Source organism: Dermacentor andersoni, chromosome 3 (genome assembly GCF_023375885.2).
Source record: "Dermacentor andersoni chromosome 3, qqDerAnde1_hic_scaffold, whole genome shotgun sequence".
Taxonomy (NCBI): Eukaryota; Metazoa; Arthropoda; class Arachnida; order Ixodida; family Ixodidae; genus Dermacentor; species Dermacentor andersoni.
In genome coordinates, this window is record NC_092816.1 from 99,024,322 (window position 1) to 99,168,500 (window position 144,179).

Genomic DNA, 144,179 nt, shown 5'->3' on the forward strand with positions numbered 1-144,179 from the left:
GCTTGAGCCCGCCGCCTTGAAACACTCTACTCTCTGTACCTCCACGTAACCCCGCCAATGTCTGTGTACTCCATGCTTAATATACCCCGTTAACATCCAATAACAAAAAATCTAGTGTTGTATCGTTATTTATGGGTGAGATAACGATGCATGGTGTCAGAAGTGAACTAAATCTAACGTCAGTGCATCAGCAATGTGAAGTATTCCTGCCCCAGTGAAATCCTACTCCAGAGTAAGCGTTGTGGAAGAATGGCGTGCTTTCAAGCAGAGCTTCACACTGTACAACAAAGCAACTAACACACCGAGAACACCTGCTGACCGGCAAGCAGCAGTTGTTTTGACCATCGGTAGCTCTTTACTACTCAACATCTACAACTATATCGGGCTTCGGCAAACCGACTTAGGAAAGACGAGATCAAGAATTTAACTATGCTTAACTCATCCTTGACAACCTTGACGTCACTCTATTGTTGCCAGCGAGCGTTCTAATCTGTTCCGTATATTGACATCTGCGCCGCCGCGCTGCACCCGTAGGGGTTTGTTAGAAATCTCCAAGTCCGTTTCTGTTGCCAGACGCTGAAAAAACGAAGCTTATAGACTCATCGACTGTCTTCCTAGGACACTTGCTGAAAAAAGGATTAAAATTAGATGCAAACAAAATCAAGGAACTTGAAATGATGCCAAAAGCAATCGATGTCCAAGCAGTACAATGGATCTACGGAATGATCAATTATCTCGCCAGATTCTTGCCGAAAATTTTGCGAGTAATAAATCCATAGGGAAAACTCACTGTTAATGACACGCTATGCCATTGGGGAAAGCAAGAAGAAGAATTTCAGACGGGAAAAAGCACTGTGACAAAAGCTGCATTTCTGTCCTACTTCGACTCACAAAACGATGTAGAAATTCAGTATGATAGAAGCAATTTTAGACTCACAGCACCTCTCATTCAAAGCGGGCAACCAGTCTCGATCGCCAGCAGAGCACTTATACCGACAGAAATCCGCTACGCGCAGATTGAAAGGGAAATGTTAGGTACCGCCTCTGCATTAAGCAAGTTCCATCCCTACACATTCGTAAGAGAAGTAAAGATCATAAGTCAGGTGATCATAAAATCACAAATCCCTTGAAGCGATCCGGAAGAAACGATTGGATCAAATTCCAATATGACCACAAGGCATGATTCTGCAGACGCAATGATACAACACAATGTCGATGTCAACAAAATGTCATCGAGCACAGATCAGGCAAATAATTTATTTTGGCTGATACGATGTCTCATGCGTTGCTTCCCAACAAAAACTACTAACAAGAAGTTGAAAGCATCACCGCCTTACACTATACCTGACTGCGAGGAAAAAAATCCCAGAAGAGATTCGGTCTGCGGCAGAGAGCGATCAATCACTTTGAAGATTGAAAGCAATCACCTTCTCAGGTTGTCCACAAGATAAGCGTACACTACTCGACGGCATGCGCATGTACTTCACATACAGCAATGAACTCATATTTAAGGACATGCGCCTAATCTTCCCAATGTCTGTGTGAGGAAAGATAAAAGCAACCACGCACTCATCCCAACTTAGTATTCAGAGCTGTCTACGACGCTTGTGTGAATGTGTGTTTTGGCCAGGAGTGAATGCAGAAATAAAACACCACATCACAGTTTGTCAGAAGCAAGCACACTCTCTGCAACGAAAAACTCTCTATCCTTATCCAGAACCAAGCTACTCATGGGAGACTGTTGGGTGCGACATATCAGAGTATAAAGGAAAGAACTTCTTGATTACAGTGGAGTGCTAAAGTAAGTTTTGGGAAATGAACCAACTGAGTTTAGTGACCTCCAGCCAAGTAATACTCTAACTTATATCTCACTCTGCAACCCAACACCAACAGTGCTGATGACCGCCAACGGACCACAATTCAGCAACGAAGAATTCGACAACATTTCAAAAAGCTGGAATTTCGAACATAAATCGTCAAGCCCCAGATATCGGCCTTCTAATGGAATTGCTGAATAAACCGGGCAAAAATGCTGCTCAAGGGAGCAGACGACAGCCACTGAGACACACAAATGGCGTTTCTTGATTACAGAAACCCTCCGCTGCAAGAACCGAACGCTTCAAGTAATTCTCTTAATGCTGCTGTCTTTAAATATTTCAGGACCTTCCATCGCCATGGTTGCGATAGCGTATCAAAGACTGATTTATCAATGTTTATCCCTGTGAAAGAGGAATATATTCTTGTGTCTGCTGTGCAAGCGAGAAAGCATGTCTGTTAAGTATCAGGTTGGCCGCAGTACTAAAATAATTGCCGGCTTCGACTTGGAAGCAAATGGGTATGTTTTTAAAGCTTACCTTGGCACTAGAAGATTTCTGAATCTTTTCACATGAACTGTGTACAATGCTCCTCCGCTCTGCCGGTTCGTAATAGTAATTGCAGGGGTTTTACGTGCTAAACCCGACGCTATCATTATTAGGCACGCTTTAGGTGGGAACTGTGGATTAGTTTTGGCCACCTAGGTTTCCATAACATGCACCCAATGCACGGGCGTTCTTGCATTTCGCGGCGGCAGGGCTTTGATCCCGAGACATTGTGCTTGGGATGGCAGTGTAATGTAACGCTGTTGACCAAAAAATTCTAGTTGTTTGCGCAGGTTTTCCTGTTTCCTACCGTCGCATGACCATCGATGCACAAAGTTGTCGAGCAGCAAACAAGGGTGATGGCGATCACGGCACTTGCTGTCGGCCAACCCCTGGCTTGCCCTCAGTTAGGCAGCAGCGCATGCTTGACGAGGATCACGTATCCCACATATCTACGGTGACATCACGAGACCGGACCTTAAAAGACACTCCGCAACACTTCTTCGGCAGTGGGTACGGCTGAATCGCAGGGATCATGCCGTTGACCAACAAATTCTCTTTCTTTGCACAGGTTTGTTATATTTCAACGTAAACTAGTGACAACCCTATGTTGTTGATTCTGCCGTGCCCACTAGTGTGGCTTTTTACTGCTCATATTTGTTTCTGTGCCTGTAAATTCCTGATTGCGTGGACGTGGAGCAACACCCTGGCCCAATGATTGAGAAGATGTTGGCAAATCTGCAGAAAGGCCAATCGCAAATGTTAAATGAACTTAACGACATTAATGAGACAGTGGTAGAAAGAGAGCTAATTGGGAATACTTTAACAAGACCGTAGCGTGAAGGTGACCAATTGTTCAAAGGCGTACGTAAGAAATGTTCGCAAATCCAGTTGTCCTAGGACAGAATAATTTTATTGGAGAATGTAGTTCAGCAACAAGCCAGAAAAATGACGGATCTTGAAAATTGTAGCCGAAGGTGGAATTTGTTTATTCATGGAATGGAAGAAGTAAGTAACAGTCTTAAGAGAAATGCTAACTGATGAAATGTTTCAAGAGAAACATTATGTATCGTGCAGCTCGTTTGATCGAATTCACCTGATTGGAAGGCGATCCCATTCACGACCTGTGATTTTATATTTTCAATACTTCTTAGAAAAACAAAATGTTCTTTGGAATGCAAGAAAGCTTAAAGGCACCCTTCTGTTTATCCAAAATTATTCCAGCAAATCCACACTGCGCAACCATAAACTTCTGTGGCAGTCTGCTCAAGCCGAAAGAGCAAACGGCAAACCCATTTCGTTGATATACGATGAACTCAAAGACGACAATGTTATTTTTGCTTAAGACAATGTTGTAAATAAGAGTTTTCCTATCTTTGAAAACAACGTACCATATGTTCGTACTTGACAGAGTACGCTAGGTGGATTTAAACAGCTACACGTGCTCAATTAAATGCTCGAAGCCTACTGAATAAAATTGATAAGCTGGAGCGTGTTCTCTGCAGGTACGATCCTCACATCACAATTATAATCCAAACATGGTTTCATGCTAGCGTAAGTGATAACATGATAGTGACGTCATCTCATCGAATATTTAGGCTTGATCGGTCGTGCCGGGGAGGCGGCGTTGCAGTTATTGTAAAACGCATGCACCCGAAGTAGTCCAGACAAAAATAGAAGACCACGAAAGCCTTTTCTTCACTGTAAACTGCTGGTGTCACGTCTTCACAGTGTGCGCAGTGTACAGACCTCCTTGTGCCCCTCTACAGTTTTTACTTAAACTAAATGACCACATGTCATGGAATGTATGCGGTGAAATAATTATGACCGGAGATTTGAACTTGCCACCAATCAGCCTTTCTTGTGAAAACATAGTCGGTCTACTGGATAATCCGCTGCTTGACGTAATGTTGGCACATGACTTGGAACAACTTGTACGTGACGTGACTCGTGAATGCAGTCAAGGTGGTAATATATTAGATTTGTTCTTTGTTACCAGAAGCCTAAACGACCGTGAAATCACAAGAGAAGATTGCATATCTGACCACTGGCTAGTATTACTCACATGCCGGCTTTCACATTGTCTCAAAATTCTTAGGCCAGCTTTAAAGACAGTGAAATATTTCCTTAAACTGGACGACCAGGCAATACTGGATGAGCTTTGGCACTTTGTTGATTGTATACCAAAAGTAGACGCGGCCATATTATGGTACAATTTCAAGAAAGATTTTATGAGCTGTATCGAAAACTTCGTCCCTACTTGACGCATCCGGTATAACCGCTTAAACCCTTCCATCGACCGAAATATTTTACACTTGAGACAAAGTCTAAAAAGAATAGAAAAAAAAAGAAATGCAGCGCTTTTTCAGAGCCTTCAGTGAAGGTTATCAAGCGCGCTATCATCTGCCAGACAAAGGTATTTCTCGGTTACTTTACCCACATTATGAAAACAAACCTGGACAGGTTTTATCGTTACATGAAAGGCAACAGGATTCACATTGAACAGTTAAAAAATAAAGACATTTTAATCACTGATCCCACGATTACAGTTCCAAAGTTGAATGAATATTTTCCTTCTGTTTTTTCGCCATGTGATGCTGAGCCGCAACGCCCTTATTCCTCGTCTTGCAACGGACACGATTTAATATCGTACGAAATTTGTTGTCTTGGGTATTAGGCATTAAAAAAACGCCTGGGGGTCCGGACAGCATTCCTAATGTCTTGATGCGTCGATACGCTGAACCGATCTCATATCCTGACAACAATCTTCAGCCTATCTTTGACCTCTACTATATTGCCTGATGATTGGTGTGTGGCGCGGGTGATCGAAATTCAAAAGAAAGGCGATCGTCTGCATTCAGAAACCTACAGACCCATTTTCCTAACCTCCATTTGCTACAAAACACTAAAACACGTTATCGCTCACTTTATTAACAAGTTTCTTGAAGCTAATAATTTAATTTCCCAACTCTAGCATGGTTTCCGTAAGGGTTTATCAAATAATACGCAGCTTGTAACTATTATTCACGAACTGGCACTGGCTTTCGATTCTTGGGGACAGGTGGATATATTACTGCTTGATTTTATTAAGGCGTCCGACCCTGTACCACACGGAAAAATTGTCAGAAAGCTTCAGAAGTTCCGTCTTGCATATATTTTAGTTAACCGGATCTGGCCAACAGAACTCAATTCATATATATCAATGGTTTCCCCTCTACATTCTTACCTGTTACCTCTGGTGTACCCCAGGGCAGCGTACTCGGCCGCATTTCGTTTTTAATTTACATCAATGACATAACTTCGGCTATAGATCCCAGTATTTACAATAAGTTTTTCGCGGATGACTGAGTAATAGTTCGTACGGTGGTGCGCCACGAACATCAGTCCAGCTTAAGTAACAGTCTTGTTGGAGGTATTACTGAATTTTGTTTAGAATGGTCGATGAAGTTAGATTCAGAGAAAACTGTGCTACTATGCGTAGCTACATGCGTAGAAAAACTATGCGTAACGAACAAAGAAAAATCATGTCCACTTCACTTACGCTATAAACGATTCTCTGATAAGAGAAGTCGGCGACTGCAAGTATGTACGCAGTTACCGTTAGCAATACTCTTTCCTGGTCCAGGGATGTCGATTACGTTTGCGCGTCTGCAACCCGCAAGCTTAGTTTCTTAAGACACAAGTTCAACTCGGCGCCTGCTGAGCTCAAGCTCCGAGCTTTCAGCACTTTCATTTTACCAAAATTAGAGTATGGAAGCATTGCATGGGATCTAGTTTACAATAAACATAAACATAGATTGAAGATAGTGCAAAGGCGTGCTGTTGGTTTTATTTTCAATAAAGTTAAGTCAACTGATTCGCCATCATCACTTATGCGCGACAACAGCAACCTCACAGGTACGACTGTGAGATACACCTCTCCTTTACTTGGAAAACAAGGAACCACATCAAATGGACTCGCGCATGACAGCAGCGCAGGAAGAACACTGCCAATAACAAGCAAACAAGCGAAAGTATCAAATAAAGAGTTCTAGTAGCGTTTTTTGAATTAGCCCTTGAAAAACTATTTAAAAATATATGCTTGCGTAGCAATCACTGTTCTTTTGCATCCTTCGTTTACTGTTCTACCAATTTAAGTGTCAAAACCGACTCGTGTTGCTATTTGGCAAGTTGCATAACGATCCGTGGTCACCAGTCCCGTAAAACCGCGTAGAGCGCCGGACGCTGTGGTTCTAGACGTACTGCGGCCACAGCGGAAGGTTAGAAAAACACTCACATTAGCCCAGCAGAGAAGTGGCTACGTTCGGCGGCTCGACTGATAACTGTACAAGCATGATTCAGAACACACGGAATTATTCTCCACTTCCGGTGGCGTTCTCTCTATTTCCTCTTTAAATAAAGAGATGTTGATCCATAAATATTTTCACAAACAACGGTTAAATTTGTTAATTTTCGCTCTTCCTTCCTGTTTGGCTGTTGCCTTCGCTTTCTGCCTTTGTAGATCGCTTAATTTCTCTACTTCTTGCAACACTTCCTTCAAGTTGCCAATTTTTGCACGAACATTGCTGTACAATTAGGGAAAAGCCAGATGAGGTAACGGGTCACAATCATATTGCTTATGGTTTTAACGGTTATTGCAGGGTCTGATGACGGACGCTATTTGGCATTATTTTATTTTGCACCTTATCTAACCCTTATCACGGATATATGCTTCCGAGGATCTGCCAGCGTCGTGGCGAGCCGTCACTCGAGGAAATATTAAAGCAAAAGGAAAACTTTAACGCAGCTGGCGTTTTCTCCAGCTGCAACTCGTTCCACGAGCATACAGACCAGCTGACTGCGAACCGAATTCCTTTGCAGGTCCCTGGATCAGTCTAAACAAAGGTTCAACTAACAAAGCAACAGCGATGCGCGTGATCGTTCAATAGATGGTGACAACAGAACTCATCTCGAGTTAATCGCGCAGGCACCGAATCGATGAGAAAACTGACCTTCACATCCTAGGAGATGCCGATAACTACCGCCATCCAAAAGGAGTGAAAAATTGACAGCCATTCCACTCTGTGAAGATGGAATGGCAGCGAGAGCTGACGACAGTCAAAGCTCTCAAAGGAAAAGCAAAGTGCTTCACCTCCGCCGCGGGTCGGCCCGACGGTAGTGCAATGCCTAGCCGACGCGCCGCGGAGGTGAAGCAGGCGTTAAGCACTCCCCACACGTGGGCCCATCCCCAAGATTTCGAAGGGCGCGTTGCAGGTTCCAGAGCCCACAGAGGTATGTGCCATTGAGTTTGTCCCTTTTTGCACTATCACCAGGATCCACCCACATGATGTTTTTTTTTTTTTCTGTTGACGGATGGCGAAAAAGCTATGTAAGGTTAGTCATGTACAAATCTCGTTGTAAAAGCAGCAAAATGTTGACCGCCGAATAGGTTGATTTGTCAGCGCTTTAAGAATGTGTGTGAGGAGTGGTGGCGTAAGCGGGGGGAGGGTATGCCGCTTAATTTCGAGGGGGGAAGCCGCCGCCCCTGGCTACGTACCTTTGAAGGTTCATTTCGCCTTGACACCCGAAAATATATTCAGCAGTTTGCAGCCCACGCTACTCGTCATTGTCATTCTCGCAACTTACTTCCCTTATTCTTCTTAGACAAACATTTTCAAATATTCATTTTTTCCCACGCACAGTACAGGAGTGGAATGCTTTACCTGCCAGTGTCTTTTTATCAGACACGGTCACCGCACTTGAGCACGCTTTGTCCGCCCTTTAAATACGGTGTCGCGTTTGTTCTACCTTGTTATTGTAATGCGTTCAACCATTCTTGTTCTATGCGAGTGTCATATTGTTTTTTATGTTTGGACAGTGAGAAACTAATATTGTATTATCTTTAAAGAATACCACCTGGTTGGTCTTATTTAAGACTTCAGTATACCTGTAATTAAATAAATATAAGTTACGCCAAATCCACAAAGCAACAACGGCGGCTGGCTCCACCTGTTCTCGTAGATGCGTCTAGTAATAATGCTGGGTGAATGTACGCAATAAAATGAACTCGACATAAAGGAGCACAGATACCAAATTATCCGATTATTTCTTTACTCGTTATTTACACAGCCTCAACAGCAAGCACCAAACAGCGCCCTGCATAGGCACGTTCGTGTCGCCAATTTAAAACGCTAAGCATTTCATTGCGAACATTTGCCACTTTGAGAGTGTCTATCCAGCCACTTGCGTCTTCCTGCTCTTCTAGTCGTTTCTGTAACCTGTTATGTATCAAAATTGGTATAGCATGACAAGAGTGTAAGAGGAACATAAGTGATCCATCATTACATGTGCGTCATGTAGGTCATCAAACCGCCGACTACGTCTTTGTATTCTCATGATACAAAGACGTAGTTGGCGTGTAGCAAAACTTCGCGTGTACCAAAATTGGCATAGTATGATAAGAGTGCATGACGAACAGAAATGATAGGTCATGACATGAATGTCGTGACAAGCGTGCCACGTAGGTCATGGAACTGTCCCCTACGTCTTGGTATGTACCGAAAGTGGCATAGTATGATAAGAGTGTATGACGAACAGAAATTATAGGTCATGACATGAATGTCGTGACAAGCGTGCCACGTAGGTCATGGAACTGTCACCTACGTCTTGGTATGTACCGAAATTGGCACAGTATGATAAGAGTGTATGACGAACAGAAATGATAGGTCATGACATGAATGTCGTAACAAGCGTGCCACGTAGGTCATGGAACTGTCCCCTACGTCTTGGTATGTACCGAAAGTGGCATAGTATGATAAGAGTGTATGACGAACAGAAATGATAGGTCATGCCATGAATGTCGTGACAAGCGTGTCACGCAGGTCATGGAACTATCGCCTACGTCTTATTATGTACCGAAATTGGCGTAGTATGATAAGAGTGTATGACGAACAGAAATCATAGGTCATGACATGAATGTCGTGACAAGCGTGTCACGTAGGTCATGGAACTGCCGCCTACGTCTTGGTGCTCTCATGGCCGTTTCCTAACTTGTTAGGCTCCCAGCGCTCTGATTCACATGAGATCAATTCCCACAGGGCGTGGGATCGGCCGATTTTTTATTATAAAGCGATTTGTATCGCATACATACGGATTGCAAGTTCCCGCCAGTTTGGGCGGATACGACATAGTGACGCAAATCGTGATTTCCCAACGTCACAAATGAGTCACCAAGCACTGACAACAACGAACTCACCCCTTCACACGTGCGACCATGTTCGTCGACGACGGAGGTTGGTGGGAAAGGCGCTCTTCGGTGTCCACGACCGTGTTTGAGCAAACGAACGTGCAGCCGCTTTCAAAATGCGTGGCCACAAGCATCTTTAACGTCCCATTCTCTTGCCCTAAAAAATGACGCTTCCATGATGGCTGTCGCTTGGAGTCCCGTGAAAGGAGCCACGTTTCAGATATGGAATTCAAAATTGAAGCAAATTTCCCTTACCGTCCGCGGTCAGTAATTTTTCCTTAAAGTGTTCCTCGTGTGCGTGCAAACCTCATGCTATACTTCAATTTGACCTCTAAATTTGGTGCCTGCACTCCTGCCAATTTTCTATCTGAACAAATTAACCTGAACGCACATCTCTTGAGAGCTACCTAAGAAAAAAGCCAATAAAATCAATAGCGCTTGTTTTGTGTATGCGGTCGTTTCTTGATAAATACGTTCAAGTAACATAACACTTGAACTTCTGTGCGTATCAAGAAACCAAATACCGGCAGATCTCATGCCTGTTGGAAACGATGCTATGCGAAGCAGTGTGCTGGAAGTCTACCGTGGTAACGAAACGGACATCAGAGCACCAAGACTTGTGCGGCTGTTTCATGACATACTTGAAACTCATGTCACGGTATTCATGTCATCACCTAATATTTATGTTCGTTATACACTCTTGTCAGACTATGCCAATTTTGGTAGACGCTAATACGCATGTTGATGCTTCACCATCTACATGACACACATGTCATGAGCTATGATTTATGTGCGTCATACAATCGTGTCATACTATGCCAATTTTGGTACATATCAGGACGTTGGCGGTTGTTCCATGACCTACATGGCACGCATGTCTTCCCTATCATGTCATGACCCACCATTTATGTTCGTCATACACTCTTGTCATATTGTACTAGTTTTGGTACATACCAGGTTAACAAAACGACCAGGAGAGCGCTAAGCCGCAGGGCTAGATAGATAATCTCAAAATGACGAATGTTTGCCTAGAAATGCTTCACATTTAAAAAAGTTTGTGACGGATGTCAGACATCAAGCAAAACTAAAATCACGCATAATTCCCACAACAAAGTAGCGACAGCGTTTTCCCTGAAGTGACATGGCATATCATAACACACGCAAGTGTATAACGCCTCCAGGGCAACTTTTCACAACCCAGAATGCTTCATTTCTCCAAAGTCTGAATCAGAAATTTATTTGGTAACGCAACACCTGTAAAGGGAACAGCACAAAGGAAAGTGCCCTAGGAAATGGCTAACGAGTCATTTTGTGTGTAAAACACAATTTCAAGATTGGGGCCGGCAGATGGAAACAAACAGCGGGTTAAAAGTTGTGTAAACCGGGATAAAATGCCTGAGACAGGTTGGCAAATGTTTCGGTTTGCGGGTTATCTTTGTCATTTGCCTCCCAATGCTCCTGTCTTTTATAGTGCTCTCTACAGGGATCTAGCTTTGGAAGCCGTTCTACGAGTACTCATACAGTTTGTCGTTGTGTAAGATAAAGATACTGTAAGTAAAAACACAGTGGCCCGTAAAATAGGAGAATAATTTAATTTTATTTCAACCAATAGAATCTTCCAATCCCGCCGGGGAAGCGATATGTACAAATAGTTTCGTCTGTGAAAGCACCTGTAGTAATTTCGGGTATGGCGAAGATTTCTGAAAAAGAAAGAAATAAACACGCTATAAAGCGATGGAAATGTCCCTCGTGCATCTCGTTGTTCGCGGGAACACCAAAACCAGAATGCAAGAAAGCTGTTACGATAACATAGTATCGTAAAACAAAAGTAGTACTCAGTTACCTTCCCTGAAAAAAAAGAGGAATCTCGACTAACTTCCACGTTATCAGTACCGACCTAGAAATTTCGGACATAGCGTCTAACCTAGAATAAACTTATGCCTAAGTTCGTTCATCACATTTTTGCTATATCAATGAACCTGGATTTTTAAAAGAAATGTGTGAAACTTAATATTCTAATCAGTTTTTCTGCAGTACTCTATAGTAGTGGGCAGAGGAAGATTAAAATGTACGAGAGTGAATTAGCACAACAATTATTTTGCCCGTTGAGAGAGACTACGGGACTTACACTTCTTCCTGCGGAGAAGGGTGGTGTAGTCGAAGGGAGAGCCAAGACCGTAGCCGTAGTTCAGGCCATAGCCGAGGAGACCGTGGCCGTAGCCGTAGTGGCCAACGCCGTAGCCAAGGGTACCGACGCCGTAGCCGTAGACTGGAGCGGCGTGGTAAGCACCGACCACAGGGGCAGCGTGGGCAACGGTGGCGACAGCTGGGGCGTGGTGGACGGTGGTGGTGGCAACAGCTGGGGCAGCGTGGACAGTAGCGACGGCTGGAGCAGCGGCGTAGGTGGCGATGGGGGTGGCCACAGCGGTGGCGACGGGGGCGTGGGCCACAGTAGTGACAGCTGGGGCAGCGGCGTAGGTGGCGACTGGAGCAGCGTGGGCAACGGTGGCGACACGGGTCACGGCTGGAGCAACAGCGTAGGAGGCCACGGCTGGGGCAGCAACAGCGGTGGCGACTGGGGCGTGGGCCACAGTGGCGAAAGCTGGTGCAGCTGCGTAAGTAGTGGCAACCCTGGTCACAGCTGGAGCAGCTGCAACGACCGGAGCGGCTGCGTAGGAGGCGACGGCTGGGGCAACAACAGCGGTGGCGACTGGGGCGTGGGCTACAGTGGCGACAGCTGGGGCAGCGGCGTAAGTGGTGGCAACCCTGGTGACAGCTGGAGCAGCGGCATAAGTGGCAACTGGAGCAGCGTGGGCAACGGTGGCGACGGCTGGGGCAGCAGCCAGGCCGACGCTGTATCCGGTAGTGCCGACGAAGCCAGCGAAGGCGCTGGTGGCCAGGGCGAGGACGATGCAGGCGCGAATCTACGTTAAAATAAAGGAGAATAGAGCAAGGTTCCATATAAAATAACTTCGGACGTCTGCTCGCAAGACTTGTGATGTATAGAAATAGGCTTAATTTTCGCTTTGACGTCATGGTGAGCACGAAATTAAAAAAAGAGCCGTTGCCATAAGTTGCCGGCTTTCCCAAAATTTCAATATCATGAACCTTTGTTTATTAATGGCATGCGCCAAGATACTGCAGACGTATTGTTCCCACATTTATATAATCAGACAATAGAAACATTTCTTTTTGGAATACAAGCACGCCGCTTGAAAAGTCTGGTTGATGTTTGTTTTGAGCGTTAGTTTTCACTTCTCCCTATGAAATTGATAGCGTGTGCATTTTCTGCAGATGCATTTAACGCTTGAAAATAACCTAGCTAAATATACGGAAGTGGAAAGCGCCTATGTAAACCTGTTTAGTCCTTCCCTCGTCCTAAAGTGTTATACAATTGGAATTTTGTGCTTTATACTGTGGTGCAATACGCGCTATAAAAGTTATTGCTAAACCAAGTGCCATTTAGTATAGGAGATGCTCATTGTATATCACTGACAATGAATAGATTTGCCAAAAGCTTACCATTTTGTCTTCAGAGCTGCTGCTGGGCCAACTGCTGACTGTTGTAAGTCTCGGAGTTCCTTATATAGGCCGTCTGTCGTGCCTTAATATCATGCGCAGCAAGAAACAGAAATGCTGCTGCAGAAGAAGAACGCGCCTCCTCGCCAGTTCGCTGTATACCGGACTTTCGAACCGGAGCCAAGGTGATACGTGTGCCGGAATATAATGAAACTCCACCCTGAAACAATGGTAAGTCGCGAGGTGAGGGGCAGAAAAGGCAGTCCAGAGGCTTCGATGATTGTCCGAGCACCGGTCATGCAAGCGGTAAATGCTAAATGCAGGTCATTTTCATTTTTTTCTTGCCATGACGGACCAACATAAGAGAAGGTGTACAAGACATGTATCCTCATGGCGCCTTATGGCGCAATAACGCGTAATCAATGGGAACAATAAATCATTCTATGTCGTAGGAATAGTCTGCTCCATTCAGTTTTCAATTCCTTCGTTTAAAATATATAATTACTTTCTCATAACTGATCCTTCTGTTTCTGAAGTTGTGTCATGTCTAAATGGCGGTAGCGATTATGATATACAGAGGAGCTGAAGAGTTTATGGCTCTTTGCGGATTTTTCAGTTTTATTTACGGAAGATCACCCCAATTACCAAAATAATTTTCGTCCCTATTCGCACAAAAACTAAGAATTGACGTTTGGACACCCCACCATTAATGCGATGGTCAGAAGCCGCACCGCTTGTTCAATAAATGCAGCGTGACTGTGCATTTTTTTAATAATTCCCTGGCATAGCTACCTGAAGATTCCGAATTTGCTCTATTAGAATTGTCGGACTTCACAGATAACACGTACACTTGAGAATATACACTTCTGGAGCCGTTATATCTAATGACTTTTCTCATTTTTGTTATTTTAGCTTTTGCCTATTTGCTTACTCGAAGCCATGTCCCGCTACAGCATGTGTTGGTCACTCAGCAGGATGTATTTGTCGAAGTGACTTGAATAGGACGAGAAGAATGCCTACATATTACGGACGCTAGTTTTTACACTTTCACTTATAACTGAATGCTAATGTATGCCAAGAAACAAGAGAGGTAGTGAAGAGGTAGTTTCCGACACTACTTTTCCCACACTACCTATTCGACGCTATTCGACCGCACGACAATATTCTTGGTAGCAACTGCTAAGACTTGGCACAGCTTTACCCGCAATGGCTAGGCCGCTTTTAACATCTCGGAATGTACATGGCGAGCCTAGTATTTTCGTCGCATGTAGCCAAAAAGCTGCAGTGTATACTGCAAGTTCAATGAGATATGAGCCACACATATACTTCCAGAAATCAATAGGTCCATTTCGCTGTGCTTAACCAAGAAACAAACTGATGTTTCTGAGGTACCTCAATGACATAGAGGGCGGAAGTCAGCTGTAACCGACAAAGACATGCATACACAGGAATCTATACCGGAGGTATTTCCGTAAAAATACCGGATTTTTATAAAATACTTGTAGTAGTCTTTAAAGCTTATGCCCCACCTATATTTAGCAAATCATATGTAACATAACGGTAAGTTCAGCTAGGATATAATGAAATTTTTAGCACTACATGCTAAAATAAACTTGTTCGGCACATGAATTTTCATTACGCTCCATGAATGTAACTTATTTGTGTGCACCAGTGGTAACATGGCGCATTCGTTGTTGTGCCATTCGCATTATTTCTTGAAATGTTTTAATTTAGCTCACTCTAGTTTGAATCAAAGAAGTCCAACTTCCTTTATATATAAATGCATGGCGGTTTTTGCTATAAATTGTCATCAGCGCGCTTAGGCGTGTACCTTGCGACAATGGCATGCACAGATTCGCACTGTATTTTGGTGCGATGTTACCAAGTAGTAAAATATCAGTCACATTTTTTTTCATGCGCATGTAGCATATATAAAGCGAGCCAGCGTTCCCGGCCTGTTGCTGCTTGCGCAGCAATGCGCCTGTTCGAGAGATTCCTAGTGTCGTTCGTGTGAGTCGATGGTGGAGGCTAGTAGGAAGAATGCAAGAAACCGCCCAATTCCACATTAAAACGTGCAGGTGCAGGAATCATAGCTCCATTTTTCAATTTCGTTGCAACGAGCACAGTTACAATCAGCCAATTTACAAGACTGAAAATAGGTATGTCGCCGGGGTTACCTATCGCTGTTATATTAGTGGACACAAAGGCGATAACAGCGTGCTTATTAAACAGAGCAGTAGCGGCGTTCTGACTCGTGTTGGTGCTTGCGGGCACTGCACCAGTCTAAGCAGGAAACAATACGAAATGCCCTTAGCTGCTAGTCTGCTACTACATTCAAGTACATGTCTTGAATAAAAATTATGTTGCCTTAAGCAGAGTTGCAGCATAAAAGAATGTGTACTGATGTTCGTGAGGGTCGACAGGGTACCCGTACTAACTTAGAGGCACTGTTGCTGCCAATGGCAGAATTAAGTGTTGTAGTGTGTGTTAGACACTCGTGAAAGCTTTTATTGTAGCTGGGCGTGTAAGCCTCTTTATAGGCCGTTGCCATTCCCCAAGCGCAGTCACGTGGAACTCCGAATTCCTTCAGAGAAGCCGACCTACCGTGACGCTGTTCCTCCTTTTAGTCTCAGAAATTCCATCTTCATCGCCATCAGCGTTGCGCATTTTGTTGTGTCACACACAAGCTCGAGTATTTAAGCGGATGCATCATTTTTGCGTGCGCAGCTCTATGCGTGTTTTCATTTCGCGATATGTTGGCTGGCGCGGTGTAAACCATGACAATCGAAACAAGTGCGGACGAAATCAAATCAAGCAAGCCAAAAAAAAAAAAAAAAAAACGCGAGCAAGGGCTGACACGAGCAGTGGATAGTACGAAAGGGGCGGTCCGGCTGAGACCAAATATGGCTATGCATCCTGCTGATGGGCGGGTCCGTATCGTGGAGGATGAGACAAGGTCTATAGGATGAGATCTATAGGATGAGACAAGATCTTTCGCGGCATAGTTATTTATCGTGTGTTTGGTTTGCAAAAGGTTTTCCTGTGCAGATTTCGTTGTGAAATAAATAAATAGCATTACCTTCATATCCTATTTCAAAGTTACCGCCCGTGTTGTTTTAGCATTCTCTTCCGCTGTCCCCGTTTTATTTGCGGTCAATATGATATGCAGTAAACACCGACAAGGCTAAACTGAAGTTCTTCTGAAGCATCACCTTGCACTCTAAAAGCCGAAGTCTTCGCCTTTCTTTAAGATTTACGCTTACTATTTGGTGAAATTGTGGGGTGCGACGTCCTGACACTGTTGGGACGTGCCTATTGAGTTCTCGCCGGTCTGTTGAGAGGCAGAAGGGATTGAGCAGAACGAGAGCGTCGACTGAGGCCATCTGTCACGACAGTAGACTCGCCATTCCATCGTTGGGCCCAAGATGGGGCAATTCCTTTTGTTTCACATGGAAAAGCAGTCGCTATGGAGCCTCGACGCTCGCTTGTGCGCCTGCACACGTTTGTAGGAGCGAAAGACATCATTTTGTTTCCCAGAAGAGGCGCCGAAACACGGCGAGTCGCCGTTGCAAGGGCGGCTTGCAATTGGTTGCCTTCACACGTTTGCAGGGCGAAAGGTTTCCTCGTTTCTCTGAAACCACCCAGAAACACGACAAGTCGCCCTGTAGGTGGTCGTGACGGGTTGTTCGGCATAATGCCAGTGCCTTCGTTCGCTACTGCATCGGCGCCTGGCTGCTGCTTGCTCAAGCCGTGAGCCGCGTGGCGTTTCGGTACTTTACCTGACTGTCGTAACACAGGTCGTCTTCTCCACACACTTCAATTCCTTCGCTCAACCTCGGCATGTACCCGCCGTAGTTGCTCAGTGGCTATGGTGTTGGGCTGCTGAGCACGAAGTCGCGGGATCGAATCCCGGTCACGGAGGCCGCATTAGAATTGGGCCGAAATGCGAAAACACCCGTGAACTTAGATTTAGGTGCGCGGTAAAGAACCCCAGCTGCTCAAAATTTCCGGAGTCCTCCACTACAGCGTGCCTCATAAGCAGAAAGTTCTCTCGGCACGTAAAAGTCCATAGTTTAATTTAATTTAACCTCGGCATCCGTTGGCAATTCCGCATATGTGCGCATATTCCATAACCCCCGCAGCAGACGCAACCAAAGCGAGCCGACTAAAGCTACGGCTTGACTGTCACGTGAGGGCCTATTTCCCATTCCCCTAAATTTTTATGACTAGGCTTCATAACTTTCACGTGACGCTCCCCCCCTACTATTTCTCTTCCTCTATGGTCCGCATAACATCAGTTTCCCGTTCTGACGTCACTGAAGAGGCCGCTCTCATTAGCGTCCGCAGTTCGCTCTTTCAGCTTTCATTGTGCTCTTTCGCTCGGTTGCGCTGACGCTCAACGCAGGAATGGGATCCTTAGAGCCGCGTTCTAAGAAGTAGCATAACATAAGATTTACGAGAGAAGGACTTTGAACGTAGCCCCTGCGCGAACGAGAGGTAGGCTCACTGCAGCAATGTTGATTGCAAGATGGCTGACCTATGCGCAGCTCTGTCTCCCAGCGGGAGCCATAATGTACACTAACATTAAATTATTGTGCCTCTATGATTTGCATCACAGTGCAGCTGATTCAGTGGCAATTAAGCGGAACGTGTTATCTGGTGAGTCGGCACTCCTTTTTATCTTAATCTGTGATCTCAAAGTACCTTTTGGTGACATTGCATGAAACAGATTAGGCAGTTTTAGAATAGCGTTTGCAACCAAACATACACCCATAGCGCACGAAAACAAAAAGGGACGTCTTCACTGAGCATGCTGCCAACGTTATTGGATTTCTATGGTTGACGTCCGCTATGGTAACGTACGTCGGACGCTAAGATATAGCGTTGTCGAACAACGTGGTATCCGTGGCTTCGTTAACCGTGAATTCTCGTCATGGCTACGGTCTCACCCGCGTTGATCGCCACTAACCATTGAAATGATATTTTGCTTTCTCTAAACTCACTTGAAACGTTAGTTGTGAGCGCATAGCGCGTTCAATTTCTTAGACCATTTTGCGATTCCGGTTCCCATGCGCCTATTAAGACGAGTCCCCATAGCAATGACAGGAGAGTTGCTAATGCATTGTCTTGGCTTGATTACGTTTGGCAAGAGGCACCAGACGGCGCCCAGTCTTTCCACCTGTTCCTTGCGTTTGCTTTCCCGTACGTTAAATTAGATGTCTTAAATAGACGCACAACGAAACGGCCTGCAAAGGTGCGTGCGTTTAACGTACGTAAGCGACAAACGGCATTCTAAACTGTCTAGTGACGGCGTGGATCGTGGCTACGCCACGATGCTCATGTGTCCAACGTTTACGTGGCAGAAGATGCCGGTGACGAATTTGGGGTTGGTAGTTGAAACCTCCCATTTTTCGCTGCCTTTTTTTCTCCCGTTATTTACCGTTTGAAGCACCCAATTGTAAGCAATCTCAGTTCTTGTAGTTACTGAGGCGTGCTCTAATCAACCGTTGTTCTAGACGTACACTTCACGTTCTAAGAAAGCTCTGCTGCCGTATGAAAGTTTTCATTCCAAGGGATGAAAATCATAATTTCCACCTGCCGACGTGCAGCGCTAGCAACAGCTCTAGAGCACAGTGTCACGCCCAATTTCGATTCTCCAGTTGGCCAGAATTGCAGCGAAGGGTGCCCATCACCTTTGTTTCCAGCATGTGCGTTAGCACAGTCAAAGGCAAAAGGCAATGCAGAGCGAACCAGCTGGCCAAGTTTACAGAGTGCTTTTTGATGTTTTTTATACGTCATTCCGCTCAGATGCGATATGAAGCGCATCAGCAAAACTTGCCATGATGGTTCAATTAAAGGGCGCGATAACACAGAACTCACGCGAATATAATTTTTGATGGGGCATTTTCCCAACATATAACGCCCGCATTGCTGAGAGGTGTAAATTTATTTCGTTGTAGTTAGTGCGCTTCTTTTATGTAGCTGTTACTTTGCGAGTGCATTTAGCATTCACATGATATTGAAAGTAATTTGGGGCTATAGATGCTTGTCTCCCACCAACAATAGGATCAGTGTGTAGTTGGTGTAGTTGGCCCGTCCTGTTTTTGTGTGTTTATTTGCATTCCCTCTTTTGCGTCATTTGGCTTATAACTGTATGTCTGGTCAAGTAGCTCAAACAAAAGCTCTGAGCACAATGGTAGGCCAGAACACGCTCTGGAGTCTAAAATTCTTCGCGATTGCTATGATTTAAGTATTCGTAATTAAGTCACTTGCATTGAGGAAACGTTTGGAGCGATGTTTCGTAATTCAGTATTCAATTCAATTTAAGCTCTTAGAGCGGTCACGTGTAAAAGCAACTGATTGCTAGACGCAATGGCGGAGAGACACGTTTGGCACGAAAACTGGCGCTGTTGCGATGATAAAAGGACCGAAACCTATGCAAATTGGCATACAATAATCTTCAGAACATGAACTCATACTTGTTCATTTGGTATACAAGACGCAGCCGAGAAAAATGCCTTATAAAGGAAAAAAATGTCTACGTCATGATGTACTGCCTAATACTTAACTTTTAATAATGCGCTGCGCAGTATTTTTATATTAATAAAGAATTGCCATGTCATTCTGGTTTGAGTGTGCAATGGTGATGGGTATCTCATAGGTGCTGTTACAAAGCCTGAAAAAAAAAAGCAAGTTTATGCTTTAAGCATGTCTTCTGTAACAGAATCTTGTAATGGAAAAAGTAGAATAAGACTTGATCCCTGCTCTGTCACCTGGCTGCCGAACGTGCGTCAGCTGCCATAGTAACTCCTCGGCTGTGCGGTAGATGGCGACAAGTTTCTGGCGTCGTTCCAATGGGGCACCTGCGACCGGGCAGCAGTACGTCTTTCAAGTTTCTTTCTTTCTTCCGTTCTTTCTTTTATTTCTTTATATTCAGCAAAAGATGGAGAAGGCAGAGGAAAGCGCTGCAGAAACGTATCTTGAGGTACCCGCTGCCTCGAAAGGACAGCAGCTAGACCCGCAATACAGAAACAAATAATACATTATCACAAAACTAAGCGTATGGACAGGATAGTGCTGATTGCAATATATAGGAATACACGCGTGGCAGAAAATATAAATGTAAAACTAAAGGTTGTAAATACTCTGTAAATTCCGGGTTCATTGTAAGAATTGAGAAGCTGGAGTAAAACGTTTCAAGTCATTTGTTCACCATATTGTGTCCTTCAACGAGTGACATTCCATGACTGGATTTCTACTTTACGATTAAGCCGACAATATGTCCAAATGTACATTTTGGTGTTGTATGCTAGAGTATCATTTTCGTAGAAGAATTCGGTCGTACTAAACATACATTGTCGGCATGTGATAATGCGCAAACAGATCCTGAGTATGCGCTAGAGACGTTTGGTTTTATGCAAGTTATCGTTTATCTACTAAAAAAAAAGTTTTTTTCAAGTTTCCTTGAGTTGTGGTTCCCTAGGAGGTGTGCGCATAATTGTTATGTGAGACAAACAGTTTACTATAAATTATTACGGTCACACTTAATCATAACATGTATCTATTTCCGTTTAGCATGCCTTCATTACCAGCTATGTACCTCTACCAAAAGAACTGCGTATTGCTCCCATCGTAATCTGTTTCAGAACTGTACGTCTAGGACCTAACCACATCAGTTAAACTGTTATGTAATATTAAACGAAAATTTTATGGAATATCTCTACCGGGTGTAGTAAAAAACTTGTTTTCGTTTTCTTTCTTATTTTGCGAACTTATTTGGGAACAACGTTATAACGATGTCAGGAGAGGACACAGGAAAAATGCACGAAGGACAATCGCCGACAATGACCGAGGATTAACGATTTCCTTCCACGCTTTCTTTGTGTCCCATGCTTACAGGCAACGTTATGACCATGTTCAGTCATGCCAGCAACCAAGAGCCCATCGAACTCCGTCTTACAAGAAATATCAAGAGATGGCGCCATTATTTCGTGGTACAGTGTTGCCCACTGGCACGTGCCTTTTCTGAAACCTCCGCTCACTGCATTGCGGCATCCCTCCTCCTCTATGAACTTCGAGCAAACGATGTATCGAATTGCCTCTGGCCCTCCTGCTACTCTTTGGCTCGTCGTCTGTAAACACTCTACCCTTTCTACGTTCATGTAACCAAGTATACTCCGTTGTAATGAATGTCACTCCATTGAATGTAACCATTCCTGTGAACTCCATGCTTAATAAACCCGGTTAACTCCCGTTAACAAAATTCCAGTGTTCTATCTTCCACTATACGAGACATAAGGAAACATCGTGTCAGAAGTGAACTAGTTCTAACGTTCTGCTTAGCGGCTGTGGTGTTGGGCTGCTAAGAACGAGGTCACTGGATCGAATCCCGGTCACGGCGGCGGCATTTTCATGGGGGCGAAATGTGAAAACACCCGTGTGCTTAGATTTAGGTGCATGTTAAGGAAGCCTAAGTGGTCCGAAATTCCGGAGTCCCCTAATACGGCACGCCTCATATTCATAAGGTGGTTTTGGCACGTAAAACCCCACAATTTAATTTTTCTAGTTCTAACGTCAGCGCATAAGCAATGGAGAAGATTCCCGCAACCAGTGAAATTCCATTCCAGATTAAGCGCTACGGAACAATGTAGAGCTTTCAAATAGAGCTTCACGCTATACTTCAAAGCAACTAACACAACCAGAACACCATCTCACCGGCACGTTGCACTTCTTTTGACCATCGGTGGTTCTTCACTGCTTGATATCTACAACACTATGGGCTTGGGAAACAGACTAAGGAAGGATGAAATTCAGAATTGAACTATGCTTATGTCATCAGCCCTCTCGATGCGCATTTCTTACCAAAGCACAATAAGATGTACTCGAGATACGTCTTGCAGACTCGAATGCAACGGGAGAAAGAGCAGTTCGAAAGTTTCGTAGCAGATTTGACGCTCAAAGCGCATCACTGTGCCGCCGGAAACGAAAGCTCCGCGACGAGATCGTCTGCAGCATCTCTGACGAAAATGCCCATGCAGGCATTGTGGAGCTCGAACATCCGACTTGAGAGAAGGTTGAAAAAGTGTGTCAAGCTCAAGAAGCAACAACAATTCAAATGAAAGCATTTAAAGACGACCATCTATCAAGCAGCGAGAACATGCACGCAGCGAAGAAATTTGTCTATCGCACCAATGCCAATTCGAAAGGTGCGAAAGGCAAGCCACAATCATCTAATCTACACAAATGCAGGTATGTGATGGTGGCCGCGAGCGCTAAGGTGAAGCATGCCCAGCTTGACCACACACGTGCACCTAGTGCAAGAAACTTAATCACTCTGCGGCAGTTTGTAAAAGCAGCAAGGTAGTTGCTCGCCTGGCAGGAGATAGCGAAGATGGAATTATATTGGCAGTTCAAAGGCACAAACTAAACTTATACTGAACGTTTCTGAAAGTGAAATTTCATGTGCACAGTGGTGCAGGCATTGACGTCATACCAGCTAGACAAGTCAAGCTACAGCAAATAAAACCGTGCAGAACAACACTGCGAACGTGTAATGGAAGCAAGGCTCACTGTTTAGGCAAGAGGCAAGTTGACGTTCACCTCGATGTCAGTGAGGGAAACTTGAAGATGTTGTGAATGTCGCGAAGTCGCATTACCGTAGGCAAGGCAGTGATGTTGATTGCAAAGGGGTTAACTGTTTATTAAGACAGAATAGGCAGGCGATACAATGGAAACTATTTATACGGACATCAAACTACGAGTCAAAGGTCAGAATTTTGGTCTTCTTTCTTTTGGCCGTATCTTCACCGAATCCCCCTCCAGCGGCACCGCACGTACCTAAAAGCATCCCCAGCAACCCTCTCGCCCCATCGTTCGTCCAATCACACTGCGGTGCGCGCAGTGTGCACACAACGAGGCTCCAGGGTGACACTATCCGAAGTTCCAATACGTCAAGGCCGTCGCCACACATTCTTTGCAGTGCAACGAGTCTCTTGTCTCAGAAAGAAGCAAGGCACACTCGCCCACAGAAAACACTTCCACGCCCTGTTGGGGCATCTGGTCCGTTTGCGGAATGTCTCGGCATGGTGCGGTTGAGCGGCGAGGGGTCGCCTTCAAAGCCATGGCACGGCTTCTGCGAACCGACCGGCGGAAGCCCCGACTCACAGTCTACTCGCGTGCGCGCTCTTCGTAAACCGCGGCTCCCCCACCCGCGAATGGCTAAAAGTCTCCGCCGTCGTCTTGGTGTTGAACCACGCGTCTCTTCTGGCCACTCCGCGTGACCCTTACCTGCAGCCGCCCGCACAAGCAACGCTGAACTCCACTGTGGAACTGAAGATTACGACCGCAAACGGACAGAAACATGCTGTAGAATTTGCAGGAGTTATAAGATGACCTCACTTCATTGGTCGGAAGAAAGGCAGCCGACGAAACGGGTCTGTTAACAATAGGCTACAGCCTTGTCGTTAGAATCAATGAAATTTCAGAATTTCACTTATGACAAAGTGGAAAACTACCCGAATGTTTTGTAGTCACTATTGTAACACTCGCGAGCAAAGTACGCTTGGTGGCTAAGGTAGACACTCTTCCAAAAGCAATACTGATTTGCAGAGTGCCTATTAGCATAACATCGCCATTACAACAAATCATGACCATCATGGAGAAAATTGGTGTCACTGGAAGCGTAACAGAGCCAGCGCAGTGGGAGAGTAAAGTTCTTGTTGGAAACAACAAAAATGGAGAAATGCGAACATTCATTCACCCACAAACGCTAGACGAGGTTCTCAAACGAGAACCTCACACATAGTTTATTGTGAATGATGCACTACCCGATCTGGACAAATCAAAACTTTCAGCACAACTACACTTAGGAGAAGGGTATTGGCAATGTTCTCTGAATAATGAATCAAGCATCATGACCACATTTCAAACACCAAAATATATTTACCGATGGCTCCGCCTCTCGTTTGAACTTGTGGTAAGCAGCTTAATTTTCCAGAAAAGACTTCGTGGGACACTAGAAGGACTTAACGGAGTTTTCTCCGTTGCAGACAACCTTATTGTTATTGTAGTGGGCGAAATAAAAAGAGATTCTGTCGAAGATCACGACAAGAAATTAGAGAGTATACTCCAGAGATGCAGACAAATCGGAATTCGTTTGAACAAAGCAAAAACGCAGCGTAGAGACTAATCTACTGTCTTTTCTGGAAAACATGCTGACAAATGAAGGGCTATCAGATGATCCAAATAAACTCAAGGTAATTGAACAGATGCCAAAGCCAATCGATGTCCAAGGAATAAAACACTTCTCCGGAATGAACAACTTCGTCTTCAGATTCTTGCCGGAAATTTCACGTGTATAAAAGCCATTGAGAACACTCACTGTTAAGATGACGTCATGTCACTGGTAAAAACCACAGGAAGAACCATTTAAGAAGGCAAAAGACTCTATGACAAGAGCTTCAATTTTGGCCAACTTGGGCTCACGAAATCAGTCAGAAATTCAGTGTGACTCAGAGGTCTCTATGAAAACGAACAGCCAGTCTCGTTCGCAAGCAGAGCGCTTACACCTATATAAATCCACTATGCCGAGATTGAAAACGATATGTTGGCTATTGTCTTTGCATTAAGCAAATTCCACCTGTACAGATTTGGAAGATAAACAAACATCATCAGCGATCACAAGCCCCTTCAAGCGACCAAGAAGAAACGATTGGATCTAGTTCCAAATCAACTACAAAGCACTCTGCAGATGCAAAGATACAACATTGTCATCGAGCACAGACCCGGCAAGGAATTGCTTTTGGCGGACACGATGTCCCATGCGTTCCTTCCCAACGAAAGCAATGAACAAGAACTCGAAAACACTTGAAGACGTCAACGTCTTACAGTACGTTCCTGTGAGAAAAGAAACCCTGGAAAGGATTCGGTCTGCGACTGAGAGTGAATTAGCTTACGGTTGACTACAACGTCATTTTGAGAGGTTTACGCCTAATCGTCCCACTCTTCTTATGACGTGATATCAGCGCAGCCCTCTACTCATCTGATCTTGGTATTGAGAGCTTTCTACAACGCTCTCGTGAGTGAGTGTTTTGGACTGGAATGAATGCAGCGCAAAAAGACCTCATCGCACGGTGTGAAGTATTTAAACAGCACGCACACTCTCAGCAGCAAAAAACTCTCTATCCTCATCCAGAACCAAGCTATCCTGTTGGATGCGATATTTGCGAATACAAAGGAAAGAACTTCATCACAGTGGACTGCTATAGTATCTTTTGGGAAGTGAACCAACTGAATTCAATGACATCCAATCAAGTAAGACTCAAACTAAAGTCTCACTTTGCATGACACCAGATATCAACAAGTCTGATAACCGACAACGGATTACAATTATGCAGCGAATAATTCTACAACTTTCCAAAAAGCTGGAACTTCGAACATATCAGCTAAAGCCCGGGATACCGGCGTTTTATTTGAATTGGTGCATGAGCCGTAAGAACGAGAAAAATGTTGCTCAATAACGCATAATACGGCCACTCAGACCCACAAATGGCGTTTCTTGATTACAGGTATACTCTGCGCTGCAAGTACTAAACGCTATTCCAGCGCAATTGTTAATGGATCGCCGAGCTACAACGGCTTTGCAAACAGCATCAAAACCACTGCAGCCCAAAACAGTAGACGTGAGCGAAAAAAGATAGGCGAAGAGGCAATAAACAACATTTTGGTACAACAGACAAGCCAAGGGTATGCCGAGCGTAAGCGAAGATCGAAGCGTCTAAGTTCGACCACTGAAAGGTGGGACATGGGTCAAAGGGACAATAATTAGAAGAATTGGCAAAAACTCTTATGAAGTTCAATGGGTGATAGCGTCCCCTGAAGGAAACAAGCATTTATCAAGCCAAGACCTTTTGCGACTGCCGATAATAGCTAACACGGACAGCCAGACACTACAATGCAACTAGAAGAAGATACCAGCGCGACAAATCAGGCAAACCGCACTCCCGCCACGCCTCGAAGAACCACAAAACTTCCCAAGAAGCTCTAGAATTTTGCCCTCCGTTGAAAGGTTATCTCTAAAAGAAGATGTTGCAAGATGGATCAAGAGATGTCGCCACTATTCTATACGGACAGTATTACGCACTCGCCACACGCCTTTTCCGAAACCTCTGATCCCTCCACCGGGGCCTGCCACCTGCCCTGTGAACTTGGGAGCAGACGCAATATCCAGTTGCGTCTGGTCTTCCTGCTTCTCTCCTGCTTGTCGGCTTTTCCATCTTGCAACATTCTACTCTCTGTACCTCATTGAAACCACACACATTATTGTGTACATCATGCTTAGTGAACCCAGCGCACCCCCGTTACCTAAAGTACAGTGCTCTACAATCCGCTATACGGGACATAATGTAACAGTCTCAGAATTACATTGAGAAAAAATTTTCGCGACTAAGCAGACAAGCTGTGTAGGCCTGCGCCACACGCAGCACAGTCACAGGGCTAGCTGGAGGAGCGGCTCCATAGCGGCTCAATTTTCGGCACTACGCATCACAGGGTCTTCGTGGCTGTCTCGTCGCATCGCTTTCACAAGAACCATCAGAAATGTCCGCCCGGCGTCAATGACTAGCTGCGGCTTGTGTTGCTCTCTGCACAGCGGTCTGCTGAACCCGCTGTTATCTGATTGCTGCCGTGCGCGCAGCTCTACGATTCGCTTCTTCATCAGCAGTTCGTACCTTGCGAGGAAGTACCCAGGCACCATAACGTCTAGCGAATAGTAGACATAGGTATCCAGACTACTTGGGGCACGTGTCGCATCTCTTGACCCGTTGCGCGGTATGTTGCTGTTGTTGATGATGAAGATGATGATCTTTTATTGGCTTTCCTTTTGAAAAGCTGTGGTCACAAGTAGTCACCTAGCCTACTTGAGTTAACCAGGTCCAGCTACATACAGCATGCAATTGCTACATTCAAGCGCTACATGTTCGGATACCTGCCATATAATGGAACTATAGTGCAAAGTTCGAGCGCGTCGGCGCTACGCGGCGCACATGTCACACGGTGTTTCAAATGTCGCAATATAATGCTAATAGTGACGACTGCTGCTGCGATATTTGAAAGCGACCGGATTGAGTCAGCGTCTGTGATCCAGACTGAGTGACCGACTGATATCTCCAGTGGACTTTCTCTTTTCCTTTTTTTTTTTAATCTTTCCGTCCCCCTTTCCCTTTCCCCAGTGTAGGGTAGCCAACCGGGCTCAGTCCTGGTTAACCTCCCTACCTTTCATTTATCATTTTCTCTCTCTCTCTCATGATATTCTCCTTGAAAGGGCACGCTGGCAAGCAGTCACCTAGCCTCCTTGAATTTATTAGGTATGCTGTGTATATTTTACTGGGATAGCAATTATATGGACACTGCATTTCTGCCGTCAACATGGCCGTCGGCGTCGCCGTCCCCGTAACGTTCCGTGTAAGGGAAAGCGTGTGAGGTTGAGCCGGCGAACGCGTTTCATTGTCACGTACGCGAGCGCGGAACGCGGCCCGGATGCGTGCCATCCCCTGTGGTTGGCGAGGCAGGAGGGAGAGTAGAGGGAGGAGGGACGTCTTCTCCGGCGGCTGCTACAGTGCCTCGATGTCCTCATCGCCTGCCGCTTCGTATAGAGTGAAGCCTGGTTGAGGCAACCGCGGCGTATACTACGGCGTTGGCCACGTGAATCGCGGACGCTGTAGTAGACGCCTTGGGCGGACGCCGCAGGGACGCGTTGCCGGCACTCGTGTGTCTTGAAAGCGGTCTGCGACTTGCCATAAGTGCGCGCCCGCGCAGGCCTCATCTTCAAACCGATCTGCGATGTTTGCAGAGTGCGCGTAGTGCCGGTACTTTCGTATGCTCTGTGCTTTCCACGTTTCGTGCGCGTTGAAGCGACAGATGCACGGCGGTAAATTGACTCGCGGCTGCTGCCGCGATTCTTAACTTCAGCGTTTCCACAGGCAGTTTGCGGTGTCATCGAGCTATGGGTGTTCATATTAGACGAGCGTTGTTGCCTAAATATAGTTCGACGTAGCGTGAACGCATCCACACGTAACATCGCAGGCGAGATCAACAGCGTCTATAGTTCGACCGATGGTTCGACGTGCTGGCGGACACGGCCAACGCGTTCCGACGCGCCCGGCGTCTAACAACGCTCGTCCGCTTAAGTACGTAAGAATTTCGCAGTACTAAAAGACCTGACGTGACACGCGCTTCTACGTTCCGTAAAGCGCTTGCGTCCTGCGTATACGTATCGTCATGGCGCAGTACTAAAGCTATTTCCCTGAACGCGTGTTACACCGTGCTGGTAATTTCGTCAAAACATGTTGACGGGCTAGTTGGTTTGAATTTATGATAGAAGGCGTATGCGCGACTGAACAAGGACGTAGAAAGAAGTTGACAAACAACGACAGCGCTGTCTCTGTGTGCGTGTTTCTTTCTACGTCCTCGTTGACTCACTCTTGCATGTTCTATCATTGTTAATTTAGTTAGTAACCGAATTTATCAAGTTTATATGGCCGATAAATCTAGTATCCTTACTTCGTACAGCTATCTACAAATTTTCTATCGCAATCGGTGTTTCTACTTTCTGGCGGAGCTGCGAATTTTTTCATTGCATCAAAGTTTATATATTTCTATAATCTTTCGTCTCAAGATTTCTCTACCATACAGTGCTACCTATGTAACTGCTATATGGCATGCCACTGCAATATGCAACTGCAATGCAAAGGACGCATGTATAGATGCGCTGCGCGCGTGTGATATCGCAAGTGCCACGATGCTATGCAAATGATGATAATGATGATAATTTATTGCATCTCCTTTGGAACGAGGCGGTGATATAGGTGCCCTGCAAGCTTGATTTGCCAAGCAGCAAGGGGCGATGCTAGTAATGGTGATGATGGTGATTTATTGGCATCCCCATGGAAACGCGGCTGTGACATGGTGACGTGGCAAATTCGGTTCGAGGAGTGCCACAATGCGATGCTAATGACGCGCCGTGGTTGCTTAGTGGATAATATGTCGGGCTGCTGAGACAAAGGTCGCGGGATCAAATCCCAGCCACGGCGGCCGCATTTCGTTGGGGGCGAAATGCAAAAACACCCGTGTACTTAGATTTAGATGCACTTTAAAGAACCCCACGTGGTCCAAATTATTCTGGAGGCCCTCAATAAACTATGGCTAATGATCAGACCGCAGCTGTGGCGCGTGGAATCCGATAATGTAATGATGAGATGCTAATGATGGTGACGATTTATTGGCATCCCTTCTGAAACGCTGCGGCGACATAGTCACCTAGCCAGCTTGATGTCATCATGCATGCACGCGCACCATTATTTTTTTAGCATTGATGTTTCATCTACTTAAACATCTTTTTCTTTGTCGAACCTTCTTTAACTGTCTTATAACACTAGCTGTACATTTGCTACATGGCGTACTACCTGGTGTAATAATATCCACCTTCAATTAAAAAACGCGACAGCGTTCCCGTCGACCCGCCAAGGGGTGTAAGACAATGGGCTACGGCGCAGCGACTACGCGCCCCGCATTGGACGCGGTGAGCGTCGAGCAACGCAGCGTTCGGCGCGGCAACGAAATGTGCGCCTGAGCAAGCGACGCACGAAACAGCTCGTTTGTAAGGCAACACCGCATTCACTAGAGGCGCTTTTGTACCGCTTCGAAGCATCGTACTCGTGGCTCAGTGGTAGCGTCTCCATCTCACACTCCGGAGACCCTGGTTCGATTCCCACCCAGCCCATCTTGCAAGAGTTGAGCCAAAGCCACTTAGAAAAAGCGCAGCTGCTTATATACCGCCGCGACGCCGCGAGCGACGGCGCGAGTTGGAGCCCCGTTTCTCCTCTGTCGTGACGTCACGGTGTCACGTGGTATTGAAGGCGACACCGCCGCGCCTGAGGAGCTGGGTTGAGCTCTAGTAATATGCTTCGCATAAAAATTGTAGGAGGGTATCTTCGCCTTTAAGATTGGAACGCGATAGTATTCAAGGATCCCTGTCTGCTTTCCACGCTTCCCAGCAACTGCAGCGTATGTAACCATAATGTTTACCCGGAAACGCTCCCGGCGAACGCTGTGCGTGAAGGCGGGCTTTCTGGTCGAAACGCAGCCTCTTACAGGGGCGGCGATGCGGTGAAGGCGAGCACCGTCTGGAAGTCTTTCAAGGATGCGGGTGCGCTGCTCCGTGGACTCTGAGATATTAACGTGCCAGCGTGCGCAAATGGCGGATGCCTTCTCCGGTCTGTGCATTTGTATAGTAACGCTGGAAAAAGGTTTTTCTTTGTTTTAGCGAAACAGAATCATGTTTTCTCGTATATTCAAATTACAATTCAAGAGCGGCCATGTCTGTAGGTTTGCGTGTAAGTCGTAGTTTACCATTTTTTCCGCGTATTTTAGCTTGAGAAATTCAGTTAGCTTAGTGAATTTCTTGCGTCACCCGAAATGTCCGGGTGACGGTCCTTCGAAAATCCGGCGTCGGCGCAACCGCCGGAGTTTCTGGGACACGGCCACCCTAACGCTATCACGTTGTATTGTGCACCTATTGACGCTAGCCAGCGCGCATGTCTCAACCTGAGTCTTTTCGCATGCAATAGGCCATTCTTCCGATGCGTGATACTCAGTGCAGGCGTGAGTTCCGCACAGTGGGCCCGCGTTTAATACTTGCGAGAACTGGATATCCTGCTTTTTTTTTCATTCCCTCGATAGCTGCTATTGGCACCGGCGGCGACGTACACCACCGCGCATGAAACGCCTATTGAAATGAGAACGTAACTGCTCACGCTGTAAAATTCATTTCCTGCTCTGTTTACACTACAGAAAAAAGTGCAATTTATAAAGATACGCTGACGTTATCAGCATAAAGCATAAATTTGGCTTCCGGTTGGATGAGAACATTGAACAATGTCGTTGACATATGTGTTGAATAGTTGCGTGCTAAGAATACTCCCATCAAAGAATACGGTTAATATATGGCGAGTTGACGAAACCAACGTGTTTGTGGATACAAATTGCAGCCTGGTGCTTGAACATTACATTGTCAGTTGGAATAGGATTGGTGAGTAAATCGTGATTGACATGATCAAATAGCGCTTGAAGTCCAGATTTATACCTAGTGTTAGTTGCACATTCACCAGCTATTTATTAGGTATTCTTTCTGAGGTAAGCTTGAGAATCGATTTTTTTTTGTGTTTTAGAAAGTCATACAATGGTTTTACAGAATATTTTGCATTTCTTTAGAAATTAAAACAGTTGGTCAAAAATATTTTTGAGGTCCTCTTGAAGAGCTAGGCAAACTTGAAATTGGGCGCTAGTTTCAAATGCATAGCTTATCTCTGTTTCTCTGTAATGCTATGACCTTGCCAAGAATAATTTTGGCAGGAAGAAAGTCTGTTTTAATTCAAAAGTCATAAATTGGCACCATAATTGGAGTGATGACGCATATTACTTGTTCGATGGGTTTGACCTGCATCTTCTCCAAATCACAGCTCTTGCAGTTCTTCAAGCACATAAGTACAAAACATGTCTTTTGTAGCAGTTGGACTTACAAAGGTTGTGCAGTCCACAAGCCCATGTTGTTGGGTTAGTCGGTTCATATTCTTTCTTTCTTTCTTACACACACATACATTTCATCACACAAGATACGCACAATCTGTATGGTGCGACAGCCAATCACTAGTACACCCGCCGTGGTTGCTCAGTGGCTATGGTGTTGGGCTGCTGAGCGGGAGGTCGCGGGATCGAATCCCGGCCACAGCGGCCGCATTTCGATGGGGGCGAAATGCGAAAACACCCGTGTACTTAAATTTTGGCGCACGTTAAAGAACCCCAGGTGGTCGAAATTTCCGGAGTCCTCCACTACGGCGCGCCTCATAATCAGAAAGTGGTTTTGGCACGTTAAACCCCATAAAAAAAAAATCACTAGTACGGGTTTATTTCTTTAAATATGCTTATACAAACTGTGATAAAATAACGCTGGTAAAGGGCTTCAAATATTAAAACAAGGGGACCGCTTCCATTGTTCCCTTCCGTCCTACCTTGTTTGCGCCAAGCAGTCATATCTATGGTCTACTCAGAAGGCTGTGTGTTTTATTCATCAAGATGCGACGCCTGTAACGGCTCACTGTGTTGGCGTTGTTACATGCCTGACATCTGCTGAGGTCTCGTTCCTGCTGAGCAAAGGAAGTTGGCAAGCGCACTTCTTTGCTCAATGCCACCTTCGCGTATTATTAAAACACCGTATGGAGAGTTCAATATCCTTCAATGCTTCGGCTTTGGCAATTAGAATTTTTTGGAACTGACAAGACGTTCTGTAGTAGAAGTTGCCTGTTTTCTCCGCACAAGGTCCGTCCCGGCTGGTTCAGGGAGAGTGTGCTAATCAAAGTAGGGTGTCACACACTTCTAGAGGCGGGTCATGTTGACGAAAAAAAAATAGAAAGAACGGCAGACGCAGCATTAGGTTGACGTTCTTGTAGTTAATACCTTGCGCATTGCGAATGTTCCCCCTCAGCCACTGTGGTGCATCTTGCGGAGATAGCGCTACGTTTAGTCCGAAATAAAACATGCTCGATCACGAGGCATGACCCTGCCGAAACTTGGCCTAGCGCAACCGTAGAATGAAAGACGCGCAGCGAAGTTCTTGTTGCAGCAAAATAACGGGTGGCATCCAGCAGTGGCGTCGGCAGAAAGATTATGCAGAGTGCGGGCTGAGCGTCGCACTTGACCTTGGTAAGTGGGTGTGTGTGTGTGAGAGAGAGAGGGGAAGTCGCGTAGCCGGTGTCTCCCTTTCTGGCTACGCCCCTGATACCCACTACTGAAGATTCATCATTAAGCAGGTGGTTTCGAAAATGGTAATAAAATTGTTACCGAAATAAAAGTTAGTCTATAAGTGTGTTATTTTGGGTAAGAAACCACAATGCTCCTCGTTCCTTGATCGCAGGCGTTCTTCTTTGCGAAGACGTGATTGGCCGCTAAATCTTTATAAGTAACTTGTTGCTATCCGACGCGCCTAGTGCCAATTGTCTCAAGCGCTGGCTTTCCCTATAGTTTATTCCGCAGTTTTAAGTATGTGCCTGTGCTCGAGCAATTAGAGCATCCAGCTTTTGCGTTGGAATCCCACGGTTCTTAAAAGCGAACCTTTCCTTTGCGAACGTCGCCGGGCTTTCGTAAGCGTCGGTGCTGCGTGGCGGTTCCCTAGCCGAATAGGCCAACCAATCACAGGAAAGGTCGCACGTCGCGCACGCCAATGAGTTCCTCGCACCACCACCAGATGGCGGTCGCATCCGCGCATCCACGGCAGCGTCGGGGCGGGCCATGCGGGAGAAAGAAAAAGCGGCGGCGGCATTCCATTAGTCTCTCTGCAATGTCAGAATTCAACGAACACGAACTCATGTCCGGACTCAAATCTATGCACTTACAGAAAGCTTCACCGTGAATAGATTCCATTAAGTTGGATTTGCTGCATCTCTATATTTATTTAACCATTGGTGGAGCAGGATTTATTTCTTGTGCAAATTAGTCACATCTAATGTTCCTAGTTGGTCATAAACTGTCACAAACTGCAAACTGCAAAGTCAGGAGAAGAGGCAAAGAAATTTAGGGCGTTCTAAACGCTCTGAGCCCTCCCCTGTTTCAATGAGATACACTACCATCAACTACCAACAGTGTTGAACGAAGAACGAGCCTACTATATTTCAGGACCACGTCTATCGAACCTCTGACAAAGTCATATTCTTTCCAATAAAGCAATAAAATGGACATTGCCTTGCATGCAAATTGCCCGCAGTCGCTTATCTCGAAGCGGAAACGCTCAAATAAACTGTCTCTACTGATAAATCTAAAAAAGCTTCAAGTTATTGTCACATCAAACTATACGTTCGCGCAGCACTATGAAGCGGAAACATTCTAATGCATTGACTGCATTCATAAGTCGAAACACTGTTTAAGTAACGGTGACATCAAACCGCGTACACGGAGGAATATGAAGCGGCAATATTCAAATACAATGTTTCGATTGATAACTCCAAACCTGGGGCCCTATAACGTACAACTATTGCACTCTTCTTTTTATCTCAATCTCATGACGTCAAATTTATGCAACCGCTGACGCAAGCGTCGGCCGGTTACTCGCTGACTCGTTTGTACAGGCGAAGGAAAAGCGGTCGTCGTTAATAATATATAACCTTTGTTTATTTTCAAAGAAAGTAGCGCTTCGATACTTGACATGTTTTTCTTATCTAGTTCAATCACAAGAGGCGAGGAGCATGTAGAAGAGGAAGGGGATCGCTGGGGCCGGGCTAGCACATTAAAAGTAGATAACAATGATGCGGGTGGTTCCGGCGGCTGCGATTGGCCTGCCTTTTGATTAGGTTTCGGGGTCTGGTAAGAAAACGTGGCGGTGTGCAATGAGGGGCTAAAAATGCAGCTGAAACGAATCATGAGCGAATAAAACTTAGCATAACAATGTCTTGTGAGTGCTGAAAGAAGTAGACAACATCACACTGCCATGCAAAAATTTGTTATGCACAAATAAATCCGTTCTCTTCAGTACTCATAAGTATGGCCTGAGCGATTGGTGGGCAGCCGCCTTCTAGTTATTTCGAAACAGGGTAGTCTCCGGCTATTCCGAAAGAAAGTTGCGTCTTATTCTGTAGTTAATGCATCTTTAATGCGTACACTTCCCTTTGACGACGTGAGTTTTTGCGGTTTTCTGACCTCGCGTGTCAGACAGGCGAAGTGGGTGCAGTCCGAAATCTTTTGACCTACTGTGCAGGGCTGATGGCGGAAAAAGCGTTCAATCCGAAATAACTATTTTTTCGTTCTATCTAATCATGCATAATCAGTGCATAGACGTCATCAGATGAAGAGCTTTCGCAGTTTTTATAATCTCGCGTCGATGAGAAGCGAAGGTGGGGTGGCCCGAAAAATTTTTGAACAATCGTGTAGGGCTGAGTGCAGAAATGGAATGGCAAACTTTGGAATAGTTTTACGTTACAGCGCCCAAGCTTTAACTTATGGTGTCATCAAACTACGAGCTCGCGCCGTAGTATGAGTGCTATGCTGGGCAATGAAACGTTTTACGACGCATGTTCGTTTAGGGAAAGCGTAGCTTTGCCCAATTTGAATTAACGAACCAATCGATAATGCTTTTATGGATGAGACGGATTTCTTCAAATCGCATGGGAAGAGTGTGTCTTTTTTCTAGTCCATAATGAACCTTCACTGTCGCAGACGGATCGACTGTCATAGCTTACTTCCTGCACTTATGCGGGGCTGGTTTGTGCGAGTTGATTATAATAACACAACCGTCCTTCGGCAAATCCTCAAAGATATAGCACAGGAAAGCTACAGTCCGAACAGAGACATCTTTAATCTGCAGAATATAGGAATATCGCCTTATTGTGAGCCTTCCTATGCGCCCTCATGCATTTCCCCATGCATTTCCTCATGCATTTGCCCAATACTAGCCAGCTTATGTGGCTGACCCTGCAATTTTATTTATTCCTTGCGCTGGCCCAGATTCCAGTTAACACAAAGAGCAGTATTGTCTCTCAACTATGCGATTATCGCTTCGTCTGTCAGGCCTCGCTGGTTTCCCGTGCTTATACTTGGCATATTGCTCGCCTCTTGCACTAACACCTCTCACATATGATTAAAGATTGTACATCTCTTTCTAACGCTCACGCCAGTGAACACTGTAGCTTAGCGCTAGCGGATGCGCAAATTATAAGCTCTGCACACAATTTTGCTTTAAATACTACAATTTGTCGCTATATATTGCCCATGTGTACTTCCCTTTCATTTTCTTTCCCGTAAATAAAATTGGTTCATCAATAAAAAATTGAGCTCGAAGCAATTTTTATTAATTTAATGCATTAGCAATTACTGTCAATTACAACTTATATAAAGAAGCAGAGAAAGCTGAGGAACTTGGTATAGACTCAAGGTTAGAATTTATGACGTTTGTGTTGTGTTTTGGCTCCCCGTGTGTTCTTGTTTTGAGCGCCCATATTTTCTTGTCAGGTACTTACATCAGACTTTATTATCATGACTTCCAAATGTTAACATGCTTAATTACAGTCTTTTGTGTATATCTTACAAAAAGTATTTAGTTTTCCACCACCACAGTGGGAATTCGGAACAGGTTTCAAGTTATACAAAACCACATAATAGACAAGACATTACAATTTCCTTCCCACAAATAACTTACTTTATGTCGATGAGTTAGAGTAGTTTTTGCTTGCAGGACAAAGAAGTCTGAAAGTGCCGTTTTTGCGGGCTACATCAAAATATCTAATTTTACAATTCCCATGAAAAGCATGCAGCGACATGTGTCGAAAAAGATGCCTGAACTCTGCTTAACCAAAGCTGCAGCCTCCTGTTGTAGCACGATATATCAATATTTGCGCAACCAACGCCGTGTCATGTAAGGCCGAGCTCAGCTCCTGTAGCTTAGTTAGTTTAGTGCTCTCGGCAGAAGCGCGGGCAACAACTGCAAATCGGCACAAAATGGAATTAACCAGGTTTTTGACCTATCCTTCTTTCTCGTCCTGTTTACACAGATTTACTGTGCGATTTGCGCAATAATAAATAGAATGCGAATATCTATCGTAGCCCATTGTAAGGACTAATATCTTCAATATATTTACGGCTAGTCAGCACTGATGTTAAACAGAGATGACCTACGGCACATCTTCACTTTGGCAATTCCAACACGTATCTTTACATGCGCACATGCGGAACATGTAAACGCACACAGAGCTATGTGTGCGCTCTGTGTAAGCCTCTAAATGCATTGTAAATAGTAATGTATGTTTGATGTCATGTCATGCTGACATGCTTTAATTTATTATGTCTGTAAAACCCCTCTCCGTCCCCTCCTTCCCCCTGTAATGCCGACAGACATGGTATTGATTAATAAATAATTAAAATTTAACTTGTGAAAATTATACTCACTGTCTGAGTCCTCATAAAGGTAATCTAGGTTTCATCAAATCCAGCAAAAATAGCCGAACAGCGCTATAGGCCAAAGGCAGTTCCTTAAAAAATCGGTAAGGAAAAAAAACAAACAAGAACAGGTGGCATATCTTTCTTACGTCTTACGGTCAGTAGAAACGGCTTGGCACCGCCAGCCCTATATCACTGATCCTGCACATAACACCAAACTGCCTGAACCGTCCATTACTCAAGTACAAGCAGACTTCCTTGATTTCCATATTTCACCTCATTTTTATGCCGAAGGGGTGCCAGTGAGGCGTGTAGAGCTGCAACGCAAGGAAGATTCTCGGTCCGGCTGATCCAGATCTCCAATTTCGAATTCTTCGCGCATTGTGTGCGATCGAGGTTTCTCTTGCATGGTCAGTCGTTTTTTAAGACACTGAAGCGCAACTTTTCTCGAGGTGTTTCCTAACCTTTACAACGCTTGTTGAAAGAGAAACGAGGCCCGCGAATAGAAACAAGCCAGCCGGGATTTTCAGAGCTGGCGTGTCTTCTAGAAACACCTGGTGGTGACTCACACGATCATTTCGCGAAGGTTATTCTTGTCATCGCTGCTCTGCAGCAGCTCTCGTTCAAGCTTGCCCTTGTTTCTGGTTGGAACTTCAGCCTTCTTTGTATTCCGAAGTCCGCTCTTTGAGCTTTGTACACCATTCATTTCACCACGCAGAGATGCAGGTTCTTGAATTTTTATGATTGATTTGGTCTTGTGAGAACCGCATTCGTAAGCGACCTTGTGTGTTGGCAAGACACGCCGAACATCTGTAAAGGTTGGTGAGAAATGTCGTTTTATGCCAATAACGTTACCAAAGCCTATTACTGAATCTAACTGCACGAGATTCCTGTGTCTGGCACGGTGGGAGCAGATGCAGGAAAATGATTTTCTGTTTAAGAACTGGGAAATATTGAATTTCCTCTAAACATGACGATTCAGCATGGGCAGAGAAGCTGATTTCTGCATAAACAATGGCCATTCCTATGCGGCAGTGCACCATGTCTCGAAATAAATCGCAATAAACCAAAGTTTTTTTTCTTTTTGAATTAGAGGTCATGCACTGCCGCTAGTAAAATCATAACTTTTTTCTCGAACATAGTTTCTTTCATTGTGCAGCTCTAAGTCAAATATGCAAGCTGTGAATCTTGCCGTGCTGCAAGGGCGTATTCATGGGCCATTGCATTTGATTATCTATATTAGTGACCTGGTCACTATTTATTGCAATGCTTGTTTCACAGTAAATGCGAACAATACTACGGCATTCTTTTAATATCGTAGCTTTAAGAACTTGACAGTGCAGGCGAGTAATCTCAGAAAATGGAAAGCGTGGTGTCGCATACACTTGCTGGAGATTATGGTTAAGATATCTAAGGCAGTGTGCTTGGGCCCAAAAATAAGAACAAATGCAGCCTGACTGTCTGCTTAGCGTAAAAAGAAAAAAAAATAGAATATCTACGTTTAAAAAAAAACATTAGGAGTGTATTTTCTAGACCGTATGTTCTAGCACAGACGTATAAATCCTATTTCCATGATAGCCACTCAAGGTATAGGCTTTGTAACCCTGCACAGGTAAGCCTTGTTCCATCACTTATTGCTGTTTTTAAAATATGGCACACTTCCTTTTCAACTATTGTATGACTTTGCTCTACTATTAAAATACAAGAAGAGTTTTAAGCAAAACGAAACCGCCTTTCCTGCATTATGCGCTTTAACAAAACCATCCGACATACCCCATACACTCAGAAATACGCCCAAATGCATTTTTCTGTTTCTTGTTTCTGACAAGTAATGGGGCAAGCACCCAGTCACGTGGCAGCTTAGCAGCTTTTTCTGCTTGTCTTAGCATTCTTCTGTTTTTTTGTACAAAAGAAATGCTGAAATAAATTGACTTGACTTGTTGCTATGTAGTGTTGTAGTCTCTTTTTTTTTTCTATATTATTTTTTATTGCCTTAAGCGACCACTACTGTTACAAACCGATAACAACTATTTATGGGCCGTTTATTTTATTTACGTGCCGTACTTATCGATAAATATTTCTCTCATACGCGCATACAATCAGACATTTGTTCAGGGACCACAAAATTATTCAATTAACAGGCATACTAACTATTGTTGTACAAATGCAGGAAATACCAACAAGAACCTTTAGACTATACGAAATTAGAGTACTTAGACCCTTTGAGTTCTCCATATCAAGTTCGTCAAAAAACAGCCTTGGTGTTCCCTTCTATACGGACATATTACGGTTGCAATATGATTAGCTACCAGTGACCAGTGCCTTTAAATGAACATAATAACTCGAAAACTTCCCCTAAGATTATTTCGAATACACAACTTTGCCGTCGTATTATTGGTCAGCGCATGACAGGAACGGCTGAATAATGCCGGATTTTCACCATAGAATCTGCATATATGCAGGCATGCTAGAATTTTCAATTTACTTGTCGTGTTTATGCTCACTCTTCAAGAGTTTTCACATTTTACTTTTGTTTTACATTGTGCTGAAGTCTTGTGAGCTTTAGATATGCATTCTGTAGGTGCTTATGGCATGTAGGATGTCGAATCAATGTCTTCCAATGTTTTCCCATGATTGTTTCTAATTAGAAAAAAAGATGTCTGTTATTAGTGTAGAGTCTTTGATGGTCCATGCTCTTGCCTTTTGTAAAAAGTGTGAGGTCTACGTATAATGCTTCGTGTACTTTGATATCGTGGCTTTGATAAACCTCTATCAAAAGAAAATGCCAATTATTTTGTTCTTGTTAAGTTGTTTCACTTTTCAACACTTTTTTTTTTGTTTTTCTGTGAACCAGCACACAAGCCTCTGTGTTGCTCCTCCGCAACATAAATGATAGATTGCTTGATTCAATCAATCATTGATTCATTAACTTATCAAGGGCTTCAACCTCCGTTTAAAATATCCGCGCTATTGTCGTCCTTACGACATATCCTTTCACACGCACTCAGTAAATTCCACCGCTTTTTTTTTTTAAACACGTTGATTCCGTTGTCCTTTTCCAGATTTTCTCAACAGTTGATTGGTATTTCGAGTCACGTATGTGCGATGTCAGCAAACAAGTCCATCACTTCACTGAGATCATTCCAAATGGTATGTATGACTACATTGCCTAGTCCAAAACCAAGAGATTTAATTTCCCCGTGGGTTCTCTGCGGAACTTAGAATTGCTCTGAAGTGTAGAGACTTGTTACCATAACCATTATAAGCGGGATACCAAGGCTAACATTGAGTTATTGGAGGATAGTGCGGATTACTGGCCGGCGAACTTATTATTACCCTATTATTAGGCGAACCTGTGCCCACAAAAGCAAGGTCCACTCAAAGCACAACGATACTGGCGAACACAGATGGCGATCGTCAGAATCAGATCTTCGGGTCAAGCGTAAGTGTAAGCGGGTAAGCGCCGAGTTCCAGCGTAATCGGTGGCGCCCACGTGCCTTCCAGAAACTACTATACTCACGGACAACTTTCAGTGGCTATGAAGGGAAATCTACAGAGGCAAAGTGCGCACCAGTGAGAGCGCTTCTGAAAAGAGTCCCCCGCTTTCGTCCACGTTAGTTTAGGCTCGGGAAAACGAAACATAAACACCTTATGAGCAACAGTTAAAAAATCTAAGCCCTTTTCTTAAAGAAAAATGGCTCAACGCAAACATTTCCCCATGCAAACTGAATCAAAGTCGAAGTCCAAAGCCATCGACCATGCAACGAACCGAACAAATGCTGAGCGACTCAATGCTATGCATGTGTGATTTGAGTGCTTGTTTAGCAGTGTATCTTTTGAACGTTGAAGTTGAACGAGGAAACATTTCGTTAGATTGCATAGGCTTTATTTTAGATCATGTAGCCGTTGATTACACGTACACACTCACACTTTCACGGTCGTCTATACAATCGCACAGTGCTGCATTGAGATCGCTGTGGTAGACGGTCAGAGCCTCTGCCATCGTAACGGGACACAGCCTGCTTGCAAACGTGAGATTAATGCAGGAATGGTGTTGCGTCGGGGCTCTCTGTAGCGTCTTCAATTTCTACGCGTAGCGATCTAGCATGAAACTCTCGATCCATTAGCCGTGCTCTTCCGCCACTTCGATGTTGAGGTCATCGCACATGAGGATCGGCGTAATATGTAGCTTTAAGGTCTTCATCGTTTCTGCTAGGTACATTTCCGCGTCTCAACGAGATGTGTTCGGAATGATGTACACGCTGGCGATCACAAGATCAGTAGGCATCTCGACTGCACAAGCGACTGCCACTTGGCGCCTGCATGCCGTTGCCGATGCACGGGATCGGCCTTACGGGCACGATCGCGCTCGCTCTTAAACGTTCGCATACGGCAGCCTCTTCTATCGTGCACTGCACCAGCGGTCTACCCATGGTGACGGCCGGGAATGCATTGCGTGACGCACTTAATGCAACGCAGATAGATACAGTTCGTCTGGGTACGGCGGCGTTAAACCATTTTTTCTTTTTTTTTTAAGAAAGGTTCCTTGATTTTTTTTTTTCGTATCCTATGATGAGCCCGAGGTACCGCGCTCTTGCTGTCTCCAATAAGCTGGGCAGTTCAGTTAATCGTGACAGGGGTGGTGTCATGCCTGACTGATGTCACTCGCGTTTCTAGTGAACTTTGTGCGCATGCGTTACTCTTGCTGAGCTCGTTGCTTCGCGCCGTTATCAGGCACCGACCCGCCGGCCAGTCGACGCTGGCGCGGTACTGCGAACGTAAACTTTTTTTTTTAAATTATGGGGTTTAACGTGCCAAAACCACTTTCTGATTATGAGGCACGCCGTAGTGGAGGACTCCGGAAATTTCGACCACCTGGGGTTCTTCAACGTGCACCTAAATCTAAGTACACGGGTGTTTTCGCATTTCGCCCCCATCGAAATGCGGCCGCCGTGGCCGGGATTCGATCCCGCGACCTCGTGTTCAGCAGCCCAACACCATAGCCACTGAGCAACCACGGCGGGTATGCGAACGTAAACTGTAGTGTTTTATGCAGATATATAAGTTGGCTTTCCTTCAGTGCGTTTCCGGCGATCACTGTCGAATCAGTGAGACATAGAAAGCTTTGCAATAAATTATGCGTGGCTCTGCTATCCCATAGACCAGACCAGTAGAGCTGGGGCAAGGACAATAAGATATAGACGCTTACAATATTCTCTAAAGGCGAGGCTGCATTTTTCGCCTTAGGCGCGATGACAAGCGCCGATTTCTTAATGATTGAATATTGATGCGTAAAATGTTGGAACTTGGTGGAATGCAAGGTTGGGAGAGTTCACAACGCACATCTAACGGTAGAAGTTCAACATGCTTTTTGTTGAGTAACACTGACGATGAATGCATAGTTACAACAAATTAATCTTCGCATCCGATTCTGGACACACTCAAATGTACTGCATAGGTTCTGCATAGCTTTTACATCGCTGAAGATTCCACACTAATATCATACTGCGCCTTTCTATTCTAATTATGACCTGTCTTACGCCTACCGAGTCTTTAATAATGCGAATAGGCAGGCAGTTCCTTCTGGGAATGTAGCTGAGGCCAGGGCAGATGTGATTAGTAATACTGTATGTGTGGGTAGGCTGACTGGGATTATCAGATGAAATATGCTAAGGAACCTACGTTGAGTCAAAGTGGGAATTACAGAGCCTGTAAATGTAAAGTCATCAGAGAGTTTTTTCGATAGAAAGGTATACGTTTTTTACTATTAGGACTTCTTAGCCTTCTGTTAAGCAACTGGAAAAAAAAATATGGTGTGCAATGTTGTATTGTGTGTTACAGCATTATGATCGCTTCCAAAAGATAGTGACTGAATAAGTACATCTTTCCCGGACATAGTTCATTTTGCGCGGGCACGACCGCCTCACCTTTATGTTTTTAAATCTTTCGTGATGGGCGTAAGTTATTTTGCCGAACAAAAATAAATATCGTTGAGAAATAATCAACACTCACTGCTTCACGACAAAGCCTAGTACGTTGGCGTGATCGCCATCTGTGATAATGTAAGAGCGACAGCCAGTCGTGCAAAAATGACTGGACAGTCCCCAGTTTTTTTTTTTTTTTTTGGAAGGACGGGACTAAACCGTAGAAGGCTAATGACATCATGACATGTCACGATAGAGAGAGAGAGAGAGGAAATGATAAAGAAAGGTAGGGAGGTTAACCAGGACTGAGCCCGGTTGGCTACCCTACACTGGGGAAAGGGAAACGGGGACGGAAAGATTAAAGAAAGAAGAGAAAGTCTACCGGGGATATCGTTCAGTCACTCAGCCCGGATCACAGACGCTGACTCAATCCTGTATCTTTCAAATATCGCAGCAGCGCTTTTGTGGCCTTTTGTAGCTGCGATATGCGAGGCCATGGTCCCAAGATCTTGTTCAAGGTGAACGGTTTTCTATCTAACTGGTTGAGAGCTGTGCAGAGTTCTTGTCTTTCATTTTCAAATGATGGGCAGTAGCACAGTAGATGGTCTATAGTTTCTTCGACACCGCAGGCATTGCACTCGGCGCTATCAGCCATTCCAATTAAAAACGTATATGCATTCGTGAATGCGACGCCCAAGCGTAAGCGGCACAGCATTGTTTCCTCATTACGCGGAAGCCCTGGTAACAGCCGCAGTTGCATAGATGGATCGAGGGAATGCAATCGATGTTGAGTGAAATCAGGTGTGTGCCACTTCTCCAATGTCATACGGTGCGCTAGCTTGCCTAAGTGTTGGGCTGCGTCAGTCCGCGATAAAGGTATAGAAACAAGGGTTGCTCCTTCATGTGCTTTCTTAGCAGCTTCGTCAGCGACGTCGTTGCCTGAGATACCGCAATGGCCAGGCAGCCACTGAAACACGACGTCGTGCCCTTTCGCAATCATGTGATGGTGCATTTCTCGTATCTCCGATACGAGTTGTTCACAGGACCCGCGACGAAGAGATGACAGAAGACATTGTAAGGCCGCCTTTGAATCACAGAATATTGCCCACCGATTAGCCGGTTGGTTGTTAATATAATCTACGGCACCTCGGAGGGCAACAAGCTCCGAACCGGTCGATGTTGTCAAGTGAGAAATCTTGTATCGGATGCTTAGTGATCGTGATGGTATAACCACTGCCCCGGTGGAGCTGGTCTGGGTGGAAGAGCCATCCGTATATATGTGGACGCGGTCAAAGTAGAAAGTGTGCAAACAATCCAGAGCTGCTTGCTTCAAGGCCAAGGTAGGCAGGTCGGTCTTCTTTCTTATCCCTGGAACCGTAAGACGCACCTGAGGTTGTTTTAAACACCACAAAGCTGAGGTTGAACGTGCTGATGGTGTGAAGCCCGATGGTAGGGAGGCACGATGCTTGCTGACCTCGTTGGAGAAGGATGCCTGTGGTCGTCGTTCTGGCAGACAGGCAAGAAAGCTTGATTGAATCCGTGAAATATGACGAACATGGGCCCTAAGCGACTCGGTGCTGATGTAAGTAGTGATCGGATGGTCTTTAGCCATTATAATGGTTCCTGCTGTTGAGGTGCTCCGCGGAAGGCCTAAGCAAACACGTAGTGCCTGTGCTTGCACGCTCTGAAGTTCTCGAAGATTTGACTTGCATGTTTTAGCAAGCACGGGAGAACTATAGCGTAGAAATCCGATAAAGAGTGCTCGATATAACTGTAGCATGGTGCCCACTGACGATCCCCATGTTTTGCCGGCGATGAACTTGAAGATGTGAACAATAGATGTGAGCCTCTTCTTCAAGTGGGCAACCTGAGGGCTCCAAGAGAGGTCCCGGTCAACAATGACACCCAAAAACCGATGATTTTTCTTGTAGCAGATAGGCTGGCCATTGATGTACACTGGATAACCAGACATCGCTTTTCGCGTAAAAGCGACTAACGCACATTTTTCTGTTGAGATGGTAAGCCCTTGTGTCCGAAGATAGTCAGATGCCTGTGTTGCTGCTTGCTGTAGCCTTGCGCGAACCTGCAGGCGAGTGACCGCTGATGTCCAGATGCAGATGTTGTCGGCGTATATTGAAACACTCACTGTTTCCGGTAGGCATTCAGCCAGCCCAAGAAGCGCGAGGTTGAAAAGAACAGGGCTTAGAACACCGCCTTGGGGAACGCCTCGGCATGTGTAGTGGTCGGTAGTCAGACCATCTTCCGTACGCACGAACAAGGACCTTTGTGTCAAGTAGTTTCTGATCCATTGATATACTCGCCCTCCTAGTTCAACTGTCAGAAGCGCGTCTAGAATGGTTTGATGGGAAACATTGTCGTAGGCGCCTTTCACGTCAAGAAAGAGTGCTGCTGATAATCGCTTCCGAGATTTTTGTTGTTCTACAGATGATACCAGATCGATGACACTATCAATCGATGAACGGCCTCGTCGAAATCCCGCCATTGAGTCAGGGTAAATTTTGTTGTGTTCAAGGTACCATTCGAGACGCATGAGGATCATACGTTCCATGAGTTTCCTGACGCAGCTGGCAAGTGCTATCGGCCGATACGATGCCAGTTCGAGCGGTGACTTTCCAGTTTTTAGTAGCGGTACCAGGCGGCTTCGTTTCCATTCCTGTGGGACGACACCATCTCGCCATGAGCTGTTAAAAAGACTGAGGAGTTCTCTTCGTGCTTCTTGACCTAGGTGGCGCAAAGCACTATATGTTATCCCATCGGGCCCTGGTGAAGATGAACACCTACAGAGCGCCATAGCAGCTTCTAACTCTTCCATAGTGAATGGAACGTCCATACTTGTATCTCGTGGACCGGGGATGTCACCTAAAGTCGTGTCAAAGACTAAATTTGCGCGCCGGCGACTTTCGCACAAAAATCCTCCGCAACTTCTATCTCGCGGCGGTTTTCATAGAGAGCAAGGGCGTTGAAAGGGCGTCGTTGCTGGGGGCTTGAGCTAAGACCCCGTAGGGTACGCCACACACGGGATAATGGCTTGCGGGGGTCCAGTGACTCGCAAAAGCATTTCCATCTTTGATCCGCTAGCTTATCCATTCGCCGCTTTGTCTTCTTTTGCATGCGCCGAGCTTCTCTGAGGTCAAGAATTGACTTCGTGCGCCTGTACCTCCTTTCAGCTCGGCGACGTAGTGCACGAAGCCTTTCCAACTCAATGTCATTCTCTGTACGCTTTGATGAATGTGTGAAGCAACGCGTGCAATCTTGCATTGCGTCAGCAATTATTTCTTCTAATTTGCGTACAATACGTTTCTTGCATGTGTCTTCTACACGAGCTTGAAAGACTGACCAGTCGATTTGGCGAGATACAACCGGTAATGCGGCGTCTAATCCATCGATTCTCACATAGGTCGGAATGTGATCACTTCCATGGGTTTCAATATCGGTGAACCACTGCACGCTCGAAGTCAGGCAACGTGACACAAAAGTCAAGTCAAGGCAGCTGCTGTACGTTGTTCCTCGCAGAAATGTCGGGCTTCCGTCGTTTAGAAGACATAGGTTGTGGCCAGATGCAAAAGATATTAGTGACCTGCCCCTCGAGTTTATCCTGGAGCTTCCCCATATATGGTGGTGAGTGTTGAAATCCCCTGTTATTATCCAAGGACCGGGAGTAGCAGTCATGATATCTTCTAGTCTTTTGCTATCAAACTGAATGGTTGGGGATAGGTAGACGCCAATAAGAGTAAAAGACAGCCTCTTCTTTTTCACAGTAACACAGACATATTGGTTACCGTCGTGTGGCGCTACGGGTTGGGAAAAATACGTAAGGTCTTTGCGGATGTAAATCAAAACCTTATTACTTCGGACACACGTGGTTGAAACAAAAGGTTCATACCCTGATAGTCTTATGGAGGCTGATAAGTTCGGTTCACAGATAACCAGTATAGGGAAGTGGTTGTCAAACACGAACTGCCGCAACTCCGAAATACGTGACCTCAAGCCTCTCGCATTCCATTGGAATATGGAGGCACTTCTGACATAATCCCGGAACGATCGCTGTTGTTGTCGATGAGCCGTGGTTCTGCTGTAGAAGCCCTCAAGCACTGGACTTCTGAAGGCTCTCAAGAACCGGATTGATGGCATCCAGCACTTGCAACGCACTTCGAGCTGTTGGTGTCTGTAGCTTGTCCAGGAGAACACGAATAGCACTCATCAGAGAGCTTATCATGACAACAACTTGTTGATCCTGGTCTGACAATTTATCAGGAACAGATGAGGTATCCCTTGCTGTAGAGCTCTGATTTCGCTCAGTAGGGGCATGTAGCCGCGGGAGTGCAGGCCAAGCGTCAGCAGCCGTGCTGTTCGATGCACCTGTGTCCTTTGAGCTGACTGCGTTTGGCCGGGGCGGAAGAGCGGGTGGTAATGTCCGCGGCTGGCGTTCTGCAGAGGCTTTGGAGGTTCTTGATCGACGTCGGCGACGTGATCGTCGTCGCTTAATAGATGCTGCTGCTTCTCGGTGAGACGAGTGGTCTCTAACCATTTTTTTCAATATTGCCATTTCCTTTCGTATCAAAGGGCATTCCTTCGAGGATGCATCGTGAGGGCCGCTACAGTTTGTGCACTTCAGCACATTGGCCTTGCACGTGTTAGTGGTGTGGGGCCCAGTGCAGCGAGAACAGACGGTAGTGTTCTTGCACACACTACTCACGTGTCCAAACTTCATGCATTTCCAACACTGCAGCGGTTTTGGTATAAATGGGCGAACTGCGTGTCGAAAGTGGCCCACTTTTACATGCGATGGGAGGGATTCGCCCTTAAATATGATCTTCACACACCGTGACGTGCCGAGACGAAACGCGTTTGTGATGACGGTGTTTTCGGTAGCCGGCTTGATTAAGATCGACAGATCGGAGTCGACAATGGTCTCGTCAACATCGTAAATTACGCCAGTACTGACTTGTTTGCCCAGCGGAATATGAGGGCGGACTTTCATCCCGTCAAGTTCCGTGACATTGCGCAAAGAATCCAACGCAGCTGCGTGTTCTACGTCAATCGCAAGGACGTTCTTACGGGTGTTCACTCTGATGTCTTTGATTTCATTCGGAACTAGCGCCTCTAGATGTGAATACACGGCTCGCCTGTTGAGGCGTCTCAGGTTGTCAGTGGCGAGAACTGGCGCGAACAGGATGGTGAGCTCCTCGGTATTGCGCGAAGATCTCACGGTGGACTCACTCGAATTCGATGATGCGCTGAGAAATCTTCGCTTTGCTTTACGACTCCGCACCAGCTCGAAGGTGTCGTCACAAGAATCTTCACCGCTGACATAGTACTGCATCGTGTCGTCGCTGTCAGTGTCGCTCTCGGTGCCGTTGCGCTTCCTGGAGGCAGCCGTCGCGGGCACGGCCGAGTCCGGCGGACGCGCGTGAGACTCCATCTCCGTCGCAGTTAAGGAGGAAAGAGCAGTTCAAGGCAGAGTCCAAGAAATTCACAAAATGAGTAGAGCTGGAAGACTCGGCGTTCTGCCTGAAAGGCACTTCGTCTTCTTCATCACGATGCTTGCCATGATGCTTGCGACCTTACAGCTGCCGGAATAGCGCATTATTCATGTGTATTTATGCCGCTTGGCTTCGCACAGAAAGTAATGCAATGGTAAAAAAGTAACTTTGTAATCATATAGTTGTACCTCATGGTAAACGGGAAACAAATCAGTGCTCACCAGGAAACCAGCTTCACAGTTGCACAATATTACCTGATATTGCAAATAATTGCAAAAAGAACATAGTAATTAATAAATTCAGATTACACGAAGTACGCTAGTTAATGTTGCATGAAGCTTCCATTTATTATTACTCTTTAGGATTTTTTCAGGGGAGACAATTCCATTCAAGGGATGTCCGAGGCCAAAAAAAAAAGAAACAGCTTAAGAAAGTAATGTGACTAGATTCGATGCCTCCTTTATACAGCTGCCCAATGCCACGCGATATATGTTGCGATGGAGATATCAGTTTAGGATTTGGAAATTCAAGGTTAGATTTATGTGCAGTTAGAGTTGCTGTTTATTCAAAGGTTTAACATATAAAACAAGTGGAGCAAATTTTAGAAGTTCTAATGAGGCAATACTATTAATGGAATTTCACACGCAGGATACGTACTCCAATTTTGTTCGTATTCGTGTTTTCTTTAGTAGTAACTTTAGGGAGGATGGTAGCTTTATAGAAGTAGAGGAGCAAATAACCCAAGGTTCGATTCGCATCGTTACTAATGTGAATATAGGTTGACCGGGAGATATTAGCTGTAATATGAACGCGTGAATACGTTTATGAATACACAGCCTCTAATGCAGTCGTCTTAATTAACTAACTCGAAGATCTGTTTTGAATGGGAGTTTCTGAGTTGATGTTGCTGCTATGTCTGGTGTACCGCAGTGCTCCGTGTTGAGACCAATCTTTTTTGTTGTTTTTATTGATAGTTCTGCTGTTATCAGAAACGAGGTACAATTATGAAGGATGATCGTTGAATGTGTGCAAGAGGATCCAATAAGGCATTGTTTTTCTGTTTGTGCCCAACCTGAAACAAATTGAATTGAATTTTGTAGTCTTACGTGCCAAAACCAGGGCTGGGCAGGGATACCCAGAAAAGTATTCCGGAATACAGATACCGAAATATGTGTGCCGGAAGTATAAAGTACAGATACTGAGATACATTTGTGTTTTGCGTAACGGCATATTTCGGAGATGCTTTTGCAAAAAGACGGAAAAAGGTGTCCCGGAATACAGATACAGTAATACAGCTACAAGGATACAGATACTGGAATACCTTTTTTATTTCAGGGATGTTGGTGCTCCGCGAAGGCTATCTCTGGAACAACGCCGCTTCCTTCTTTCCCGCCCTTCCGATTGGGCGATCTCGGTCTGGTGATAGCGCGCGCTATCTTTTTCTTGAAATTTTGGTTCCTCGCCTCTGGGCGGCATGTTGAAAGTTTCTCTGCGCTCGCCATGTGCACGCCAAGCGCAGATCTACGTCTCGCTCGTGGTCTCTCTATGCCATGTTGCTGTGCGTTTGGCTGTTGTAACCGAGGGAGTCAAGGGAAAAAGCGACCACACGAACGAACACACGTCAGCCCTTTTCCGACAAAAAAAGAAAGAAGTAACGAGATACCGGTGTCCTGCACAGTATCGCGATATAATCCATACATCGTAAAAGTATTTCACTACTTTGGTACAAATGCATTTTTGAAATATATCTCGATACAGAAATACAGATGCACCGAATGCTATGTGAGATACTATAGCCATACAATGGTATCGCGGTACTGCCCATCCTTGGCCAAAACTGTGATTTTATTATGAGACACGCCCTAGATGGGGACTACGGATTAGTTTTGATCACCAAAGGATATTTAACGTGCCCCCAATGCAAGAGAAAGGGGCGATGTTGCATTTAGCCCCCACGGAAACGCGGCTATCGTGGCCGGGATTAGGTCCCGTGACTTCGTGGTTACTAGCGCAACACCATAGCCGCTAAACGACAGCGGCAGTAACCTGAAGCGCCTAAGAAATTGGTGTGACATTAATAGCATGCCCCTGAACATAAGTAAATGAGCACACGTTATCTTTACTAGAAAAATCAGATATGATACAAAATGAGGTGGACGTATTTGTTAAGTAGCCAATATAAAAAAACTTAACGCTAAAATATTTATGTGCTATCCCGTTACAGGATGGCTCTTGGTCAAAGAATGCTTATACCGTAGATAGAAGGGACGGGCATGCCTCAGGTTCATTGCAAAAAAGTTAAAAGCACATAACCATTAACATAAAAGAAGTACCGTACAAAACAAGTTTTACCAATCGTGGGAAAGGCTTGTCCACTGTAGCATCCGTTTTCTGATGTGAATAATAATTCACGCTAAAAAATTCAATCCGTTACGGCAAGGCTTGTCCTCGGGAGACAAACTGCTTTTTAAGTGTAAGAGCAAGGAAAAAAAAAACTTGACTGGATCCTTCTGCTTCAGCAGCGAAGTAGGTTACGCTTTAAGCTGTCTTAAGGCAAGAATACATGGAGCGAATATGCGACGAATAGTCAGCGTTCGACGCCCGGCGGCGTACGCGTGACGCGCGGCGGCGGAGAAAACGTCGTTCGCCGCCGATCTAGCTGGCGTAGAAAAGTTCGTCGGGCGTCGACGATACCGGAAGCGGCAAACGAGTGGCGCCCCAAAGCGAGCCAATCAGGTCTCACTATCCGCCCCGACTCCCGACTAGGCTTCCCCGCTTGTCCGTGTATCCCGATCCCGCTCTATCGTTCACGCCGGTCTCCCGCTTTTCGTATTTATGGCATCCAAAGCGACGTGGCTGGAATTTAACGACAAGTTGATTTCGGCTGTTCAGGAGCGTTCTGCGCGCGCGTTGAGCCACAGAACAGAGCCGCGGTGTTGGAGGAGCCGAAAGTTGTTTACCCGCCCAGTGTTGCCACAGCGCATAGCATTGCCGCTTTCTTTAAACTACATCGGCACATGTCTCAAGCACATAAAAAACACTAGAAATCATTTCCAAACAAAATTTTGCGCGTTTTTAGTATGTTCCGCCATTCAAAGGCGATAATAGTTGTCGTTAAAGTATTTTTGTGTGTCATCTATTTCATTACAGCGCATTTGCCTCGTCTAGCCACAGTGACAGCAACGCAGCGACTCGCGGGCGTCGGCCGCCGTGTCTTCGGTCCATGTAGCGCAGCCCGACGAACACGCGGCGTCGCGCCGCGGCAGATTTTCTGCCGCCCGAACTTCGTCGTGAAAGTTCGCTCCATGTATTCTGGCCTTTACTCAATCTTCGATAATATATGGGAATCTGCTCATCGGGCTGTCCGAAGTGTAGCGCGGGCCGGGTTTTACGGCCCAGTCCCGGCCTGGGCCCGAGTTAGCAACTGCCTACCCGGCCAGAGCCCGGGCCCATGCAGTGCAATAAATTTCGATGTCCGCATTTGTTTCCTCGCGCAAAGTACGCCATCTTAAACTTAGGACGTAGCTTTGCAGTACTGATCTTTTGATACCATTAGCATTCTAGGCCTACTTCAAGCGTTTTGAGCCTCTCTATATATCGTATCTACCTGTCGGGATTCTTTCGCCGGCACAATAACTTATGTTGTCTACCAGCATGGGCCACCCACTAGGTATAGGATCATGGTCGTGATGCCGTCATGGTCGTTCAAAGGTTGTCATTTAAGCTGCTTTGTTATCTGACTACCTTATCTGACGTCATCTTCATGCCTTTTATGCCTAACCCGTGGGCCACATTGTCTAATCGCTTGGAGCACTGGTTCGACTAGGTATGTGCTCGTGGTGGCGAAGCCGTCGTGGTCGTTGCAACGTCGTCATGCCAGCTTCGTCAGCCGCCTATCGTCATGCCATCGTCATCAACCCCCTCCTCCCCGTCGTCAGGCCGTCGTCGTCATGCAGACTTCGTGATACAGTCGCTGTTATGCTATTGTCCTCATGCACTCGGTGTCATCCAATTATCCGCATACATTTTCATGTCATTGTCGACATTGCGTCATCATCATACACTGGTCGTCGTACATTCGTACTCATACCGTAGTCGTGATGCCGTCGCGGTTTTTCTGCCGACGTTATTATAACATCGTTATCCAACTATCGTCATGTCGCGCTGTCGCACAGTCGTCTTCATACTATTGTCGTGATGCAGTCGTCGTCACGCGGTCTCTTTACAATTGTCATCACATCAGTAATGCCATCCCACTGTCGTCCTGCTGTCGTCGTCATACTCTCTTCGTCGTACCGTTCACGTCAATGCGCCTTCGTGATGCTATTCTAACTATGGCGCCGACATTCAACCGCGATAATGCCGCTGCTGTCATCCCGTCGTTGCCATGGCATTGCCTTCAGACAGTCGCTAGGATGCATCCATTGTCCTACCGCCGTCTCCATGCCATCTTCGTCGCGCAACCGTCGTCATTCCATCTTCGTTATTCGGTTGTCGTTATACCGTCGTCATCATACGCTCGTCGTCATTCAATTGTCCTCATGTTGGAGTCGTGACGTTGTCATCGTTGTACCAACGTTACCATTTAAGAATGGTCATATGACTGTTATCATCACGTCGATGTCATACCATCATTGTCATTTCATCGACGTGATCCTTTCGCTCATCCTGTGGTTAGTGCGTCGGCATCATATAGTCGTCGTTATGCCGCCATGCTCAAGCGTTGCACTGGCAAGAGAATGCCATAGCAACATGGGAGGATAGCAGATTACACCACACATAACCAAACCAACCAACGTCTCAGAAATGACAACTACACATGTTAGGCAAACGCGACTTCAGAAATATGGCGCGTTGCTACACGCTCGAAAACTGAGCATTACTATCGACAATCATCATGAGATGAGCTCTGCCATAACTTCTTGAAATATTCCTTTTTTTTTCTAATAACCATTATCGCTTGTAGTTCACTACCTGCGGATTTGGTGTACCGCAGCATTCTTTATGTCTTTTAGCGCCTCCCGCCATAATGCCTTAATTGCGCTGCACATGCTGCACGATAAAGAATAAAGTCAGAGTAATCCATGACACCCACATAAATTTACAAAGGTTAGCACTTATTCCCATGAGCCATAGGTTACACCAATTAGTTACGGCGTCTAGGTCAGAGAGCATTCTATTCATATCTTCCCCGTTTTTTATTTACCTGTATATAACTCAATGGTCAGTGAACAGATAAACCCTGAATAATTTTATTTAATCGCTCTATGTTGTCTTGCTTAGAAATTTCAAGCTTAACTTGCTTGAGTCGCGAGTAAAGAAATCAAAATAGACGCATTTGTAATAATTCAAAAGACTTCGGAAATTAAATTTGTGGTTAGCACTTACCGCGTTTCTCCTTTTCTCTTCTTATAGGCATGGTTCCTTGTTTTCTAGACAAGAAATTATTGCCAGATGCTTTAAATACTAAGTAATTTTCAGTTTAAATTACCCATTCAATTCATTGCCGCATAATTGGCGGATGCTGATGACACCAGCATATCGAAATAAATTAGCGATTGCTCCCCCCAGTGCCAAATCAGCAATCTCTGGGCTAATTATGAGCTTTGCATAACTTAGTGAAAACTTCTTTGTTCCCCTATTTCCTTACATAATAGAAGGCACATAGAAGGCATACGCTTTGTTCTGGTTGGGCTGAACTAAGCAACGACTTCATATTTTTAGAAATGACGCACGTTACTTTAGACGTGCGTCCAAAGTTTAATTATTGTAGGTTAATGACAGCGTTATGCGGTCGCTATATACATGTTCTAGGCGTATCGGGAGAACGAGACGTTTCACGGGGCTTCAATAACGAGTCAATGGGGCTCAAGCGTGCATACTGTAGAATATCATAAGCAGGCAACGTTTTAAGCTGTGCGTTAACATTACTAACAGTTAAAATTCCTACTCCAACTGCTGGACAGAAACTGCTTCATGTGAAATTTTGCTAGCTTTCGTAAGGTCGCGCAGGGTGTGTGCATTTCATAGATTGTCAGGGTATATATACATTGATAATACTTGAGCCGAATCTTAAGAATAATTAAAGAATAAAAGTCCGTAATGCATGTTGCAGCGTGCCATTTTCATATTTTCCCGTGCACACCGAAGTAGCATATTCTAAGTCATGTAATGTAGTAGTTATAGAATTCCATATCCAGGCCTTCAGAAACGTTCAGGCGACCAAACGTTCTCTTGGATAACATCCCTGCGTTTTTCCTTCCTTTTCTCCTCTTCCTTGCGATGCAGCTCTGCAAACATATCCTAACAGCAAATATAATTTTCTAACTCGAACTGAAGAGCAAGATTTAGCTCGGGGCTTCCTATCCAAATACATGCGACAGAAGAAATCGATTTTCTTAGGAATCACCGCACCAAATTTGATTAGATTTGTTGCGTTTAAAAGAAAAATACAAAATTCTAGCGCGTTTTTCATTGACGCCTTCAATATTTAACAATGCTTGTTGAAAATTACAAATTTTCCAATAAACAAATCTTCCGGGGAGAATAAGAAAGTATTTGCCCTTTTTTATCACCCAAAGTAAAGTACATTCAGATACTTCCAATTATACGTATTATTATAGTTACCTTACGCTATTCTTACACATAGTATCCACAGCAGTTCAGGCATTTGTCCCATCGCAGCATTACTTTTGAGAAATGTATTCCTCAGTCAGCGACGCATGTGATCTCATCGAACGCTCATTGTCATGTAAGTCTTCACGGTCTTTTGCGAACTCAGAACGCCACCACCTCACACTTCTCCTAGCGAGGCACCTTTCCTCATACGTGGGCTGCATTTCCCTGGGGATTACAATCAGCGTTCGTCCCCTCGCTCCGTACTGAACGAATCACACTTCGTTGCTCGTACGCCGCGGACGTGTGAAGCACAACCTCCGTCTGCAACAACTGACTGCAGCGGCGTTCAGTGGAGCAACCGTCAGATAAGGCCGGGCTGGTCCAAGAAAGGTCCACCGCTGGGAATGGATATGTTGACCTCGCATTTACTGCGGTTTATAGCTAAAAAAAGAATAGGGGCAAAAACTTTCTGATTCGCCCTCGTATCAAGCTTACAACTCTGTAACTCAACAATGACATCGATACAACGACTCTGCAAATTGTTTCTTATAGCTCATCCAAAGTGGACAAAATTGATGTATTATAGACGGATGTGAAGTCGACCGTTAATATGTCAATATGACTTTTTCAAAACCCTTGCAAACAAAGTAACTGATTCACGTAGGACATAAACTAATACACTAAATTTGTCCACTTTGGATGATTTAAAGGATGCAGTTTACACTACTGCGACAGCTGCTTTTAGTGCAGAGGTACGAATTTGTAAACTTCGTACCTCCATATTTTTAATATCTGACCAATTTTTGAAAGTTTGTTTAGAAATATTGGGCAGCTACATCAAAATTATGCTTGCAACAGTCACTAGAATATGGCTTTGTCTCTCAAATGCAACAAATTTAAGTAAAATCGTCCCAATGATTATTTCGGAAAAGCGTTTCTGCGTTTCACATGTATTTGAACCGGCGACATCGGAGTTCGACCCGAGCTAAAGCTTTAGCTCCGGGTCTCCTATCTAAATACATGTGAAATCGATAATCGTTTTTCAGCGCAACCACTGCACCAAATCTTAGGAGTTATTCTAAGCGACAGTTAAGCTGTCTAGTTTGTTTACGTATATTTTTAGAATCGCAAAATTTCAATTGAATTGAATTCTGGGGTTTGACGTGCCAAAACCATCATTTGATTATGAGGCACGCGGCAGTGGAGCACTCCGGGTTAATTTCCGAAAAATTTCAAGAAACAAAATTAGTCTTATGGAAGTCTACCTCAGCAACTATAAATGATATTGCAATTCTGTAGACTGCACCTAATAATACGTCTAAAACTGATAGCAACGATATATCATGCATCATCCTGAATATACCACTAATTTGCGGATGCGGCATTTGCAAAAACGTTCCAATACATTGTAACAGGTTCACATACGTTGTATATTCATGCACAAAATTTCTTCGCTCATGATGCCCGAACGTATGCAGTTGATAGAAACACCTATTTGTTTTTCGTGAATGAGTGTCGGATTTGTAAACTTCATGCTTCTATTATTTCTTTTCTTTTTTTTATATTTACCAATATCCTGCAATTCTTGTAAAAAATTTATGCTCTAATCAAAATTATATTCTCTTCAGTCACTGTACTTTAACTTTCTCTCTTAAAGGCAAGCAAATTCATTCAAATCTTTTTGGCGGTTTTCTCGTAAAAGCGTTCCTGTGTTTTACATATATTTGAGCAGCCGGCATCGGACATAGGCCAGAGCTATAGGTTGCTCTTAGGGCCAAACAATGAAATCTTCCTTACCTCAGTAAGGAAGCCTTCATTGCGGTGAGGCTACCTTATGTCACTCTGGAAGCTTCCTGACTGAGGAACCCTGAGTGAAGGCTTCCTTGGTGCTTCCTCAGCATAAGGTAGCTCCAAAGCTACCTTCATGGGTCCTTACGCCGCTCCTGGCGGTGAACGAGCGCTTCACCTCACTGCTTAACCACGTGACGTTTGCTAGCGCATGCGCGCTGTCGCCCACCTGCGGAGAAGCGCGAGCACGGTATGTCTTGCCAGGCATGTTCGTTTCAGTCACGCGTGCGGCATGAAAGCGTTGCTAGGCGTTGCACGACGCCGGCGTGCCAGCGTTGATGGAGCACATCGAGTTTTGCACTGTAATGCGCTACTTTTTTAAACTTTAGTAAACAAAACTAGAAGAAAGCATCCACGCTTCTCTATATTAGCTCTTCAATTTAAAGATTGTGCGGCGATACAACATTTTTTTTATAGAATAATGGTGTTCGCATAAAGATTTTAAGAGATAATCTCGAACCCAGACATGCGGCAACCGCTCCTTACGTGAGGACGGGTGAAGGGAGCTTTCAGAGTACGCTTGCTTCCTCCATCGGTCCTTCGCTGTAAGGAGGCCTCACGTAAGGTTAGGAAGCGCTCGAAGGAAAGGAACGTTTCATTGTTTGGGCCTTAATAAATCGTCCCCCTATTATAGGAAACCCGTGAAACAGAAACTGATGTATAGGCAAGCCCGCGGCTACCGTGGTGCTGAAATAAAAAATAAAAAAAAGCCGCTCAAGAAAAACGTATTCAACGGAAGCTTCGCGGGAGCTGTTATCTCGGCCAAACATCTATCCGGAATGCCGACGAGCACTCTGGCCAACTGTCCAGCAAGATTGTCGATTCATTGCCAGCAGAGCAAGTTGCTGGCAGTGTTCGAGATAACGCTGATACATAAGCTCACCATAGCGCACTCGCTTCTATGTTCGGAGGTGAAGCAACAGTCTCCGTGTGTGTGTGTGTGTGTGTGTGTGTGCTTCTTTTTAGTGTGTTTTCTTCAGTTGTCTGTCCTCGCATATGTCGTAGTGGGAATTTCTAATTCTCTACGGTCGATAGCCACGTGGTGACGAAAAAAAGGAAACTGAACAAAATGTTCCTAATTACTGGGTATGATTGAGTATGGAATGTTGCGACAAACCGTCAGGGAGCAGAATTAAAGCAATACAAGTTAAAGAAAAGGTGCACGAAGGATACGTATGAAGACGGTAATACGTGTTACATAAACATGAAGGGTGGTCGCAGGCGTGATAAATGACTGTGAATTCAGACGCTGCCTAATTGCAAAATCCATGAGCGAGTACGCGTTGACCGAAACGCACCTATTAGATTTGGGGCAGCCGCCTCTTATTGTCAGTTTTGTATGCGAGGGGTACAACAGAATGACTGGAGCTAGAAAAGACAGAGGCGTAGGCTTGCTAATGAAACGAGGTATTGAATGCAAAATTTTAATGGGGCATGTAAGGAGCATTTATTTATTAGCGGCACATGGGTAGGAAACAAGAAGTGGCTGGGAGTGGCGTGCCTATGAACAGGTAATGATAGCAGAGGTAAAAATAAGGAACTGATTGATTGCATTTGAAGCGATATTATTGAGTTCAAGAAATCGGGCAATATGGTATTACGAGAAGATATGAATGCGCTTATGGAGTATTTAGATAGATAGGCTGATTACATTGGTTCTCTAGTGCAGGTTCCGGGCGATGAATAGAACCTTATAGTAGTTAACAGGGAGAATAAGTATCATGGATCGACAACGTGGCAATGTGGATACACACATTCATGTATCGACTGCGCGTTATTCTCAGAAACGTTCATCGAAGGACTAAACCAAATGACGATAGATGAACATGGAAAAGATAGCCGGGGTAGTTATCGTAAACGCTTAACATTAACATTTTTCAGAGACGCTAACGCAAAACACAAAGTAGTGGCAGTGGAATGCTTAAGCAATAGGGAAAAGTAAACAGCAGAGATCGCAAAAAAACATAGAGAAGAAAATTGAGGTGCTTCCTATAACCGGCTGGGAAAATAAGCAACTGGTAGGTGTTATGCAGCAGGAGATGAGCCGACTCGGGAAAAATATGTTGAGTGGAATGAGCAAGCCGGACAAGTGGTGGAACAAGGAAATAAAGCAAGCTATGGAAGAGCGTAAGAAGTATTCAATGGATAATCGAGGAGCCAAGAAGTTTTCATCACAAGAAAAAGAGATCGCTGCTTAGATGGAACAAGTACCGAGAAAAGGAAAGGGTTGTGAATGAGCATGTGCAAGCGATAATTATGTCTACAAGTGAACGCTGCGTGCACAGCATTCGTAAAATAGGTAAAAGCGCACCAAAACGATTCTAGAACCTCGCAATAGTACTCGAAACTTCAACTAAAGATATGGAAACGGCTTTAAGGGATGAATACGGTAGCACCTTCGAAAAGAAAGTCGATGAGCTGCGGTGCATCAGACACGTTATTAGGGATAACTTCGGCAATTACGAAAGCGCAGCCCTGATTTAAACAGTTCCAGCAAGAACAGAGAAGCAAGATAGATAAAAATTACTGTACACAAATTCTACAGAAAACAAAGCAGGCGACAATGTCCCTATAACACGGCCGCAGGACCCTATGAATTAGAATACAGCTAATCCAACAGCTGGGCCCAAAGAGCCAGGCATTGTTGATTAGTGTCATAGATCAAGTGATTATAACAACGAAAATTTGGTTTGAATGGCGTGCAACATGAACCTCATCTACAAAGGCAAAGGTGATAAGGAAATGATCAGCCCGTATGGGCCAGTTATCGTAACGTCTGTCATATACCTATATAATTGCAATGCGAGCCAGAAAAACTGGAGCGGTCGAAGTGGGTGGAGTAAAATGTTATACTGGGAGAATCACATAGTAGCAGAGGAACAGCTAGACGCTTACAGGACAATATGTTAGTACTAGCTCAGTGCATAGCGATTTGAATGGCTCGAATACACCTTTATTGATATCATTTATAGACGCTAAACATGCGCATTACAACGTAGACAAGGAATTGTTATGGCATATTCTCGATATCGCAGAGCTGCTGAGGGACATATATGGGAACAACTGAGTGCAAATCGCCGTCTTTCGGGTAAAAGAAGCGACCAGTTCTGCCATTCTTATGCCCCCCCCCCCCCCCCATACTCGCTTTATGTGCTGTTCGAGGATGTCGAAACGTCTCGTATACCTAGCCGCGTTCACGGTCGCCTGCGTACGTTTGAATCCGGAAGTACGAGGTGAGAACCATTTGGAAATAAATTTATATTGCGCTACCTATCACGATCAGGCGAAACTTGCCTATCGTGGCTAAATCAAGAGACTTTTTTACGCAGGTAATATTTACTAAAAGAGCTGCATCAACTTCCGAAGTGCGCTGCCGAAACGTGCCTGAGCAGGGTTATCTGACTCACCTATATTGGATGTTCGCTTGCCCCAGTCAGAAGTTCGAATCATCGAGTTTATTTTTTTTCTGTTTAAATCTGAAGGCGGTAATATTGAAGTAACCTCCTGGTCCAGTGCACTACGCCTCCAGGCTTGGAGTGGCGCCTGACACCCGCAAGAATGCCGTGAGCCAGAGGGGCTATACTAATCCAATAAGGAAGACCCAATAAGCTTCGACAACGGACACTCCCACAACAGAACAAGAATTTACCTGCCTGAGGCAGTATTCTTACACTCCATCTCAAATGACTTATTCGATCAACGAATGGCCCTCAGTCCCCAGCAGCTGCGGAGCACCTGATAAAGACGGCGGTCAGACCTGAAATGCAGCAAAGTGTGCTAAGAATCTGTAGGCGCGGACAAGCCGCCACTAGAAACTGACTCTGGGAATTTTTGACACCCGAACTCTCTAAAGTAAAACTAGTGACACCCGAATTCTCTCGAGTGAAGAACTATCAGGCATTGTTCGGGATATCATTGGCCTCAGTGAGGTTAATAGAACTGGCAGAAGAACTGCTGACTACTGACCACATCCTCTCTTATACAGGACTTCCAGCTAAAGAACAGTACAGAGAAGCATTTCTAATCATAAGAACATATTGGGCAACATTGACGAATTCTATAGCATTATTCTGAGCGTAGCAGTAGTCGTAACAAAACATAATTAAGAGGTATACATTAAACGCATTACAAGCCTATGCTCCAACCTCCAGTAATGATGATGAAGATGTTGAATTAACTCAGTATATTGAAGTAATGAGTGACTACAATGCAAAAGTGGGGAAAACGCAGGCTGGGGAACAAGAAATTGTCAACTACGGCATCCATTCTAGGTACAATCGAGGACAGATATTGGTAGAATTGGCGGAGTGGAATAAGCTGTGAATAGTGAACACCTGGTTCGGGAAGCGTCCCAACAAAAAGTGGACCTGGAAAAGTCCTTTGGGGAATCAAGAAATGAAGTTCATTACATACTTTCTGCTTATACCAGCATAGTGCTGGTGGTAGAAGTGTTAGGTAGGGTAAAGTGCAGTGATCACAGGCCAGTGAGCTCTATGGTTTGTGTCAATATAAAAACAGAAATAATTAAATTGGTCAGGAAGAAACAGGCCAACCTCGACGCAGTAAGGGTGATAGCAGACTAATTTAGGCTGGTACTTGCAAACAAATATGCAGCCTTAGAAAAGAAAGGTGAAGATAGCATAGAGGTAATGAATGAAACTTTAACTAGGCTGGCTTCATAAGCAGCAAATGAAGTGGGAAGTAAGGTACCAAGGTAACGAGTAGGTAAGTTCTAACAGGTAACAAAGGGCCTAATAAAGAAACGACAAAGAATGAAAGTGACAAACTCAAGAGATCAGCTAGAACTCGCGGAACTATCATAACTTATCAAGAAGAAGAAATTAAGCGATATTCGAAATTATAGCGTGAGAAAGACTGAAGAAGCAGTAAAAAATGGACGCAGCATGAAAGCAGTGAGAAGGAAATTTGGCATAGCACAAACCAAGATGCATCCACTGAAATATAAGCAGGCTAATAGCAACAGAAATCTCGAAGATATAGTAAAAGCCGCGTAAAAATTACAGACTGACCTGTACAGTACCTAAGGCAGCCGCGATACTTCCATTTGAAGTAGTAATAAGCAGGTTACAGAGGCTCCTTCTATAACTAGCGATAACGTTAGAAGGACCTCACAAGATATGAAACCAGGAAAAGCGGCCGAAGTTGGAATAACAGTCGATTTAATCAGAGATGTAGGAGACATGCTTGAAAAGCTTGGCGCCCTTTGTTCTAAATATATAACGATATCGGGAAGAATGCCAACAATGTACTAATCCACAAAAATCAAGACGTTAAAGAATTGAAAAATCAAAGGCCGGTTAGCTTACTCCCAGTATTATATAAAATATTCACCAAGATAATTTGCAAAAGAATAAGGGCAACACTTGACTGCAGTATGCAGTCAGTCTCTCTGTATGGCTTTCATAGATTACGAAAAGGCATTTGATTCAGCAGAGATACCGGCAGTCATAAAGGCATTACCCAATCAAGTACAGGAGGCTTGCGTAAATACCTTGGAAGATATATACAGAGATTTCACAGTCACCTTAATTCTGAACAAGTAAAAAGATAGCGATAACGAAAGGGGCCTGACTAGGAGACACAATCTCTCTAATGATATTCACTGCATGCTTGGAAGAAGGCTTGGAAGGATTAGGAGTAAGTATCAACGGCGAATATTATATCTTATAACGAAAGGGGCCTGAAAAGGAGACAATCTCTTCAATGCTACTCACTGCATGCTTGGAAGAAGGCTTGGAAGGCTTAGGAGTAAGGATCAACGGTGGATATTTCAGAAACCTTTGGTTTTCAGATGACATTGTCGTGTTCAGCAACACTGGAGACGAGTTACAACAAATGATTGAGGACCTTAACAGAGAGATTGTAAGAGTGGGGTTGAAGATTATTGTACAGAAAACAAAAGATAATGATCAGTAGCCTGGCAAGAAAACAAGAGTTCAGGATCGCCGGTCAGACCCTAGAGTCTGTGAAACAATACGTTTACCTAGGCCAATGACTCACAGGGGATCTTGATCATGAGAAGGAAACTTACAGAAAAATAAAGATGGGTTGGAGCGCACACGGCAGACACTATGAGATGCTGACTGGAAGCTTACGATTATCATTAAAAAGAATGGTGCGCAATCAGTGCATTCTATCAGCGCTAACAATGGGGCAGAAACTTGGAGACTGAGAAAGGAGGCCTACAACAAGTAAAGGACCGCATATTAGGGGTAACATTAAGAGACAGGAAGGGATCAGTGTGGATCAGAGAGGAAACGGGGATTGCCAATTTTCTAATTGACATTAAGAGAAAGAAATGGATCTGGGCAGGTCATGTAATGCGTAAGTTTGATAACGGGTAGACCATTAGGGTTACAGAATTGGTGCCAAGAGAAAGGGAAGCGCAGTAGAGGACGGCAGAAGACAAAGTGGGATGATGAAATTAAGAAATTTGCAGGCGCAAGTTGTAATCGGCTGGCGCAGGACAGGGGTAATTGTAGATCCCAATGAGTGGCGTTCGTCCTGAAATGGAAATCAAACAGGCTAATAATAATGATGATAATAATAATGGTGAGTGCAAATTTTATGGGAAGTCCGAAAATAGAATGAATTGGTTGCATTTCACTAAGGATTGAAGCAAGAATGGCCTCTGTTCAGACTTTATGTAAAGCGCATTGAAAACGACTGGACAACAGCGAATTAGGGCTTCACTTAAAATACATTCGTAATGCGCAAATGATGCCACAGGAAGTACCGGTGCCACAGACGAGATGTGCAACTAGCGGACAATGCAGGAGACTTACAGAAACTTGCGAAAATATGTGGTAAGGCTGAGAAAAATATACGCCTTAAATTTAGGGTATAGAAATCGGCAATTCTGATCCTTAATGAACAGACAAATTATTAGGTTGTATCAATTCAACATCAATTCATAGACATGGTCAAGCCATATAAATACTTCGGCATACAGAGAAGCGAAAGAGACTTGCTCAAGCAGACACCAAGATAATGTGAAAATAAGGGGAAGCGGCAGACAGGAATATGACAGGCGTAGACCACATTGGGGCCATTGTGAAGATGAAGTGGCACGCGCAATCTCGAATAGATTAATTGTACCAGCGCTAACGTTCCCAAATACAATTCTGTGATTAAAATTCGATATCTTGTCGTTGATAAAAGTTAGCCAAAAATCGGAAGTCCGGTTGACTTTTGGAGCTCGATGCTCACGAAAACCACGAATAAGATTGTGCAGGGTGAAATGTGTTGGGCCTTGTCTGATGTCAGACAGGCACAGAAAGAAAATCAGTTTTGGATAAAGATGCCGGAACATAAATTAAAATAAATGGGGCTGAAAGTGCGCCGGTAACTGTACCTCAAAAGCGTGGACACACAATAGAGGAAAAGGTAAAGAAATTTGGTAACCAAATACAAAGTAATTGAAAGTGTAGATAGACAGTCAGGAGTCATCAAACATGAAGCGACAGAAAGACAGACAGTAAATGGGATGCAAAGAGCGGAAACAAAAAGACAATGGCAATTTACAAGAGTGGCAAGAAAGAATTTAGAAAAATAAATCTGTACGATAACACAAAGGGCAGTGCTTTGTTAAGTGAAGAGTACGCATTTGGGCTGGTTGGTAAGCAATAAACAGTGCTCAACAACAGCATGAAGAGGCGGACGGAGACCCCAGCGACAACCAAGTGGTTGTTAACAACACTTGTTTGTTAGCCAGCGCTGTGGTCTGTGCCCCTCTCTTCATTCTGTTGTTGAGCGTTGGTTACTGCTTGTTATTTGAGGCACGAGCTGGTTGCCTGAGGACTAAAACATACCCGATGAGATATGCGCAAGAAGATGAGACATGTGTCTGCTTCAGCCAAAATCCGGCGAGAGCTCAGCACATCCTGATGCAATGCAAATGTATTCACCCAGCGAAACCCGTAGGTAACGTACACCTTCCAGAAGCGCTTGGACTTAACGTGAATGGAAGTACCAACCGGTCAGCATTCGAGACAAGCAAGAAAATTTTAGAGTATTGAGGGAAAAAAGCCGAGAAAATATCCATAGGACCGGATCCGCTGCGGGCATAGGTAGCGTTATAAATTAGACATAGAAGATTGAAGGAATAGAAAAAAAGATCAAGTAGACCGACAAGATTAGGAAGATGTATACGAAATGTTACAATGAAAGGCATCTGTGACTACGGTGACTATGGCTTGGTGACTATTTTCACCGCCCCGTATGTAACAAAATGCCAAAAATAATTTAAATCATCATCATCATTACTATGAATACAATAGTTAACGAGATACACAGTCTTGAGGACAGCCGCGCTCTACAGTTCGACCTGTCCTCATTCTCGGAATGGTGCCATTTAAATAAGCACATTTTAAACCGTAATTTTCTCATATTCTCTTGAATCAATCGCTTAATCAATCAATTTATTATTATTAGACATTATTACAGTTGCGAAGGAAATGTAATACAGAAGGGGGTGCCAAAGTAAAAACTGTCAGGGGGACGTCCTCTTATAACATGTATAGATGTGTAGAATATGCGATTAGCAACGAAGGTAAAAACAGCGGGGAAACCAAATCATCACATTAGAAGGGAATAATCAAGCATATGGTAGTTGAAGATAACACAGAAATAAGCAAGAGTATTTTAATATTGAAGTACACATGAAAGTAGGAACATTACAGTTTTGAATATGAATACAATGATTATAGAACTTCAACAGTGGCAATCCAACAAAGCAAAAAAAATGACAAGCGGCTATTAATCTAGTAATATAAGCGGAAAAAATTATAAAACAGGACTATACTATAATAAATATATATATATATATATATATATATATATATATGTATATATATATATAAATCATAAAATGCAATATTATTATCGCCTTGCCTCATTTTTTAATCATGCACTGTTGACGAGGGTTGCTGAAAGGACACTTCAGTGTGCTTTTTGGTAGTATGTCCAGCTTTTCCACCCAATCAAAGCACGTAACATAACGAGGCCTGTGCCCGCTAAGTGGTGTCGGCAGACTTACAGGAGATTTCTCTATACCTCGCTTCCTTTCCTTAAATATTTACCATCTCTCCATCACCCTTCACCTGAACATACCTTAGTGGGGTAGAATGTCACAAGCGATTCATATACAATTTTCATTGAGCGTGTGCCGAACAAGCTTGTCAGTATATATAAGCATCGTCTTCTGACCTTTTCGCACACTACAACTTCTCAATTCTTGATAATTTACCCACAGTTCCATCATTTCGCTGTCGACGCGTAGTCGTAACGACATCATCTTTTTATGCAAAATCCTTCGTGCAATAATTGCATGTTCGGATCTACTAGCTTCTCGTTCACTGCGGGATCCGCGGGCTACAACCAGGGAGCATGGGCGCTTCAATGTCCCTCCTTCTTTCAGCAGACACAGTCCCCTACGCAAAATGCAAAGTCTCTACTACTATTTTCTCAATCTTGGTATCCTGCAATCTTCAATATCTTTCAATATCAATATATTCCACAACTTCCAATCTTTCAAAATCTTCTTATTGCTCAGAGCTTCGGCCTTCCTCTTAAGCATTCTTTTCTAGTTGCGCTCCACTCCAGTCTTCTCATAGTTTCTCTGTCCTTCCGCCCGTCTTCTCCGTCTCTCCATTGCATGTTATTGCTGTATTGTTCATTAGGTCGCTGTTTGTCCTCTTCTTTTTTGATCATCTTACTGTGCATAAGCACGGGTACCATAGTATTGTAAATAAATTTGAATAATTGTTTGAGGCAATAACTGTGGTATTACTATTTCTATTGCTATGGTCATAACTATCTAAAAATCAGGCTTCTGTGCTAGCCTTAAACGTTGCTTTCTATATATTTAGCGCTTAGCTTCTGACAATGTACGCATTGCAGATTACTCGTGCGCTACGTCTGCTGCCATTTTCACGTATAATGCTTCTTACTTGTTGTTGTCGACATGACTGCACCAAGATTTACGTTACAACGTCTTAATTTTGTTAGTATATATGAAAAGAACAGACCACTTGTAGTTCTTTTTAACCTTATTTATCTATGCGTACTTCCTTATTTCAAGCCAAAATAGCAACCCCTATTCCACCAATACGTTACATTATGTGCTTTTTTATGAAAGAAACTGCTTGGACACGCAGTGTTTTTCATAAAGTAGCACATCATTTAATGTATTGAATGAATACGCGTTCCTCAGGCGAGGACAACTGACCTATGCAATATTGTGCAGAAGGCACAGTCGTTTCTTACTCCTTCACGTCATACGCTACCAAGATGAAGGACACTGGTTTAACAGCAAAATCAAAGCAGAACTTGTACTGTCGTAGTTTTGAAACAAGTTGTAAATACATTACATGGGCATAAATATCAGCGGGTATTAGAGGCTCGTCCATATTTGAGCTTGAATAATGTTTAATCAGGTAAGCAGTCACTCCACTGGCATATGTTAGAAAGCAAGGAAAATGAGTTGTCAGGAATCGAGAAACCCATGGTGTCTTCTTTAGGCGCACCGTGCTTACCTTCATTAAGCATCCATCTATGCATGCATTCCGTGCTTTCACTTACGCACTTACCGAAACAGAACGTGATTCGCGCCTCAAACATATGCTACGCAGAAATGCGTGTAGCCATGCCACACTGCTGATAGCCACAGTAAGGGTACTGTTGGCGTTTTGTAGCCGCTTGCGACGATGAGGCCCTCATTAAAAGGCGCCATATACTTGTAGTGAAAGTGCTAGCACCGCGTTGTGTAGTTTATTACTATTTTTTCAACGCCATTGTGACTTTTTTTACGCAGGTTGCAGAGAGGATTTGCGTTTCCTCGCGGGTATATACAACGGCGTCATTCAATGCAACGATGCGAGGCACGCGCTTCTAAACGATGCAGCCCACGGCGTCTTAGCGTCATCAGTGACTGGCCAACATAAAAGGCTACAACTTAAGGCGCGTGCGATGGGCAGCGCGTGATATATCCTTCCCCGCGCCTGACCTTCGATAGCAAAAATTTTCAGCGGTCTTTATATTCTTCATGCAGCGTCCGTATCCATTCCGTAAGTCTTGACTATTAAGAGACTTGCACGCCGCCGGACTGGTTTTCTTCGGTGCAATGCATCCTCGCGATGTGCTGCAAGCACTGCCAGGTCGTTGCGTGTTACCACCGCTTCCTTTTTTATATATATTATTCTCCTTGCATCTCATTGGACTGCAGCCCGCGTGGCATCAAACGCTTAGTGCTTAGAAGAAAGCGCGGACACTGGAGCAGTCGCTATACCGAGGCGGATTCGCTTTAGCTCTTTTCAAAGGTGAGCTCTAGCGATGGTGTACCTGTAAGCGCTTCGTATAAAACGAGCTATACATCAAGGACACGCGGCAGTTCGGCCGATAGGAATACGAAAGTCGACATGGTAAGCGGATGTTTTATTCGCATTTAAACGTTGGGTTATCTCTGATAAGATAACCTCACTTTACACTGCTCAGCATACTACCGTGCAAATTTAAGCCTACAACTTGTGCGCACACCAAGGCATAGTCATGTGCATGCCGAGAGTTTGGATTATTTGTTTGTTTTCATCCGATTATAGTGCTTTTCAGAGCAGGAAAAAATTTTCTCGCACAGTTACGCCGAAATACTTGGCATAAAAAGGTGGCTGTGTGTAGGCTTTGCGTTAGTTTGTTCACTCGAGCTGCAATATCAAGATTGTGGATTGAGTTAAGCTTAAAACAGAAACTTGGTCGTCTACAGACCTGGTTCCTAATATCTTCCAGATCCGAACCTGCATTTTTCTCGCTCTCGCCGGCCCTGCGCTGTCCGGTTACATCGGCCGCGGTTTTGGCCTCGGCTACGGCATCAGCCATTTCGGCGTCCAGCATGGGATCGGCTACTCCGGCCTGACAGGCTTCGCCCACAGCATCGGCTACGCCCCAGTGGTAGCGTCAGGCTACACGCTCGTTCCGACGTACACGGCTGCTGTTCCTGTGCCCGCCTACCCCGCTGCTCATGTAGTGGCTGGGCCGCCGACCGTCACCCACGTTGCGGCGCTTCACGCGGCTCCAGCTGCCGTTGCCACCGTGGCCGCTGCCCCAGTCGTAGCCGCCGCTCCGGCGGCAGTGACCAAGGTGACTGCGACATTCCACGCAGTACCACACGTGGCAGCTGTGGCTGCTCCAGCGTCCGTGGTTGCGGCCGCTGCTCCTTTAGCAGCCACCACCGTCCACCACGCTGTCCCTACCGTCACCACCGTCGCACATGCAGCGCCAACTTACGGCTATGGTATCGCTGGCCTCGGCTATGGTGCTGGAAACTTCGGCTACGGTCACGGACTCGGTGTGTACGGCCTCAACTACGGCTACGGTCTTGGCACAAACCTGGACTACAACGCACTCGTCAGGAGGAAGAAGTGTAAGTTCCACGTATTCGCTATTGCTGCGTATGTTTTAAACGAATGAGACTCATGGTAGCGGACACAGAGAGGAGCGTAAATGCGAAGGACCGAGCAAAGAAGGCCCAATAAGATTATCAACTGACAACTGAAGTTTTATTTAAGAGTTCCGAGTGAATATGCATGCGCACGAAATGAAAATAAGTGTTCCATAATGTCACAGGAACAATTCAAGAGAATTATGTACAACGCATCAACAATTGTTTATCATATAGATAAATGCAGTCTCTCTCGCAAATATACTGATCTCCAGTTTACGGAAACCTCACTGCATTTCCTAATGAGAAACATCTGTTCACTAGCAGCGTTGCTTGTTGCCCTTACAAATATTTGAATATCATCTCTAATCCATCTATACTGACTTGCTACCTTATATTGCTGACGAGATCACGCTATCATACGGACTGGGAGCAAAAAGCTGAAGCGAAGAAGTAATCACCCATTTATAGTGGCAGCACTCTCAGCAAGAACAGCTCGCATATGTACTAGAACATTCAGTGCTTGTTATTTTAACATGTTTCTGCCGCCTCCTCCTCACTGCTGTAATCCGATTTTACAGTTTTCTGTCAATGTCTCCGCGCTCTGAAATTCAGTTAAACTCGAATACTTTTTTATTAGAATGATGCTCTGAAAGAACACGCTGGAGTTATCGAGGAAGATAAGTGAAGCATAGGCTAAAACATGCTGTGGAGAGAAATGCGTTGCGCAGAGCTGCCGATTTTTATGAATTACTTTTTGGCTGCCAGGTTTAGGTGCTGCCGCAGCTGTGGCGGCCTTCCTCATTGACTTTATTCTAACGTAGGCAAATAATATAAGTAAATGTAGTATTTATTGACTGAAGGCGTCAAGAATTTGCCGGATATATTGATGCAGTCAACATTTAAAAGTATGAACACATGTGCTATTTGATGCACAAACAAACTGACGCTTTTTTATTTTGATTTATATTGCAGAAATGGAGCTACCTTTTGTACATACCGTCGTCTTGCTGAAGACCCACGAGCTGACATCATTCTTTTTATCGATGTGGTATCAATGCCAGTCGTCGATGAAATAAATGGATTTTGTTCATATGGTTCACTAAACGAATGACTTTCTTCTTTCTCTAGTCTTATTAGCGAAGTGATCTTGGAAGCGAACTGCTTTAGGGGGACATATTTGACGTGCTCAAAAGCGTTGGTGCAGTAATGTATAAGTTTTGTGTTAACTTGTGCCTCTGCAAAGAATAATAACCTCGCACAACAGCACATGGGCAGGAAATATCCTTCAAGTGGCAGTTTGCAGGTTTCTCACTGTACAGTGCACCAGACTGAGGAAGAAGAGTATGCGCTGTGATTGACAAGCAACGCTCGTTGCAATGATTTTATAAATGATCAAGAATTTACAAGGAGCAGGATGCTAAAAGGCAGTTGTGGTAAAGCGCACTTTTAAAAATAAACGTAGCTGCTCTAGCGGCGCACGAAGAAGGTCTTTGGATCGCCAAGAATTCGGAGGCATCTGCACGGCGTCCAGGCAGCGTCGTCTAGGCCTTAGTAGAATGGTCTGGTTCCTGCCCCAGCAGCTGGGGCCAACCAAGCCGTCAAGCCTAAGGTCATGTCTCGCTGAGGCGCCGACGCCAACAGCCAGGACCATAGTGCTCGGCTTCCCGTCTGGGCACGCCAGAGAGGCAATGAGTGCCAGAATTTCTCGTTGCGCGTCAGCTAGTGTGCAGTGCTGAACATCGCAGGCTCGGCACCGGTGACTATGCACTCTGTTAACTGCAATAAGAAGAGTCGCACCGCGCTAAAGTTTAGTATCAGCATCAATTTTGTCTGCAAATGGGAAATTTGTGTAAGAGTTCAAAAGATGTATGTATGTGTTTTTGCTTCATGTGCGGTTGGCGTTGTATTCTCTGTTGATGTGTTTCTGCGCTACAAATGATGCTTCTCTTGTTGCAAACTCCTTGCGCCTTTGACTGGTCATTCTGCGATGTGGGGCGGCAGGCCAGGTTTGGCGTGGCAGTGGGTATTCTTGTTTTACTTTCAATAAAACCGACAAACTGGCGAAAATTCCCGCCATGCGTCTATTCATGTACATCCAATCGCAGAGCGAGTAAGCGCAGCTAACCTTTACTAGCACTAAGCACCAATAGTTGCCCTGAAGTTCATAAAGTATAAAAAATCTGAAATGGGAACTGTTGATTATTTATTATACTTTTGTTTTGAAATTATGGGGTTTTACGTGCCAAAACCACTTTCTGATTATGAGGCACGCTGTAGTGGAATACTCCGGGAATTTCGACCACCTGGGGTTCTTTAACGTGCACCTGAAGCTAAGTACACGGGTGCTTTCGCATTTTGCCCAGATCGAAACGCGGCAACCGTGGCCTGGATTCGATCCCGCCACCTCGTGGTCAGCAGTTCAACGTTATAGCCACTGAGCAACCACGGCGGGTATTTATTATAATTCGATCATGCTCCGTGGTTACCCACCCACTTGAGTTATTCTAAGGCGCCCCTGGCTTCGCATCACATTCAAATTGAAGATCGTGGTACGTTGGCAGCAGCGTCCTCCTAGGAACAAGAGGAAAGTCTACCCTGCGCAAAGTGCAATGGCAAAAAAGAAGCGGTCAACGTGGTACATCTACTCTAGAAGTGTGCTGCGGCAGAAGGCATTCGAAGAAGGCACCTTCCTCGAGGACCTCTACCACCTACGCATCCGTTTAGCCGGCGGACATAGATTCAGGGACCCAATTTTTATTCAGCAATCTTCTATATTACAGATTCTGGCCCCTGTCCCCTGGTGTAAGACTGGGAAACCAACCTAGTACCCGGACACCAGCAATCCATTTTTGAAAGAAAGACGTTTTTACCGCCGCCACCTCTAAGGCCATCATTAACTTTACGGACGCACCTTGGAACAGAATGACTTGGTAATTATTCTTTTCTCCTATGCTGGATACGTGTGTTTTGTCGGAATGTCGTAGTTTCATTGGTAAAGTTTATCACATGAAACATATTCCACTACCAATGATGATTGTTTTCGGTAATACTCGCTTCTAAAACATTATATGCTCAGTTAGAAGAGTATGAAAAATGTGGCTGACACCCAACTTCTGAAGGTTGAACATCATTCTTGCTATTAAATTCAGAAGAAGTTTGTGTAAAGTGGTAAAGGCTGCCCCTCGTTTTCTCCTGTTTTTTTGTTTTTTATTTTTTTAATGCAGAGGAGCGCCTAGCTGTGGTTGGTATGATGCTGTCACCACAAAATGAGCAGCTTTTGAAGCACCGTGTGAGAGCGAGTGCGTCCCAAGCAGGAGTATGCTTTAAGCGCACGGACCTTCAGATAGAATTCTCTTCATCGTAGAATTCATCATTCAACTACTCTATTTCGAGTGCATGATCAGGCATTTCGCAAAGATCTCCAGAAGCTGCTGTCGTGTGTTAGCTTAACGACACATAACTTGGCCGCTTCATAACTACACTGAAACTATTCCTTCGGCGCTGTAAGCTCAGTTATCAGTTTTTACATGAGCTCTGTGGTTACTAGTTATCCGCAGGAACAGAGGCTAAAATGCCATCTTTATGTTAGTGATCTTTGCTAAAAATCATAAGAAGCATAAGATGCATATTCAACATGAATGGCGGAGTTCATGAAGACTCGCATCAACTTTTCTATGAAATGGATGATCAAGGTGTGGAGTGGGCTCTGCTGCTTGACCAGCTTTGGAGCTCTGTGTGGTCAAAAATGACCGCTTTACTTTGGTAAATTTATGTTGAAAGTCCTTTTTGACTGCATACATCTCCCGAATATTATTCTCGGTTGTTTTTATCAGAAACTGCTGCGCCGTGGCGTCTCTGCATAAACATTATAATTTGTAGGGTAGGGCTTTCGCAGGAAATAATGATCTCAAGAGTGCGAAGTCGGGCTTAGTTAATTAAGCGATATTCAGTGAAGGAACGAAAACGGCGTAGCAACAGGGCCAATAAAAAATAAAACAGCAGAGGCAAGAATGTTGGTTCCTCTTTCATTGGTCTTTTCGCTTCGCTGTTATTAATAATCTCAATTATTATTGATGCCAGGCAGATGATGCTTTCATTTAAAAAAAGAAACTATATATGTTGCTTTCATTTACAGTAGGCTTTTTATGCAGATCAAGCCACGAACGTAATCATGTGTTTCACTACGTCTCCTAATTTCGTGTTTCGGAAGGCCTTCTACAAAAGACGTAGTGTGTAGGGCAATAACTATCTATATAACATTGCCAATGCAAAATAGTGTTTTGTGGTAGGCCTTCGACTAATGCATTTCCAGCAGAGTGACATGGTCTCTCCTGTGAAAATATTACAAGGAATCCTTACTTTAGATAACCCGTGCGTCTGGTTTACCTCCCTGCTTTTCAGCTCTTTTATCTCTCTTTCTCATTCATATTTTAAACTTTGGACTAGAGCACGACATGCTCTTCTTTCGTTTCTTTCTCAACAAGAGATTCATTTCTGTCTGGCCTGTGGCACCAGCTTCTGAAGACTCTCAACATGTTATCACGTGGTGTGAACAAGCACTTCTTTAACAATTTAGTTGCATTGCAAGAATTGCTATGCGCGTCACATCGCCCAATTTTCTGAGAGCTAGTAGCATCGATGGGTCCAGGGGAAGGTCCCTGGCGCCCCTCGCATCCGCCTGCAAAATATGCGGGCTGACAGTAATGAGTGTGCAGGGAGCCTCCCTTTTCATCATTGTATGTATGTTTTGATGAGCCACTTCCTCTTGAACGTGCATGCTATGGAGTACCTACAGTTACGCCGTTAATAAAAGACCCAAATTCCGAAAGTGACCAAAATGACCGAAAATGACGAAATCGCCAAATGCGCCAAATGACTGCTGTGGTAATCTCATTGGCCGTATTATACAATACGATGTATAAGATCCAACCAGACATAGTACCTCATTTCGAAAGTGACCAATATGAGGGCTGACAGTAATGAGTGTGCAGGGAGCCTCCCTTTTCATCATTGTATGTATGTTTTTATGAGCCACTTCCTCTTGAACGTGCATGCTATGGAGTACCTACAGTTACGCCGTTAATAAAAGACCCAAATTCCGAAAGTGACTAAAATGACCGAAAATGACGAAATCGCCATATGCGCCAAATGACTGCTGTGGTAATCTCATTGGCCGTATTATACAATACGATGTATAAGATCCAACAAGACATAGTACCTCATTCCGAAAGTGATCATTGTCTTTTTTATTCTTTGGAATAGTAACGGATAATTGTTTAGGTCAATTTCATTCTTCGCTCATCAATGCATACTGAGGACCGTACTAAGATATTCGATAAATAAAATGGCCGACCGTGATGGACCTTGGATACTGAAGATTTGCTTTTCTGTCTCTAATTTAATCTATCGCCTCTTTGCAATCGTGTTGCAGCGCGCTACAACGTATTTCGGACGCTGTGAGCTGCAAGAGCACGTATTGATCAACAATGCTTCTGTTAATGAGACGCGATCGACGGTGCATATGAACAAAAAAACGTAATTAGTGGCGATCACTCCACGTACTTGAAGGGGTAGATGCAAAGAGTCACTTCAAGGGATATTTTTTTTTAACAGCATGGAGGAATCGAAGAGCTCGCCGCGAGCCGTCGACAGCGCATGCACACGCCTAATTCAAGGGTGTCTGCAAATATTCCGTTCATGCAGCGTTTAGGGCGCCTTCTTGCGCGGCGGACGGAAACGCGCAGTGCATAGAAATCTTTCGAGCCCGGCGATACGGCGGTGCGTGTTCTTTCCCCAACGTTGCCATAAATTAAATGTTCATTCGCTTTCGAAAAGTCGTCCTTCACTTCATCTTTAGGTGCGCTTCTTTACTTCTCGGCAATACCGGCTAGCTGGCACCGCGCCGAACTTGGTAGAGCGAAGCGTAGTGATATATTACTCGCCAAAGGAGAAGTAATCCTACTTTGCCTTCTTTTGGAAGAGCTTAAGCCTTTCTTTGTTTTAATCATACCGAATAATACAGAGCGCCGTTGCAAGCACTCGTTTGTGCCAGTCCGTAACAACGCACCAAGGTAAGGTAGTGCCGGAGACTGAGTCGCCGGCGCATAAGGTTCTATGTTCTCCATCTTCCTGATGTCCAGGTGCGTTCGAACACAACGGCCGAATAATAGACTGTGAAAGCCGACCTCGGAAGCAGCCATATCATGGTGAGAGCGATTGAGTCTTTTATCGTGTTAGCATTCTTGGGGTGGTTCAGACACTTTTCGTAGGCCATGTATCTATGTATTTATCTATTTATGTTTGTTTCCACCTATGTTTTTATGCGACCGTTTTCCCGCTTACTTTGGTCACTGGGCAGTTTATGGTCGAATAGGTAGTGCGTCAGGCTATTAGGTAACAAGGTTCGAGGCGAATCATCAGGTCAACTTGGGTCACTCAGTGTATGGCAATTTGTGCATTTGGGCTGCTCTTCAACGAACATCTTCCACGCATAAATGGTTCACTCTAGACGCGGGACTGCAGTAGGTACAACTGTTCGAAGAAAGTATTCGACGCCGAGGTAGAGCACTGGGCACGTGCCTCTTGGTCAGTGCTGGTTTTCAATTAACTTCTTTGACGCCAACTTGTGTAACCTCGTATGTGCTACTGCTAACGTAATGCTCTACAGTGAAGACATTTAAATTACGGTTCTGCTCAGAGTGAGGTAAAACATATTGTTTCTTGAGGGAGGTAAAGTAGTCAACACCCTATGTTCAGTGTCCCGATGACGACAGTTACCGTACAGTAGCGTATAGCGAAACACTGTCCGAAGCCATTCTGCAGCGCTGCGATGAGGAAATACCCCAGAGTACGGTTGGCTCGATAGATCGGCCGCTAGAGTGAGCCATTGGACTATGGGATTATGGAAGAGCCTTGGGATATGCAAGTGTTGGTGCGGCATAGCACTCCCAAGGGGCATGCGAGCCGTTAAGTTAGTGGCCACAGTGTTAGCAGGGGGACAGGCCCCCAGGAGTAGACAACGGCGGAGGAGCTTACGTGCGGGGTCAGCTGTGTAATAAATAGCCTGTGTCTGACAAGCGAACAAGGCCTGTGGGGGTAGGGGTTAGAAAAAAGCTTTTAGGAAGCCTCCTGGTTAGTATCATTGGCCAGGAATGACTGACAGGAATGAACGAGCAAATCAGCTCGCCTGTGGGAAGTTATTTCAGCCTTACGAGATTTGTGTGCCAAGTCCGGATCGTCGCACGCCGAACACTGTGTGGACGTTCTTGAACAGTTCGACTATAGCCTTTGATGGGAAAAGAAAGTGATTACCAACTCCTAAGGTTACAGTTTCCTTCATGATTCAAAGACGTATGAAGTTCACTCGTTTGTTGCCGTAGAGCTTGGTTTGCTTCAAGTTCACGAGAAGCATGGTTGCAAAAAAGAGGTGTTTAGAGATCCGTTGTCTATTCAGAATAGTTCCGTGTGAGCCTTCTTCATTCCCAGCTACATCGAACAGCGTCTGCTGAAGATTCTTTTCTCGATATTATCTTGCACTCATGCGCCACGTGGAAAACAACGAAGTTCAATGGTGAGAGTCAAGCGCCTGAGAACTGGCTTGTTTAATCGCATTAAAAGTAGGCGCTAAAGCTTTTGTGAAAAATCCACCAGAATAAATCATGCTGTAAAAATATTGTTCAATAGAAGAACCCGTGCACAACCCACATCACGCTGACCTAATGCCGCATTCCAGCGTGTGGCCAGCCTCATCGGATTATCGGGGAATCACGAAGCAAGATAAATGACCTTCGTGAACACGGTTCGAAGACGCTGAGAAATATTATTTTCTGTATTAATTGGACTTTGAACTAAAATTAAAATTTCTGTTAATTAATTCGCATTGATAGAAGTTTAAACTATGTTGTATCGCATTCGGCTAGATGCAGGAACCATCAGAAACTCGCTGTATAAGCTATGGCAAGTTCAATAATCATGTGCTTGTGGTCAACCAAGGGGGGGGAGGGGGAGCACTCGATTCGCGCTAACTTCACAGCTTTATACCCTGTAGAAGTGAGAACTGTGTGTCGATTTCAGCATTTTGGTCAATATTTATAATATTGTTATTATTCTATATGAAACTCAGGGAATGATCGTGCAACAAAGCTTCGATGCATTCATAGTGAGTGTGCATTTGAACCTTAATTAGTTTTCAAGCATAACACTGTAGTGTGTTATTATGGTCCTGAGTATTTATTTGTTTTTAATGTACATGTGCATCCATGTTATCCAAGTACATCTCCATTTCTTGTGTAAATTCTTTTGCGTTACTCTTTCTTCCATTGCTCATAGTGGCTCAGCCGATGCAGAAGCGAGATGGCGTATCAGAGGCACCTAAGTTCTCAACCTCCAATGTCATCCCCCCTGCCCCCCTTCCCCCTTCGATAAATGCGCTTATTTATGACTTGAGAAACCTATTCTTAACACGTTCGTTTAGAAGTTTGGAAACGTCTTAAATGATGGGTCTTGAATTTTGCTAGAGCATTGTTTCATAATATATTCAACTTGGCGGAGTGTAAATGTGGCATTCTTTTTTCCCCTAGATTTCAACGGTGCTTCTAGTGCTGTCGCTGGCTACCGGCACGTTCGCCAGTTACATCGGCGCCGGCTTCGGTCTCGGCTACGGCGTTAGCCACTTCGGCGTGTCTAGGGGCATTGGATACTCTACCATTACGGGATTTGCCCACAGTGTTGGCTACGCTCCGGCGCAGGGCTATTCTCTCGTTCCCGCAGGCTTAGCACATGCTCCTTCCATACCATTGGTCACGGCACACGCAGTTCCAGCTGCGTCTTCTGCAGTAGTTCCTGCAAGCGTGACCACGGTCACTACGACTTACCATGCCCCAGCGACGATTACAACAGTCACTACGCTGACGAAGGTGACAACCACATATCACAGTCCAGTGGAGAGTACAAATGTGCAGCTGTCTCCTTTCTATGGGCACAACATTGGGGACCTCGGATACGGCACCGGAAACTACGGCTTCGGATACGGCCTCGGATCATATGGTCTCAACTACGGCTACGGGCTCGGTACACCTGTGCAGTATCTGATTCTCCTCCGCCGTCGGAAGTGTGAGTAAATCTACACAGTACGAAGGGAAATCGATCAACAGAAGAATGAAAAGTTTATAAGTGAAGGTGTTATTGAGGCTAAATGCCGGAGAGAATGTTCGCACCAAAGCGTGACATCAAAACGTCGATGAAATTTTATTTCGACCACCACTGGAGCTCGAGGGGTAAAACTTAAATTGTATATTGCACTTGTGAAGAGTAATGCCTGAAAAACTGTATTACAAGTAAGGGCAATGAGGCACCTTGTGGTAAAATAGGAAAACCCTGATATTTGACATTTGATTCACTAATTACCCGAATGTGCGGGATTTCAAGTGTTCCCGAATTTTGAAGATGGATCTTTGGAGAAAGAATGCGTGTGAAAGAAAGGTGTACGTCAAAAAATTCTACGAAGCACGTGGTGGGGGAGTGCGCAGGAAATTTCTTAATTGCTCTAGGATACGTGATAAATCTCCTTCATGCTGTGGAAAAAATATTGTATTTGTTTCTGTACACAGTCTTCAATAATTTTGCATGAAACTTAGCACAAGTATACAGCACACGGCCTGCACTTATAACCAACTATAGGGAACCTTTTTCTGGCAAAATTTAAGAGTTCATTATCATTTTTTCGTTGTTGGGCCTTAAATAAATACTTGACTTCACCTTAAACTTTGCAAACCAACTTAGTGAAACAAAATTGTCAGCAAACCCTACACTTCCCAATGTTATACCTTAATAGACACACGGCCACTCTCATTTTTGGTAACATTGAAATGTAGGTGTTCTGTTCATTCTATTTCCTATATTCTCTTGCAGAAACAAGGGACGACGTGAAACGCGGCACAGGCTTATCCACGCCGAAAACATCATTTTATCAAACTTACAACCACATTACCTGAACTGGAGTGAATTTTGCAAGCTCAATAAAGATTTATCTAGTCTGTTAAGCCAGGTGCTGTGTGTGTATGTACACTCGATTTCTCCTGTAACATGCGGTTTTGTAGAGAGGGGTCTGAATAAAGCACACTCTTACCACCCATGAAGTGTCTCACGTTTGAAAAGAAACAAAAACAAACATAGGTGTCTGCCTAATAATTTCTTTGCTTGCCTGGTGTCTGTAAGCGGGTAGCAAAGAAAGCGTTTGAAACGCGTCAATATTGGCTGATGTGGTGGTGTAACAGAACATGAAAGACTCAGTCTTGTCGCATACGTGTTCGAACACCACAGCTAAGCAACACCACTTGTCGTCATTTGTGTCAATATCAATGATGAAATCTACTGAGCACTTGAGGCGTAGCACTAATACTGGCCACAGATAAGAGCGGGCAAGCGCGCACGGGGAGGCCGGGGTAAGTATAAGGTAAGCTTTTTATTTTCTTTGTTTAGATGTATGTTGCATTAGATGTCTGGTGCATTCGAATTTTGAACACTATTGTAATAACATAGTCGTAACAATACGAATACATTCAAAAAGAAGTTCGCACGAGCAGCTTACCAAAGTCGTAACACAAATACTTTTACTTCACAATCCAAGTTCCCAAGCTGACAAGTTCAATGGAATGCACGTGAAAAAAGATTGGCTGACGATTACAATACTCCCTAATGCGAATTTTCAGCGTAGCTGTTGCGGTGTTTTGAATTCGCGATGTATTGCGGCACAGAATTCCATTCTAAGCGACAAGGTCATCTGGGCGGCGGCGCCGAGCCTCTGCTCGACAGCTCCTTTAGCATTTACGGCAGACGAAGCGCTTCCACCGGTTTCGTCGCTCAATATTGTCCAGAAAACACTGGCTGACACTATCTTGTGTTAGGATTTATTGTCACGTGGTAGCGACAAGAAAGAACGACACAGTGTCGAAACTGTGAGTTGTAAATTGAACTATTTATGGCGCGAACTTGTGCCTAGCAAATTAGGTAACACTCGAGCACAAGGACAGAGGCGAGCGGAGCCGATGATCGTCGAAAATTAGATCTGCATGTCAAGCACGTCGGCTTTTATATATGACTCGTCGAAGGTTCCAGTGTAACCGGTGGTGCCCGTGCGTCGCACGTAGAGTCAGATCACAAAAGGCTTTTTGACAACAGCCAATGGATAGAACCCTCCATACCATTCGATAAACTTCTAGTACATGCAGGTGCGTCATGCGTCAAAGGATAACGTTTAGCATTTGTTAGCCTCTGAAAATTAGTCATTGAAGAAGGATAAATGAATGAACAGACGACTCGAGGTACCCTGGTGCCATCTCGCAGCGATCGTCGCAGAAGAGGCCTTGTGCGGCACTACGTATTTCTTCTCTCGCTTTCGCCATACCCTCGTGATACACTTTCCGCCTCATGCTTCGGCTACATCCTCCTCCTCACATTTCCTCCTCGCGCTCTCTTCGCTATCGCCACCTTTCATTAGCCGCTGCGCTCCGCGCTGCTCTTTCATCCTTCGATGTTGTGTTCGTTCACTTCGTTCGGCTGGCGCTCGCCACAGGGACGGGCGCCTAAGGGCTGCGCTCTGAAATCTACATAAAAAATACACACACGACGACAATAACAGGCACACACACACAAATACAAGAACGTACAAATGACAAATAACATGCACCGTCACATCTCTGGGATCCACGTTGTAACAAGTGTCGCAGATGTCGATGCACACGTGTTTTCGCTCGATTGCATTCTTTTCCTGTAATTCACCGATCGTGGCCAGCCGATTTTGGTAAATTTGGCGTTCAAGAGAACAAACAGTGGACAAAGGTGGAGGAATGTGGAGCTCCAACCAAGAAGCGCGAAATTTCAAACTATTGAAAGAGAATCGCTAGATTGTACCGGCCTAGGAGTAAAATGGTCAGCTTTAACGAAAAAGGAACGTTGATGCTGCAACGTGCAATACAACATCAATTGGCGATGGCACACGCAAAAAGTGAAATTATTACTCAGTGCACAGGGCGAAAAAAAGTGTGTGTATGTCCAACTGATAAAGCGGTGTATCAGTAGTTCACAAACTCGAGTGGCCCTCCGATATAGCGTCTCGGTGAAAAAGAACGTGTTCGGGTGCCACAGATTCACGGATTACGAGCGACAAGACGCGCTCTTGACAACGAAGATATAAACAGCTGTAGTCTACACTCGTAATAGTCCGGATAAACGTAAGGTTCTCGTTTTGGAACGCTGTCATCAAATATTGCCGTCGTGAATGTGTGCAGAACTACGAACTTCACTGAAATATCGACGACGAGAATTGGTTCAGAAAAAAATTGGGGATATTTGCCGTCGCTTTTACTGTTTCCAGTCATACAACACTAGCTCTTGTGATCTGTTTCTTTCTGGCTATCGCATGGCTGCACCTCACTGACTAGCGCCAACAGACGGCCCGGCTGCACATCGAACTTTCCTGCAAACAGATGTCGAGGTTCTTTAGCGTGTAGAACAAGTTACAGAACACGCGAGGGCTTATTTACGCCGTCAACGACCTCAGCTGACCGGCAAGGTAGTGCAACATCACATAGCGTCTAAACGCGTTAGCTGTCAATGAAAGGATAGCAGAAAGCGACACCCGCTCCCTCTTAAAGAAAATTACTGAACATACCACACCGGACACTGTGCACTGTGTCGCCGGGTCACTGTGGTGGGTTCTAAAATACTCCTTATTTTATGCCACCAGAGATAAGCATTTGTTTTCTGCAATAAACAACATAAGACAAGAAGAGCCCCAAGCCTAATGAGTGGCTGTGCTGTGGGATCACTGTTCAAACCCCACCATCGAGCACGCGTATTTTTCATTTGGCGCAACTCTTCTATCGGCTCGTGTATAATGCGTCCTGGGGTAAAACGCGTTCTGTTTATTTATGAAGCTTAAACGCATGCGCTATGACCCACTGAGACTGCCTGGTGGAGCACGAAAGAAAGATCCAATTGAAATGTTACAAGTTTCAACAATAGTTCGGGCACAATTGTCAATCTTCTCAGTGTACATCCAGAACTCCAGAACGAAGCAAATATGAACTGATGGCTCTTGCACTTAAGACAGTTGGGCGTGTGCTTTTCTTGCGCCGACGTTAAGCGCACAACGCATGTTTAATCTGTCGTGTTACTATGTACGCCAAGGACCGCCAAGGACCGAATTATAAGTGCGAAAACGTTTGTTGCGACGAGTCAACTTCCAGAAAAATGACCAGCTTGAGTATGCACTCTGCCAAGTCCAAGCGAGCACGCAGTGAAACCTTGGTTACAATTGCGGGGATTATGACTATTTGAAGTACTGGCCCTCATGAAATTGCGTTTCGATTTTGTTTTCCCAGTCATACTGTCATACTTGAAGATAAAGAAACCGAATTTTTCGAAAAAAAGTGCACCCGAGCATTGAAAGAAATGCATTAATTTGCAGTTCGCTCCTGAAGCTTGAATGAGAAATACCGGAACTCTTTGTCAGAAGACTCATTGTGCCTACTCCAGACCTTACAATCAAACGATGCGTGTATATGTGAAGTCGTGTACACGGGAAATGGAAAACGACGTTTCGTCACTTTCGCCTTGGTATTGCCTAAACTGAAATCGCCTCGCCGTGTGCGTGTCGAATGGCGGACGAGATCAGCGTCAACGCGATATGGGCTGTCCCTGCTAAGCCCGCCACAGGCGGCTACTAGGGCTGCCGAATAGCGCACTGTGCTGAACTCAATTGCCACTTGCGAAAGCAGTTCGACTGTGGCCCGTTGCTGTCATACAATTTTCCATGTTCATTGCTGGAAAAGCTTTTTTATTAGTATGCGCATGTGTTGAAAACATTCCGGAGGACTTCACAGAGTGTACCGGGTTGATTCCTGCTTCGATGTTTGTCTTTCTCGCTCCATCTTATATGTGCGAGTGTTCGCGCATGCTACACTGTCTTTTTATTTATAGTTCATGTTATTTAGCATTATTTTTTTCTTTATATGAAATTCATATTTTCTAAATGAATGAAAGCTTCCAGCCGGAGGCGTGCTTCATCAAACTATTCCAGTGTGGCGCAACATTATCATGCCCATGTAATGTTGCTTTAACGTCAGTGAAAGGCTGGCGTTCGAAACACGGACTCAATAAACAACGAAAGTTATGGCAAAAACGACGTCATTTTCGTCCTTTGTTGTTTTCATTGCTTCTTGTGCGCATCTTTGTACGGCTCTTTTGCGCAAGTTGAATGACTACCAAACTGATCAACTTCTTGTCGTTCAAACGTGGTTTTGCTGCACGTTGAAATCTTATTGACTAAGCCCATACGTGACGAGCTTGGTACCTCTTTGTTAGGGTAGCGGATAAAGCAGATGCAATTATAGGTCGAATAACAGTGAAGAAAAAGACTTTCAGGAAGGCAGGATTTTTCGCAAGCCTGAAAGAAAGCCCGCTCGACTAGTCGCGTCGCACTTATGGCGACTTTTGAGGGCTTAGGAAAAACTTTTATTTAGCGCTTAGGGAGCCACGGGAACATGGGTCGGGAATTTTTTATGTTTGCCCTGAATTTCATAATTGACAATTTCACTCGATGATATTTGTGAAGTTAATTAATTAATGATACCTGATGTAATGAAGTCGCTTAATTCACTTGCTGCAAGCGACAGCAAAGAAAAATGCCTTGGCTTTGTGCAACTACGTAGCAATCTTATATATTCAAATTTTGGCAGAAGTTACGTAGGACGTCCTTATATAAACCTTGTCCAAGCCTACTTCGAGCAGTTAGCGTACCGTTTTTTATTGCAATATAAATTACACGGATACTCCAAGCGAATTTTTGTCCTCGTCTGTGCCTTCGCCGTGAGGATCCGTATGCATTTATGTCTATGTATGCTATACACCATGCCATGCTGTATGAGATGCGGAACATTTGGGTTATACTGACACACCATTCTATCAGTAAAGTCCCTCATTTCATGTTTGACATTCTACATAAAGTTATTCCTCAAGTGTTTGAGAATGGCAGCCGACAAACAAATCTCAAGAAGCAAAACACCGACAGCGCATCTCTTTTATTTTATGTGTCGATACCTAAATATTTAAAGTGCGAAACAATAACACAACCTGAAAAAGTTTTAACGTTAACACAACCTCCGGGATCGCCCCTGGATAGAAGTTCGAAACATACGCGAAAAGGAACAGCAAAGGTGAAGGTGCTAAGGAAGACGTTGGCTTCAGTTAATCAATATAAATGAAGTTGTCCAATGACAGGATTCAAACACAGGACTCCAAGCACAACTCGTTTCTGCTTAGCCAGCTTACGTTTACTTGAGTTCATACTGCCACTACAGCTACTGTCAGGACTGGGGGCTTAATCCCATCGCTCGTGATCCATTGTCAAGATTGGAGTCGGGCATGAATTAGAAAGTAGCTGGCCCATGCCGTCGTCCAACTTATCCACGCTGAGGACGCTGATGAAGGGAAGGACTGCTTCTCATCGAGAACGAGGAATATGGGTTTATTTACAGTATTTATATCAGTCTAACAAGACTGTTTGAGAAAGTACGTCAGTCTAACACGACTGCTTGAGAGAGAGTGACCTGAGCAGCCGCACAACAACGGTTTTTAAACACTCGGTCCTCTCCCGATACAAGGTGATGCGAACGTTCGTTTCGTCATCGCAAAGTAGCCGCCTCCCCGCAGGACGGTCTACACACACAAATGCACACACGTTCGAATGTCCGGAGCCGACGTCAGAGGGGCCCCGTAGAACTCGCAGCCGTTCCGGGTAGCGCGTTGGGGAGTTTGGGAACAATAGTTGGCCCGCCGAACTCATCCCGTCACAACGGCGATGAGGCTAGAGGTTGGTGGCGGTTTCAGCACAAAGCCTGCTTCATCGAACGCATCCTAGCTGAAGCGATGGAGAGTGGGGGATGCCGATATTGTTCCCCGACACAAAGTCGATTTAGTCACGCTGTGGCTAGAAGTTGGCGGCGACGCTCCCGGAATGTTGCCGCCATAGTTGTAACTGGGTGGCAAACTTCCACTGCGGCTGGCCGTTCTTTACACTACGAGTCTTATACTTAGTGTAATGTTCTAACATGTTACTATCGCATTTATTGCTTACTTCTAATGGAGAAACTGCGAGCTTTCATAAAATTTACAGGTACTTTAAATTTGAAAGTCCTGTATTTGCTTCCTTTCTCAAGGAAACGTTCTGTGCACCACACTGTAAAACAGCGGCACCTAATAAATAACCAAACGTTTCCTACCGGCAGTGGCTTATGACCTCTTTAAAATTCTGACCGTTGTCACAGTTCACTTTGTACGGCAGTGAATCGAACAGATGACAAACACCTGGTACACGGCGTGCCTAATCGTCGCACTCTTCAACATGAAAAGACTTGTCCGTCGGATTCGTACCGTGGGATTGTGCACGTATTGTGCAAATCCTACTCTCCTCTGTCCTACGGTCAACCCCTCTACGCAAAGGAAAGGATTCCCACGCATGACCCTCTGCGTAGTTTGACCCCACGTGTCCTGACCAAGTCCTCTACCACGGAGCAGCAGAGAATGAGGTTGCCCGGATGGTTGAGGATATAAGCAAGCCAGCGAGCTGGCACGTGTAGACACATCTTCTCTATCCTCGCGCACAGGTGCACGAACACTCAACGTTTCTGTATTTTTTGTCCTGGAGCGATCGAATGCCTCACGCGTATTGAACCATTAAACTTCTGTTATTTGTTTTTACACCAACACCTATTTCCTATCGAATTCTCTCCGATCGTCAACCTGGTTCGAGCACCAATCAGAGGCTGTTGAAGGTCACAAAGCCCAGTCTCCATAACACCGTGCTATGCCGCCATGATTTGTTCCGTAAACGCGCACTTACGTGTTTTGAGAATTGTTTTACACTTAGCACCGCCTGCCGCAAGGTGTAGATTCGGTTCCACCCAAGGCAGCACAAGTGCGTAGAAGCGGAGTTAAATTGAGAGACATACGGCACCACTTTCTTTATATATACACGAACTGCTTGCTGTGCGTCTGGCTGACAGTTACATTGCGTGGTGAGGCGGTGGCCCCTTCGAACTCATGACCATGGCTCCCGTCCAAGTCTAGTGTAACCTGCGGCATTCTATCGTGGCAGATTTTCTCATTTTAAATGCGCTGCACACAAAAAGACGTCGATCTTCAACGCTCCTCGACGCACGAGACAAAGACATGAATATAGACGAGAACGGAACACGAACATTTATAAACTGCAGGAAACAAAATGCATGCGACGAACACCGCTAAGCATGAATAATCTTAACAAAAACTGCACAAAAAATACGTATACGACCGAACCTGTTGAAAAAGATACATAATTTTTAGACTTAAGGGTAGTATTTCCTGCAGCAGACCACGTTTGCTGGGAGTATTAATCTGGCGCCGCGAAGTCATTACTTAAATTTTTTCTCTGATGATTCCAAAGTAGTCAGAAGTGGCATACATACTTGACTGTTTAATCATGCCAGCAAAGGGTACCACATAGTTTTTAGAAGCAAGTATCAAGACTAAAAGAAGTGGTGTAGGCTACGAGTTTTATCACAAGATATTGTGAAAAAGTAGCAAAGTCAATTAAAGGCATTCCGAAAAGTGCGACAGTTGACGACGGTCCTGAGACGAGAAAGAATGTTGTTTTACTTCCTTGTGTGCATAAGCCAGCAGATGGATTAAAACGTGGAAAGTAGGTGTAAGGTTGGTGTTGCTTTTAGTGTAAGCCACAAGCTTGGTCAGATTTGTCCAGCCGTCCACACAAAAAAAAAAATGAATGGACTGGTGAGTCACAGTCGTGCAGGATGCTCTGTCAATCATAAAAATACGTGGATTGCAAAATCGAAGTTGTTGATAGAATACCGTGCTGTTGTGGAAACGTTTACATAGGGCAAACAAATCGATGTTTAAAAAGAAAAATCCAGGAGCGTGAGCTCAATTTAAAGAATGGTACTTGTGCTCATTTCGTGGTTCGCTGCCGCGTAGGGATGTATATATCCAAATTTCGTAAAACTGAGACTTTGCAAAGGCATAGAGCGCCAAGAACAAGAGACGTAATGGAAGCATTTTACATGTATTTGGAATGTAACAGATGCATCAGTCAACATTCGATAGCTTTGTCACAGGCACAGGTGTCGTACCTTTGGGAGCGTACGCGAACCAGTTCTCGATTGGAAAGCTTTGTTATCGACACGTGTATGTTGCTTTTGTTTATCATGCACACTTAAGAGGGTGCCTGTTCTCTTTTCCGTACAGCTTTCGAGTTATCCGGTGTCTTTGGAAATAAAGTGCTAGTTTCGAGTAGCGCCCGTGTTTGTCATTTTTCTCGTTCGTCTACACCTTTCTCGAGCAGTTTCCTCCAAAATTTAAGCACACCAGCTCGCCCAGCTCTCAGTTTTGATCAACAATCTCATGATTAAGATAATCTTAATTACTCGGTACTGCACGTACTGGATAAATGGGCTACTGAATTCATGAATGACCAAGTAAGGCACATTGTCACAAGTAAATGAGCTAATTATTTTGACACTTCGTGTCGCTCACATAGGTTTGTATTTGCGGTGCCATCGCAGCATATAGGATAAGGCAGGTTCAGCGTTGATGAGGCGTGAGAGAAGTCCCCATAGCGTAGAGTGGCGCCATTTTCGTCTGAAGGAGCCTTGATGAGAAAGCACGGTGCACAGACGCAGGGTGTAGAGGAGGCAGCCAGACAGGTACGGGGCCGCTGTTGTCCCCCTCCGACTCAAGTCTTTGGTTGCGACGCCATCGGTTCGTATCTTCCGGTCGGGTGCTCAAGCGCAAGTCCTGCCTCTTCGAAGATCACACCGACTCTCCCTCATTCTTTTTCTTTTTCGTCATTTTTATTCCTGGTGGCACGCACTGGCATCATTTACTTCTATGGTACAGCGGCAGCGCAGCATGCGCAGTTTATTTTTTCTTCGTCACCCCTTCCGTCCAGGCATCTCCTCTTCTTCTAACACGTGACACAGCCAAACGTATATTTATAAAGACCGATATGCTTCACTGCAAACTGCTTTCCAACGAGAAGCGCTAAAGCCAGTGTAATTTTACGTCACCCTTCTACACCGTGCCAAAAGGTTGGACCATGAGCCGCTCTTTGGACTCCCGCGTGCATAAGGAGGTGAACTGTACAAGAAATTTGACCCAAGGTACTTATAATACCTCGTCTGTTTGGAATAAAATAATAGAAATCTTGACTGGGAAGCTATATTTCAGATATTTAGTATAAAGAAGGAACGTTAAGACGCTAATAGATTCATAGCTGCAATTCATATTATAATTTGTGCTTTTCGAAGAATAATGAATTAGAGCGGAAAGCCTGACCACAGAGAGATAAGATCATTAATACCGGAGTGTTTTGTTTTATTGATTTAGCATTCTTCGCCTACTTTACGTATCTATCTATCTATCTATCTATCTATCTATCTATCTATCTATCTATCTATCTATCTATCTATCTATCTATCTATCTATCTATCTATCTATCTATCTATCTATCTATCTATCTATCTATCTATCTATCTATCTATCTATCTATCTATCTATCTAAACGAGTTTCCCGGCTTCCTGGATCACCGGGTAATAAATGGTCGAATGATTCACGCATAGGCCTGCCCTGATATGACAACAAGGTTCGCAACCAACCATCGGACTATCCTGCGTATGCGGCAATGCGTACATATCTGCCATTCCTGCAAGATTCTCATCTCACCTCGACATGGGTCACTGTAGCTGCGGGGCTGGGTAGGTGCCGCTGTTCAATGAAACTCTTCGACGCCAACTTGGAGCAAAGGCCATTTGGCAATCGGTCAGTGCTGCTCTTCAAGGAACCTCTTTAATGTCAATTCGAGTAACTGGGCGTGGGTCTGTCCAAATGTGAAGCCCTTCAATGAAAATATGTGGCGCGAACTTGGGGAGCTAGGTATCTGCGGCTGGGACTGTGCGGATCTACACTAACAGCAAAGATCGTTTAAATTTCTACCATGATACGTTGATTTTAACGCATGTGGCAAGCATTTCTCAAGGACAGAAACCAGCCATTTTCGCTGGCTGCGCCACAATTGCACTGGTTCTGTGCCGCCTTTGGATGAACGTCCTTCGCATTAACACTTCGTCGAGCCGTGCGATGAGTACACTGCGTATGTGCCTCTCTCCAATGAGCCCCTCGCCAATTTGGAGCACTAAGTATGTGCCACTGGGTGTGTGGCAAACGAGAGAATATGTTTCATCCTTCGCGAGCATAAGCACGCCACGCTTCTCGTCCCGGAGTCCATGCCAGGTCGTCTCGTCAGTGCACTAGATGGTGCAGCGTATCACGAAAGAACCGCGATAGAGCGGCTTAGTTGCCGCATCATGCGTTGCCGAGCGTTCGCAAGCACCAGCGCGCCATGCATTTTGGACGCCACGTGGGCTTTGCGGCGGCTCCGCTAGATGGCGCCGAGTGTTCTCAGGGGTGCGCGATGGAGCAGTCCCGCCGCAGCCCACGCTCAAGGCATAACTCATTTCGACCGTGGCAGTGCGTCGCGTCGGTATATTGATTCAATGCTAAACGCTTCACCGTTGACAGCGATCGCTAGATGTTTTCTGTCGAATTTTTTTTTTCGTATGCTTCACCGTGGACAGTGATCATCGCATGGGTTCTGCCAAATTGTTATGCGCAATAATTAAGCGCCAAGTCTGCCTTTAGCGCCGGCATCCCTCGGCATGATCCCTTGGCGTAACCGAGCGCACAAGCGCAGCGAATGATAAAAGAACGAACGCTGAGTGCAGCGGGGTATGAAAGACGGCAATAGTCAAAAGAACGCGAAGAAAGCGGAGGAGGAGTGCATGGCGAAAGCGTGAGAAGAAAACCGGGGTGACGCGTAAGGCAGGCTCAGCAACGTAGCCCGCTACGAGATGTCACCAGAGTAGCGCGACTTCGTCTGTTCACCGCTGACATGCGGCCAGCGCACCCACTGATATGATATGTGTAAAAAAAAAAAAAAACGCTGTATGAGCGGTGGTCTGTCTGCGGCGGCCGCTGTGAACTGTGCCTACGCGTCACCCAGGCGCTGCCTCTTGCGATCTTCGGATTTCCGAGGCAGTCGGGCCACGCTTCGCTTCATTTATAATGTGCCGCACAAGACAGATTGTCCGTGCTAGCCAATATACGGCGAAATGGAAATAGGTATAGAGCTGAGCTGAAATTTCCCATTATGAAGTATCCTAACCATCCGTGTTTTTTTTTTTACTTTATGAGAGATGGCCGTCAATGCAGGTAAATCATCTGCCATGAAGCTCTTTGAGTACATTTAGTAGAGTTTGAAACAGTGTTGGTATAGAGCTGAGCTGAAATTTCCCATTATGAAGTATCCTAATCATCGTTTTTTTTTTACCTTATGAGAGATGGCCGTCAATGCAGGTAAATCATCTGCCATGAAGCTCTTTGAGTACATTTAGTAGAGTTTGAAACAGTGTTCGAAAAAAGAAAAAAAGAAAGGTCGGCATATCCCACGCCTTGTGAGAATCGATGTTACGCAAAGTAGTGTGCGGGAAAGCTACCAAGTTAAGGTAATGACCATAAGAGCAACAAGACGTAGGCGACTAGATAGATAGATAGATAGATAGATAGATAGATAGATAGATAGATAGATAGATAGATAGATAGATAGATAGATAGATAGATAGATAGATAGATAGATAGATAGATAGATAGATAGATAGATAGATAGATAGATAGATAGATAGATAGATAGATAGATAGATAGATAGATAGAGAATGGCAAAGTGGCAAATGTTCGCATAGAAATGCTTGGCATTTCAAATTTCGATAGACTATTCGGTAAGATGGTTTCATTAGAGGAATATTGACAAGGCGTCTTATTCTTGAATTACGCGCAGTGCTCGTACAGCTCGAAACCCCAAATACATTCAAGTGCCTCGAGCAGGCAATCGGACGGCAATTCTGCATGCATTTGCGAGCTTTTTTCCCACCTGGAAAAACACTTTACCTTGTTATGCCAACTTTTCTTTGCTGATGATTTGTTTTAATGGCATTCTTAACCATCCGTTGCATGCCGTCGCGATTTTAGAGCAGCCACTGCAAGCTAAGTAAGGGAAGCGGACCAATCACATACGCGGCACCACCCTCTTCATCCCGTTATCGTTTTTCAGTGCACTGGCTCGGTCCCACGGAATGCCTCTTCTCTTCAGCGTTCTCCTCGCCTCTTATTAGCCATTTCGATAAGGCAAGCCGCTTAGTGTAAGCAATATTATCCATTTTTAAAGCAAAGTGACCTCCTATGAACGAGGAGAGCGTTTCATTGGTACGTTCCGACAACCCTGCTGGTCACCGCCCGATGCTTCTGTCGGTGGTTACGAAAATTTGACGTCAGGAGATTGGAATAAAAACAAATTGGAATAGTTTTACTTTATAGGACCCCTCTTTCAAATCTTTCTGTTCCAATTCTGCAAGCAGCCCTCCACAAATGATTAAATTTTACAACGGCCATCCCCACTTTGCCGGTCTGTCACTCGACTTCAGAACAACAGAGAAAATTCTTCACCTGACGCACAAGTACACATTGATGATTCAAGGTTAGACTGTACGAAAGAAAATAAATTCGGATTATACATCTTTTTCATTATCGACCCCCCCGCTATCGGCCACTTCGCCTTTCTGTCGTGCGACCTCACAAAACTGCCAAAGCTCGCAGTATCAAAGAGACGCGTACACAAAGGTGCATCTAAATAGGTCGCGAAGCCTGGAACGAAAACGGTGCAAGAACGTATCGCCAAAGATATCAGTTAATGGTGCACGATTAAAACGCGAGTAGGTGGGGGGGGGGGGGGAGGAGAGGGCGTGTACAAACGCTGAAACAAGAAAACCTAAGCATAACAGCGAGGCGGCCTAGTTGGAACGCATTCATCGTAAAACGATTGCGCGCAAACAGACAGGGACGAAGAAAAGGGCAACACAAGGACGAGCGCTTTCTAACAACTGGTTTTATTTTTGAAGAACCACCTGCTTAAATACCCACAGATATGCGCGATCTAGTCAATAGAGCACGCCTGTAGCGCATATGATAGCCGCAGATCTGCGCGATCAAGTCTAGAGAGCACGTCAATTATTGGCGGCGAGGAGTTACGGAGTCGCCATCTATCGGAAGCGCCTGGCTGGCGTAGTATGAGGGATCACGTGGCGCGCTCCTCATAGGTTTTGCTATCAGCGCTCACTGAAAACACCACGCACGAGCTCTCCCGGACATTTCTGTAAGTGCTTTCGAAACGAGAGAAGTTTGTTACTGTCTAAATAATAATCATGGGCAAACTTAAAGCACAGAATCGTTAACAGACGATATCTCTTTACCGAATACGTACAGTGAACGCCACTGCGCGCGGTCGCCGCGATGGAGTCTCCCGAACCGGCTTCTTGCGTGAAAGGTAGGTAAACGCTGAGACCAAACTATGTGAAATATGTTCTTATAGTGTTTGTATAACTGAATGGAGCGTAATAGAATGAATCCTCAATGCAACGATCGCACAGAGTCGCAGCGACCGACTGCGCGTCTGCATGCTTGTCCGCGCACTGTTTCGCTTTCACCGCGTGTGCGTTTTCGCACCGTGCCATGAGCTTTAGGCCGCAGAATATGAGCATTTGACAGTATACAAGCAACCATTGTTGCATGGGCGCTATCAGAGTTGTTGAAAAATAATTTCATCGTAGAGACTTCGACGGGGACTGTGATGTGCCGTCGCGACGATTCAATCTTTTTTTTCCTCTTCTAAATTCTTGGACGTTTCAATATTATTTCTCGAGTTGCGTCGCACTGTATGTTTATCGGTGTTCTCAGCGTGCGATTTCCCGCTGCTTCTTTTTTGTGATCCAGTGCATTAATTCATAACACAAACATGACCATATGCCATGATTTTTTTAATGTGCTTCTTACCGCTCCGTTTCCACTCCAGTGAACTTGCCAGTATATATAGCATCGACAAGTTCATAGACCAAACCGTCATGACATTAGTCGGGCAGCGGACTCGGGCGAGCGTCTCAGTGCGCGTTTTCCGAACATCGCAGACCCGGCGCCGTAGCAGAAATCTTCCTCGCGTCTGTGCTTGCTGCATACCCGAGTTGTAGCCGATGGCTGTTTGCCGGTTTTATGTTTCGCCAGCCAAGCTTTACGCAGCTTCTTGTCCTGCGGCTACGTGTGAATAAGGCTGACACCGGGCTCCGTTGCGTACGTCCGGCACTGCGGCACCGAGCAGTAGCCTACCATGTTGCGCGCCTTCAAAGGCAGCCAGTACCTATTGTGGTGCTTTCAAGCGTTGTAAAAGAGACGCTCGAAGTGGGAGAATCTCGCCACTAAATGAGGACTGCAGCGTACGAGGGAATTTGAACTCTCGTTTTCAGCTCGCTTCGGCGCTCCTGAAGCAGCCGACGCGGACGCTATGCCCACGTGATCCCTAATAGCACGTCACGCCGACGGTGGCGCCAGCTTTTCCAGTGGTGGAGCTCGAGGCCAATACATATAACACTTGTGTTAAAAAGACGTAGACAAAAGCCACCCGGTCAACATAAAAACAGCAAGGTGCATAAAACAACCACTTACAATAAAATGCGTTACAGATGTAATAATAGAAGCGAATTTTTTTTATCCAACAACAAAACAGAAGGATGGCTGATGCATTTTTTTTTTGTTTTTCAATCCAGTGTGCTTCCACAATTTCCCTAGCGATTTGATTCCTATGCCTATACCAAATGTCTGTGCTACTAAGACAATGTGAGCAATCATGTTCTTGGCAATGCATTGCCAAATGCGTACTAGGGCGACCTTCAGACGAGACAAGTGCTCCCTTAACCTCGTGTTAATGCATCTTGCAGTCTGCCCTACGTACACACGACCACACGTCATAGGAATCTGATAAACGACGTTCTTCGCGCAATCCACAAGTTAGTTCTTGCGCGGATGTTTAAGCAGGTGGTTATGTGTAAGCAGGTGGTAAGCAGGTGGTTCAGGTATAGGTTCAGGTGGTTCAGGCTCAGGTTCAGGTGGTAAGCAGGTATGTGTAAGCAGGTGGTTCTTCAAAAATAAAGCCAGTTGGTAGAAAGCGCTTGTCCTTGTGTTGCCCTTTTCTTCGTCCCTGTTTGCTTGCGTGCGAAAGTTTTAAGACAGAAAACCTATGTGCAACAAAATGCTGTAGAATGTTTAATCAGAATACTGGCAGACGAGTAACTTTCCCGCTTCACATATTTTTCCAGCACTAAAAGAACAAATGTTATTCTTTTCCCTTTGACAACTGATTAGTTCTCTCTTGGTCACCCCTACCAACCAGTGATTCCGGGGCAAGACTTGGCAAGGCTTTGCAAGCCAGCTATTATTTCGTGGGGAATGATGGTTCTCCCTTTAACGCGGCGGTTTCATCCGAGTCTTTTCTCTAGAGTGTGGCGTGCGCTTCACTTCAAACTTTGCGTGACCGAGCGCACTGTATTCGTTGGCGGATGGTGTGAGGGCGGGTTTTTTGTTATCCTTCATATTCACGCTGTGGCTTCCGACGCGCTTGTCTCGTGGTGACGATAACTGCGGAACGCCCCGCGAAGAAACGGTCGCGCTATGTTCATTTACTGTCCGTAACACATGATCTGAGTGTCCGACGGGCCTCAAACTTAGTAAGTGGAATGTTCTGTAAATGATAGTGAGGCGCAATGTTGTCTGATGATTGTTGGATACAAATACATAGTTTCGCAAGGAACTACGAATGATTCTGTGAAAATGATTCGCATAAGTTGCAGTGCATTACGACTGTGTGCTGGTGATAGTACTTATCATCAATGAAGCATGTTTTGTTTGGTCAGTTATATTGGTTGCATTAGCGACGACGAATAAAAGCGAAGTTGCTTTTGAAAGCTCTTTGGCAGTGCAATTTATTTGCATCATATTCGCTCACCTTCCCAAGGACGCTACTGGAGCAATCGCCTTCAATAACAGCCTAATTATGTTCACATTAAGACATACGCCCCTGCTAATAGTTAAAGGACACGCTGGCGCTTCAGGTGAGACGAGTCACAAGCTCGCCTCGTCCTCAAAAGAAAAAGTAACCGCTATCGTAGCGGCCGTAATGCCGGACGCTAAAGAAATTCCGACACTCGTACGAAGCAGCTTGAGATCTTGATGTCGCTTTTTTTTAATTTTTTGCTAGCTGCTAGTTGTCCGCACGATACGTAGATGGAGACGGTTACAACGAGCTTCATTTTCTTGGAATGTGGGCTTCTATGGAAACTTCGCTACCAGTTTACATATACCTTGGATACCCATCAAAGATGCATTGTTATGTCGAAATAGCTGGAATAGCCCAACAGTGCCCCGTTCCAATATAAATCGCCGATAAGGACCATGCAATCACTCTGGCCCTGGCTACTATAGAGCTGCCATTCAGCATTGATTTATTTGCGTAGAATAAAGACTTTCTCATGGGAGCACATCGTTATGGAGCCTTGCTGGAATGTACGTGACATCGCTCTTACAAAGTTTCTTCGCTGAGGATCCGTTTTAGCTGCATTTCAGCCTTCCATATCATGCCATCACAATTCACTACCAGAAACCGAAAGCTAAGCAAAGAGCGTCGGACCAATCGCAGACGCCGGCACAACCCTAACCGTCCGCTCATCTACATTCGTTGCAATAGATTGACCCAACCGAAACTCTGCATTTCTCCGTGCCCCTCGCCCTTGGTCAGCCACTTGAACAACTTGTAAAGTAAGGCAATCCTATTCGCTTTGAAAGCAAGGAAATCTGAGCTTCTAAAAACAAAGACACTGTTGCAATGGCCTGTTCAAACAAAGATTCGAGTCACCACATCCTGGTGTCGCTGGTTACGTACGTTTGACGTCAGGAGATTGAAAATAAGCACATTGGAATAGTTTTACGCTAGAAGGCCCGATGACACTTGAAGGCCATGTGCCCCAATCGGTCCCCACGCAACCATGAAATCGGATGCTATTGGCAATGCATTCGAGTATCATTCCAGGATCGATGCAAAATATGCTGGGAGAATGAAGCGCGTCCTGCGGCCCATAGCTCAAAGACGACGAAGTCAAAAGAAGACAAAGAGCGAGAGGGGGGGGGGGGGGGAGAAAAGAAAATTAAGACAGAAATCAATGTGGCATCGTTTATGGGGAGTTTCTGAGTGCGATTTTATTACCAAGAGCAGGCAATATATACTACGGTAGTATATAAAGGTAGATGAGGTGATACCTCAACTTTGAATTGCTTAGTGTCGCTACCAAGATTTTTATAGATAGGCATTGACAGAAATGTGTTCTTAACGTCCACGACTGTCATTTTTCCCTTTTGAGGGAGCAAGATATCGAGATATTACTGGAGATGCAGTGTTTTATTAGCTACTTGGTACTTCACCTATAGTTAGGTTCCTTGTATTCTGTTTGGGAACTTGCGGATATTGCTGACTGTGAAATCGGAGTGGAATATGTTACGCCTGTAATCTCCTGCGGCAGTTTGATCTGAGAGAATGGCCACTGAATACGGGCCTTTTTTGGGCGATGAAAAAGGCGTGCTTTTGAACACAGAAAAAAAAAAAACTGAGATGTGACAAAACGTGCACAGCAGTGCCTCTGCATGTTCCGAACATCACGGATAGACTTAGTATAGGTACTATGCACACACAGAAACTGTAACTTTTTCGGTATGTCTTACATTTTCATACTAAAGTGACAAAAAAAGGTAAGGTGAGGCGGCAGAGTATTGTTGGTAAGCAAAATCGAGTGATAAAACGAGGAGAGTAATAGCTATCGTGCACTAGCCGCCAGAGAAAAGGTGAATGCAGAAAAGAAGGAAGACAGCCGATGACCCAGTGTGTTACACTATTCTTTCAAGCATGAGCGAAGCCCGCAAATGCACGCAGAATGTCTCGAGCGGCCAGTCTCAGGGCAATCTTGCGTGTATTCGCGGGCCTCTTTAATGCTTGGAGAACAATTTTGAAGCAGCACGTATTGAGAAACCGAAAAGTGTACGCGGAGTTGTTCAAGTTGCTGCACAATTGCCATTGTCACTTTTCCTCTATATACGCTATTTGAGAAGCTCATCAGGTAAGTAAGAGTAATTCTGCAATTAGCCGGAATACGATAAATAACCTGAGTACCTCCAAGCGACGGTAACGATTTTCTTGGTTATGTCTAGCTACGTGACATTTTCATACTGTTAAAGTTTGGCTCAAGTTACGTGGGACACCATATGTATACGAAGCTACGCCTCGTTGGAAATTTATCAACATCAAAGAATACTTTGGCAGTAATGTTAAAATGCAGCACACCGATATTTCCTCAAAACATAATTCATGCAGAACAGCTTATGTGGCTCTAGCAATTGTCCGCGATTCTTGACGCTTCAATGAATTCTTTTACTGCGCTTACTGTACGTTCTTGTCAAGTCGCTGCAGACCTCGAAATTTATCCGTTGTAGTTTTTGAATGTCGAGCATCAATACTGCAATGCCACAAATTGTGCTCAATATCTTCTTCTGATTCCGAGCAAGAGCCCACAGCACTTCTTGCTCAGAATATGCAAAACGAACTTTGTGTACGCTGCGCCCAGACGGATTCGGGGTATTACTGTTTGGACAGAACGGTTGACTGTTACCGGCAGTTTGAATTGCACATTTGGACAAATTTGACGTAGAAGCCAGTTCTGACTACAATTCCCTAACTATTTCTTGACATTCCAACTGACGATTGAGGTAACCTGCTGTGTGAATCACTTTGTGATAGTGGTATTAAATATATAATTTTCAGTGGACGCAGCGCGTGCTAATTTGTCAGTCACTGTACTGCCTGGAATTGCAGGACAACCATAAATTAAATGAAGTAATATTTTCTGGTGCATTTCTCTGCGTGACTTTTTTTTGCGATTTCTATCTAGTTACAGCAAGGAAGGAAAAACGCGGATGTGAAGCTGCAGGTCAGTTAAACCCTCTGCTGACCCAGCATGACTGCAATTGAATTCCGGCTGTAGCATACTGCAGCACATGGCCTTTTACTATACGCGTTTCCATGATTGATAGGATGTTCGACACACCGAATAGCGGCGAGAAAAGGAATAGTTTCCTTTTCTCGGTGGTGCTTACGACCACTATTCGCATAGTGTGTGTAACTGGGTAATGTAATTCAAATGTTTTTATTGGGAAAATCCCGCATGAGTTAGTGTACAATAAATATATATTTAAAAGCTCTGTTGCTGCGAGGAATCATTACCAAATTCGCTCAGGATCATCTAACCCCTCTGCTTTTCTTTTATTTGAGTCTGCAGCCCCTCGGCATAATAGTATGTAAAGCTGACATATTAATAAACAGAGATAATATGCCGTGACTGAGTGGGATATTAAATGTTGGTCAAAATTGACCCATGGGTCTTTGTTGCACTGCAGTAAGATATTTACAATTCTGAAATGTTCAATTGAACGGTTCGCCAATATAATTCGCAAATATGTTCACTTGCTTTATGAGAAAATGATGGCGCTATTAATAGCTGGTAGTACTTCGTTTTCATACTAAATTTACCCTAAGTTTCACTCACTGAGAATATCAAATAGGAGTATAACGGCAGTATCAGTAATCGGGATGAGAAAGCCCTGGCCAGCCTTGTGTTTCTTCTTCTAATCAGCCTCCGCAGCTGTATTACCTACATTTCAAGCGTCGAAACTCATTTTTATTCTGTCCTTGAATATTAACTTGGAACTACTTTCATCTACGCCAACAACAAAGCTTTAGCTAAGTATGCAGGATGAAAAGAGCATAAAAAGCATAAAATACAAGGAGCAAACCGATCAGAGCGTCTAGCCTCATTATTGTTCAATACGTGTAGCTTTGTTCTTATGCTCGGCGTGCGATCACGCTGTCTGGTCTGGACCACGTTGTACTGGCTATGCAAGATGATTTTTTTTTTCTTATTCAGCTTCATACGGTGCATGAACAAGCTCTGGACGCGTTGGTATAAAAGGGACCACACACGTACAACACACCAGCAGTTAATACAACAGCGGCTGTAAGATCAAGATGGTAAGCTATTAATGCTTTCAATTGTCATGTAATCGCTTCTGCATGAAAGTCCTTCACGCCATTGCACATTCAGATTGCTCAAATCTTGAACAATCCTAAATGTTTCGCTGAGCTCTTCTTGCTATAATCCATGACATTTGTTTCCAATCACCACGAAATTCTCGGAAAGTGTGCATTCAGTGATATGGCAGGAATCGCTTCAATGACCATGAAATACTTTGGAGTGCACTGTTCTACAGTAACATAATCGTCCACCTATTACAACTGCTTCACAAAGCCCGTCGAGAAAAGAACATTCGTACAGAAATCACAGATGAAGGCAACCAAAATAATTAAGTACGTCAATATATACGCTATGTGACGAATAACCCATAAACAGTAGCTGTAAAAATGGCCTATTGATTTATACTGAAAGCTATTTGATCGTTTGCCTTATGTGAAAAAATCAGGTGCCAATCCACAACTTTAGCTGGCAAGCATTGCTTGCCGTTGGCCCGCTGCCTTATCTAATTGTATTTTCGACATCAAGGTGCGGCCAGTTGCTCCTAAAAAAATCTAACCTAAAGCTATACAAATATTCTGCCTATGTTCGTTGCTTTCCATTTGAAATATTCTTCTTACGTCCCAGATCCGTGCCTGCATTGTCCTGGCTCTGGCCACCAGCGCTTTCGCTGGTTTTGTCGGCACCGCCGGCTATGGCGTTGGCCTGGCCGCTGCTCCAGCTGTGGCCACCGTTGCCCACGCTGCCCCAATTGCTACCTATGCCGCTGCTCCAGCCGTGACTAAGGTTTCCACCACTTACGCTGCGGCTCCAGCTGTCGCCACTGTAGCTCACGCACCAGTCGCCACCGCAGTCGCTGCCCCAGCCGTTGCCTCCTACGCTGTTGCTCCAGCAGTGACCCGTGTGGCCACTGTCGCCCACGCTGCCCCAGTCGCTACCTACGCTGTTGCTCCAGCTGTCACAGCTGTGCACGCTGCCCCAGTTGTCGCTGCTGCTCCAGCTGTGGCCCATGTCGCCACTGTTGCCCACGCTGCCCCAGTCGCCACCTACGCCGCGGCCCCAGCTGTTGCTGCCGTCCACGCTGTCCCAGCTGTTGCCACTACCACCGTCCACCACGCCCCAGCTGTGGCCACCATTGCCCACGCGGCACCAGCAGTCGCTGCCTACCATGCCGCTCCAATCTACTACGGCTACGGCGTTGGTACCCTCGGCTACGGTGCTGGCCACTACGGCTACGGTCATGGTCTCCTCGGCTACGGCCTGAACTACGGCTATGGTCTTGGCACTCCATTCCACTACGGTGCTCTTCTCCGCAAGAAGTGTGAGTATACGGCGGTCATTATAAGTTTAGTTCGACTCTGACGTTAAAGGGACATGAAAGTGACTTCCTGATGTTCTTAAATTTGCCGTGCTTGTAATATGGATCTAATGAGTGGGAGTGATGCCACCTAAAACTCAATCAATATAGTGGCAGTTATCATGTGGCACAGGGTGTGTAGGGCTTCGCTTTTGTATAATAATCTCTCCAGAACCCCGTGATCACATTAAAGTTCAACGATAAATTGAATATTTATGAATATTACTTGCCGTTTGTTTCTCTCTTGCCCTCTTTTTTGCTTTCACTGAAAGTACAGCTCGTGCGACAGGAGAGATTTATCGCACATATATTAAGTTTTAGTTTCATAGCTTTTATAAACTCTTGATTGTTGCTTTTCTTAAATATATTTTGCTAGAATATGGACCATAAGCATAAAAGCTAACTGTGCATTAACGTATTCCTTTGTTTCTTCTGTTTCCAGAAAATATTTCCCTTATCGCAAGGAGGAGGAAATAAATCACGGTATAAATTATTACGGCTTTCTTTCGTTAGCGCTTCAACGACCATGGATTGCCACATCAAATGAAATAAACGTTAGATTTAATTCATTTGATCTGATTGTGTTTTTTCCTTGACGACTTTGCTATAGAGATCAAGATTATGTGCCAGAAGGCTGTAGAAAATTTCTGGCTAAGGAACACTGCACACAGAAGTTCTTGAACATCATTATCTAATTTGAGCTTCATACAACTTGAGTTTGTTAATACTAGGCCTGTCCTCTATTCTTCCTCTCCTTTCCCAATACGAAATGTGCCTAGTGTAATATTGTCACGTACGAGGTTGCAACTCAGTAGTCAGGGTTACGTACGAGTTTGTGCCGCTGTGGATGAAAGGAAGTTGTGAGGTGGGTATGTGCCACGGCCACATAGGACAACAACAACAACATCGGTAGATGGTGGTACCCTGACTAATGAGCTACAACCTCGTAAGTGTATATATTGAAAATACATATATTTTATTACCCCGTAACAACATTTTACTGCTTTACTTGTAACCGCTGCAGTATGCAACAACTTTATTGCCATTTTAGACCCACATTTGATTACTTACAATTCGGGTTTCTTTAATGTATGTACAAAAGGAGGTAAACTAAGATGGCCCTATTCAGGCTGAGCTTAAGAGTTCAATGCGAGTAGGAGGTAAGGCCAGCATGTGCATAAGAAGGTTACGCAGGAAGGGCAGCTACAGGACATTTAACTAACACATTCAGGCACTGAGAATGATCATGGTTATATTGCGCTCAGTTTTACACAGACGATATTAAGGAAGGACAGGACGTGGACGGACGTAGCGCAATTTGCGCTACGTCCGTCCACGTCCTGTCCTTCCTTAATATCGTCTGTGTAAAACTGAGCGCAATATAACCATGAACGTTCACCAACTAGCCTCCTTCATTGCTTTACTAACTGAGACTGACTCAGTTGCCTGAATGCAAGGCCTTCATGCAAGTGAGTGGCACTCTGGAGTTCTACGGAAACGTATTCACCGTATCGGCTGTTTGTGTCTTCGGAGAAGCAGTCACATCTACCGGATCTGGCCTGTTCTGACTGCCTTCAAGTGGGACTTTTTTCAATGGAAACATGTTCATGGCTGCGGATCATGATTTTCAGTCGTAACACTCTAAATACTGAGCTCCATTGGCGCTCGACGCACTGCTTTAAAAAGTAGCAGGAAGGGGACTTTGGACACTACTCCTGCAGACGACGGTCTAATAAGGATGGTCTGACGACGATGACATCGACAAAGACACAGCTTCCCGAAAATGGCACTGCCCCGACGACAATAGCGATTACGGCCCGACGTCGGTGACACCTAGACGACTGCGATAGCTACGATAGTAGCAAGAAGCAAGGTGGTGAACCGTGGCACAAAACGCAATCCGGAAGGCCGAACGCCGAAACCAGTGGCAGTGAACGGCGACGTATCCCGATAGTGGCGCCCTGGGAATTGAGGCGAGGCGAGGGGATACCCGCCAGGAGAAGCTGTGAGGCGCGTAATGCTTCAATGTGTAGACGCTACAGCCTTCGCGTCGGTCAGTGTACGTAAGTGGATCCCGAAAGTTGTAGAAGGAGTGAACACATCTACTCACGAAATAGATGGGTGCCGCGTAAAGTGATACAAATTTGCCTACTTCTAAATTCAAGACGAAGGCTAAAATCGCTCCACGCTCCGAGAGCTTTTACTTGGGGCCCATCTCCGTTTTCCCTATACAAATACCTCAGACAGGCACAAATGCTCTTGTTAGACATCCACTAGACCGACTTTAATGAAATTAGCTGCATTTGCAAGGTAAAATCGATTGTAGCAACTGTAGGGTGCATAATTCTAAAAAAGATTACAAAAATAACTTACATTACCAAATTACATCATTTGCACAAATATAGTTACACATAAAAGTGCCGACAATTGGCAAAATTAAAAAAATAAAGCGCTTGTCCTTGCCTGTCTTCCTTGTGCCTGTGGTTTTTTTGCGCTAAGCTACTACTTCAAATATAAAACCAATTGCGAAGTACACAAATCTGTCTTCCTTCACTAATACCTATTTATTTACTAGAAAATAAATAGAACACAAGTAGAACTCGGCTGTTATGTGTACACTTGGTGAAAATTCAGAGCCATTCCACTCTGCGAAGCTGGATGGCCAGTGGAGGTGTATACGACCATAAAGAAAATAAAATAAAACAACAAAACAACGTAACATCAATGCGCACGTTATATTTATTTGTACATACATTTATCTCGTGAATACAGTAACTATGGCTTCATTGTCGCTATGATAGGTCAACACCGACTCTCTGATGACAATGAAGATGTCCTTAGCGAACGTTAGGCCTGTACACGACCGATGACGCAACGTGGAGACACTGTTCGTGGGGTACCATTTAAGGCCAAACCTCTCCAAGAAAAATGCCACGAAGCACTTTCCGTTGGGACGAGACACATTGACGTTAAAGTCCCCGACAATGACGGTGGGACTGAGACGTACAGGGAAAATCCAGACAAATGTGTCGATCATAATTTCTTCAAGGTCCCTTTTTAATGTTCCATGATGAACGTATATAATGGTGACAACGATAGCATCCCCAGTGTGTACACCGCACGCGTCGGCACATCCCACGGCAAGAGTCTCGCCCGTCATCGGAAAGGAATCGGGCGGAACGGCCACGCTGTCGTTGTTTGCATAGATCGCAACGTATCAAACCATCATCCATCACCGGTTTTCACACATCTGACCTCAACCGCAGCAGGGATTCATACGCTGATACAATTTTGCCTTATGCTTAAGCTATTTTAGCTCCATAGACGCCGCTATCATTTTTGCCTACCCACATCACGAAACGCTGGAAACTAGGACGGCTCCGCTCTATTAATTCGAATACGGGTCGAACAGTACCGTTTCAGAAAACCGAGATAAATTAATAGTGACAGAGCTTCACTCAAGGATAGGTCAGCTAATCAATGTCGCAAATGGATGCCACAAGCGGCACCTGCATCAGAAATGACAGGAAACGTAATCCTGGTCGCATACTTCGCAAGCGTACTCGAAACCCTGAACGACATCTTCCTCTTTGCCGCCGAGTGCGGTGGATATGCAGCATTTCTTAGAGCCTTCCTCTCTGTTAAAAAAAAATAAATTATGGGGTTTTACGTGCCAAAACCACTTTCTTAATATGAGGCACGCTGTAGTGGAGGACTCCGGCAATTTCGACCACCTGGGGCTCTTTAACGTGCACCTAATTCGAAGTATACGGGTGTTTTCGCATTTCGCCCCCATCGAAATGCGGCCGCCGTGGCCGGGATTCGATCCCGCGACCTCTTGCTCAGCATCCCAACACCATAGCCACTGAGCAACCACGGCGGGTCTCCCTTTCTGTTAGCTTCATACTATTCCTATCTTTGCTCTTCAATATAAGACGATAATCTTTGGTGCCGAATATAGGTCAATAGCACCTTTCAGTAACGTTCGGAAGAAGACACTGCTATATTCGCATAAACCTGCCATCATTCTGCTGTAAGGTCCATGCGTTAGAGAATCCTAAACATACCAGTGTGGTAGACAAATGTGCATCTGACAAGGAATTATTATAGTCTTTATGTACGTATTTCAAAAGTCCTGTTCACAAATAAGTAATATATTCCTTAGCGGTGTCGAATGCATAAAGTTTCTTCGCTGTGCATATCATATAGTTTGCAGTTTGCAGAATCATTTTAATGACACGTTTACTTATTTATCCTTTTCTCGAGGTCTGCATTTCCCCCGCGAGCAACTAAAACGTTATCGCTCAGTGCAAGACGCAACTGAATGTTTGGAACTTACTCAAATGTTATAGTTGACTCTACCTGCTGTGTATATTCTCGCCGAACCTTGTCTAATCTAGCTGTACGCAAGACAAGAGTTACGCAGTCTCTTCTTTTGGAAGGCGCACAGGCACCAGCAAGTACGCTGGAACCTTTGACGACTCATGTACAAGAGCCGACGTGCTTGACCCGCTGATCAGACTTGCCACTATCGCCGACTGTGTTCGCCACTATCGTTGTGCTTTGAGTGTCATTTGTTGTTATGGGCACAAGTTCACCAAATAACAATTTACTTTCGTCTTTCACACTTTTGCTACTGTGTTTTTGACGGTCACTACGCCATAGCGATATAATTTTCATTGCTGAGCAGCGAGTTGTAAATATGATACGTTTTCAGGTGTTTATTGATATGACCCTTCTTTATTATGTCTAGGAACTTGCGTAAATTACAGAAGTACCTGTTACTGTTACACGAATAAAACATGTTTCTTTTGAATTCCGCGAACATTACTAAATACTATGCAGGGAACGCCGAGCAAGACAATTTTTTCCGTTTCCAGGTAGTCATTTAGGAATTCCTGAGCTAAAGCTTTCTCTCAATCTCAAACCGGCTGTTTTGAAGAGAACAGTGCTTGTGATACCGGCAAATGGACTATGCCTGGCCATACATACGTGCCACTGCCACCAACAATCTCCAATTCGCGTTAGTAAGAACAGAGCTCAAAATCCAGTTCGTTGCTCCTGCCACTACGGTTGACCCTTTGCGTCGGCTCAAATGAAACCATTTTCGAAGATTGTTGGGCTTTTATTTGTCCTTCCTTCGCGTGCCGATGGGAAGCAGAAGTTTGCATCGTAGAATGAGCCTGGACGAAAACGCGCTAGCGGTATAATCATAGGAAAAAACTGGCATTGTAGTATTCACAGAAAATACGCGCTCAGGCCACTGTTTCACCAGGATGCAAAATATCTCTCGTTTTTTAGCTCTGACCTGCAAGCCACCAAAATTGTTGCATAATTCTGACAACAATCTTTTCAGCAGAATGAATAATATATTATTCACGTATATCAAGACAGAGCGGTAGTCCTTGAGAATTCCTCTCGACCCAAACACCTCTACCCCTGCCCATCCATGAGACTTCTGTTGTAGAGATCAATAACCTGAAAGGTGCTGTCGAAGCTGGTTTTTTCCCCCTCTGGTAGGGCTCTAAGCCTCAGCATTTCGTCGCGGCCTCGTTAATTGATGTACACAAAGATACGTCGGAAGAACACGGCAACATTGATTAAATGTATACCGAGCGGCATGGTGTGCAGAAAGATAGAGCGGAAGCACGCGCTAACATTTACAAAAGGAACACCGAGCGGTGCTCTAAATATTTTTCCGGTTTTCTCTGGTGTACCCGCTTGATCGTCATAAATGCACGTCGAACACAAATACGCAATGCATAACGTGTCCCTAAAGGTAAAACGTGTTTTAGGTACATGCGACTTTAGCAAACAACCCTCTTTGATTTTAAAGACGTTTCTCGTCAAAGGTCCGCGTAACACAAACACTACAGAGATAGCAGTAGCATGGGGGAGACGAGTGACCCTTTACATCTAATCATGATCCGGGCACTTGCGAACATACAAGAAAGTTCAACAATGAGTCGCGAGCGCGGGTTGTCATTGCTCTCATGTTCCTTAAGAAAAATCACTAAAAATAAAGAAAACAATAAAACCAGCGTAGGGCTGAGCATCAATCGCAATCTGATTGCCCACACCAAATTTAGTCGTTTAGCTTCATATTGCAAAACACAGTTGAGTAAAGTTTTATTTATTTTATGTTGGTCGAACTTGTGACCGACAAACAACTAAGCGATATTCTCGCTCCAATGTACACAGTAGCCTCGCAGGAGTTCCCCACACTTCTTATTTTCCCCGTGCGCTGCACTGATGACACGTTGCGCCGATCGCGCGTGCTGCCCGCTGCACTGCTGCTACCTTTCGCACGGAGCAGTAAACAATTGGACGGCCGAAGGAGGCGGCTGGCGCGCGTGGTTTGAAGGCACTTTGTGTTATTTTCCCCCTTCCAAGATTGCATCATCTCGGTGCTCATAAAGAGGCAGTGGTTTCCCGGCTGTCATTCGCAATGCTTGTTGGCGGAAGCAGTTATTGTCTCTTGTAGTGTGGTTTCATTCGGATGACATGAACGATGTCTGTTCGATGGGGCCGTCATGATGAGGCTATTTGACCTTCTGGAACAACTTCGTAGTTCAAGGGGCTATGTCGGCGATTTATCCTATATGGGAAAAAATTACGACGGAGAGGCTTTTCGGATTCGTCGCGCATCTGTAGGGGAGTCCACATCCATCCTCTGTCTCCAGGTGCGTACTGGACGTCTCTTCGTCGCAAGTTCCATCGATCCACGTCGGCTTGCTGTTTTTGCTGAATGCGGTGTCCAGCCAGCTGCCGTGCTTCTGCGGCTCTTTGTGTGAAGTTGCGGAGATCATGGTTATTTCTGGAAGTGTCATCTACAGGTAGCACTGCATTCAAGACTGGTGACGGTTTAGAAAAAAACAGTGTCATTCGAGACATCTCTTACACAGCACGTGAACATTGCGTACGGTAGTAGCCTGTCCCATTTTCGGCGCGCCATGTCCACGTAAATTGGCAATATATCGATCAGCGTTCTGTTGAGTCGTTCAGTCCGTCCATTTGTCTGCCGAGGATATGCGTTGGTTTTCCTGTGACTGGTGTGTGTAAATTTCATAATTGACTTTGTCAAATGGGCAGCAAATATGGTTCTTTGGCACGTGATCAAAACTTTAGCACTACTGTGCCGTAGTACTATTTTGGTGAAAAAAATTTCAGCTACTTCACTGGCCGTTCCCTTAACAAGAGAGACTGTCTCGACACTTCATTTATTCATTTGGTACATACTGCAGACCCTTCGTTCAAAGCAGAGGGAAATAGAATCATTGCAGTTTAGAACGTTTTCGATACAGTGAAGTGCCATTTCTGTCCTTTCTGCCCAAACTGCTGCCAACGCCGTTGCTTGTGTGCACTCTTTTGTTGCATTTGAGATGAGTGAATCTGCTGAACTTAGGAAGGAAATGCGCGAATTTCAAGCTAAACTTGAACGGGATCTAAGAAAAGACTTAAGGGAAGTCAAGGCAAGTCTCGAATTTTTCAATAAAGAATTCGAGGACAGAAAGAAAGAACATGATGAGCTGGCAAAAGTAAACAAAGAGCTCCAAGCGGCTAATGAAAAGTTATTAGAAGAATGCCAAGCGCTCCGAACGCAAGTTTTACAGCTCGAGGATCGAGTGACTTTCTCGGAGCAGTATTCAAGGAATCGGAACCTTGCGATTAAAGGGATCCCTTTCTCTGAAGATGAAAACCTTCCTGATGCTCTTGATAAAATAGGGGAGGCTTTAAATGAGCCCATTGCGAAAAGCGACATTGAAATTTGTCATCGCGTCCCTGCAAAAAGACCCAACACTGTACCGAATATTGTTGTACAATTCAAAAGCCGTCCCAAGCGAGACGCTGTGCTCCAAAAAGCACGTAAAATGCGCCTATCAACTGAGGACCTGGGTTTTTCACCAAACTCGCCCCTGTTCATCAACGAACACCTTTGCCCAGCACTGAAACGAGTACTTGGCATGGCTATTGAACAAAAGAAAGCAAAAGGGTGGAAATTTGTCTGGACAAGCAATGGTAGGGTTCTTGCACGGAAGGATGAATCGTCATCGATTCTGTACCTTCGCAGTGCTCAAGACGTGGAAAAAATTGTTTAAGTGTCTTCACTTTTTTATATTTTGCATCTCGCCTGTAAAATGGCTCAGTCTCTGCACGACATAAACACCACATTTAATACATCGAGGAAAATCGGCTTGAGCTCTTTTGATCTGAATATTAGATCAGCGAGGCATAAAAAAGACGAGCTTTCTATTCTTCTAAATGAATTTGTTTTTGACTTCGATGTAATAATGTTGACTGAAACGTGGTATTCATCGGATACAGAGGTTTACAGGCGTGATGGATATAATAGTTTCTTCCTAAACAGACCTAATAAACAAGGTGGTGGAATTGAAATCCTCATCAAAAATAATCTAGAATGTGAAATGATTCCTGAACTATCTCTATTGACTGAAGATTTTGAATGCCTATGCTTGAAATCGAGAAAATACATCTACTGTGTGATCTACCGACCGCCAAACGGTCAATTCAATCAATTCATTTCCCACATTGAATTGCTATTCAACTACGTGAATGTAAATAATTTGGAATTACTACTTGCGGGTGATTTCAACATTGATGTGCTAAAATCTTGCCCTGCGCAAGAGACCTTTCTTTTGGCAGTAGAAGCAAATGGTCATGCTATCACTACTAAAACTGCAACACGTTTTACAATGTACACAGCGACTTTGATAGACCTTTTTATCACTAACATTGATGTAAAAAATGTAATATCAGGAGTTGTATGTAATGGCATAAGCGACCACTTTCCGATATACCTTTTTGTTGAATGTGAAGATAAAAGAACACATGCGCAAACTTCGATGACAGTAAATATCCAGAACATCACCCTTGTAACTTTGGAATCTTTCTATTCGAGTCTTGTGAATGAAAACTGGGATGGTGTATTCCATTGTGACACTACAGATGAGGCATATGAAACATTCATATCCATTTTTAAGCGCATTTACTGTGAACAATTTAGAGAAATTATTTTAAAGCCACATCATAACAACCGAAAGCCCTGGATCAGCCGTGAGTGTTTAAAACGAATAAAAAAGAAGGGTAGATTATATAAAAAGTTTGTCAAAACGAAGTCACTTTTAGATTTGAAAATATTTAAGCAATATAGAAATAAGCTGAATTCCTTCATGAGAAATGAGAAGCGGCGCTTCCTGCAGCATCAGTTCCAACAGGAATCCTGTAAGGATAGTGCAGACGTGTGGAAAAAACTAAACAAGTTGCTAAACAGAACCCCATCGTCGCCAGTTATCAAAGATCTCGTTTGTCAGGGCCGCCGCATACATGGCACAGAGCTTGCGGAAGAATTTAACAAATTTTTTAAAGATGTTGTCAGCAGTTCTCAAAACCCTCAATCTCTGAGCAGCACTATTCCTAGGAATAACCGCAGCATTTATTTTGATCCGACAGATGAACGCGAGGTATGTAATATCTTCAACTCGTTGAAAAATAGCAAATCACGCGATATTGATGGCATACAAATTATTCCAGTTAAATATGTGCTGAATGTTATTGCCCCCCTACTGACTTATATATATAATCTGGCGCTATCAACAGGTTGCTTCCCCAAATTAATGCAAATCTCCAAAGTAATTGTACTTTTCAAGAGTGGCGATAAAAACGATATGTCCAACTATCGACCTATTTCTATTCTGCCAATTTTTTCTAAGGGCCTAGAAAGAGTAATTCATAAAAGACTCATAAACTTTTGCAATAAGCTTAACCTCATTAATCCGTCACAACATGGTTTCCGCCCACACAGGTCCACTGATACAGCCTTACTAATGCAAAAAGAGATAATCCTCGAGGCACTTGAAAACAGGGAGATATGCATAGGTGTTTTTGTGGATTTCTCGAAGGCTTTTGATCGCCTAAACCATCAAATACTACTCACTAAGCTAGAAAGATATGGAATCCGTGGCACTGCAGCTTGTCTACTAAAGTCCTACCTACAGCATCGATATCAATGTGTAACAATAGATCAGCATGTTTCAACCCTTCAACCAATAACCACTGGAGTTCCACAAGGAAGTATCTTAGGACCGCTACTGTTTATTATATACATAAACGACATAACAGATATCAGCAACCTTCCAAAATATCTTCTGTATGCAGACGATACGAGTCTCTTGTTTAGGGGTAATAACATTCCATTGCTCATTTCAAGCATAAACAGCGTATTAGAAAAGTTGAAATCATGGAGCGCAGCAAATTCCTTGATAATAAATAGTAAGAAAACAAAAGCGGTACTTTTTCATTACCGGCAGAGCATCGTTACATCAGACATTAGGCTAAACGTAGACAATTCTATTATAGAGGTAGTAGACACAGTAAAAACACTAGGAATTTTCTTTAACAAGAACATGAGCTGGGACCCTTATATTAGCTCCACTTTAACCAATTTATCAAAGTGCGTCGGAATGCTCGCGAAATTTCGCTCCTATCTACCTGTATCGATTAAATTAATAATATACAACACATTATTCATGTCATATGTTAACTACTGTTTCCTTGTTTGGGGCACTACTACTCAAACTAACCTGCACAAAATACACATACTGCAAAAGAAAGCAGTACGTTACATAGCAAATGTTGACTACCTCGCACACACCGAAGAATTGTTTAAGCGATTCAAAATCATACCCGTTCATAAGCTATACGAATTTTTCTTAGCCGTAAGATATAAAAAATCAATTTTTCACAATGACAACTTCTTGGTAAGCATTGTCATCGCTCGAAGCAAACTCAACGCCATACTCGTTTCGAAAACACGAACGTTCGACCATTCCCTTTTGCCGTACAGAACATGGTCGACAGATAATGCGTCATTCAGTTCCAAGGTTACTAAATAAATTCATATTTGAACGTTTTTCTCTTGAAACATCTAGTACACAAACTCTAAGAAATCATTTTTTGTAAGCCGCTGTATCCCTTTGCATTAAAGTCTGACACGAATGACATTTGCATCTCTGTTATCACTTATGCATTGTGTATTAATGACCATGTACGACGAGTTTATATCGATTGTTCTGAATTTCACTAATAACAATTTTTCTGAATTGTTCCGCTGTATTCCCTTTGCGTTAAAGTGTGATAGGAAGGACATTTTCATCTCTGTGAACACCTATGCATTGTGTATTAATGAGCATGTACCGAGAGTTTATATCGACTGTTCTGAATTTCTTGTATTATATTCTGTTATGTAGTGTGTGTGGATTTTGTACTTTTTTTTTAAAACTTGACCTTGCTGTACGCCATGTAGGGGGGCTCGGGCTTACTCAAGCGAAAATCGTTCGCCTTTTGACTGAGCCTACCCACATCATAATGATGTAAATAAAACTGACTTGACTTGACTTGACTTGAATACATAAAAACATTAGTGAAGAAATCAGGAACGAGCTGGTACAAATTTCTACAATTATTTTTAATCACACTGTGTCTGTAAACCTTCGTTTCAGTCCGACATTGTTCGAGGAAAAAAAGAAACGTTAAACGTATCACTTGCAGCGTAATAGGGCTTTAGTGAGCCAGGATGTTGTTATCTTGTGAGTCGTATTATAGCAAATGTTATGCAAGTCGATGGTTTCATTTCAAGCTTGTTGCTGAGAAGGAGAGAAAGGAATTCAAGCGTCAGCTTCCTTCGGCGTGATTCAAGAGTAGGTGTACAAATTTTCCGGTTGTACATCCTTGACCGCTGTTGCAACGTTCTTTCCATTCTTCGAGGATTGTAGCAGTAGAACTTAAGTCCAATAAACTACAATATAAAGATCAGTTGGCAGTGCAGTTGCGTCCACATCTATTCGTCCTTTCTGTGTCTGTGTTCTTTAATTTCTGCAGCTACACTCCTCGAAGAATGAACCAACTAGCTCAGTTCCATTGCTGGTGCCTCAGAAGGAAACACAACGACGGGCTCGGCGGGTTCCTAACCAACCTCGCTTTACGCCCTACCTTATATGGCGAAGCTTCTTGTGCTTGCTCATGTTCGGATCAGCTCGACGGAATAGGTGGAATAGGCGAAAACGGAAGTGTGTAAAACTGCTGTGTAAGCATGATTAATATTACCAGAGCTGTCCAACCGTATTTTATCATTTATAACAAAATTGAAAGTGTTTTATTTCACCTGCTTGTCTCAGGAAGAAATTTGTTATATCAGACAGAAAAATGGTGACGCCAAATGCCGAGTCATGTTTTCTGTACCAGCAAACTCTTTCACCCTCTTCACTCATACCGTATTTAGTCTCCGTAATTATTTCCTCAAACGTGTCGTGCCGTTTTTCTAGAATTGTATAGTGAGAGAAGTATGCAGCAAGTTATCATTCCGGTTTCACCCAAGGGCATGTTAATTCAGAAAATCACTATGATGGGTCGAGGATCTAGGAGGTCAAACGTACGAAGCAGTCAGACAACACGAAGGCACGAATTTATCGACAAGGTCACTTGCCCGGGTAAACTAACTGTACTTTACGTGTCGGAGGACGCAGAACAGAAATGACACGCGTCCATGACATAGGAAACGACACGTGTAGAGATTATGCAACGATTCAAGAAAGTAAATGAATTTCTCTTGGCGCTTGACCCACAGATCAGATTTTCGAAGATCGCCGATTCAGCAACGTGTCTCTCAAATTCTTAGCTTCAATATACCGCAAAATTAAGAGAAAAGGAGATAATATTTAATGGCAGAAAGGTGGAGAGGTCGGCCTGAGTGAGGTGCCTATAGCCTGCTACACCCCGCTAGGGAAGGGGTTTGGGGCAATAACAGAGGCAGGATGTGAAGAGGAAGGAGGGCGATGGTATGGTGAATATCATGCGGGCTGCGCATCATACTGTTTATATAACGCGTGTACACTTCACAGCGCGAAATTAAAGTACATTTAGGTTTAGGGGGTACCGCAATCATAGGCGAATTTTGTGTCTTGTTTCTGTTCGAGATCACGTAGAACGGAAACTGCCACAACATGACAGTCCGTTGCTTGTACCAGTAGGTGTAGGTTCTTATTTAGGTATATTCGACTAATCCTGCTCGTCGCTTTACCCTTTCTATTTCTCTCGTCCTGTCACTTCAACCTCGAGAGTCGACTTCTGCATTTCACAAGAAAATGCGAACTCGGCCTTCTCCTATGACATGCCCGCAGCGTCTTCGCATTTCGGTTGTTCAATTGTGCTTTTGTTGCTGCAAAAGACCGCAGCCTTCGGAAAGCAAAAGTGAGCACTGTAATATTAGACAGAAAGGCCCTGAACACATCTGTATGTAAGTGCACACAAAGCATTGATCGTAGCCGCGTGGGTTTCCCCTAAGAGCTCAATGCGATCTTCATCATAATCCCGAGGGTATGTTACACACGTAATCATAATCATGTCACTCAGATATACTCTCTATTGCTACCAATTCTGAAGGTTGCCTGCTGTTGGAAATTTTTCATCTGCGGCGCATCGAAGAGGAATAAGAAAGCGACAGGTTCCTAACCGGCAGAATGCTGATATTAGGTTTGTTTTATTCAGTTTCCTACGTTTGGATGGCTTAGCGCTCTGCGCCAATAAACCTGGCAGAGCGTATTTTTTCCCATCGTAAATGTTGTGCCAAGCGGCCTGGAAGCCAACCATTTCCTTTGCCAGTTGCGGCTTCGTCTGGGAGAGACACCTGAATTCAGACCGTCATGAAGGGCATCAAGAACAAGTGCACTTCTCGTCGAGCGCAGAGCACGAGGGTCGTAAACGAATTGAAAGATATCATTCAATCCAGACACTTAGACTTTTCTTCCTTGCGTGTCCTGCATAGCAGAATAAAGGTGAAGAACTCGGACCTGTCCGTGCTGAACGTCGAGTTGGAAGCATTCATGACCGACGAACAGGCCACAGCAGATTATGATTCCGTCATGGAATATGAAGACGCTGCTGCCAGCGCTTTGGCCTTGCTCAACCACAATATTGACATGCTCAAGGTTTCCTCCGTGCTTCCGACAACTCCTCTGCTGACGGGCAACCTCTGCTGACGGAAACCAAATCGCTGCTTCTTTTACGAACCCGACAACTTCACAGGGGAAGTTTAGAGCCAGGTTACCGAATTAGAACCTGTACGTTTCAAAGGAGCGATCACCTGATTGCAGCCGTTCTGAGATATGCTTCTGCATTCTGTCCACAAGAGCCTGAGGCTGTCTGACACGGATGGCTTCCATTATCTAGTTTCTTTTGCTTGACGGCGCTGCTGCTGAAGCGGTCACAGGAATCCAAGTGACAGAATCAAACTACAGGGACACACTTGGAGTATTGAAGCAGCACTGAAGAAATTGTAAATTTATTAAACAGAAGATGTTGGAAAACCTACGAATGCTCATACCGGTGACATCTGTGAACACGTTGCATCCATGCTGAAGTTGTCCGACGTGATTGAACTTCACCGAAGAGGACTCGCAAATCTTAGGGTGAGCATATCATCATACGCTTCAATGCTATGTGAAATACTCCTGAAAGCTACACCTCACGATATGGTAGTAGATAATTACAAGCACAAGAGCACCGAGTCCACAACACTGTCAGCAGACACACGCGCCAGTGAGCACTCATCTAAAGAGGAGTGAGAACGCCTGTTGAAATTTCTTGCGCTGGAAGTCGAATGTAGCCATAAGTACGCTCATTCTAGGACACCAAAGCTGAACTAAACATGACGCAAAGACATTCAAAAATTCAATAAATGTTCGGTTTCCGCTACTAGGGTGCTCCACAACATGGCGGGAGCCTTAGAAAAACGAGGCCTTTTTTTGTTATCCTAAGTACTTCAGGGCCACACGATGTACCAATGTCGGGAGCCTCGAAGCCAATCGCAGTATGCTCAGGAAAGATGGTCAATGTTTCAAGTACACGACGAATAGCCACCTTGTGCGCGACTGCTCACGCAGGATCTATTGAACCGAATGGAGACGTCGTCATGCTTTCACAATGTGCGACGCTGGGGTTACCGAAAACTTCGCTTCTTCAGCACCTGGAAAAGACACCAGATGTTGCAATGCACGTTGCAACGAACGATGCAACACCTCAAATTTTTGAAGAGGGTCTTCTCCGGGCATTCCGTGCATGGTTGATGACTTCGACGTACTTTTATGCCTTGGTGTTTAAGACAATGGTGGCTAGATAACTTTTCTGCGAGAAGACATCTGCAAGAAGCTTAAGCTACCTTTGATTGAAAGTTTGTAGAAAGTTTGTCAGCGTTACGCTTCGGAGCCAACACGATAACCCGTTTTTCCAATTGAAAGCTGTTGTTCCGTTTAACTGCAATGGGATGATAGAAACCACGAAAACCAAAAAGTTTCTGCTAACAATCGTTGCTGAGGGCAAACCATTGGCAGACACTGTTTTCTCAAGCGTCACCTGCGAGCCCGGAGTCAGTGTAGGGATCGGATCCGGCCAATTGTGGAAAATGAGGACCAATTCCAGTGAGATCACATGGGATCGTAACAACAAAGCCTTAATTGCAACCAATACAAAAATTTGCTGGACTCTTCAAGGGTCATGGTCTTCCCAGGCACAAAGCAGCCATCACACAAGCACGCATATCGTGTGAGGTTTCATCGTAAAGCTGTTTCAGATCCTACAGCCCCGATCCCAGTATACGGAGCATCGGTCTCATCTACTTCAACTCAGGGCTTGAAACTTGGCTGATCCAATGCTTATGAGGGGAAACGGCTCCGTGAAAGCATTCGTTGTAGTGTTTACCTGTGCTGTAGTGTGAGCTGTTCACTTGGAAGTTTCTAGTGGCATGACCATGAATTATTTTTTATTGAGATTTCGTCGTTTTATTACGCACCGTGGTTTACGAAGTGTAATTTACTCTGCCAATGGTTTAACGTCTAAGGCAGGCAATCGCCAACTTACACTTACATATGGACTTCTTCGCGATCTCCAGGTGCAGAATTCTTGTGCATTAGTAATATCACGCGGAAGTTCCTTGCTAAGCGTGCTTCATGGTGGCGAGGTTTCTGGCACAGGCTGATTCGAATAGTTAAGAACTGCGTCAGAAATACTTTACAAAAATGATGCTTCAGCTTCGAGCAGCTCGACACTTTACTAACAGAGGTAGAGATAGTGATTCATTCTAGACCATTCCCATACATTTCTGATGATACAGCCGAAGACGAAGTACTCACTTCTGCACACTTTTTGGTGGGTACACGTCTTACTGCCCTTCCTCAAACTCAGGTCAGCACGAAATCGGGAGGTGGCGAAAACACAGTGCGAGCCTAGATATGCAGTCAACAAAACCTACTTTCGTTAGCGCTGGTATAAAGAACCTACTTGGACACAAAGAACCGCTCGCAGCAGTTCACAGAAGCTCGAAAATTGTTTAAAGAGTGATTATTAGAGAAGACAAAATACCCATTTCGTATTGGAATGTTACGGACGCAGTTAAAATATTTAAGGGAAACGATGGGTACATCAGAGCACGCAAAGTCCGACTAGTCAATGGTAAGAAGCTTACGAGACCGGTTGACCCTTTCTGTGCTCTGGAATAGTTCAAGTGACTTTGTCGACCGCAGATGATGTTGGAAGCCGTGCTCACCAAACGCGCCAAAGAAGGCGGAGATAGGGATGGATTCGCGACTGGTAGAATTCTGATATTAGCCTTGTTACGTTGAGTTCCCCATGTTTGGACAGCTTAGCGCTCTGCGCGAATAAATCCAACAGAAGTGTCGTGTCTCACACCTGCATTTATCCCACTTCTCTGGTTTACCTTTTCCTTCACAGTGTTGTCAGAACCTTGTGGCATAATATCAGCTGATTAATTCGACAGCCCGATGTTAAAACTTGTTAAAAAAAGCACGAGGCTGGCTGGTCTCTATTTCGATCCACACTACTGCTCGCGGAAAAGGTTGTCACTTTCCAATAGATGTACGATTACGGTAAATTTTACACCACACATCATACAATGACATGCCGGAAATCACGACAAATTAGCAGTTAGCCACTATTTCATAAAAGCGAACCATAACTAATGTTCTTACCTGTATATTTCAATGCTCCATGAATAGCAAGTGAAGGACCGCAACATATCCACTATCCATATGGAAATGGTGCTCTGGAGCCGTCAGCCCAAGGGCCTTCTCTCTCGTAAACTCTGGTAGACTCGGCACAATGCACAATGTATGCATACACCACCCGCGTTGTACGCCATCAATGTCTGTTGAAGTAAACATGGGGATACGCACCAACTGTGACAATTACTCCGGAAGCTCTGCTGCAATGAACGAACGTGGCTCGTTGCAGTCCGCCGGAATATACAGACAAAAACATGGCAGAGCGCAGCCTTCAAAACACCACGCTCTCATTCAGCCTCCCCAAGAAAAGTTTCGCATTCCCCGCAGGGCACTGAGAAGACGCAGAACGTTGTTCTCCCTCACCCACGCTCCGCGCAGATCACGTGATATATCACAGATCCCCTATTTGAATTTTTATATGCGTGATGAAGAGTTCCCGAGCGAGCGCTGTGTGGGATGTTAAGCGTGTGATTTGCGTTTCTCACGCTCGCACATTACAGAACCATGGCAGGCTGTCTTGCCATCACGCTTTCCTGAAGGAACGTCACCCTTATTTTCTGTCCCGGGGTGCTTGCAATGTCGTGCGCGCCTGATTTACATGCGCGTGATGCTAGAACTTAGTTTAGCGTGAGTTAAAGTGTGGAATTTTTTAGAGTGTAGGATGTGCACCTTTACCACTAAAGTAGTGGCAATGACGGCACCTGTGTAGTTAGCTAATCAAAGAATATGTCACGCTATAAAAGTCTGTAGATGTAATATCACCTTGTAGGTGTCTCCAAAGCACATATAGCTGCTAAATGAATAGAAGTTGATTTCAAACTGCTTCTTTCATTTTAAAATTTGTAATGCCCAATTCTTGTGCGATTGGATATTGGCGCCTTGATTCTCCTACCCAGAAGAAAACTGAGCGACATCCTACATTCATCTATGAGAACTTTCGTCCCCATAATCAAACACTAAATTTCTGCATAAAACCGATTTGTATACTACCAGCTCATAGGTATATTTAGAAAGCGCACATGCTTCTTAATGTTTACTTTCATGATATTAAGCTTTTTTTAAATTCACAATATTTCCTTTATTTGGCCGAATTATACAGATGATCTCCACAGCTCCTGTACAACTCTTACTCTAACTGTTGTCAACGTGTCTGAAGTGCCACCGCGAAAGCCGTTATTTGCCTTGTATGTCCCGTTCAGTGCGCGTTATATTGTCTTGTCAGGTAGTGGTCCATTATAGATAGCATTCTATGCCTTCCAAAATTGCTGCAAATAATTACCTCCAAAAAAATTCCCCTTCTTCAATGAAGCCTCGCATTAAAGTACATTCAATGCGCGCTAAAGAAGAGGAGTCTCATTGAAAATCCTAAAACTTACTGTGTAGGTCCCTACTGTGGCATTAGATACGACAGCTCTGCTTTCGTTTCTTTATTTATTCTTCGTGACATAGTTTGTTGAACCTGTTGCTTTTGTTTGGAACAACGTACTAAAAAGAATTGTGTCGTATATTTACAAACTTAGGAGTGCGCTTCTGGGGCTGTGGATTCGGACTGCGGCAACGGAGGGACACGATACATAGCAGAGACGGGAGATGGTGTTCGCGGGCTGTCAAACAGCCCTGACAAGCCAGGCGATTGCACTCAAGCCATCATGGTGCCATGAAAAAGTGAGAAAATCGGGCACTCGACGAAGACAAATGAGCGAGCAGAACCTGTTACTGGGTGAGTTTTTACGTCTCATTGAGAGCCTGAAGGGCGCAACTAAATGCACTGACAAAGTCCAGCGAAAATAGGACACAAACAAATGGACCGTCTGTTTGTCTCTTTTTTCTTCTCAGTACATTGCATGTATTGTACACATGGGGAGCGATCGGAGATCTTTGTTCGTTACACGTTCTGTTCGGTTGCTGTAACGTCACAAAGTGGCAGTATGCAAAATGTCTGAGAACGGGGCGGAGAGAGCAGCCGAGCGGCAAGCGGTGAACTCCCCGGAAGGTTACTTCTCTCGTTTGTCCTCTGCTTGCGGACAGTATATTACAAACCGAAATGTTTCTCGTCCCTCAAGGAATGAAATCTTTATCTCAAACATGTATATTTTCCTTCTCAAGCTCAAACACGTTTTCAATTAGTTGTACGTGTGACTACTGCAATTTATAACTATTAGTTTCTCTGCATCGTTCCTAGGTGGTGTCGCGCACATAGAGAAGAAAAAAGAAAAAAAAAGAAACGGCGGGAACAGTGGCAAACTTTTCAAGAGGCAGCAACAACTTTCCAGTGGCTTGCTGGTACCGATGATGGGGCCGATTTCACTATACAACCAACGCACTATTGGTTTCGAGAAACAAAAGCGGCACCGGAATTCGCCTTCCGCCATTTCTTCAAACGCGTTTCGCACCGCCACCCGCTCTCCTTCCTCCTCGAGCAACGCCAGCGCAACAACCTATGTCCCCAACGCAAGCGCCATTTTTCTCAAATAAAACTATGGATTGGATCCGCACGTGCCATTCAACTGTCAAAGCCACCGTTTGGATCTAATCCAATCCACCAGACGAGCCATGCGAAGCCGGTCTCGTAACGACTGATGATCGCTCCGAACTTCCAAAACTTCCCAACTACCATCGCGTTGGGCGCCTAGCAGACGGCGTCCTCGGTGGCAAGATGATTGACAGGAGCATGTCGTCATTTTAACGTTAACAAAAACGTGGCCGCGCCCCGCGGCTGGCAACGTCGGCGTGGAGTTAGCCAATAGCGCGTGCCGGTAACCGAACGAACGCGCCGAACAACGATCTCCAATCGCACCCATGGTTGCGCCCTTTATGCTGCCATTAGGCAAAAAAGGGAGCTCCTGCATTCTAGGTAACCGAGAGACAAGAAGCTTAAAGGAAGAAAGGTGGAAAGGTCGGCTTATGTAAAATGCGTCTGGCCTGCTACACCATTCATAGAAAAACAATTGCATAGGACGAGGCCTAGGCCTAGTAGAATGCGAAGAAATGCGGGATGAAAAATAGAGTGTAAGTCTTCGTGGCATCTTTGATATACAGGCAGCAACTGGCGCATTGAGTGGACGTGCAAGCACGCTAGCGTTTTGTGGCACCACTTGACCGGCATCTCAAGCTGCTACGAAATAAGAATTTACCATCCACCAGATTTATAACACAAAACTAAGTGAAGCCGCATACGGGTTTCACGCAAAGTAAGCTTCGTAGTTGAACAAAAATTAGTCCTGGTCTAAGTGATGAACACAGGACCAATTCTTTCCAGGATCAGTCTCTCTACGATATGGCGTATCCATGAGGCAAGCCGATTTCAGTTTGCGGCCGAATGAATCGACATACTCAAAGCAACAAACCCTGAATATGGCTTACCATTTCGCTGGAACCCGGCGATGTGGAGGTTGAATAAGGAAAGACAAGATTAATACCCTAGCTCTGTAATTACGAGAACTAATCAAAAATGCAAAAAAAAATCTTCTAACCATCCTGACTTTCTTTCATTGTAGTCTGCAGAACCTTGGTATTACATTATGTAACTTTGACAGATTGACTGTGCAGCACAATTGATGGCCTAAAAGGATAATAAATCGTTCGCAATACTGGCACTTAAATTTCGGTTGTAATATTATACATCTGTAATATTAATATCCTCAATGGAATGGCACCGCAAACTCACTTCCTATTTATTTATGATGACTCACTTTAATTATGATGCGACGACAGCGCTCCTAGGCACTCACATTCTTTTTTATTCCCGTGCTAAGATTGCACAAAACTGAAGTCACTAAGAACATGCAATACGACTATGAAGGCAATATCTGTTCTCAGAAATAACAATCCCTCAGCAGCCTTCTCTTTCTACTTCTACTGTCTTCGACAACTCTACTTGCCTCTGTTTCAAGCAATCGAAACTCATCTTTATTCTCTCCTTGAATAATACCTTGGAACACATTTCACCTACGCCGACAACGGCGCTTTAGCTAAGTATGCAGAATATAAATCTGACAATACTCGGTGCGAAACGATAACTGCGTCGAACCTCATTATTCTTCGGCACGCGTAGCTTTGTTCCGGTGCTCGGCGTGCCACCAAATTTACGGCCTTTAAAGTACCGGCACTCTAAGGACACCTTCTTTTTTTCCTCCTTCAGTTCATACGCTGCATGAATAAGCACTGAACTGATTGGTATAAAAGGGACCGCACAATGCAGCACTCATCAGCAGTTGCTACAAACGCGGTTGAAGGGTTAAGATGGTAAGTTATTTATACTGCAATTTATTATTTTTTGCATGAACATCCTCAGCACCGTCATGAATTCGCACTTCGCACGTCTTCGTCTTTTCAAGTTATCCTAGCATGAACCAGGTGCCTCCTTTGCAGCCTGTGCGAAATCCGGGATTGCATATATGGAGTGTAAAACACCAAAAGCTTCCGTGACCATGCAAAGTTGATTTGTGCAGCCCCGGATATCAAAGTAACTGTCCAACCATCGCAGCTGTATCCCTAACACAAATCATTATGCGCGCACTGGAGCCCAAAAGACGCCCAGAGATGGATCTAATAATTCTGGAGATGTTTTGACAATCTGAGCAAAGAAAGCATAGCTACCTAAAGCGCTGCGAACAATTAAATTCGGAAATACCTGGAAATATTACGTTAGGTAACGCATGCCACATAAAGATGAGATAATAAAAGGTAGAATTATGCCTAATGAATGCTCGGATGTAACTGTCTGCTGCAAAAAATAAACCAGTTTGTAAACGTATTTACGAATATTCTGCTAAGATCGTTGCTTTCCATTTGAAACATTCTTCCGCCCCAGATCCGTGCCTGCATTGTCCTGGCTCTGACCACTAGCGCTTTCGCTGGTTTCGTCGGCACCGCCGGCTATGGCGTTGGCCTGGCCGCTGCTCCAGCTGTGGCCACCGTTGCCCACGCTGCCCCAATTGCTACCTATGCCGCTGCTCCAGCCGTGACTAAGGTTTCCACCACTTATGCTGCGGCTCCAGCTGTCGCCACTGTAGCCCACGCACCAGTCGCCTCCGCAGTCGCTGCACCAGCCGTCGCCTCCTACGCTGTTGCCCCAGCAGTGACCCGTGTCGCCACCGTCGCCCACGCTGCCCCAGTCGCTACCTACGCTGTTGCTCCAGCTGTCACAGCTGTGCACGCTGCCCCAGCTGTGGCCCATGTCGCCACTGTTGCCCACGCTGCCCCAGTCGCCACCTACGCCGCGGCCCCAGCTGTCGCTGCCGTCCACGCTGTCCCAGCTGTTGCCACTACCACCGTCCACCACGCCCCAGCTGTGGCCACCATTGCCCACGCGGTACCAGCAGTCGCTGCCTACCATGCCGCTCCAATCTACTATGGCTACGGCGTTGGTACTCTCGGCTACGGTGTTGGCCACTACGGCTACGGTCATGGTCTCCTCGGGTACGGCCTGAACTACGGCTATGGTCTTGGCACTCCGTTCCACTACGGCGCTCTTCTCCGCAAGAAGTGTGAGTATACGATTGTTGTTATAAGTTTAGTTCGACTCTGGCGTTAAAGTGACATGAAAGTAACTTCCCAATGTTCTTGAATTTGTCGTGCTGGCAACAGGGATCTAATGAGTGGGAGTGATGCCTGTTAAAACTCAAGTAATATAGTGGTAGCTATGATGCGGCGCAGAGTGTGTAAGGCTCCCCTTTTGTGCAATAATCGCTCCAGAACTCCGTATTCACATTATAGTTCAATGAGAAATTGAAAATTTAGCATTATTACTTGCCGCTTGTTTCTACTCCATACTAAGTGAACTCTTGCCTTCTTTTTTGCTTTCACTGAAAGTACAACTCGTATGAGAGGCGAGATTTATTGCATATATTTTAAGTTTTAGTTCCATAGCTTTTATAAGCTTTTGATTATTCTTTTGTTAAATATACATTGCTCGAATATGAACCGTAAGCATACAAGCTATTTATGCGTTAACTTTTTCTTTCCTTTCTTTTTTTGCTTCCAGGAAACATTTTCCTGATCGCAAGAAGGACGAAATAAATCACGGAATAAATTATTATGGCTTTCTTTCGTTATTGCTTCAACGACCATGGATTGCCACATCAAATGAAATAAACGTACGATTTATTTCATCTTTGTGTGATTTTGTTATTTTTTACAGACTTTGTTATAAAGATCAGTAATAATGCCAGAAGGATGTAGAAAATTTCTGGCTGAGCTAGGCTGCACACAGAATTGCTTGAACCTCATTATCTAATTTGAGCTTCAGACAACTGGCCCAGGCTAATCCTGCTCTTGCCCTCCCTACTTCGTTTCCTGTCACTTTGGGAAATGGGCATAGTGAAGTGTGCATCCCGTTGCTTGATACATAAGCGCTGCAGTATGTAACCACTTTGTTGTCATTTTCGACCTACATTTCATCAATAATAATTCGCGTTTCTTTGATGTATCTACGAAGTCAGGTCCACTAACAAGATGCCCCTGTTCATTGTGACTTTGTGTTAAGCGTTGAATGTTCACAGGACGTAGTACCAGTATATAGCTGTGTAGTGTATAATTATGTCGCAAAGAAAGGGTATGGAACATTAACGCATTCAGACTATGCAAGTTACTCACTTGCCTGAGTGCCTTGCATTTAGGCAAGTGAGTTGCACTATGGCGCTGTACGGAAAGTAGTTACCGTCTTGGCTGTTTGTGTCGTCGGAGAAGCAGTCACCTCTACCGGATATGGCCTGTTCTGACTGCCCCCAAACGGGACTTTTTCAATGGGAACACTTTCATGGCTGCGGATCCTCGTTCTCACTCATAACGCCCTAAACACTGAGCTCCATTGCCGTTCGACGCACTGCTATAGAAACAGCACGAAGGAGGATTTCGGGCACCATTCCTGCAGACGACGGTGTATTAATGATGGCCTGACGACGGTGACACAGACGAAGGCATAGCTTCCCGATGACGGCACTGCAACGACGATCATGGCGATTACGGCACGACGTCAGTGACATATGGACGAATACCATAACGACGACGGCAACAAACGCAATGGTGATGACCGCGACACACAACTCGATCCAGAAGGCCAAAGGTTGAAACCAACGATAGTCAACGGCGGCCTATCCCGCAAGTTGCTGACTGGGAATTGACGCGAGACAAGCGGCTACACGCCGAGTGCAGCACTAAGGCGCAAAGTGTTTCACTGCGTATACGCTTCATTGTCCATGACAGCCGCTGGAATGCAGCATCTGTAAAATCAGTCCCGAAGGTTGTATACACTGAGCGAAGATATCTAGTTACGAAAGTGGTGCGATGCCATGTAAACTGATAGATAGCTAGCTGCGACAAAATTCTGGACAGAGGCTAAGATTGCTGCACATTAGGAGAGCTTTTGCTCGGTGTCATATTCTATTTCCCTGGCAAAGTTAATCTAAAGAGCAGAAATGTTGTCGGGAGACAACCCCTAGACCAATTTGAATGAAATTTGGTGCATTTGCAAGAGAAACGAGATAGTAGCCACTGTAGGACACATTTGAGAGCGCATACATTTCCAAAATATTGCTGAACATTGGCCACCTTGAAAAAAGACATAAATCACGAAGTATAGAAATTCGCAACTCTAGACTAAAAATACATGTGTTTACTGTCTTCTCCTATTTGTGTGGCATTGAGATATTAAAATATATTAAAAACAATAATATTACTTCGAACATGACTTCGAATACTTCGAACATGACACACCTTTCCTCACCGCTAGCTCCGCTACTACATGTCGCTAGTGGACGCCACAAGCTGCATCTTAGTCGGATATGTTACAAAAAATTGGCGGTGGCTTAGCTCGGCTATGCCAGGATATACGCAGCGAAAGCTAAGGCATAGCATGATTAGCCTTGGTTAATCTTGTTTGCAAGTCCAGTTAAGTCTGGTTGTCTAGCTATGTTGCGGCGTTTAGGCAGTCGTTCGGCACGCTGTTCGTCTGTTTCCTGGGCGATTCGTTTCCTCTTCATCTCGTTCCGATGTCGATTCCAGGCCTCCTCATGCTTATCAGAATTGTCGCCGTCCATACTGCCGCCTCAACTGCGGTTGCGGCGCACGCGAAATCTCCTCTTCATTCCTCCGACATGTTATCAGGCATGCGACGCAGCTGGCGAAGCGAGCGGAGGTGAACGCAACGGTGAGGGACGCGGTGTGACGAGGAACGCGGTGTGACGTCATATGCCTCCTCGGAGCACCGCCAAGGAGAAATCACTAGATCGCGGCCAGTAAAGCATTCGCTTTAAAAGTATTAATCACCGCATCCTGCGCAGGAATCCTCGGCACCCTAAAGTGACATTGTCTTCAATGACGTCGAGTGCGACGGATACGCAACATTACTTCATGTATTTACAGCGCTCAAATATGCACTACAAATTTTTTGACTACGACTATAGCAAAACTTCTATAAACACTGTCATTTAGGTGTAAGCTCCATATTTAGATATCAAACTGGTGCGCTCTAGATGCTCCAACAGATGGAATTTACAAAACAGGGGTACCATATTTATTAGAATTAGTACGACCTTTCTTCCTTTTTTTTTTTGTGGAAACCGTTCTCCAAAGGTGCTATTGTCCTGTATTCAGCACAAACCAATATCGACTTATATTCGTGAACAAAGCTAGCAGTAGTGGGAAACTAATGGAGAGGCTGTCTCGAAGAAGAAGAATAAGTTTATTTTACCACATAAGTACACTGAGGTATACAAAGCGGTAGGGATGGCAGGATAAAAGCTGCATAACGGCAGCTCCTCTGGCATCGAAACTTCGGCGCCTGCCGCTGACACTCGGACCTCAAATTTCGGAAGAGCTCCTTTGGTTGAATGAACTGGATGCCATCGAGCGCGTTAATGACTCGGGATGGGTGTTCCCCATCGTCGTAGTAAGGAAGAAGGACGGCGGCATTCGGGTCTGTGTTGACCTCCGTGAACCTAAGGGAGCAGTCATTGCCGACAGCTCCCCGCATCCTCACACCGAGGAGCTCTTGAACAGCCTCGTCGGTGCTACTACTTTATCCAAGCTGGATCTTGCATCGGCGTACCACCAGGCGCTGCTGCATACCGAGAGCCGAGACTTGACTGCATTCGTGACTCACGATGCACTGTTCCGTTTCAAGCGGATATGCTTTAGGCTGGCGTAGTTCGCATCAAGGCGCGTCTGGGAGTGCAGTTTGGTGAACTGGCATGAACAAGTAAGTGGAAATTGGCATCTACAATTGCATAGCCTGCTAGGCTGAAGAGAAAAGTGCCAAGAGTGCAGTAATTCCGCTGCAACCTGTGCCCTTGCCAGAGCGTCCATTGCAGAAGGCCGCCATCGACATCGTAGGTCCCATGGAAAGGTTTCGCACGATAGCACGTTCCCTATCGCCCTCGTAGACTATTTTTCCAAGTCGCCTGAACTATAGCTTTGTAGCCAGGTTTCAACGCGCACAGTGGCAATCCTTCTGCTCTCAGTATTCTCTTAACAGGGCTACCTGGACAAGGTTGCGTGTGACAACGGTCCCCAGTTTTGTTCCCCAGAATTCAACCAGTTCCTGAAGGATCCGGTCATTCGCCTCACGCACTCTTCGGTGTACTACCCCCCGGCGAATGGACATGTAGAATGGTTCAACCGCGTTTTCAAGAACTTCGTGCAGACAGCTTTGCTGGAACATCGACCACTCCGCCAAGCGGTTATCGAATACCTTGGAATCTACCAGGGTACACTACACGCGACCACGGGAGTCCCCCGGGCCTGTTACTCCATAGAAGGCTGCCGAAAACACGCATGGGCGTTGTCGGGCACCCGTAGTCTTCCATACTAAAGCAACCAGCTACATACAGGGCACCATCAGCTGCGCCGTCGGATCAAGCACACGCAAAAGAGCAGCAAGAAACGGTCAGGTGTTCGTGGAGCCGCGAAGAAGACTAATATCACAGTTGGTAACTTCGTCATACTGAGGAAACACTCCGTAACCTTCACAGGAGACTCCTCGTTGCAACGCGGACAGTCCTTTTCCGCCTTGATAATGGCGCGACCTGACAATCATCCAAGGTTGCCAAAGCCTCTTCCGGTCCCCGTACTCTGCGTCCAGAGTAGACCTGGAACTCGCAAGAGGCTCCCGCCACCGGGGAACCCTCGGCCACCAGCTGCTCGTGAGGCATCTCAAGCGCTGGCTGCATCTCTGCCTGCTCCTGTGGTCGTGTGCCTCCTCCTGCAGTTGTGGCCGACCAGGCTACTTCAAACCCGGAGCCCCTGAAACGCAACCGAGTCCGCCTCCTGTTCGCGTCCAGCCGCCACGGGCAAGACAACCTCCGAAATGTTACGGCGACTATGTGTGACAACTCTATTAGATTTTTTGTGTTCTTCTCGTATTGTATATGTTGTTTGAACATTTTGTAGAGAATTTTTTTGTTGTAGGGAGAGAATGTAGCAGAGAGTTTTCATGGGTTTTTTATATAGAATTTCTGGTTTCTGTTGAGTGTACTTCCGTTAAATGATGTTTTTTTTTGTTGTTGGCCGGTCTCCGTTTTTAAATGCTTTATATTTCCCTTATGGGCGCGAGTTGTTAATGTAGAAAGCACCTTAGAGTACTAACCCACTAACAGCTTACTGAACCACTCAAAGTTTTAAGGGGGGAATGTGGTGTGTCGTTAGTTTTGGTCGATACTTGATACCCGTCTGGAAACCGCGTGAACAACTGTGGCGCTGTTTTTCCTATGTATATAATTGGGTGTCAGAAAATAAAGGTCCTCATTTGTTGGGTTATGGCTGCTTGGATCTCTTGTTCGTGGGCCCGTAGGCCACGATACCACAATGATAGTGCCATATGTTGCTATTGAATCCTAACTTCAGATTAGCGGATAGGGACGCGAACTGTTTCATAGGTGGACACATTATCAGCTTTCTCAATATATTAACGGTTTATTCAAGTGTTACAATGTAAGCCTATTTGTGATTTTTCATTAGGTCTGAAACATCAGTTGAGCCCTGAGGGGTTGGTAATAAATATTAAGTAATAAGTGCTACGAACAGCATTGTCTTATGTTAGCGCATATGCGCTGTACTACACGATTGTACCACAATTTTCTATGTAACCACTCAACAAAAATGCTGAAATTGCATCCCACTGTTCCTGTTGTCACTCGACGTACACTTTTCATTGGTTAGGGTAAATGGATATCATGAAAAACAGTGCCTTTCAAAGGGCTTAACTTCGCTTGCACATACCAATATGCCCCTGATTTCCCCAATATAGAAAGACTAGAACTCGGGTATTCCCTTAGTTCACCGAGAGCGCCCTGGGCGTCTCGTATAAGGCATGAAAATGTAGAAAAGGCGAGGGTTTAGTAGTTATTTGCAAAGCTCCTTATAAATGAGGAAGCGTTAAAAGATCTCCATAGATTACAAACAAAATGTCCCCAATTTGCCACAGATGTGCACATGGTGTAAAACATAGAGTTCTCTCGAGGCATTCGGAAGCAAATCGGGGAAACGGCTATATCACGCCTTCTACACTTGCTAAAGAAATTTATACCATAAGCGGTAATTAAATCACACACATTAAAATACGCCTGTACACAGTGAAAAAAAAAGGTTTCCCTTTTATCATGTGAATGATGTGCCAGCGGTTGTGGCAACAGGAACACAGACTGACCAACGTTCTCTGTATCCGCAGGCTTGTGTCGTCGTCCTCCACTCCCCGTGACCAACGTCCCGCTATCTGCTTCCACGTGTGCCCCGGCCTACAGCAGCTGCGCCATTCAAGAATCTTCGGTGCTATCGGAGCCAGCGTTGCGCTTGCGCCACCAGCCCGCCGTGAGAAAAGGATATAAGGAGGCGCAGCGGTACCGGCACCTTATTCTGGCAGCGGTTGTGGCAACAGGAACACAGACTGACCAACGTTCTCTGTATCCGCAGGTTAGTCATATGCGTATGTATCGTTGTCATTTGTGATTCCAATATTGCTGCAGCCGCTGCCAAACATTGCTGCTGAACTTGTGTTTACTTGTACTGCCAAGCTTGCCTCGTCTCGTGCGGCCTTCCGGGTGTGGTCGGTGAACAATGCCTACAAATGCGGAGCTCGCCAAAAGAATTGATGACATAGAATCCAAGCTTGGAAACGTAAGCGAAAAACTTCTTGATGATATTTTTGGGAAATTTCTGCTGAGGGCGAGCAATTCGGGCATAGACGTCGTAGAACTTAAGAAAAGAACTGATAGTTTGGAAACTAGCGTGGAATTTCTAAGCAAACTCGTCGAAAAGCTGAGTGCCGAAAACAAAGAGCTAAAATCCGAAAACAAAGCTTTGCAAGCAAACAACAACACTCTCACAAAGAAAGTTGGCGAACTGGAGCAATATTCTCGATTAAACAACGTCGAGATTAAGGGCATCCCTTGCACACAAGGAGAGGACTGTGTGACAGTCATACAAACTATTGGCAACAAAATTGGTTGCCCAGTAACGGCCACTGACCTCGACGTTGTTCATCGTGTTCCTACTAAAACAGAACATAAAAACATCATCGCTCGCTTCTGCTCGAGAACGAAGAAAGCCGAGTTCGTCGCGAAAGCACGGAAAGCTAGACTCTGCCTGAGTGATATTGGTCTCGCCACAGCAAAAGAGAACCCTGTCTTCGTTAATGAACATTTAACACTTGAAAACAAAGCTCTGTTTTCCAAAGCCTTGGGTCTAAAAAAAACGAAGAACTGGAGATTCCTGTGGACAGAAAACTGTCAAATCAAGGCCCGGAAAACAACTGAAAGCCGCGTCTTTCGCATCGCAACCGAATCCGACCTTTCAGTGATAACCTAACTCTAATCCACCTTTGCGCCACGCCTGTCACCTAGGCAAGTCTCACAATTTCGTCCTATCTAACAGCTAACCAGTTAAACAATCTTCTTTCAAATCATCAGCGATCCGTCTTGCACTTCAATGCGCGTAGTCTGCGCAAGCACTTCGATGAATTCTCCGATCCGGTTTCTTCATTCACCTTCCCATTTTCAATCATCGGAGTATCTGAAACTTGGTTGAGCGACCACGATAAACACCTTTTCTGCTTTTCTAGTTTTGTTCCTGAACACTCGAATCGTCCGTTCAGCAACCATGGCGGCGCAGCGCTGTATATCTATTCAGGTATTACTTACAACCGAAGGAACGATCTTGAACTTAATGTAACTAATTGTGAAGACGTTTGGATTGAACTTAAAAATGACTTCCTCAACATAGACAACAAAGACCTAATAATTGGTTGCATATATCGTTCACCCTCGTCATCAGCAACAGACTTCTGTACTGCTCTCCATAAAGTCATGGGACTGCTAGCAGATGAAAACAAAAATGTAATAATTATAGGCGACATCAACATTAACCTCGCTGATAGTACGTCTACTAATGCTTTACATTATTCTAATTGTTTTAACAGCTTTGGTTATGAATGTTTAATTAAGATACCGACACGATGTGCTAACCACCCCATAGGTACATTAATTGACCATGCATTATCAAATTTGGCATATCCACCAGACGCATGTGTTATAATGACCGACATAACCGATCACTATCCTATATTTTTAAATTTTCACTACACTCATGGCTCCGAAAAAATCACGTACACGAAGTTTCTATTAGACAAACAAGCATTCCTGGACGCCGTGTCGAACCTTGACTGGTCCCCCATCTTTTCTACAAATGATCCACAAAAAGCATTTGCACTGTTCATCTCTATGCTTAAGTCATGTGTTGATCATCATTCCGTTCAAGTTAAATGCAAAAAGAAGTACGCGTCACCTCAAAATCCATGGATAACAGATAAGCTCTTAGCTTTAATGCGCAAAAAGGATAATCTTTATAAGAAAACCAAACGACAACCATTTAACAAGAATTTAGCCATTCGGTACAAAAAGTTTTCTAACCAGCTTTCTGCCACTTTGAAAAAAGCTAAAAAAACATGGTACGAAAGAAAAATTTTGGAATGCGGTAAAAACATAAAAAAGAAATGGGAGATTGTTAACACCTTCTTAAACAGGACAAATAATCGCGAAGCTATACAAGAAATTGCATATCAGGGTATGGTGTACAAGACCGCCAAAGAAATAGCTGATGCGTTTGCTGGTTTCTTCTTTAGCAGCGAGCTACAGCCACCTGCGCATGACAATCCCGTGCCCCAGCGCCTGCCACATTCTTTCTTTTTATTTCCAACTACATCTCAGGAAGTTCTAAACATTATAAACAACATGAAAATAACCGGCGCCGGCATAGATAAATTACACCCTTCCCATATAAAATTAATTGCACCCCTAATCAGTGATGTCCTTGCAGACATAATCAACGTCATGTTTAAATCAGGCACATTCCCACAAGAACTAAAACAAGGCAAGATCACACCCATTTTTAAGAAAGGTGACCGCTCTTTAATTTCCAATTATCGCCCCATTTGTGTATTACCTTTCTTTAGTAAGGTAATCGAAAAACTAATAGAAAAACGTTTAACTAATTACCTGACAAAATTTAACATTCTCACACCATTCCAATACGGCTTTCGCTCGGGTTACTCGACCGAACTGGCTCTCGTTGCTCTAACCGATCAACTAAAACTCGCTATCGATGAAGGGAATTATGCAGCTTCAGTGTTTGTAGACTTAAGCAAAGCGTTTGAGAAAATAAATCACCGCATTTTATTTCGTAAGCTTGAATCATTGGGAATCACCGCCCCAGCACTCTTGTTACTACAAAATTACTTAACAGACAGAATGCAGGTAGTAACCATTTCAGCCGTTCATTCTAAAACCATGTTCACTAATATTGGCGTGCCCCAGGGTTCCATATTGGGTCCGCTTTTATTTTTATTATACGTCAATGATCTGCCTAACTGCCTGTCCTTTTCGAAATGTATACTTTATGCAGATGATACTACTATTATTAATTCCAATAAATGTATCACAACCTTAGTATCTAACCTTAATGGCGACTTACACAGCCTGCTGGAGTGGTGCCATACTAACCAGCTACAGATAAACCCGTCTAAAACGAAGTTTGTTGTATTCACTTCTCACCAACGAACACTTCACTCCATTCCTCCTATCTTATTGGGCGAAAGTCCTATCCCTGCAAGTTTTTCATGCAATTATCTTGGCATAGAAGTTGACAAACATCTTCAATTTACTGAACACATAACCAAACTAAAACAGAAGATTACCTACGGGATTAGGGTACTTCTAACAGCACGAAACATATTTGACCATCAAACATTACTATCATTATACTTTTCATTTATTCATTCCCACATTAATTACTGCGTTACTTGCTGGGGAAACACTTACGTAACCCATTTAAACTCATTGCAAATTCTACAGAATCAGGCTATTAGGATAATTACATTTAGCCCATATAACAACAACGCCTCATATCTTTTACGAACTAATAACATTCTTACAGTCACACAACTCGTTAAATATAATCTAGGTACCTTTTTGTTCCGTCAAATCAATTACACACGATGCGACAGCTTGCTACCACAATTTTCTCTATTAAATACTAATATTACCAGGTTTGCAATAAATAGGAACTTCATTTTACCTAAAATACATACTAATTATGGCAAACAGAGCGTCCATTTTTCATCTGTCGCATTCTGGAACACACTACCATTATACATAAAAACACTTAAAATTCACGAATTCAAGAAACAACTAAAAGATTACATTCTGTCGAATACTGATACCTAGTCCATACCCACAACCATTCTTTCAGGGTGCCTTCATTTCATTATCAATGCCATACAGTTACGTTTCTGTTTCTGCCTCACATATACATTCGAGTTAACTAATTCTACTGTGTTCGTAACGTCATCTACGCAGTTACTTTATCAGTTGTCAACGAGATTGTGTTACAGTGCTCTTTTTCATGACATTTATGCATATGTAATTCTTCAACCATGGTACTCATACTAAAACCTGTAATTTTTCTATGTTAACAATTTGTTGAAAACTGCTGTACTTTTGTTTTATTACGTTTACTTTGTAAAGGAGGTCCCATTGCAGTCTTTGACTCCGGGACCTCCTCCTGAATATTAACAACTTGTAATCATTCTAATGATCTCAATAAAACCCGATTCTGATTCTGATTCTGAATGTCAAATTGCTCACAATCTCAGCTCTGCCAGGAAAACGGGCTAAATTCTATGCATTCTAACACACAGCTATAATGATCTGAAGCGTCTCAAAAATATTTTACTGAATGGGCTATGATTAGTCTTCGTGCTTTGAAGATAGCCTACGTATGACCCATAATGTCGATGGCTATAGATATAGATTCTTTTAATGCGTTTAAACACTCATATCGTGTTTCTGAGCACATGTAGTCACACACAGATATGCCATAAAATTGTCTATCTTTTTGAAGCTTAAAAAGGCTATTTAACGTACAATTACGAAAATTATAAAGCATGTGCTAAAGTTTTCATCCTAACTACTGAATTTTTTTACACAAACTTCTCCCATTCAGCTACTTGTGTGATACTGCAATGTAAATCACGCTTTCAGGCTACATATAATTCTTCGACTCCCAGGAAATCCCATCTTCCTTAAGACGGAATACGGAGTGTACACCTTTGCATCCTAATTGTGTGGCACGCCCTTGAAGGATTAAAATATACTTTTGCGTAATGGGGGAGGGGAGGGAACTGGATAAATCGCGTTTGTCCTCAGATGGGAGAAGAGAAACCATTTGCTTCAGTACCTCGAGTATGAGTATCCTCATTAGCCTTCAAAGCCCGTGGCACTATCTGATAACGCTCTCCGCTCTCATTTTTTTTTTCGCTGCTTTGATGTAGAGTACATGGTATTGTTTATTTTGTACTTTTTGCCCTTGAGGCGTGTGACTTCCGGCATAGGCTATATCTACACTGTATTTAAAGAGCTGGCTATGCGCAATAGAGAAGCAATTGAACCATCGAGCATATGAAAGTCACCATGGTAAGTTGTTTATTCTACTGTAAACATAAGTGAAGAATTGAAATCACAGCGGCTAGCTATTACCTTAAAGGGCTTTAACCGGTCCCATATCCGTTTTTTTTTTGTAAGAGCTGTTCAAGATATTGTAAAAGCGGCGCAACCATTTATATCTCTCTTACTGTGAGTAAAGTAACATGTAAAGGAAAAGAAGCTGCTGAAAGAATTTACCAAAATGTTTCCTCTTGTACCAAAAGAATGATACTTGTTCTCGCATGATAAGAGATGTATTTTTGCGGAGCACAAGTCTTCTTTTTGTTGCTAATAATGATCACCAGAAACGCACAAAGGAAGAATGTTTGGTATATAAACAAATTAGGGAAGATTGACGCTGCTTTTTCTAACACTACATTGTTGGGAACCGCTATTATTCCGCAGTATTCAGTGATCACTCAGGTTAAAGGCATTTCTGTTTCGGGTACTTTGGTGGCGACATACCTTAAAACAGCACCAGTTTTCTACCTACGTGCCTCTACTATCACCGTCCTTTCGCGCTGCCTATCTGACACACTTAAATATTGTTGTATTTGTGCAAGAGTATTGCGAGCCTGGAGTACTGTCAGGTTATACTTCAGCCGCACTCTGAGGCCTAATTTCAAACGATTTGTTTAATAGTTGGTGAGAAGATTTTAATGATACCTGCCGCCGCCAGCTCATTCGAGGGACGGGGGCGGGGGGGGGGGGGGGTGAGGGATGAAGCTTTCCGATAATTTAACCTTAAGGGAGACTTTCATGCCACCTTAGATGACGTCAAAAATAATACCGTTTTGAAGTCAATGCCTTCCTTGGCGAGTCACCAACACTTTTCCGTATCAGCTACATCTGTTTTTCACCTCTTCGTAACCTGTTCCGAGCATCTTTCTTGTGTCGATGGCGAAGACGCTGTGGTCTAAATAGAAGTGGCACCGGAATCACTGGGTATATGCAACTTGGGTAACTGCATATTTGATGAGTAGAGACGGGATCTCTGGACAGCAAAGGGAAGTTTTTTTGTCGCCTGTACCATGCATAACAGCTCTAATTTAAGGTACATAGAGACGCCAATCACTGTCCGTTAGGGATGTATGCACTCTACTATAGGGGCTTCCCCTGTGGCTCGAAGAATAGGCAAGATTTAGTAGGGAACACAGCGCACTAAACTCCTATTTTCTGAAAGTCACTTTTCTAATTAAAACAATATAAGCCAAAGTATGTAGGCTGCAAGGTATATCTGAAATTTATTGTGACTAGACACCGCGACGAAAGTGAGAGCAGTGACAAACAAGAACCATCTCAACGTTTCCGGGTTTCTTGCGCTTCCCCCCCCCCCCCCCCCTAGAGCGTTGCATTCTATGCAGAAAAAAATGCTCACCATTCGCCAAAGTTATGAGTGCACATATGTATTTTTGAATGTTCAATGGTCCTATGCGCATGTTTGCTCGTCAAAACTTTTGACAATTGTTTTGGTACCAAGAACTCGTTATGCTAGCCTGGTACTCATTGAGGTACCACTACCTATGCAACTGCAGATGGTTTGCCCCCTGGTGTAATAATATGCAGCTGCAATTCAAGGTATGCACGTAACGACGCTACGCGGCACGCATCATTCATCGCGTGAGAATTCGCACGATACGATGCTAATAAAGAAGATGATGAAGAGGTTTTATTAGCGTAGCCTTTGAAATGGGGCGTTGACAACACAGTCACCTAGCCTGCTTGAGTTAATCAGGTATGCTATTAATACTTTTCATTAGAGCAATTTTTCTACGTGCACATAATCTTTTTTCTTTGTGCTCATAGACCTCGGTAGCGTTCATTACATCACGGCCATCGGCTTACAAGTGGAGCAGAAAAGTCTGTGCCTGACTGGGACAAATTCCGTGAGGTTCGCAATGCCTGCACCGCCCGTGGAGAAAAGCTCGAGAGTCTCGTCCAGTGGTCCGCACTAATTCTGCAAGATGTCTGCTCCATCACCAACACCATAGAGACGGATCTACAGACAGACAAAATGGGTAGCAGGCAAGTACACCTTCTCGAGGCCTAGCAATCACTTCTCGAGGGGTGGAAAAGCCAACGCTTCAATCGCAAGCTCGCGAAAAAGATAGCTGAGATCAACATGCAGATCGACGAGCACTGGCAAGCCCTATATAAGCGGCAATGGGACGAAATTTGCAATTCAATCGACGAGCAGATGCGCACGGGAGGCAAGTGGAATCTTCTCAAACACTTGCTCGACGGCTCCGACAACAAGTCAAACCAGAGAAGTGTCCTCGCTAAAGCGCTCCACGAAGCCAAGAAGTCGTCTTCAGAAGTGGAAGTACCTGTAATATAATTAACATCCGGATGTGATTTACTTGCTTGAATGATCCTTCTGTAAGAAACAATATATCGGTGAAACAGGGCAATCAGTGAATGCCAGATTAAACGGACATCGTGGGGACACAGGTAAAAATCTTCCCAAAACCTTCGCCGAGCATTTCAACCAACCAGGTCACAATGTTGATGAACTTAAACTGTACATCTTACAATAAAATTTCCGTTCGGAACGGGAAGGAAAATACAGAGAATCACACCTTATTAATAAGTTCAAGACATGGCAACCAATAGGCATAAACGTTTCAAATTGAGCTTTAGAATCTATTCGCTATGCTAAATTTCAAGCTATAGGCCAAGACACTTGGTTTGATTTCTTAGCTGTTTTCTTTTTTTCTTTCCTTCTTCTTCTTTCAGTCCTATTTCGCTTTATTTATTTATACCATTTCAGTACTTTCCTTTTTTTTTTTTTTACGAGCACCAATTTCTGCCACTCCTTCTATTTTCTCTTTCAGAGTCACGATAGCCTACGACCACCAGTGAACCGGGTAATAGAGGGCTGCTGTGCACGCCGTTGACACGCCGGCTGACACACGGGCGTTGACACGTGATTGACAGACGGTCGTGTCCCTGGTCTTGTGCACAGCACTCCTTTATTCTAAATTCTACACGCTAAACACCTTCGCTCGTCGCCGCACCGACCCGCCTTACAGCCTCTCCCCTTTAGAAGAACCCCACCTATATATGCAGAAGAGTACGCATTTGGGAGCATGCATTAGTGCTCGTAACGACGTATATATACTGTGGCTACGTCGCCTTGAAGAAGACAAGTAGGCGTCAAATAGTTTCTTCGAACAGCGGCCCCAACGCAGTCCCGCATCTACAGTGACTCATTTCGGCGTGAAACTAACAAAATGCAGAAACGCGTCGCCATTTATTACCGAATGGGAGCTGAAATGCGCGCCTGCAACAACACTGATGGCGCTGTTCATCGAACTGTCATTCTAAGTTGGCTGGTGGGTGCTAAGACACTGCTTCTTCTGCGCAGCAGCAGTTGGGTCATATTCTGTGTACCACCAGCATGTTGCTCCCACGCACTGCCTAAACACTGTCGCAGGAGGTGTAGGGCCCCCAATGCTAGACCTTGCTGTACTTTCTATACTTGGTCCTTGACGTGAAATTGCAAACTTTATTTCTAGCTTCATGCAACAATCTGGTGCGCTTCAAGGACAGACGGTCACCGCCCGGATTCGTGATGGCACAGTTGCAATAGCCGGTGCCGGCCGTCCGCACGCTAAACTCACTTTAATATGCGTTATGATTAGCAGTGTCAATGTGGAAAAAAGCGTGTGTACATAAAGTTTAAGAAGCCGACCATGCAGTAGATGTATGCACACACACACACACACACACACACACACACACACACACACACACACACACACACACACACACACACATTTATATATATATATATATATATATATATATATATATATATATATATATATATATATATATATATATATATATATACATATATATATATATATATATATATATAGTTCTTTGAACGACACTTCGCAATATGGCGAACACTGTTCCCATTAACAGATCCGGGACGTTCGACGGATGCTGACACATTTATCTCGCATGTACTGATAGATCGCTGGTGAATTGTTTTCTTGGTGCGCTGTGTGCGTGCAGTGACCTGAACGCTTAGCGTTGCTATCAAGGGCTAAAAGGAAAAGAAAACGTTTTAAACGCGCATAGAAGCGGTTGTTTATTTTATTTCACTCGAAGTATTCCCCTTCTTTACGCAGCTACTTTCCTTGTTACACTCGCGCAGTATCCTCGCTGTTGTATGTACGTCCTAGTGGTCGTGCGACTGTCACTTTTAAGCTAAAGATGATGAATTGCAGAAACAATTTTATATTTCCAAAGAAACATATATCACCTTTTCTGGATTTTGAGTAGAACCAAAGAAATATTTAATATATCACTGAGAAGTTACTGGATACTAAGTACTATACGGCAGCTTCACGAGTAATATTTATAATTAATACTAGACATTTGTATGCGCTAACAATTATCAACTGCCAGATGTACTTGAATGCATATGCAAGTTGTATAATTTCGCCATTTTTTTTTCTAGATCCGTACTTGAATCGTTCTCGCTCTTGCCACCAGAGTTTTCGCTGGATTTTGTGACTGTGGAGTCGGCTTGGCTGCCACCTCGGCAGTCAGAACTGTTCCGCACACTGCTTCAACAGCTCCTGCTGTTGCCACTCCGGTTGACGCGTACGCCACTGGTCCAGCTGCCACCAAGGTTGAAAGCACCTACGCCACTGCTCCAGTTGTCGCTGCTGCTTCAGCTGTCAGGAAAGTCGCCTCTTCCGACGCCGCACCTCCAGCTGTCCCCAAGGTTGCCACAACCTACTCTGCTCCTCCAGCTGTTACCAAAGTTGCCACAACCACTGCTCCAGCTGTCACCAAGGTCACCACTACTAATGCCACGGCTGCAGCTATTGGCTTTCTCGATGAATCCCCAGCTGCCAGCTATGGTGCTGCTCCTTTTGTTTTCGCTGGACCAGCCTTGACAAATTTCGCTTCCAGCTACGCCAACGCTCCAGCAGTGGCCGCTGTCACCAAAAGTCCAGTTTCCAGCTATGCCGCAGCTCCAGCCTTGGCCAAGTTTGGTACCAGCTACGCCGCTACTCCAGCTGCTGATGCTGTCGCCCAAGCCCCGTTTGCCAGCTATGCCGCTGCTCCAGCCTTGGTCAAGTTTGGTACCAGCTACGCCGCTACTCCAGCTGCTGATGCTGTCGCCCAAGCCCCGTTTGCCAGCTATGCCGCTGCTCCAGCCTTGGCCAAGTTTGGTACCAGCTACGCCACTACTCCAGCTGCTGATGCTGTCGCCCAAGCCCCGTTTGCCAGCTATGCCGCTGCTCCAGCTTTGGCCAAGTTTGGTACCAGCTACGCCGCTACTCCAGCTGCTGATGCTGTCGCCCAAGCCCCGTTTGCCAGCTATGCCGTTGCTCCAGCCTTGGCCAAGTTTGGTACCAGCTACGCCGCTACTCCAGCTGCTAGTGCTGTCGCCCCGTTTGCCAGCTATGACGCTGCTCCAGCCCTAACCAAGTTTGCTACGACCTACACCGCTGATGCAGCTGTTGCTAACAACACGCACACTTCGCCAGTTGCCGCTTACTCCACAGTTCCTGATGTGCATAATGCTGTTGCTGCTGGCATTATCGCTGCTGCCCCTCTCGCGACCATTGTCGCTGCCCCAGCCCTCGCATTCAACCAAGCTGCCCCAGCCGTCACCGCCGTGTCTGCTGTCCCAACTCTTGGTGCCTACCCCATTCCAGTCTACTATGGCTACGGCGTTGGAGCCCTCGGCTATGGTGTTGGCGACTACAGTTACGGCTATGGTCTCCTTGGTTACGGACTGAATTACGGCTACGGCCTTGGCACTCCATTCCATTACCGTGTTCTGCTGCGAAAGAAATGTACGTATGATATTGTAAAATATACAGATAGGCTGAAAATCTTAGCGATGCTTCATTATGCGAACGAACACTGAAACTGTAGCATTGAGCAACCTTTTTTGCTGTGCTTATCGTTATCTCAGCGCTTTCTCCATTCGTTTTCCACTCACCTTTCGCTTTCAGAACGCTTTGATGGGTGGTCCATGATTGTTGTAAAGCAGGGGACAACTGCATTGTATGCAGTTTCGTACCTCGGTCACACGGCACGTTAAATGTCAGTCACAGTAAATGATATTCATACCGAGTGGCACGGGTATACAAAATGGCATTCGAGATTGATGGGGATGTTCATCGGCAGCGTGTGCACGCAGGCATTCGGCAACTGACCTGCATAATTTCAGGCTGTGCTTCGCCCTGCACAAATTGGTGGGGTGGTCTTACCACACGTTCATCAACATGCGCGTCTCGTCGTCGGTCCAGCGTGCTGTTCGCTACCCGTTCTTCGCCGACGAAGGTGCAGAGTTGGCTTCCGTGGTTGGTGGATAGTCTTGAGCGCGGCACCACTTTCAAAATGATATGCAAAAATGGAAAAACAGCAGACGAACATTTGTAAACATGGCCGAGAAGACGTGCTAGCGTCCAGTCGGAGACTGGGGAGAAGAATACAGCTGCGCAGACTACCTTAACTATCATGCAATACGTCATAAAACTATTGAAAGGTTGATAACAGCAATTCTGACAACGTTTACTCCTATTACATCTGGCTTTAACTTCAAGGTTGCGTTTTTGTTTTTTTTTTTGCAATGCCCCTCTCGTCGAGTTTACACAAGTGATGCTCTCATGAGTTCGGGAAACTCATGCAATGGGCGAATGTGATTAGCTGTGAATGTCATTCACTATGCCCGTTTACAAGCAACAAAAATAGCATTGCGACGTAATCTGATTTGCTGCGAATGACATTACACGTGCCGTGTGACAGACGTATTATTCGTTAGGCGAACAAGACGCTTGTACATTTGAAAGTAATGTTTTTGTTTCTTTACTTAAACTGCTTAACTATACGACAGCACATATCTCCAGGTGATTGTCGGCGTGATAGAAATTAGCAGAGAAGCAATGTATCGATGTGCCGTTTTGCAATCGCCCAAAAGCGTCATGTGTGAGAGGTGTATGCAGTTGGTATGCTCTGTCACCCTCCCCTCTGGACACACTGCGCCATCTAGAAGCGCAGCAGCAAAGTATCCTCATGGCGAGTGTGAATTTATTTTCACGCAAGATCGCTGTAATGTTTATCGCTCGTGTTGAATTCCGCTCATCACCAGAACAATTTAAAAACGTTTTTTCATTGAAGAGGACACACAGTGCCATCTACCGAGAAACAAAAAATTGCGTCAAATGGACTCACGGAACAGCGGCACATACCAACTTACACATACCCAGCAACCGAATTTGGCATGAAACAGGTTTTTTGAACAGCTATACATCCCCAGCTACATATACATACCGAGGGACCGTAATTCCCATCAAAGATTTTTATTGAAGTGTGGCACATACCGAGGTTCACATACGCAGTGTTCCAAGTCCAGATGAGCGATGTTTATGGAAGGGCAGCACGTAAGAAGGGGCGCATACCCAGTAACACAAGTTGGGTTTTAGGGTTAAGTGGTGAACCGGACGTACGCTGTGACACATACCCGTGACTCAAGTTGTCTCAACGATTGGTTTCGAACCCAGTTTCCTCGTCAAAGTTGTCCCATGTCCTATTAAACCATTGACTACCCGGAGACACAGGCTGATAGGAAAATACTTATAGACGCCGGCAGACAAGCAGACCGGCAGTCAGAAAGCCTCGTAAAAGTACGTAAGGTACCGTAGCAATGCTAACTGAATTTATTATAGTGCAGTTCGATATACGTTTAGTGACTACCTTTTTTTCTTTTTCAGAAATTGTCATCATTCGTGCAAGAACCATCCTATCATTCCAGCGCTAAATTATTCCTTCTGCCTATCACTGCCGCACCTACTTCTATGGAACCTTACAGCATCACAAATAAACATACTTGAATCGGAGCGTTTAACTATAATTCACTGTTATTTAATGATGTGAGCTGGCGTACGCTGTGCTCCAGCTAGTCCAATAGAGTCAGGCTCCTGTGCTAGAAATCCTGCTGACGACTTTGTACAGATACTTGATCACCTTAACAAAAAAAGGCTGCACGAGTAAAAACGGTAAAACTACATCTTCGGGATGTTGTAAACGCACGCACACACATGTGTAAACATACATGTATATATATATCATCAGAAGCCAACAAACAATGACAACAAATATAGCAGAGTGGAAATTGCAGAACTTAATGAAAATAAAGCGGGTAAAAGAAACAACTAGCCACAGGTGGGACACAAACCCACGTCTTCGCATTACGCATACGATGCTATGACTAATTCAGGGTGTCTACCAAGTTGACATTTGCAAATTCCCTGAGTTTTCCAGGTTTTTCCTGAGTGCCTTTGCAAGTTTCCCTGAGCGACGCCGAACTATGTTTTTGTGAAGACAGGAAACCATGTCAGCCGATGCTATCGCTCTCTAGTAAGCATGTGAAATTTAAAACAAAAACCACTTAATCTAGTTTGAATACTAAGGAGTAGTGTTTATTTTATTTAAAAAGAGAACAGAAAGGGGGGGTTAGTAAAAATCACAGCAAATAAAATGTCTTCGAAAGAAATTGCAAATCAAGTCGGACATTCTCAAATACGAGTAAAAAGGAGGTGCATACAGAAGCAAGTATTTTAGAATATGAGCAATTTCTATCAACTGATAGCAAACTCAGTGGTATGAGGCCTAAACTTTGTTATAATTGAGATTCTCTCGCAACAGCTCGTTAGTCAACCTCAACTGTTCTGACATACTCTCAGCCCGCGTACGACGCCTCAGTGTTGTGCTTCACTGCTTTAAAGAGTTTATTTTGGTTTGGATGAGGGACACTTGCATCTCGGCGTCAGCCAAAACTTAGTTTTTTGAGCTCAAGCTCCTTCAGAGCTGCCGCAGCACTTTTCCTTTCCCGTTCATTCCTCAATGCGTAGATCCTGTCTGTTCTCGTCCTCTTTCCGCCGCGCGTTCGCCCTACGGACCATTTGAAGCATCTTCTTGGTCCCTAGGGGCCGCGAGAACGTCCGAAAAATCGGCCAGTTGGAAAAAGTGAATGCATGTCTTTTACTGCCTTTAAGGGCTCAAACCGCCACAGGCACATTCGAAAGAGTTCTGAAATTCTGCCAGTACACTTATTAGGCATATTGGTGCTCGTACTATGACAGGAGATACTGGGTGCACGTGTGTATAATTAAGAAATACATACTGTGTCCCGTGGCAATTGCCCCTTCTCACGCTTGTTATGCTTCACCGCAATACTTT

The 144,179-nt window shown here is 44.6% G+C and overlaps 2 protein-coding genes across 3 annotated transcripts; one reads left to right on the top strand and one right to left on the bottom strand.

The window, feature by feature from the left end:
- Nucleotides 1-11,163: 11,163 nt before the first annotated feature.
- On the bottom strand, nt 11,164-100,858 carry LOC129387391 (uncharacterized). The gene is made up of 3 exons (XM_055076317.1): nt 100,345-100,858; nt 11,714-12,509; nt 11,164-11,285 (listed from the first exon to the last, which is right to left on the bottom strand). Coding segments are annotated over exons 1-3 (1,239 nt in total). The 5' UTR covers nt 100,786-100,858; the 3' UTR covers nt 11,164-11,283.
- Nucleotides 40,153-70,526, top strand: LOC126541770 (uncharacterized). Of its 2 annotated transcripts, none has more exons than XM_072286739.1 (3): nt 40,153-40,227; nt 68,774-69,407; nt 70,401-70,526. In XM_072286739.1, coding segments are annotated over exons 1-3 (681 nt in total). In that variant the 5' UTR covers nt 40,153-40,182; the 3' UTR covers nt 70,403-70,526. The 2 variants fall into 2 exon arrangements, with proteins under 2 accessions (XP_072142840.1, XP_050044659.1); XM_050188702.2 differs by lacking the exon at nt 40,153-40,227 and adding an exon at nt 68,261-68,412.
- Nucleotides 100,859-144,179: the final 43,321 nt, after the last annotated feature.

What these genes read in the sequence shown, in the direction of transcription:
- LOC126541770 (XM_072286739.1), top strand. Translation starts at nt 40,183, where the DNA reads ATGTCAGCAAACAAGTCCATCACTTCACTGAGATCATTCCAAATG. An exon ending in CACTGAGATCATTCCAAATG is followed by an intron (nt 40,228 to 68,773) that starts GTATGTATGACT and finishes AATATCTTCCAG; the next exon opens with ATCCGAACCTGCATTTTTCT.
- LOC129387391 (XM_055076317.1), bottom strand. Translation starts at nt 100,785, where the DNA reads ATGACCGTAGCCGTAGTGGCCAGCACCGTAGCCGAGGGTACCAACGCC. An exon ending in GCGACAGCTGGAGCCGCAGC is followed by an intron (nt 12,510 to 100,344) that starts GTAAGTGGTGGA and finishes ATTTTAACGTAG; the next exon opens with ATTCGCGCCTGCATCGTCCT.